This window comes from Eretmochelys imbricata, chromosome 3, assembly GCF_965152235.1.
Source record: "Eretmochelys imbricata isolate rEreImb1 chromosome 3, rEreImb1.hap1, whole genome shotgun sequence".
Lineage (NCBI taxonomy): Eukaryota > Metazoa > Chordata > Testudines > Cheloniidae > Eretmochelys > Eretmochelys imbricata.
The window spans coordinates 41,095,421-41,239,599 of NC_135574.1; the positions used below are offsets into that span (position 1 = coordinate 41,095,421).

At 41.6% G+C, this 144,179-nt stretch overlaps 1 protein-coding gene and 1 non-coding gene across 2 annotated transcripts; one reads left to right on the forward strand and one right to left on the reverse strand.

Annotated features, from left to right (window-relative positions):
• The first annotated feature begins 363 nt into the window (after window positions 1-363).
• MYOM2 (myomesin 2) lies at window positions 364-98,664 on the forward strand. Its single transcript, XM_077811571.1, has 37 exons — window positions 364-470; window positions 1,681-1,803; window positions 5,002-5,140; window positions 5,336-5,493; window positions 7,970-8,062; window positions 22,242-22,330; window positions 24,065-24,115; window positions 24,407-24,571; window positions 29,721-29,882; window positions 34,656-34,797; window positions 35,826-36,025; window positions 37,294-37,347; window positions 41,785-41,912; window positions 48,409-48,592; window positions 50,814-50,988; window positions 51,422-51,543; window positions 52,846-52,866; window positions 54,371-54,558; window positions 59,078-59,204; window positions 61,721-61,899; window positions 62,127-62,241; window positions 63,178-63,334; window positions 63,449-63,555; window positions 68,222-68,266; window positions 68,652-68,788; window positions 72,922-73,066; window positions 73,178-73,237; window positions 75,096-75,163; window positions 81,466-81,579; window positions 83,043-83,130; window positions 83,926-83,964; window positions 84,688-84,793; window positions 87,582-87,745; window positions 88,073-88,109; window positions 88,210-88,232; window positions 88,992-89,047; window positions 98,299-98,664. Exons 1-37 carry the CDS (start codon window positions 364-366, stop codon window positions 98,662-98,664), a joined length of 4,434 nt encoding a protein of 1,477 aa, XP_077667697.1.
• A 7,138-nt stretch (window positions 98,665-105,802) lies between these two features.
• On the reverse strand, window positions 105,803-105,906 carry LOC144263331 (U6 spliceosomal RNA). The gene has a single exon (XR_013345796.1). It is a non-coding gene; the product is annotated as a U6 spliceosomal RNA (small nuclear RNA).
• Window positions 105,907-144,179: the final 38,273 nt, after the last annotated feature.

Consider the following 144,179-nt stretch of genomic DNA (forward strand, 5'->3'; position numbering starts at 1 on the left):
TGTGCTTCTCACTGAGGTGGAGTACCAGAGTCGATGCTAGAGTGACCAGCGGTCGATTTATCGCATCTATACTAGACACGATAAATTGACCCCCGCTGGATGGATCGCTGCCCGTAGATCTGACTGGTAGTGTAGACATGCCTTTAGTTAGTGAGATCACAGCCTGAGGTGGCTATATTAATCAGATATGACTTTGTCATTCATAAAATGGAATTGCTCAGGCCATAGTAAAATCACAAATACTTCAGCAAATAACAGTATTGTAAGGTTCTCAGGAAAGCATCATAATGGGTTGAAAGCCTTGGCTAAATATGACTGCCACTACTTATTTTGTAGGAGTTGGGGCCTGGAGGAAATTGCAGCATGTCATCGAAGAGAGCTCCATTTTACCAGAGAAGGCATAAACACTTTGATCAGTCCTACCGCAACATTCAGACAAGATACTTGCTCCAAGAATATGCAGCAAGAAAGTAAGTATCACACATTTCCCATCAGTGTAGAGGAGCTTTTGTTGCAGAGGAATCCATTTCAAAATGTAGAATTTTGTAAAAGAAAAAAAAGTGACTTTGTTCTGAATTTCAGACGTATGGAGAGCAATGGTTCTCAACCTTTTTCATACTGTGAATCCTCTGTCCCATGATCTCCCTGCTATCTAGCTGGGACCCTCTTCTATTTAGCAATATGGAATGGTCATGGCTCCCTGATAGCTGTTCATTACTTCCAGGTTGGAAACTCCTTCCGGAAAGCAAAGTAATGACTCGTAAAAACTCTCTTTGATTTTAGGGATGACCATTGCTATAGCATATATCTAAGCATGGGTGCTGTGTTTTTGTTTTTAAAATTCTTCCTGCCAAATCTGTTCCTTGAAGATGTTCTCTGCCTTGAAGGGGGCCTCATGCATTATGGGCTATTCCAGGTTGTGGTCCTTGGGATTCTTATTTCCCCTTTTATACCAAGTTACAATTTCTCCCATGTTCAAAATGCCTTTTCTTACCCATGGGTTCAAGGAACCATATGCCTCAAGTTCTGTTGCCAGGGCTACCTGAGATCACCTTTCTCCCAGGGTGTTACTGCAGCACTTCAGATCATCTGAGATGCTTGAGTTGATTGGCTCCACCTGCTATAAATGGAAGGGGGGCTACTGTAAGAATGTTCACTGTGAGGGGTACATGCTCGTGGAATACATTTGATTCCCTGGTAATTAAGGCCATTTGGTGGCCTTCAGAACATGCCACAAGACTAGCATGAAGGGTTAGAAAAGTGGGGTTGGGAGTTGTTTAGAGGTGGGAAGATACTGTAGGAGGCCTATGCTCTCTGTTGGATGTTTCATAGGAGGGCTTATTGGCCCTGATATTTTACTGAAATTGTTTTTATAAAATTGTGCAATATGGTCAGAGTTTGGGATGGGCACAGTGAATAAAGACACTGTATTAAATTACATAAAAGGGCTGACAGCCTCCACTGAGATGATAACACTACTAGGCATTAGATACTAAGGATGCATGGGAGTGAATGTAACCCAACTTCAGTGTGTGAGACCCCATGTGTAGCTTAAAGTGTAAGTTTCTCACACAACACCGCACAGTTCCATTCAGCTGCTTGAATATAATTTCTTTGAACTTTGTAATTCCATGCTTTATCCGTATAGCCATTTTACAGTAATTTCTTTTTGTTTGGAAGGGTCGCTTCTAGACAGGCAGCTTCTTTTAAGTCCTCTGCCAGTACAGAAAGAACTACATGTAGGCTCTGTGCCAGGAGGTTGCACACCTCAGCCGAAGAAGAGTCACAAGAATACAGGAAAAGGTAAACTTGCATTGGCACCTTTAAATCACTTTGTTGGGTCAAATGCCATGGAACAGACACTTTTTTTTGTCAGTATACTCTAAGGGAAAATTCCTGGCATTGTTGAAGTCAAGGTCAAAATTTCCACTGTCCTCAGTGGAACCAGGAATTCACCATGAAAGTTTATTGTAAGACACAGCACTAAATTTGCAGTTCAGTAATAAGGCAGTCACACGTTTTCATGACTGTTGACAAAAAGCTACCCAGGAACCTCTGAAAGATAGCAAGGTGGCAAAGTAGGTTCACTGACAGAGCTGTCAACAAGGTGGGAGCCTTCTATGACACTAGGTTCTTCATTAATGTCTCATGGCTAGAATACCAAAGGGCTGTGTGTCTCTTACATTTTATATTTCTTAGACCTTCAGTCCAGGGTTCTACTCCAAGTTGGCTGTGAAAACAGACTTAAAACAAGAAGAAATTGAAATCTACACTGAATCTGGCACTTTAAAAATAAGAGAAAATATACTGTGCCCTTACTGAATACTAAGATTACGTGTTGAGGACAGCTTAATTGTATTAGAGTCATCTCCCTAACACCCTATTTATCAAGAGGATAACTTGCCTCAGTTACAGCATTGATATGAAGTCCTATAATAAATGTGCTGACAACTATATTCCATTTCATCAATTTGAGTGGCTGTATATGCCCTGACGTACTCCACAGTAAATACACCAAAGACTCAGCCAATGTCTGTTATGAAGGCTATAGATAGTGGAATGCATTCTTCTTTTTCCTTTGAAGATAATGTGAAGGATTACAAGCTATCCCTTTGATGCCAGTTTTGCCATCATCAAGAGAGATGTGCCCTGGAAGCAGGGTGCAGTTTAGAAAAAAATCTTAATCTGTTTTGAATTTTTAACCTATTTCATTATTTAAAGAGATACAGCACATGCTGAACAATACAAGGCAGAATAATCCTGGAGCTCACATTATGAAGAAATTATACAAAGAAATAGCTTTAACAACCACACAAATAAGGGCTGGATTCAATATTCATTGAAGTAAATGGGAGTCATAGAGCTGAAGGTCAGAAGGGACCACTGGATCATCTCGTATGACCTTCTTTGTATCACAGACCACAAACACCACCCAGCACCCACACGCTAAGAACAACTGAAATGAGACCAAAGTATTACAACCCACAGGAGATTAGACTTTTACGTGCCACAGGCAGAGAATAGGAGGGACATAGGTACACCAGTGCTCAAGGTCCCTGCATTGGCAGGGAAATGACTAAGTGAGATATACTCAGATAATCCCAGGAAGTGACACACTCCCCAAACTACAGAGGAAGGTAAAAAACTTCTAAGTTCACTGCCAGTCTGACCTCACATAGGGTGATGAGCATGTGAGCTAGAACCAGCCAGCCAAGCACCTGAGAGAGATATTGCTTGAGGCTGCCTCAGATCTCTGGCTCTCTCCCAACAATGTTCCATCTCCTGCCATGGCCATTCTTGATGGTTCAAGGGAAGGAGGTGTGTGTGTGTTTGTGAAACGCTCCTAGAATACATTGGATCCCTGCTGGTGGCTGGCTGAAACCCTGAAGCATGAGCTTTAGGAACATAAGACATAAACCAGAAGTGAGCCCTAGGGCTGTTGAGGAGTTTTTTCATGGGTGGTGGATTGGGTCCTAAGTTCTTATTTTCTGTCGTGAAAGTCATGGAAGGGGCACATTATGTCATACGCTTTGTGAAGTTCACCTTGTTGGAATTTCCCTTGAATCAGCCCATTGGCAAGGCAAGCACGTGTGGATTGCTTCCTGGACCATAACCATCAACAAAGAGGAAGGGGCTCCTCTTCCTAAACATGTTGATGATCTAAGATAATGAGGAGTCTTGGGAAACCTACTGAGAACCAGTGCCTCCACATTGCTCACCACCACTCCCCATTATTCTCCATGGAGGCCTGGCTGCTTCAGGAGCCTTACTCTCTACTGGTGGTTTCTCCCAACACCCTTTTCTGAGATCAGCATTATCAAGGGGGAGGTGGGGGGGAAGGAGAAGAGAGGGGTGCAGAATGACAAGCCTTCTCCTGACCTGGGGTGCCAACACCCCGGTTCCACAGTAGGGACATTCTTACAGCTATTCCTGACAGGTTATGCTAGGTTTGCCCCTCCTGCTCACACTCCTTCAGAGGAGAATATGGTTCAGAACACTTGTATCTTAGGCGTGAAGTGGGAATGTGAACATGGCCCTCCTCCCTGTGTCTGAAGGACTGCCGGGCGGGGGGTAGTTCATGCTACACCTTTTTACAAAGGTGCATAAGGGCCACTGTTGAGCACATTACTCCTCATGACCTGGCGGCATTATGCTCACTCTTGGTTTATACGGGCAAAATGTCTCCAGCCACTGGTGTACCTCCCTAATTCACTAATCCAGCCTGAGCTATTATGGTTTTAAAGGGTCTCTTGGCCTAGATGCTGGTACACATTCCCTGCATGGTGTGTGGACTCATTCTGCATGAGGTCCTTACACAGCAGCAGATGATAGGGCAGAGGATCTGTGCAGGGAGCCTGCAGAAACCGCTTCTGCCACGGGGGTGAGGCAGCCTCTACTGTGTGCTTCACTGCCTGAGGGGAGGATACTGCTGCTTTTTCCCCCCTTGGTATTTGAACAGGGTAGTGGCCCAGGATTTGATCTCCAGTTCTTAGAGTTACATGTTGGTGGTTTTTGTCTTCTACAAAATATGGGGTATAGATAATGATACAAATAAGAACAAACAGAAACTGAGAGAGGGGAAACCAATAATACACAAACCACAAAAGGGTAGAGAAAGGAAGGAAAGAGCCTGGATAGTCTTAGGAAATTTGGTATTTGATTTCTGTAGATTTTGTTCTTATAACTTAACTCTATTTGCAGAATCCCTGGGCCACCTCCTCAGCTGGGGTAAATCGGCAGAGTTCCCCTGACTTCAGTTAATTCCCACTGAAGATCTGGCCTCATATGCTCACAGGGAAGAGAAAGCAAACAGAAGGCTCATTCATTTGCAGTTTTTAAGATGTTTGTTTTGAGATCGGGAAATGGTTCACATGATCGAATCTGTATCTGTGTAATGCTGCTAATAGGACTTCCAAGCCCTCATCTGCCTGCTGTGTATCAGTGACAATAGTAAAACCTTGACGCTGGGCTAATCCTAAATAGTTTTCTCTTACCATACAGGACTCATGAGCAAAAGTCTGATATAAGTGAAGAGAAGAGGATCCGGTTTGCTGCCAATTTGGCTGATGTGGAAGAAGAGCTTCGTTCAGCCAGGCTCCTTGCAAGAGAACAGCTGGATAGAGTTACCATACAAAGGATGGTACTGTACCAGAACAATTTAATTTCCTTTCCAAGCAGAACTGTAAACTCAACTGCAGTTTAGAACTGTGCTTCACAGAGCCCAACAGCGGGTTTCATCTGTTAATATTTGAATATAGCTTTCAGACTAAATCTCTGACACTGGTGCTACATGATGCCCCTTCTCTCTGCTTTTTATTTCTATCCTGTGCAATAGGTAGAAGAACAAATGGCCTTGGAAAGATACACCATTGAAGAAAGTATAAGTCGAGCTCCTGAAATTTTGGTACGACTGAGGTCTCATACTGTTTGGGAAAAAATGTCTGTGAGGCTTTACTTCACTGTACAAGGATTTCCTACCCCTGTTGTACAATGGTAAGAGTTTGGCCTTTCCAGTCCTCTAAAACTGGTGTTAAGCTTGTTTTCCATTTGGTAGCTCTGACAGAACTATTCAGTGTCATGTACATAATGGTCATATTAAAAACCCTTCATAATTCTCATAGATATGTGGATAGTAGCTGTGGATACTGCAGTTAAAGGACAAACTTTTTGTAGTGTATCAAGTAAATATATATTTCAGAATGCTAACTGCAAAAATGGTCATTAATTTAATTGATAATAACCTAGCAAGTGGTAAAATACACTGAGTTTTGCTAAATGTTTTATAACAAGACAATAATATCTAGTATCAGGGGGTAGCTGTGTTAGTCTGTATCCACAAAAACAACAAGGAGTCCGGTGGCACCTTAAAGACTAACAGATTTATTTGAGCGTAAGCTTTCGTGGGTAAAAACCACACTTCTTCAGATGCATGGAGTGAAAATTACAGATGCAGACATAAATATACTGACACATGAAGAGAAGGGAGTTACCTCACAAGTGGAGAACCAGTGCTGACAGGGCCAATTCGATCAGGGTGGATGTAGTCCACTCCCAATAACAGATGAGGAGGTGTCAATTCCAGGAGAGGCAAAACTGCTTTTGTAATGAGCCAGCCACTCCCAGTCCCTATTCAAGCCCAAATTAATGGTGTTAAATTTGCAAATGAATATATGAAAATATCTAGTCGTTAAACATTGGACATTGAGAGAGAATGCCTATGCTTGATGAGATGGGAGTGCATTCTTCTGTCAGTTACATGGTGCAACCTCACTAATGGGATTAAAACGATACAACTGGCAGGAGAATTTGGCCTTTGAAATTTATCATCAAAAGTGTTCTAGCTGGGGTAAGTTATCAGGGGTCTTGTCAAGAATCAGAAACCACAATAAGAGGCAAATTTCCACAAAAATCTGAGAATCGTGTTATTCTTAGGCTACAATTCAAAACAGATTTTTAGACCTTTTTGTCAACAGAAGGAAGTTGGGATCTCTTTCTCTGTCTCTAGAAATCCTTATTGAAAGGAAGAGTCAGGTTAACTGGTGGATTTAAAATGATAAAGACGATATCCTGGATGACATAGCCATTTTCAGCACTTGAAAGAAACTCAGGCACATATTTTAAAAATTGGAAATGTAGCTGATAAAATATTTATTCCCCTATGTCTAACATCCCCTACCACTGACTGAGCTAGAAATATGGAGTCTGATTCTCAGCTCCCCTTAAGTTTCTTTTGCACCACTCCAACAGTGCAAAGGGTACTCAAAGTAATTTCAGTCAGCAGCTGAGGATTCCCCTAGAACAGATGAATCATGAGCAGGTCTAGGCTTGGAATAGCCAGATATATGTCAACCCCTCCTGGCACTCCTTCACCAGCATCGTGTGTGTGTGTGTGTGCCATGGTGGGCTGAAAGCATGCCAGAGTGGGAAGGGCAAAATTAGAGCATCATGCTCTCAGGTGGTCCTGGCCAGTACAGCAGCCCTTAGGGGACCATTATCTAGCAGTGCAAGTTGTTCTAACTCATGCAAGGGATCAGTTTGACTGCGCGGACTGAGGAGGGGCACATAAGTGGCATGAAGCCACCTCTGTCCTCTTTGCTAGGTACCCAAAATTGCTACTCTGTGGATCTGAGAGCAGAGTGTACTAATTGGGCCCGATTCTGACCTCATTCACAGTAGTGTAAATCAGAAGTCACTCTGATGAAGATATCAGACTGTTGTGAGAACAAAATTAGGACCATAGTTTTTCTGCACTCAGCCCACCCTGTAACCCTTGCCCGCCCCATCACCTCCCTTCCATACTGTGCAAGGCATTTTTTTTTATTTGCATGTGGCAGTAATGACCACACACCCTGTCTGGGGCTTTCACTACTTCTGAGTTATGTGGCCAACCTTCGCTCACGTGAATAAAAAATAACATTATGGTACCTAACCTCATATATTATCTATGCATACACAGAGAGATAGCTGTAAGATTTCTAGACTGGGCTAGACTGAACTGTAAGGTTCAGGCCTGAGAAAGGGGTGGCAAATTCTGTCCTAGGGGAAGCCCGGGGGAGAATTGTCTCAGTCACAATTCTGTCCCTGCTGCTCACCCTTTTTATGTGAAGTGACTTATAGAGCTAATGAGGGTGCAGCTTACTTCTGTTTATGCCAGTTAGCTCTGACGGCTAGTGGGCTGGGGAGTTCAACACACTTTCTATCCCCTCCCCTCCCCTCCCCTCCCCTCCCCATCTCTATCCCCTCCCCACTCACCTGCTCAGGGTGGGTGTGTAGCTTCACATGCACACCCCTGCCCAAACGATAACTACTTCCTTTCATTCCATTGCATGACCATGTATGGGCAGGTCATGGTCAGGCTCTCTGTATCTGTTCATGTATACAGAGAGAGCTCAGTTATTAATACATGACATCCTGATGGAATAATCTATAACTTTTACTGTGGTTTATTTATTTTTTTCTTGATTGTTAGGTATAAAAATGAGGAATTGATTTCGCCTGCAAGTGAACCGGGAAAGTACAGCATTGAAAGCAAATATGGAGTGCATATGCTGGAGATACACAGGTATATTATTCTGATGAATAACAGAATGTTATTTAGATTATTTAGATTATGACTTTTAACTGAAATAATTTCCTGCAAATACATCTGAAAATTTCTATAATGTATTACAAAAGAGTCACAAAATACAGCACACTTAACTTCTGCTTAGCTGTTACTTTGGTTTAGGTGGCAAGATACTTCCCAAGTAGTCTGGATATGGGGTCAGTGTAATGAAAAGCTAGGGATTTCTATCATAGCACCCAAACTGTCAGCAAGAAAAAAACAAATCTAGAGGTAAGTGAACAGAAAAAAAAAGGATCAATTTAAAAAAACCCTCATTATAATATTTTAATCTCATCATTCTGGCAGCTAGAGTGGCACAGTTTGTTCTTCTTTAATAGTCTATTCCATCATGGCAGCAACTCTTTGTTCAGAGCTTGAAGCTTAGAAAAGTTTAGCTAGTCATGGCTAGAAAATTCAACGGACGGTATTTGGCTCTGTTAGCAGGTTGTCATGTTTTGCTTACCTTATATATTTATTTTTCTGTGGTTGGGAATGGGAGAGTCCAATGGTTTCTTTAAAAGGTTTTAAGTTCTGAAAATCTATATTTATCTATTTTAAACCATTATGTCTTGAAGACAATTTAAAAGTCATGGCATGAAAGAAAAACAAATGTCGTAACAGGTGTCAGCACTCAAAACCAACCCACACTAAACCTCAGCTAGGACACAGGGTTGCAATACTGTATTTCACATATAATATATGACTTGGTACAAGTTTAAAAAAAACCAAAAGCAACAACAGTGTGGATGGAACAATGGTGTCAAGACAGAAAAATAAGGGTCTAAATATTTTCATCTGTCCTTACTAATTTACCAAAAATCTGACCGCAGGCTACATTCAAACAGTTCAAATATTTGTGTGTGATATTTGGCTGGCCACATATTCACTCACTCATCCTGTCTCCAGCTGTCAGCCATAGCCCTGAGCTAGGCCAGCCAGAAGTAGAGGAACAGTAGTGCACCATTCCTTCTGCTTGAAGCAGGAAGCCCTGTCCCCAAATCTTTGGCTTCTGTGGAAAGGGATAGCTAATCCCTAACCTCCTTCCTTTGGCTCCAGTGGATAGTGGAGAAATTTATTCCTGTCTAGGAGACTTCCACAATAGCCACTGGGCTCTGCCCCACTTATCTTTATTCTTTACTCCCCTTCTTGGATGAGGGAGGAAACTATTAGCCTCCTCCCACATCTTCAGAATTCAGTTTGCTGGCCACTTCCCGCACCCTTTAAGGGCTCAGATCATGGCTGACCCATACCATCTGTCCTGGCCCTTTGGGTGTCAGGAAAGGCTGGTGAGAGACAGCCTGTCCAGAAGTGAGAATGGAAAAACTCTTCCATTGCTATTTGGGAGAGTGAGAGTGGTTGCTAGTGGGTGATGTTTGGGTGACTGAGTCCCAGTGGGTGGCACCTCGGGTGAGTGTGATGGTACCTGGGTGCCTTTGTTGGTGCCAGCAGGTGGCTGTGTGCATGAATGTGGGTATGGTTGCCTGTGAGTAGCATGGGGGCGAGTGGAGTAGTTTTGTGAGTGTCTTTTGTTGTGCCAGTGGATGGATGTCCAGGGGAATATGGGTGGATGTGTTGACGCCTGGCTGGGAGGGTGCTTGTTGCTGATCCCCTCCCCAAATATTTCCCCCCTCTCCTCCCTACCAGGCACCCACACTCGCCTAGATAGCCACCCACTCCCCCATAGGCATCCATACCTACTCACACTCACCCAGACACACCAACAGAGTCATTGACTGGCACCCACAAAGGCTCCCACACCCTCTGGCATTCCCCCTTGCCTAGCCACCACCCACTGGAACCTATGCCCATCCATACTCACCCAGACACACCCACACTTATCCAAACAGCTAACCCCTGGCACCCATACACTCACTTCATCTTTCCTATTCTCTGCCAATACATTCTTTTCCAAGTGAAGCTTCCCAACTTCTTCCTGAATTATTCACCTTTTCCTTGTTTAACAGTTGTTTGCCAAAACGATCCTGTCTAATTGGGGCAGCTTCATGACTGATTCTAACTCCGAGGCATACATTGTCTTGAACTAATATTTCTAAACTCCACTAAGCCACTTTATTACCGCTTTCTTTCATGTGAAACTGGTTTGTGGACTGTATGAAAATGATAGAAATATGACATGCACAAAGCCCTTCTTGAATAGTGAGATGATTGTCATAAAATTGCGGCTGAGGTACGGACATGCCATGGAAAATTGTGGAAAAGTAATAATGGACCTTGTTATATGTGGTAATAAAAGTCCATTATTACTTTTCTGCTATTTTCTGCTGTTGGCCACCCGAGGCTCAGAGTGGGGGCTCCCGCTGTCAAAATTCAGTGGAAGTCTAATATTGCAGAATACGCAGTTTCTGCAATATCGCAAGTTAAGTAGGGCCTTAGACATGCAAGAAATAAAAGCCCACTTTGATATTACTAGCTATATCTTTTTAATACAAAAAAAATCCTGCCTATTTCTTGTATTTGGAAGGAGAAAAAAAAGATGTGGTGTAGTCCTTAAAATGGATGATCCAACTATCTGAAATGTGCTTATATTATTTTTTGGATATAGAACAGCTAAGATCATTTACCTAGCCACTTCTGTACTCTTCTCAGATGTCCATACCAAAGTCCTGAGCTACATGTCATCTGAGCTGTGGACAGTTTTAAAATGGCTTTGGAATTTCTTGGCTGTCTTCTTAGCACTTCTCCGAAGCTTATTTAGTGAACTTTTACTTATGATGCAAGTGTGACATTTATTCCTATGAATATACTGGGTGTTTCTTGTCCCCAAATAGAAAAATTCTTGAGATGCCAAAAACAGAGCATCACCTCATTTTAAAATTGTAACTGGAAACTTTCATCTGCCCATTTATCTCAGAGGACTCACAACCTGTACAGTAACCCAGATCACCTTCATAGCTCCGTCTCAGATTTTTAAGACATCCTTTGGTCAATTTACCATATCTTCTGGATTCACATGACACAACCCTTTTCATATACTGTTGATTTCTGGCTGCTTGGAGGGGTCTTATGCTAGCCTTTCACCATTGGGGACCTGAGTTCAAGCTCTGTCTTGAGTAGTAACGACAAATGGTGTTGATGTTTGCATTGTAATTCTGACTTGTGCACTTCCCCAAATCCCATTTCACAATTCTCAGAAACATAGGAATTGCCATACTGCATCAGGCCACTGGTCCCTCTAGTCCAGTATCCTGTCTCTGACAGCGGGCAATAGCAGATGTTTCAGAAGAAGGTGCAATAAACTGGGAAGAGAGGTAGATACGCTGGAGGGTAGGGATAGGATACAGAGGGACCTAGACAAATTAGAGGATTGGGCCAAAAGAAATCTGATGAGGTTCAACAAGGACAAGTGTGGAGTCCTGCACTTAGGACGGAAGAACCCCATGCACCGCTACAGACTAGGGACCGAATGGTTCGGCAGCAGTTCTGCAGAAAAGGACCTAGGGGTTACAGTGGACGAGAAGCTGGATATGAGTCAACAGTGTGCCCTTGTTGTCAAGAAGGCCAATGGCATTTTGGGATGTATACATAGGGGCATTGCTAGCAGATCGAGGGATGTGATCGTTCCCCTCTATTTAACATTGATGAGGACTCATCTGGAGTACTGTGTCCAGTTTTGGGCCTCACACTACAAGAAGGATGTGGAAAAATTGGAAAATGTCCAGGGGAGGGCAACAAAACTGATTAGGGGTCTGGAACACATGAGTTATGAGGAGAGGCTGAGGGAACTGGGATTGTTTAGTCTGCGGAAGAGAAGAATGAGGGGGGATTTGATAGCTGCTTTCAACTACCTGAAAGGGGGTTCCAAAGAGGATGGATCTAGACTGTTCTCAGTGGGAGCTGATGACAGAACAAGGAGTAATGGTCTCAAGTTGCAGTGGGGGAGGTTTAGGTTGGATATTAGGAAAAACTTTTTCACTAGGAGGGTGGTGAAACACTGGAATGTGTTACCTAGGGAGGTGGTGGAATCTCCTTCCTTAGATATTTTTAAGGTCAGGCTTGACAAAGCCCTGGCTGGGATGATTTAGTTGGGGATTGGTCCTGCTTTGAGCAGGGGGTTGGACTAGATGACCTCCTGAGGTCCCTTCGATCCCTGATATTCTATGATTCTATGAAATGGTTTAGGGGACAGCTATGGAATAGCCTACCTTTAGGGGAAATTTCTTCTTTACCCAAACCAATTAGAAACTGCAGTATGCCTTGGAGCATACAGGTTTATATCCCTTCTATTTCTGTAACCGATCTAATGTAAGTGTGGATGTTCTCAATTACCAGTATAAATGTCCTATTCTTGTGTTCATCTGATTAAGCTTCAGTGATATCACATAGCAATGTGTTCCCATGGTCATTGTAAAGTATTTTCTTTTCACTCTTTAAACTTCTGCTTTTTTCTTTCATTGAATGTCCCCTTGTTCTTGCAATAGAAGAAATAGGATCATTTCCCTATACTAGTCACTAATTTTATGTCTTTATTCCCCCCTAGATGGGCTTCCTTATTTAAGACAGAAGGCCAATCTTTTCAATATTTCTTCGTATGGAAGCCTTTCCTGGCCTCTGATGATTCTTTTCTCCTGGCTCTAAACAGGCTCTGTTTCTGTTCTATTCATTTGAGCTAGGATGAACACAGTATTCCAGATGCAGGTGTACCACTGATTTATATAATGGCAGACTATATTTTCTGTATTATTTCTATCCCATTCCTTATACATTCTTTTTTACTGCTGTTGCATCTTTACTTCTATTGATCAGTGGTTTTTGTTATTGTCCACAGTAACATCTAGTCTCTCCTCTGACTGTTTACAGTTAATTTAGACACCGCAATGTTTGTGACTAGGTCAAAAGATTTCTTCCAGCATGGATGCTTTTGTCAAGACTACAAAAAGAAAAGGAATACTAGTGGCACCTAAGAGACTAACCAATTTATTTGAGCATAAGCTTTCGTGAGGTACAGCTCACTTCATCGGATGCATTCAGTGGAAAATACAGTGAGGAGATTTATATACACACAGAACATGAAAAAATGGGTGTTATCATACACACTGTAAGGAGAGTGATCACTTAAGATGAGCTATTACCAGCAGGAGAGTGGGGGTGTGGGGGGAGAAAAATTTTTGTAGTGATAATCAAGGTGGGCCATTTCCAGCAGTTAACAGGAACGTCCGAGGAGCAGTGGGGGGTGGGGGAAATAAACATGGGGAAATAGTTTTACTTTGTGTAATGACACATCCACTCCCAGTCTCTATTCAAGTCTAAGTTAATTGTATCCAGTTTGCAAATTAATTCCAATTCAGCAGTCTCTCGTTGGAGTCTGTTTTTGAAGTCTTTTTGTTCTAATATTGCGACCTGTAGGTCTGAAATCGAGTGACCAGAGAGATTGAAGTGTTCTCCGACTGGTTTATGAATGTTATAATTCTTGACATCTGATTTGTGTCCATTTATTCTTTTACGTAGAGACTGTCCAGTTTGACCAATGTACATGGCAGAGGGGCATTGCTGGCACATGATGGCATAGATCACATTGGTAGATGTGCAGGTGAACGAGCCTCTGATAGTGTGGCTGATGTGATTAGGCCCTATGATGGTGTCCCCTGAATAGATATGTGGACACAGTTGGCAACGGGCTTTGTTGCAAGGATAGGTTCCTGGGTTAGTGGTTCTGTTGTGTGGTGTGTGGTTGCTGGTGAGTATTTGCTTCAGGTTGGGGGGCTGTCTGTAGGCAACGACTGGCCTGTCTCCCAAGATTTGTGAGAGTGATGGGTTGTCCTTCAGGATAGGCTGTAGATCCTTGATGATGCCTTGGAGAGGTTTTAGTTGGGGGCTGAAGGTGGTGGCTAGTGGCGTTCTGTTATTATCTTTGTTGGGCCTGTCCTGTAGTAGGTGACTTCTGGGTACTCTTCTGGCTCGGTCAATCTGTTTCTTCATTTCAGCAGGTGGGTATTGTAGTTGTAAGAATGCTTGATAGAGATCTTGTAGGTGTTTGTCTCTGTCTGAGGGGTTGGAGCAAATGCGGTTGTATTGTAGAGCTTGACTGTAGACGATGGATCGTGTGGTGTGGTCTGGGTGAAAGCTGGAGGCATGTAGGTAGGAATAGCGGTCAGTAGGTTTCCGGTATAGGGTGGTGTTTATGTGACCATCACTTATTAGCACCGTAGTGTCCAGGAAGTGGGTCTCTTGTGTGGACTGGTCCAGGCTGAGGTTGATGTGGGGATGGAAATTGTTGAAATCATGGTGGAATTCCTCAAGGGCTTCTTTTCCATGGGTCCAGATGATGAAGATGTCATCAATGTAGCGCAAGTAGAGTAGGGGCATTAGGGGACGAGAGCTGAGGAAGCGTTGTTCTAAGTCAGCCATAAAAATGTTGGCATACTGTGGTGCCATGTGGGTACCCATAGCAGTGCCGCTGATTTGAAGGTATACATTGTCCTCAAATGTGCAATAGTTATGGGTGAGGATAAAGTCACAAAGTTCAGCCACCAGGTTTGCCGTGACATTATCGGGGATACTGTTCCTGACGGCTTGTAGTCCATCTTTGTGTGGAATGTTGGTGTAGAGGGCTTCTACATCCATAGTGGCTTCCATTGGTCAAACTACGTAAAAGAATAAATGGACACAAATCAGATGTCAAGAATTATAACATTCATAAACCAGTAGGAGAACACTTCAGTCTCTCTGGTCACTCGATTTCAGACCTACAGGTCGCAATATTAGAACAAAAAGACTTCAAAAACAGGCTCCAACGAGAGATTGCTGAATTGGAATGGAATTAATTTGCAAACTGGATACAATTAACTTAGGCTTGAATAGAGACTGGGAGTGGATGTGTCATTACACAAAGTAAAACTATTTCCCTATGTTTATTTCCCCCACCCCTCACTGCTCCTCGGACGTTCCTGTTAACTGCTGGAAATGGCCCATCCTAGGAGTTCCCATCCTAGCACATACAAGCTGAGCTGCAAGAGCTAAGAAATATGGAGTGAGGTAAAAGACAAAATGACTGACCAAGGACCATGTGTTGTGGCTACTCCTGCAGTGAAAGAAGGACAGAAGGACTATGAAACTTCATGAGTTCAATTTGGTAGCGTTTCTGACAAAAATCTTCCTTCATGAGGGAGGCAGTTAGTGGAGGAGGCTATAGAGGGGACTGCAAACACCATAGGGGCTGTTATGCACTCCAGCCACACCCCTTCTCACACCCTCCCCCAGCACAGCACTGACATGCCTCCTAAACTGGGAGCATGGATAAAGCTGTTCTACTAGCACAGCAAAACTGAAACACTGTGCACCCCAGCTATGGCCCCTCCGACCCTCAGCCACCCCTGCCATGCCACCTATACTAGGAAGCAGGTGTCAAAATCTTATGCTGGGTCTGCGCTGACTGGAGAACCATCCGTTTCCCCAGCTCCATACTAGAGGAAGAACTGATTAAAATAAAGCGTGTGTGTGTGTGTGCGTGTGTGTGGGGGAGTCAGGAAAAATTTTTTGGGCCCTCCCATCTCCATTGTCCACATTTTGAAAGTTAGCAAAACTTTGACCATCTCTACCAGAGGGTATCCCCTGGGGATCATCTACAGCCTTTTATGCCCAGGCAATGGAAAAGGTCCTCAGCATAGGAGAGACTCAGGACAACTGAATTCATACCGAAAGTGGGTGTCTTTAACCAAATGCGTGGTTACTACAGTCTCCATTCTGTTTTTGACATGGGTTGAAATGAATGCCAATTCAGGCAAAAATGTTATTTCACTCTGCACTCCTGTGGCACAATCTATGCTAGCCAGACGGATGAACATGTGCATTTTAAATGTACGTATCTGCCAGTGTAAAGGTCCCAGTGCAAATATTAACACTCAAGAACATGATAAAGATTCAGGGCAGTTTTACCTTCACACAAACTATCATTATCTTGGGACAGACCTAATTCTGCATTCCCATCTCATGCTATTGAAGATAAACTGTATGCATTTCATCTGACCTTTTCAAAGTTTAGGAAACACATTCTTGACCAGAATATTAGGATAACTGATGAAGAAACCACTCCCCAGCCTCTGTAGACACCAAGAATCCACCATAATTTTTATACAAGATCCCATATACCTTGGACTATCACTTAGGAAATTTAGTTTTGTTCAGATGTCCAACCAGAATAGATGCATTCAATAAAATTGATAGTTTGCTCACTGATATTGAATCTTAGGGCCTTATTCAAAGGCGAATCATTAGGAGCTGGTGTAATCTGCACCTTTTTCTGGCCTCCCTCAAAGTACAAGTTAAACCAACATGATATGTAACTTACACCCACTGACCACGTTACACATTACCTTGATTTTGGCCCACTGAATCTAAAGACATTCAAAGGTCTCTCTGCACTGCATTCAGCTGTGTGATTGCAGCTGGAATAAGCATATCTGCCTTAGCTTTAATCTACTAGCCCGGCTGAAAATAGCAGTGAAGACGTGGCAGTATAGGCTTTGGCACAGGCTAGGGAATGGGTGTATGTATTCAATATCATGGGCAGGCATGTACAGTCCATGCTGAAGTCCATGCCACTGTGTCTTCACTTCTATAGTTTTAGCCATGCTAACCAGATTAAAGCTAGCACGGTTATACCTAGCTGAGTTGCAATCACATCTTCACTTGCAGTGTAGACGTATCCTAAACTGGTGTAACGCATATGAGGCAGAACTAGATTAGAGAGACATAGCCGGAAATGGTCAATTGTCAAATTTCAAAGTAGTAGTCTCTAGCAAATGTGTAGACCTTATCTTCAAGTTACAAATTGCACAGAAGCCGGATTGTGTCACAAACCACTCATATTTATATTAATATAAATATGTCTTTTGCATGTTTACATACAACTGAAGAAACCTGTATGTACATATAAGCTCAAATAGCTTCCCTCCTCTGGGGGTATGTCTACACTTTGAACTGGAAGTGTAAATTCTGGCTCAAGGAGACTTACCCACTGTAGCTCTGAGCGATCATACTAAAAATAGAGCGTAGCTTTGGCAGGGCGAGCAGTAGGTGGGGCTAGTCACCTGAGGTACATCCCTACTGTCTTGGACAGGATCGTACTCGGGGTGGCTAGCCCCTTCCACCGCTTGTGTAGCTGTGGCTACACTGTAATTGTTGTGGGCTAGCTCAATCACAGCTCACATGGGTATGTATCCTTGAGCCGAGAGTTGCACCCCCAGCTATAAGTGTAGATTTATTCTAATCTAATGGAAATTTGTCAGCTTGAAATCTAACCAGTTTAAAAAATTGAATGATTCGTAGAGCTAGTGAATAACCAGCTTTTTGGATCAGTGGCTGAACTGCTGAATAGGAAAAAACCAAACCAAACCAAAAAGCAGTTTAGATCTATCTAAAATAAGCCCTGTTCAATTTTTCAGGCATAATGAAAAAGTTGAAAATTTTTGTTTTGGGGTCAAGCAAAACATTTTCTTTGACCCTAAATGTTTATTTGCCAAGGTTGTTTACCTTTATAAAGTGTATTTTAAAATAAAATTGAGTGAAATTCCAAAATAAATCGTCTTTACAAACAAGAAGTTGAAATGACTTGTGTCAGAAATCCTAAATGAACCAGTTTGACATTTCTTAATTTTTTTGTGTTTGACTGACACAGTTTGCCAAAATTGACTTGAATTTGAGAGTTGTTTTGGTGGAACCAATGGAAAAAATGATTTTTACAATTTTTTTTGCCCAGCTCTAATCATTAGTAGTAAAAATACTTCACCCACCCAAATTCCCTACCAATACTACTGATTTTAAATCACATTATGCTATTTTTATAAATGTTTTTTCTGTCCTTTTGTTGTGTGAAAGACTTTCACAAACAGGAGAAACTACTATGGGCCAAATTCTTATCACTTATAACAGAATAAGCCAATCAACTGGGGGTTGCACATGTGTAACCGAGAGCAGAATTTGAGACAGTACGTTTATATATTCGTTTGACAAATTAATTGAACATCTCACTGTGCTTTCTTATTTCATGGAAACAATCCTGCATTTCTTGCATTCTGATTTGAGTCAAACAAAGGTTTGAGTGGCAAAGGAAGACAGGATGGGGCCCTACATCAGTTTAAAAAAGACATTTCTACAGTTTCCTGATTACTTGCATGCCATATGGTGGTAACTAAATAAATCATGGTTCTGAATACTGTGTAATTTTGATAACTAGCAATGTTTATTAACTGGTTACCAGTAATCAAATACATCCCACTAATACAGCGGTTCTCAAACTGTGGGTTGGGACCCCAAAGTGGGTTGGGACCCCATTTTCATGGCGTTGCCAGGGCCGGTTTAGAGTTGCTGGGACCCGGGGTCAAAGCCCAAACCCCACTGCCTAGGGCCGAAGCTCGAGGGCTTCAGCCCTGGGTGGTGGGGCTCAGGTTACAGGCTTCAGCTTTGCCCCCATGCCTGCTTGGTGCAGCAGGACTCGGGCTTTGCCCCCCCTCCCCCCGACCCAGGACAACGGGGCTCGGTGAGCTCAGGCTTCAGTCCCCCCTCCTGGGGTTGTGTAGTAATTTTTGTTGTCAGAAGGGAGTCTCCGTGCAGTGAAATTTGAGAACCTCTGCACTAATAGGTATGAAAGCAAATGCTGAGTAAAGATGACGAATCCACTATTTTTAAAGTGGTATTTGGTTAAAAGTTATCCTTTTGATATATTATTATTTGATCCTCCCGTTATCAGTACTAAGTCAAGTAAAAATGTTTAAATAATAATGAAAGCAAAGAAATCTAAGATTAAAGCTCTCAGTTCATTCTTTGCTTGTTTCATTATACCAAGGCATTGTGGCGGTGGGTTGTGAAAAGAGTGTGAATCCTATATCCCATGTATGTTTCAATGCTTAGGCATTATTGGGTGGGTTAAGAAGAGAGTGGAAAACTTACTGCAGGTTTTCCTTGCTTTTGACATTTTGCATCACACTGTTAATGTTATTTTATACTGATAATTTTATATTATATTTTTTCCTGTGTTTCTTATAAAGTCTAAATACAGAAATATCATATTAACAAGCTAAGAATTAATGTCCAAAGTTTCGTGAGACCAGATACCATAGCAAAGGATCAGTTAAACTTTAGATATATTTGTGAACAATTATTGGTTTATATTTTGAGCGTGTATTAAAAAAGCATCTATTGTGAGTTAAAATTTGCTTAATTTGTTTTCCCAGCATACAATATTTCACCGTAACCCTACAGTGCTGTCATGTTTTTAGGGCACTATCCTGGGCTTTTGTGGTAACACAAGCCAGTCTCGGGGTTGTTGTTGTGTCTTTGATAATTAATTGTAAAATATACTCTGTATTATTCCACTTTGTTTTGTAAAATGCATGGCTGAAGGGGGTGCTGTGAGCCCTGTACATTTATAGTGATGTAATTCCATTGCTCGACCCATCATCTGGTCATGTTTACTCTCACGAAAAGGCAAATTTTCTGAAAATAAGCGGGATGGGTTGTTCCACTTTGTGGCATGTCACAGTCCAGAGTATATGACAAGGCTCAAAAGCAAGTGTGTGACATGCCTGCTATGTGAGCAACACCCATGCTGTATGCCACAAAATCTGCAATCCTTTTGGGTATTTTGCATCAAACTTTTTTCAGTTTGTTCTGTTCTTTCACACTTGGTGTCCATCATCTTGTAGCCATATTTTTATCCATTTCATCTGAGAGTTTCCAGGATGATGCCAAATTATTCTTCTGAGATGAAAGTGAATGCAGGCATGTGCACGGTTGCTTCTTAAAAGTCATGGTCTCCAATAAATGGAGAGAGCTTCTCTTAAATTGCACAAAGTCCTCAGATCATGAACCTACTCACGTGTCATGTATATTTACATAAAATTTATTTTTACGCAACCAAAATACAAAGAGCTATTCTCTTTTCCCGTACCACAACTTTACATCAGTGTAACTCCAGGGGAGTTACTCCTGTTTGAACTCGGTGTAAAAAGAATCAGGCCCATTGTCCTTGGATGTGGAAGTTTGCACTGGAATCTTAACACGAACAGATATGCAAACATGTTGCCAGTTCCACACCAAAGAAGGCTCTGAAGAGTGAGTTATTCCACCATTGGACCCTCTGCTGCTGCACTAAGGATCCTTTAAAAAATAAAGTTGGTTGGTCCTTAATCAACTTCTTTTCTTAAATAAAAAAATATCAGGTCAAACCCATTTGTCTATAGCAATATTAGGCCAGATTCCCTGGACTGCTCTGTTACCTATGTGTTGTCTGAGTGGTACAAAGGGAAAAGAAACTGCTTGCAATTTCCTGCAATGTGATATATGCCATCATGTGCCAGAAATGCCCCTCTGCCATGTACATTGGTCAAACCGGACAGTCTCTATGCAAAAGAATAAATGGACACAAATCTGACATCAGGAATCATAACATTCAAAAACCAGTCGGACAACACTTCAGTCTCACTTGTCACTCAATAACAGACCTAAAAGTGGCAATTCTTCAACAGAGCTTGGAGTGGTGGTCATGGAACCCCTATCCCTAGGACAATGCATCTCATGCCTTCTGGTTGATGAGGTTTCTTTCTGATACCTTCCCACAGAGGGCTCTTCCAAATCCTTCTCCATAGTAGTACCTGTGGAGAGAGCCTCAAAACAGTTTCGCCCCTCTATCTGTATTGGGGGTACATAGGTTCTCCTCTTTCTTCTGGAGGTCACCTGCTGCCAATACTCTTCCCCGTTCTGTACTGCACACTCTGATTCTTTGGCATGTTTTGCTTCCAGAACCAAACACTGACTTCTATCCAGAAAATCTTCATTTTCTCTGATGTAACGGAGGGTTGATACCTGGTTCTCTAGTCCTCTAACCTTCTCTTCCAATATACAGACCAGCTTGCACTTTGTACATACGAAGTCGCTTCTGTCCTCTGGGAGAAAGACAAACATGGCACATTCTGTGCAGGTCACAACAGCTGATCGCTCACTATCCATGTCTTCCTTCTAAGAGGCTCCTCAGGTGTTGTATGTACTATTCACAGGAGCCTGAAAGGCAGAAACACTCTGCGAACTCCCCCCAGGCAAACTCCCTCTGTTTGCCTGACCTCGGTTTGCTGCTTATTCGTTCACAACTGACTGCCTTTTTATAAGGCTGCTGGCTTGAAGCAGGTGGTCTGGCTCAAAGCCTTTCCTCCAATCAACCACTCAAGGCCCACCTGGAACAAAGCACTCCCAATTCACACTTTTCAATCAAACACCCACACGGTAAAACAGTCACACTATTAGAACAAACAAGCACATGATCAAACAGTCACACTATCTGAACAAACAAGCACGGGGTCAAACAAATGTTCTGCAGAAAAAAACAAGCACACAGTCAAACAGTCACACTGTTCAAACAAACAAGCACAAGGTCAAACAAATGCGGAAAAGGACCTGGGGATTACAGTGAACAAGAAGCTGGATATGAGTCACCAGTGTGCCCTTGTTGCCAAGAAGGTCCATGGCATATTGGGCTGTATTAGTAGAAGCATTGCCAGTAGATCAAGGGAAGTGATTATTCCCCTCTATTCGGCACTGGTGAGGCCACACCTGGAGTATTGCATCCAGTTTTGGTCCCTCCACTACAGAAGGGATGTGGACAAATTGGAGAGAGTCCAGCAGAGGGCAACAAAAATGATTAGGGGACTGGAACACATGACTTACGAGGAGAGGCTGAGGGAACTGGGGTTATTTAGTCTGCAGAAGAGAAGCGTGAGGGGGGATTTGATAGCAGCCTTCAATTACCTGAGGGGGGGTTCCAAAGAGGATGGAGCTCGGCCGTTCTCAGTGGTGGCAGATGACAGAACAAGAAGCAATGGTCTCAAATTGCAGTAGGGGAGGTGTAGGTTGGATATTAGGAAACACCATTTCACTAGGAAGGTGGTGAAGCACTGGAATGGGTTACCTAAGGAGGTGGTGGAATCTCCATCCTTAAAGGTTTTTAAGGGCCAGCTTGACAAATCCCCAGCTGAGATGATTTAGTTGGTGTTGGTCCTGCTTTGAGCAGGGGGTTGGACTAGATGACCTCCTGAGGTCTCTTCCAACCCTAGTATTCTTTGATTCTATGATCTTTACTTATGAATTTTGTTTATATTAACAGTACTTTATTTTCCTCTTTTCCCCACAGAGCTAATTTTGATGATACTGCTACCTATACAGCAGTTGCAACAAATATCCATGGGCAGGTGTCAACCAATGCTGCTGTGGTTGTGAGGAGTAAGTCCTATATAGCAATTAAACCTGGAATAAATATAATAAAAAAATCAGTCCTCATCCTCAAAGGAAACCTGTATAGCACCCTCAAAAGATGAGCCTGGGGACAAACATTCTTAACTCTGCTAGACACTAAAAACCACGGACTTAATAGAGACACTGTTTTTATGGCTTGCTACAACATTTTGTAGCACACACTACTGCCTGCCAACCCTTGATTGTCCACGTTATGCGTGAAACCCTTATGCTCATGTAAGCGGGGGAATAGTCCCGCTATTGTGGGGAACTTTCCTGGCTTCTGCACTACCCCGGTGAAGTGGACTAGTGAAAGGATCTGAGTCCTCACTCCCACTTCTTTTACCCAGTGGCCTCCCTGCTCTTGAGGACTCCCCTTCCACTCTCCTGTCTGGCAGAGGCCTCGTAATCCCAACAAGGCTGGGCCCAGGATTCCTGGGGGGCTCGACCCCCAACCCTGCTGTGGTCACCTAGGACAGGAGCTAGGGTGTCCCCACTCTGGGGTACTCTCTCTGCACTGGGCACTTCTCTGACCCACTGACCATTATATACAAGTTAAAGCAAATGCAAGTTATTTAATCAACAATTAATTTTAAAAAGAATAAGGAAAAATGGGAAAGGTTAAAGGAAACACATCAACCCGCTCTGTGGCAGGGAACATCACAAACAGTGTCTCTGGAACGTCAGGGCAGTTCACAGTCTGTTCCTTGTAAGTCCTAGGCCTTCTTCTCCGGCCCTGGCTGTGCTGCAGGGATGCTGTGGGTTGGACGCTTGCTCTGGTGGTGGCCACACGCTCTAAGGCTCTAAGTGGTAGGACCCTTCTTCCCAGTGTTGCCCCCACCCTGTTGGGGTTACGATCCAAGCCTGGCCTGCAGAGCCTCTTGGCTGAGGCGTCTCCCTGTGCTGGGCCCACTGCCCAGGGTCCCCCTCGCTCTCCTCAGCTGCTCACCGCACCCAGCTCCGGACTGCTCCAGCCCCAGTTGCACCACTCTGTCTCAGCACTGCTGCTGCTCTGCCTCCAGCTCCCTGGGCTGCTTCTCTGGCCCCTCTGCCTCTGGTTGCTGCAGCTCTGCTCCCAGGACAGGTCTGCTCTGCAGACTGCTTCTGTGACTCTGCTCCCAGCACTGACCTGCTTCGTGGGCTGCTTTTCTGGTCCCTCTGAATCTGGCACAGCTCTGCTCCCCAGCTTAGCTTGGGCCCCTGCTTTCTCCTTAGCTCGGCGCCACTCCGTCTGACCCAGGCAAATCCAGCTCACACGGAGAACGGGACCTCCTTTGCCTCCTGACCCTCTGATTAGCCCGCCCGCCCTGTCATTCAGGCTGACCTGAGAACATTGGCCTCTCCCCATTGTTCCTGGGGACCATCCGTCTCAGGGTCCTGGTTTCCCATAGACCCTTCCCCTTTTAGTACTGGGAGCTAGCCAACCAAAACACCGCCACTGAATGTTAGTAAGAGGTCAACAGTCCCCTTACACTCAGTAATCTGTTCTACCTTGTATTGAGTTCAGACACTCTGGTTATTTTCTCCAGAACTGAAGAAAAGTGCTGTCTGAATCTTGAAAGCTTGTGCCTTCCACTGACAGAAATTGGTCTAATAAAAGATATTACCTAACCTACCTTGTCTCTTTCATATGCTGGTACCAGCATGGCTACAATACTGCTACAAATAAGAAATAAATATCACACTTGTTTGGGTTGGATCTTAACTGTCCTTGTTTTACAGGGTTCAGAGGGGATGAAGAGCCATACCCTGCTGGGATATTACCCATCAATTGTAAGTATGTTTTCCTGTTTGTGAGAAAATGTAGACACGTTATGCAATCTTATCATTGTCAGGAGCCCGAGGAATATTTTTTCAGCTCAGAATAATAAATATTGCCTCTGGCTTTGCTTAAGATGTCACAATGTAAGATGTCCATATGCTTTTAACTTTCCAGCTACAAGTATTGACCAGCAGTATGTATCAGCTTTGGATTCAATCTACTGCTTTTATCTGGACAATAATCCTTTAGTGCCAAGTATCATGTACTAGTGCTCAATAGTCTCCTGATTTCTCTGTGTGCAGTGCCCCTGCCATCAGAAGTTTGCTTCACCCATATTGATGTTCAGTTTTTGGAGAAGTTTGGTGTCACGTTTGGGATGGAAGGTGAAACAGTTACCCTCAAATGTGCTCTGCTGATCACTCCAGATCTGACAAGGCTTCGACCTCGCGCTGAATGGTACAGAGATGGTAAGTGGATTTGCACTGAGATAATGTACATGCCTCTATGTAACTGAGTTTTAATTGTTCAGGTGTGGATTCTCTCCCTCAAGTCTGTATGTAGGCTTAGAATTCACCTTCCTAAGAGAAAAAAGATTGATTGTAACACAGTTCCCAATATATCTCCTTTTACCTCCTGTCATTATCTCAGATGAGAGATATTTTCCTTCATAGTCCAACTCTTCTGGAGTGAGTGTTGTCCAAAATGACCATGTTTGAAGAGTAAGAAGAAGTAGATGCCAAAATAACTAGGTAAGGGACACAGAGTGTTATGGAGAAGCTAACCGGGCAGTTTGAAGGAATCTGAACTTAGTGTCAACTGTCGAGACACAGATTCATCTCCTGAGGATTTGCATAGGTACAGTAGAACCTCAGAGTCACGAACACCTCGGGAATGGAGCTTGTTCGTAACTCTGAAGAAAACATTATGGTTGTTCTTTCAAAGTTTACCACTGAACATTGACTTAATATAGCTCTCAAACTTTACTATGCAGAAGAAAAATGCTGCTTTTAACCATCTTAATTTAAATGAAACAAGCACAGAACCAGTTTCCTTACCTTGTCAAATCTTTATTTAAACTTTCCCTTTTTTTTTTAATAGTTTACATTTAGTACAGTAGTGTACTATACAGCGTTTGCTTTTTTCTTTTTGTCTCTGCTGCCTGATTGCGTACTTCTGGTTCCAAATGAGGTGTGTGGTTGACCAGTCAGTTCGTAACTCTGGTGTTCGTAACTCTGAGGTTCTACTGTGCCTGTAGGTAGTGCCAACCACACATCATTTGACAGAGGCATCTATCATATTAATTCTTTCAGAAGTGTGGAGATTTACAAAGGCCCTAATAAGCCACCCCTCACCCAGAATATCATTGGTCTCTTCATGGCCCCCTCCTCCTAACTCCATTCTGTTGCTTCATCTGCATTAAAATGTGGGGATGTTGGGTGGAGGATTTATCTGCTGTCATAGTTAATCGGACTTCTTCCCGCTAAACTCTTGACATACATGTGGACACAGAAAACAGCCTCTCATCCACCCAAACAAAGCAAACAAATATACCTGTGAAATAATAATTCCATTTCTCCTACAAGCTAGGAAGGAAGAGACACAGAATGATTTTATTGTTATTTCTATTTTTAAATACTTGGGAGGTGATCACATACTATAGTGATGGAGTCATGTAAGTACATAGAAGAAACCGGGTTATTGGAGAAGGACATTTGTGGAACAACAGCCCCATGTGCTCAGAGAAACATAACCACAAAGGCATTCAAATGTTTTGTATTACTGTACTGTCACTTCAGTAGCCAAGAATTCCCATTGGGCACTCCAGGCTGAAATTCTTTGGGTGGCTGTGTGTTAGAAACCTACAGGAACACTCTTTAATTTATACCTATTAGCGTAATTTTAGGTATTTTTTGGGAGGGAGGAAGAAGGGGAGGATATTTATTTGTAAGTAAATCATTCATAAAACATAAAAGTAACTAATACAAATATGTTCATTGGCTGTTAGGAGGGATCACTAGAGATTTCTCTTGCCAACGTACCTAGATACCCTCAAGCAGGACTCTGAAGAGGACATCTTGGATGTAGTGAGATGTAGTGAGAATATGGATCATTTGTCACGATCACTTGGGGCAGCCTCTCTGTGAAGTGCCCACATTTTGGAGGGAGGATTCCCACACAACTGTTGCTGGAATTGTGCCCCTGCCAGTCTGATGGAAATACTCACCATCACCAAGGAATGGATTTTGCTCACCATAAAGCAGGAATGGATTTTGGCTGGAAATGCCACTTTTTAATTTCAGATCTATGCTACGTATATATCTATTCTTGTCTGATCCTTTGGGGCAGGGACTGCTTTTCTGTTCTGGGTTTGTCAATGCTTAGCACAAGGGGTCCTGGTCCAAGACTGGAGCTCCTAGGTGCTACCACAATACAAATAATAAACAATAACTACAGTTTTATTCACTGTGAGCCAAACCCTGATGCCTGTATTCTGGGTGCTGAACCTGCTCCCACTGGGAGCTCGTTTCAGCCATCAGTTTTCACATTGTTGTTAGTCAGGCAAAACTCTGACTGGGCCCAATCCAGAAAGGTGCTGAAATATATAGCAGTTGCTACTGAAGCTAAACGGAATTGCAGGTATCCAACAGATGTCCAATTGTACTCAATTTTTAGTTCAATGGGAATTTTCCTTGGATTATGAAAAGTGGAAAAGGACTTCAAGATTTGGGCCTGTAGGTTTAGTCCCTAAGGACACCAACATATTCTCATTAAGATACGTGAAGATTTGTACGGTTGGTGTAACTTCCTCAAGCACTGGGATGAGAATATCCTCACTGAGGTGAAGATTGGGGGTGAAATCCTGGCCCCACTGAAGTCAATAGGTGTCTTGCCATTGACTTGAATGAGGCTAGGATTTCAGTCCAATATCCAAATGATTTAATGAAAAATAAAACGGTATTGTTCTCTTGAACACTAGCGGTAAAAACTGACCTGCGCACATGCGTATCACACTGACATCATGGGGAAGCTTATGTGGCGAGATTTCCCCGAAGAATAGCAGGGATTAATGTGATTATTATATTATTGTAGTGAACACCTGCTATATGCTTCAAATTGTGGCAGTGACACTTTTAAGGCAGGAGACCCACTGCATAAATTTTTGGGGGCAAGAAGGTTAATAATGGAACTAACATGATGATTGTCTTTTAAAGTGCTCCAGTTTCACAGGGACTCTGGCCTTGAACTCAAATCTTGGACTAACATTTATTATTTCAGACAATTTATATTTAATTCTGGTTTGGTACTAAAATAAATTTCTATTTTTCTTAAACGTTTACTGATTTTATTATGCAAATGATATACAACTAAAGACACGAGATGGCTCTCTGTGGTTTACTTATATTAATTATACGCAAGAGAATGTTGTGTTTATTCAAAATTAATAAACTTCAGAGTAGTTGTTGGTCACTAAACTCTAGGAGATATGTAAATCTATTGAATCAAATCCTCTGAAATGGTTTCAAGGTTCTGACACTATAAGCAGTACATATAAAATTCCTACCTTAATTTAAACCAGTTTAAGATGCTAAAGAAACTGAAATGAAATTATTATTGAAGATTGTACATCTAAGTCCAGTTTGGATATGATTTTGTCTGGTTGCAGATTTTTTTAAAAAAAATTCTAAAGTAATAAATGCATTATAAAGATGTAGGGTCAGATTCTTCACTCATTTGTATGGGTATCTGAAGAACATCATGGAGGTCCAAGGAGTTACATCAGATTTACGCAAAAGTGAGTGAGTGCAGAATTTGGCTGATGTTTTAACATAACATAATATGTAACATGGGAAATTAATGTGAGGGAAAAACCCGAAACACAGTAATTTCTATCAATGCATATATGATTTAAATAGAAACAAGCTGCAACTTTTAGGGAATGTTTGGCCTAATTAACACATGGCAGAGTTCTGAGTTTTCAGGTACCTTGAGTGAGTCAAGATCCCTGGCACTTCCAGACTCATTCTATAGCAGATTCTCGAGGAATTGATAGCATATAGTACATGGAGAAAGAGGCACATTCGAGTAGTTTGAGAACAGAACGGAGAGCCTGGAACTCAGATATTATGGTCATAGCAGACCACATAACTGCCTAGACAGACAGAACTCCTGAGTCCTATTCTAGGCTCCAAAGCTGACTTCCTTTCTGGCCTTGCTTGGGAAGTCACTGAAGCCCCTATATTTTCAAACTTGAATGCCCAAAGAAAGGAACCCATATCCACATTCAGGCACCTAAGTAAGTGGCCTGATTTTCAGAGGAGCTGAGCACTCAGCCTTGAACTTCATTGTGATCACTTTGCTCCAAGTTTTTCATAAACTGGAAATAAATTAAAAAGAAAATGCAAAAGTTCTAGCTGCAGGGGGCTTTCAGCTTTCATCGCAGACTGTTCACACAGCTCTATACAATGCAGTGAGCACAAACTGTGCAAGATGCAATAGAAAGGGGAATTGTAGGTATGTCATATAAGGAGCCCATGATTAAGAGCTGGAAAGAGATCTCACTGCAATTACCTTGTACAAATCCTGAAAAATTCCCTTAAGAATCAGGCTTGCAGGAAATACCTGGGTAATGGTATAACTTATTGCTTCAATTTATGTAGTCAGATGGCCAGATATTCATTACCTGGTCCTTTACTGTCAGCTTTATCATCTGAAGATTTGTCACATTTTTTTCCACCCCCTGTGCTTCACCACTGTGGAGCTCTGTCTTCAATATATATATTCATTGGCTAAAATAATTTGTCTGCAACCTTTTGAACATCTACTCCAAGTGTATTTGAGCAACAGGGTAATAACCAAGCATAGCGCTGTGGCTGAACTTTGAATGTAGTGCTGCTGCGTTGATTTGAATAGCACTCAGTGGGTTAAAAATCAAAAGTTCTCCAATCAATGATTAAAAGAAAAGAAGACAGAGGGACTTTCTTGGCCATCATAAAATATTCTGCTCATTCCATTGCTCCCAGCTCACTAGTCAATCAGACTAATTTACATTAATCGTGGGGCGCCACCTCTGACCTGTGAGAAATTCAGATTTAATTGGATTCGCTGCTCAGCAGGCATGTCTGGAGGGTTTAAGAGTCAGTGGATCTTTACAGCAAGGCTTCAGATTAAGCCTTTAAAGTTAAAGAAACAAATCTGACTAATCTGACATTTGACCTGAATAGATAGAAAAGTGTATTTAAAAGCATAAACATTACACATTGCTGTCGTTATTGTGTACTTTAGATTTTCAGCATTGTTTCAAAACGGGGCTTAAAATATTTTTGTTTCAGTCTATTAAAAATGATGGTGAAGGGAAGTCATTCCCTTTGCTGTAGCAGGTACAGCACAGAATAGCTAAATTGTACACTCCTCTACCCATACTCATTGGTCAAATGAGTTTTCATGGGCACAGCTTAGTGCTTGTAGATAAATATTTTCGTAGCATACTAATACTACCATGTTGAGTAAAGCTGGCATAAACAGCAGTCCATGCCACTGATTAACGCAGAACTGAGCTTGGATGAAGATTGCTATTGCTAATTCAGTGACACATGCTTGATCACAATTCTCTTCCAGGTGTGCTAATAAAAGACTCCAAGTGGACGAAAACGTACTTTGGAGAAGGCCAGGCAGCACTGTCTTTCACGCACCTGAACAAGGATGATGAAGGCTTATACACCCTGCGCATAATCACAAAAGGCGGGGTGACCGAATACAGTGCATTCATGTTTGTCAGAGGTATGCTTTTCATTCTTCGTTGGGAGAAGACTTAGCAAATGCAATTAGGAAAAGTCACTTAATTTAGTACCATAGTATAATAAAGGAAGCCTAAAAGAAGTCCAAAGCATGGCATTATATAGATGTGAAATTTATCCACTCGTCTCTGTCAGGGACAATAAAGTCACACTGCACCAGGAGAAGCTCAAGGTGTGATTGTGCTCCTGAAAATATGATCCTTTCTAGAGACCCAAGGAGGCCATCCTTCATGATGGTGCAGCCTACTCCTTTCTTCACAGAGGGCCATCTTTTCTGACTGGCACGCTACAGTGTAACAGGGTGCTGTCTGCTCCTGCCTCCTCGCACCACAGAAACTTGCTCAGACTCCATGCTTGTGTACCCACACCATGCCATTTGTTTACATTCCTTCCCCATGCTTATGGGACTTTCGGGACTGGAGAGGAGCACAGGTCTCCCTTTTATGAGATCTCTGAGACTGGTCTCAGTTAGGTCTGTTCCTCTCTCCCCCTCACTTCCTTCCTGTGCCTTTCTTATCAGTCTCCAGCTGATGGGCTATTTGGCTCTTTAGCTCACCCACCCCTCACACCTGATTAGATAATTAACTTCAATTGCACCAGTCTACCTTCTCTGGGGGAACTAATTGGTGTAGAATGATCAACATGTAGGCTCACTGGTTAATTCCCTACACTCTGTCACATAGAGCCTTGAACGTGCCTGCACCAAACCCCTCCTCTTTGTGCTGGCTTTTGCTACTGGGCTCACTTGGCTGGGTCAGGCCATTTACGTTCTCAAGTTCAGGGACTGTTATGCATGACCCTTGCACAGAGGGTGGGGCGGAGGGGGGGAAGAAAGATTCCAGTACCCTCCCTTCAGTGTATCAGAGCCAGTCACAGCCTAGCACTTTGTTTAACACTTGGGGAAGAGACAGAAAAAGTTGGCTTGCCAAAGGACTGTGTTTTTCACAAGAGACATAGATGAAAAGCAGAGGAACATATTAAAATAGAATACAGGTCAGAGTTTGCCCTCATATTTGCATTCACAACTCCCACTGAATCAGCCTGAGCTCCCACATGCATCTGTGGGCAGAGCATGGCTCTACATTTCTTTTGTTTCTAAAAATGAGTATGTTTCTGTCTGTGCGGTTCTTTAATTCTGATCCTCAGCACTTGTAAATTGGTGCAGCTCCACTGAAGTCAAGGAAGCTATGCTGATATACTCCCACTGAGGATCTGGCCTGTTCTGTTTACAAGTGTACCAGCGTGTGCATATGGTCTTCCTCACAAAGATTTCATCCAGACAGTTCCATTTGTTTGGTGGGGTAGATATGGGTGGTGGCTCGGTGTTCATCATTTCCTGTGGGGCTAGCGCACAAACTGCATTGGCTCTATGGCTACACTGCATTTTAACCCCCACACGGTGCGAGTCTCAGAGCCTGATTCTACTGACTCGGGGTCTCACTATAGCACTAAAAACTGTGTAGACATTCAGGCTCAGACTCTGAGGCCAGGGAGTAGGTGTGTTCTAGAGCCGAAGCTCCAGTCTGTGCCTGAATATTCACACAGCTATTTTTAGTGCCATAGCATGACCTACGTGAGCCTGAGTCTGTAAACCCAGTCTCTGAGACTCAGCCCCATGGGTTTTAAAATGTAGTATAGACGTACCATCTGTCCCTGGCAGCCACACTCCCTGCCCTCACTAGAGCCAGGCTACTAGGCTTTCCTTGTTCCTAGTCCACTCCCTTGGAGGGAGAATCCCACTTGAAAAGGTCATGGAAAGCATATTAGCTTTCTTGGGGAATCTCCGCTGTGCAGGTAGGTGAATAATGAGCATATCCTTTCCCCACCTACACTTTGATCCCTTCTCACTCACAGGTCCCTGGATTTGTGGAGAGCCCTCCATGAGATCCATACCCAGGGGAGACAAAGTGCTAAGGTGGTACCTGATCCCCGTTTTCATGTGGGCCGTGATCTGAAGGTAGAGGGTAACCTCTGTGTATATAACATAAGAGTTCAATCAGGCCCATAGTTCTGAAATTTCAAAGGGTGGGATCATATAGGGGCCTGGCCCTGAGCATCTACCTCTCAACACCATTGTCATTGCAATAGGATGGCAAGTTGTGGACAGAGATACAGGACTTCTCTGACTCACCCTAAACTCAGGTGCTGGAAACCTGCATAAAGATACAGCATAAAAACTTCAGCAGGTGGATGTTTCTTGAGGTGCAGTACGTCTCTGAGAATATGCAGAGTAAGCCTTAGGAACAGTCAAGACTTGGGAAGAAGCTTTGTCATAAATAGAAAGGGTAACCACCTTTCTGTATACAGTGCTATACAATCCCTCCTGGCCAGAGACAAAGTCCTTTTACCTGTAATGGGTTAAGAAGCTAAGGTAACCTCGCTGGAACCCGACCCAAAATGACCAATGGGGACAAGATACTTTCAAATCTGGAGGTGGGGGGCTGGGGGAAGGCTTTTGTTTGTCTCTGTGATACCTTTGCCAGGAACAGATCAAGGATGCAAGCCCTCCAACTCCTGTAAAGTTAGTAAGTAATCTAGCTAGAAAATGCATTAGGTTTTCTTTGTTTTGGCTTGTGAAATTCGCAGTGCAGGAGGAAATGTGTATTCCTGTTTTTGTGTCTTTTTGTAACTTAAGGTTTTGCCTTGAGGGATTCTCGAGGGGTCGGTCCTGGGGCCGGTTTTGTTCAATATCTTCATAAATGATCTGGAGGACGGTGTGGATTGCACTCTCAGCAAATCTGCAGATGATACTAAACTGGGAGGAGTGGTAGATACGCTGGAGAGCAGGGATAGGATACAGAAGGACCTAGACAAATTGGAGGATTGGGCCAAAAGAAATCTGATGAGGTTCAATAAGGATAAGTGCAGGGTCCTGCACTTAGGACGGAAGAACCCAATGCACAGCTACAGACTAGGGACCGAATGGCTAGGCAGCAGTTCTGCGGAAAAGGACCGAGGGGTGACAGTGGACGAGAAGCTGGATATGAGTCAGCAGTGTGCCCTTGTTGCCAAGAAAGCCAATGGCATTTTGGGATGTATAAGTAGGGGCATACCGAGCAGATCGAGGGACGTGATTGTCCCTCTCTATTCGACATTGGTGAGGCCTCATCTGGAGTACTGTGTCCAGTTTTGGGCCCCACGCTACAAGAAGGATGTGGATAAATTGGAGAGAGTCCAGCGAAGGGCAACAAAAATGATTAGGGGTCTGGAACACATGACTTACGAGGAGAGGCTGAGGGAACTGGGATTGTTTAGTCTGCAGAAGAGAAGAATGAGGGGGGATTTGATAGCTGCTTTCAACTACCTGAGAGGTGGTTCCAGAGAGGATGGTTCTAGACTGTTCTCAGTGGTAGAAGAGGACAGGACAAGGAGTAATAGTCTCAAGTTGCAGTGGGAGAGGTTTAGGTTGGATATTAGGAAAAACTTTTTCACTAGGAAGGTGGTGAAACACTGGAATGCGTTACCTAGGGAGGTGGTAGAATCTCCTTCCTTAGAAGTTTTTAAGGTCAGGCTTGACAAAGCCCTGGCTGGGATGATTTAATTGGGGATTGGTCCTGCTTTGAGCAGGGGGTTGGACTAGATGACCTCCTGAGGTCCTTTCCAACCCTGACATTCTATGATTCTATTCTATGATTCTATGTTTTGAATCTGACTGCCTGTAAGATTATCTTCCATTCTGATCTTACAGAGTTGTTCTCTTATCTTTTTTTGTTCTTCTAATAAAGTTCTGTTTTTTAAGAATCTGACTGGGTTTTTTGGGTCTTAAAAATCCAAGGCTGGTTTGTGCTCATCTTGTTTATTCTCAAGCCTCCCCTGGAAAGGGGGTGTATGGGCTTGGATGGATATTTTGGGGAAATAGGAACACCAAGTGGTCCTTTCCTTATTCTTTGTCTAAATCACTTGGTGGGGCAGCATACTGTTCAAAGACAAGGTGAAATTTATGCCTTGGGAAAGTTTTTAACCTAAGGTGGTAAAAATAAACGTAGGGGTTTTTTCATGCTGGTCCCCACATCAGTACCCTAGAGTTCAGAGTGGGGAGGGAACCTTGACAAGTTTAGATTGAGGTTTCTGTTGGGTGGTGGTTGTTTCTGTCAACAGTAGAGACAAAACCAGGAAAGAAGAAGTTATCCAATAGCTGTATATGCCTTTCCAAGCAGAATGAAAACTCCACCTGTTAATAGTCTTCATTAGGAGTTGTGGGCCCTCAACACTTTTTAGGATCAGGCCACATATAGGTGTCTCATCTGAGAAACATTAATTACTAATCGGTGTCTGTATCTCAAGGTTTGAATTAGGAGGTACCCTTAGAAATATAGCAAATGCTCCCACGCCAAATAGCCTTAGGAAATGTCTTTTTCATGACCACATGATCTTCAGTGAGTGCCTCTTTCTGACTAAGGAATGAATGAAATCCATCTTTCTGAGGGGTGAGATTTTCAGAAGCACAAAGGGAAGTTAGTTGTTCAACTCCTATTGAAAGTCAGTGAGAATTTGGTGCCTATTATCCATTTCAACCCTCCAAAATTTTCAGCCAGGTTTCTAAACCTATAGATAGACCTCACTGGGCTTGCTTCACCACTGTGTTATTCCAGTGTAACCTCATGGAAATCATTGGAGTCTCACTGGGATAAAACAGGAGTAGTATATGGATTGGGCAATCTGTGTAATTCATCTTTGTTGTGCTATACAACGGAGTCTCTCTCCAAACCTGAGAAGTATTGTAGTCAAATCTGATTTGATTTTTTTTCTTATCTAGATGCTGACGCATTAATTGCTGGGGCACCTGGGGCACCAATGGATGTTAAATGCTATGATGCTAACAGAGATTATGTCATTGTAACCTGGAAACCACCAAATACAGCCAGTGAGAGTCCAGTCATAGGATATTTTGTCGACAGGTGTGTGTGAATTTGTTTTTTGTGTATCAACCTGTATGTACTGAAAAAAGTCACTATTTTTATGCCCTGCATCCCAATACTGAGTCTATTTGGGGCCACTGTAGTTCCTGGAACAAGTTAGAGCAGCCTTAGGGCTGTTCTGATTTGCACCCTGTGGGAGCAGCCCTCAAGGGGTTGTTCCAGTTGCTAGGGAGCATTATGTGAAGCAGTGCTCCAACCATGCCCTCTTCTCCTTCACGTTATCTTAAACTGGTGTTTGTGTACTCCAGACAGTGATTCATCCAAACCAAGGGACTACTCAGCTGGCAGTTTAAGCCAAATTATAGCCCTTTTGTTCCTGAAATCTGCTCTAAATTATGTTGGAGGTCTTGCACAGGACAGGAAGGTCAGGATTAGGGGAATCCAAGGCCACCTTTGCACTCCACCTGACCTGCAAGGAGTGCTCCTTAGCTGTAGTCAAAGCCCAGTATCTCATCCTTAATATTTAAAATGAGCAATGTACTATACACACAAATATTACTGATATAATTTCAGTATATATAGTATTCTATATTAAAAATAACAATGTACCCACAGTTGCTACATTGTTGTATCTGATACACTGTAGTTATGTCCTATCTCCCAGACTTCTGGGAACTGTAGGTAAATGTTGATTTTAAAATGGCATTCATTAGGGTGAAATTCACCACTCTGTTGAGGGCTTTACTATGTCTATGGATTATTTAAGTTCCATTTAAACAATCAAAATAAGGCTTTACATGGTGCGTAGACCATGGGTGAATTTCACCCATTAAGTGTATAATCTAGTGTATTGTTCCTTTTGATATAACACAACAAATTTTCTCTCAGTAATAAAGTATTATGGGCCATATACCCAGCTGACATCAATCGGGGTTTCTCCATGAAAGTCAATGAAGCTACACCGATTTACATCAGCTGTGGATCTGGCTCTCTGTTAGTAGGCACAATACTAATTGCGCATGTTCATTTTGGCACCCTGATAAATGATCTCCTTTTCTTACTCCTAGATGTGAAGTGGGTACAGAAAACTGGGTCCAGTGCAATGATGCTCCAGTAAAAATCTGCAAATACCCTGTAACTGGACTGTTTGAGGGACGGTCTTACACATTCCGTGTGAGAGCAGTGAACAAGTCAGGTATTAGCAGGCCATCTAGAGTCTCTGAAGCAGTTGCAGCTCTTGATCCTGTTGACCTGGACAGATTACAAAGTACGTAATGCAACCACTAAGAAGCTGTTCCACATTTACACTGTAATTTTTGAAAGAAAGGTTTTATTTTCTGGTTCTGTTTGGTGGGTAACCAAAGGGGCAGTGCCAACCTCTTCATTTTGGATGTGCTTTTCAGCTTCCATTCTTTCCCAGAGCTCATCCACTTGCTAATTATAACAAGGACACTCCCACTGTGACAGCAAGGTCCACACTAGCAACTTGCCAAGAGCCCAAGGGTGCCAATTCATTTACATATATTTGCACAATTTTTAAATGTAAAAGAAATGCTTAAAGTCATAATGGATAACATTTTCAAAGGCACATAAAGGCCAGATTTTGAAAGGTATTTAGATATTGTTCTGCTCTGTGTTGCAACACATAAAGGCCAGGCTTTGGAAGGTATTTAGGGGCCTATTCAAAATCTGGCCCTATGTCTCATTTTCAAAGGTGCTGTGATGCTGAGTGGAACAGTGCCTAAATGCCTTTAAAAATCAGGACCAAAGTCACTTTTGAAAATATTACTCTATGTCTGTGTTAGCTGAATGGAATTTGCTTGTTTGTATTCACTAGCAGACTGTAGGTTTTTACTATCATCTATTTTTTCACATGCAGTTGTTACAGAAAGAGGCCAGCCATTGGCTGCATATTGCTCATCTATCACACCCTGGGCACCCTTGATATTCTGGTCTGTAAGGAACACTGTCAGTGCTGCTCAAGGTCTAGGCCATGGTACCTGCTGGAGAGCAGTTAGATGGACATTCACTTTGACTGAAATTTAACACTATGCAAAGGGTCAGCACAAAGGCTATGGATTTGTGACACCCTACTTAAGCTCTGTTTTGTGCTGGCCTTCTGTCCAGGGGTGAATTTCACCCATTATGAAGACCAAAAATTCACTTGTTCCTTGTAACATGTTGTGCCTCAGTTAGCTCACTCACATACCTTCATGTCCAGTCCTCAAAAGTCCAGTTGATAACACACATTGCCACAGCACTGATTCCATCAATTAACAATAGGATTCTTTTTTTCAGTTAATCGTTAAATGGTCCCTTACTGTTTGTGAGTGAGTACTAGTCAGTGTGAATAAAGGTGGAAGAATCAGTGTGTAACAATGAATGAGAATCCATATGTACAAAGCTGCAATACCGGCGTTGAGATAGACACTACACAAAAGTGTTTGTCAGCACTGATAAAAGAGAGTCTTCAAAATCTGTAAATACTCTTTATTGCACAGAGAACTAACTGTAAATGAATGTTTTGGTCTACAGCTGTTCATCTGGATGGAGGTAGAGAAATTGTAATATATCAGGATGACCTTGAAGGTATGTAGCGCTACCATGATTTCATTTCATCTTTTTATATCCAAGGAATTTAAGATTATAATTAGAAACATGAGATCTTGAAAAAAAAAATCCACCCAGTGAGCCAACTCTTAATAAAATCAAATAAATGCAAAAGTCTGAGGGGTAGGATAGATTCATAATTTTGATTGTGCCATTTTCATTATGCATTTCTCCTTCTTTCTTTCAGTAGTCATGATCTGAGATTAAACAGACGAAACTCGTGTTTGATTATTGCTAATTTCTTATCCCTGTCCTATGAGCCTAGTGTGGCTTTTTGGTCAAAGTTTGAAGCTTTGGTAAACATTGCGTTTGCCATTTTTAATAGAAGTACATTAAATCCATCTTTATTCAAAGATATACTTTTCCTGAGAAGTGCTAAATGTTTGCCACAGCCAGTGATACCTGGAAGAGTTAGCGATTCTAAAAGTAATTCTCAGGATGAGATCCTAGATGCCTTCTACCTTTAATTTTGTTCTGGTAGAGTATTTGTGCTGCTTACTTTGCCTAGCAAGAAACAAATGTTAACTAGGATAGCTGAGTACTGTTAAAGATAAAAGGGTCTGATTAACCACTCTCACATCAGTATTAAAGTGGTGGAACTGCACTAATAGTGTGACATAGTGGAGTTTATACCTGTAATGGAATGCAGAGGCTGGCTAAGAGATTTGCGATGCCTTTGTCTGTAGGCATTCTGAACTGCAGAATGGAAAACTTTAAAGGTTCTTGATCTTGACAATGTTTGTTACTAATGAAATGACAGTGTTACTAGACCGTCAAATGGTTAAAAATAATCACAATTAATAGCAATTTTAATTGCACTGTTAATAATAGAATAATAATTTAAATTTATCATAAATATTTTTGGATGTTTTTCTACATTTTCAAATATATTGACTTCAATTACAACACAGAATACAAAGTGTACAGTGCTCACTTTATATTATTTTTGATGCCACTGTACAAATTATAAACAAAAGAAATAGTATTTTTCAATTCACCTCGTACAAGTACGGTAGTGCAATCTCTTTATTGTGAAAGTGCAATTTACAAAATGTAGAATTTTTTTGTTACAGAATTGCACTAAAAAACAAAACAATGTAAAACTTTAGAGACTACAGTTCCACTCAGTCCTACTTCTTGTTCAGCCAACTGCTAAGGCAAACAAATTTGTTTACAGGAGATAATGCGCGCTTCTTATTGAAAATGTCATCTGAAAGTGAAAACAGGTGTTCGCATGGCACTTTTGTAGCCAGCATTGCAAGGTACTTATGTGCCAGATATGCTAAACATTTGTATGCCCCTTCATGCTTCAGCCACCATTCCAGAGGACATCCTTCCATGCTGATGATGCTCATTAAAAAAATAATGTGTTAATTAAATTTGTGACTGAAATCCTTGGGGAGATTTGTATGCCTCCTGCTCTGTTTTACCTGCATTCTGCCATATATTTCATGTTGTAGCAGTCTCGGATGGTGACCCAGTGCATGTTGTTCATTTTAAGAACACTTTCACTGCAGATTTGACAAAACCAATGTGAGATTTCTAAGGATAGATACAGCACTCTACCCAAGGTTTAAGAATCTGAAGTGCCTTCCAAAATCTGAGAAGGACGAGGTGTGGAGCATGCTTTCAGATGTCTTAAAAGAGAAACATGCTGATGCAGAAACTACAGAACCTGAACCACCAAAAAAGAAAATCAACCTTCTGCTGGTGGCATCTGACTCAGATGATGAAAATGAACATGCATTGGTCTGCACTGTTTTGAATCATTGGTTGAAGCATGAAGGGACTTATGAATCTTTAGCTCATGTAGCACATAGATATCTTGCAATGCCAGCTATGACAGTGCCATGCGAATGCCTGTTCTAACTTTCAGGTGACATTGTAAACAAGAAGTGGGCAGCATTATTGCCTGCAAATGTAAACAAACTTGTTTGTCTGAGCGATTAGCTGAACAAGAAGTAGGACTGATTGGACTTGTAGGTTCTAAAGTTTTACATTTTTTAATACAGTTTTTTTTTGGTACATAATTCAACATTTGCAAGTTCAACTTTCATGATAAAGAGATTGCACTACAGTACTTGTAATGGGGGAACTGAAAAATACAATTTCTTTTGTTTTTTACAGTGCAAATATTTGTCATAAAAATAAAGTGAGCACTGTACATTTTGTATTCTGTGTTGTAATTGAAATCAATATATTTGAAAATGTAGAAAAAGATCCAAATATATTTATAATAAATTTAAATTGGTATTCTATTATTGTTTAACAGTATGATTAAACTGTGATTAATTATGACTATTTTTTTAAATCTAGTTAATTTGTTTCATGTTAATTGCTTGAGTTAACAGTGATTAATTTACAGCCCTAACTGTTACACAAGATCACATAAGCAGAGGGTTCTCCTCACTTATACTGGTTTTACATGGGTGCAATTCCAGTTACTTCAATTTACATCCATGTGAGAAGTGAATCAGGCCCAGGGTTTTGTATTTTGAATTTTTCAGGCACCAGCAAGGGTATTTAGAAATCTAAATACCCGACTTGTGGGTACTAGCCAGGAATATAGATATCTAAATGCTATTAATTATAAACCTATTTACTTAAATTGGCAAAATTGGAGGCTAGCTTTAAAAATGTTGGCTCCTTAGATCACATAATTTATCTCCCTACCAGTGTCAGATGACCTTGCAATCTGTAAGGAGAGGTTGTTAATTGTACCAGTACAATATTACATTATATATGATGTCATCTTTGGAATTCTAAGGGGTGAATATTTACCACACACTGTGGGGATTTAGCTATGTGAATTCTACTGATGTTCATGGGAGCCTCTTGGCTCAATCCTGATTCATTCTGCTGAAAATAGATCTTTTAGAGCTTAAAATAATTTTATTTATGATACTTCAGCAAGTGTCTTAAACTCAACAGATCAATGTGTTTATCCAAAGAACGCACGTCCCATTTGCAGAGGATCAAACAAATAAAAAATACATTATGAACGACAATAAATGATGTCAATTGTTAGATGCAAACTTCAAAGCTTCTGATTTTGATTGGGGAAAAAAGTATCATAAAAGAAAATAACTTCAACTACATAGCAGGCTGGCTCACGGATCTATTGACATTGCTTAGAATCATCTAAAGATTCATTTTCATGATTAATATTGTCATCTGGAAGAGACATTTTCTCTCTCTTTTTTTAATTTCAGATTCTAAGCATTTATCTATGCACTGTGCTTGCACTTAGAAAAAGAAAAATGACAAAATTACCTTAAAAACCACAAACAAAAGCCACGTCACACTGTATGTTTTAAACCAGGAGAACAGGATGTGCACAGACCTATGTTGAATTACCATTTCTGAAAATTACTATTTTTGCCTGTTGACATCTTATTCAGAGCCAGACAAATATGATTGAAGGTGACGTTGCTAGGCCCTAATCCTGCTCCTCATTACACCAGCGTGTAACTCCATTGAGACAGATCCTAGCCCGTTTGTATCCCTACAGTGACAGAGTGGCCCTAAAGCTGCCCTCACTGGGCAATTTAGGATTCTCTCAGGTTGGCACAGAGCTATACTGGCTCTATGCTACCATCCTTGCAGCCATTGGTGTGGCAATGGAAAGGGGTGAGGCCAGACCACTGCTGCACCCAGTTGATCCCCAGGAGGCATAATGGCCTGTGAAGGTAGGAACAAGGTGGCTGTGCAATGCATTTGCACTCCTCTGATCCTGAGCCTGTATGGCTGCTCTAAATTATATTGGCTGGTCATGTCACCCATATGGTAGGAGATATCATGAATACTTTTTTCCTGCCCACTTTACATTAAGCTCCTTTTGTGTTTAAATGCTCCAGTCTTTTGAGTGAATCCTCCTTCTAGTTCAGTTTTCTATAGTAACTCTTGGACTCATCAGTTTTGATCAAACATGCAGGGCCCGCTCCAGGTGCCGGCGGCAAGTCGGCGGTGAGCCCTGCAGTCCCTCTCTTTCTCTTCGGCGGCAGCTCAACCAGGCTTGTTTATTTTTTTTTCCCCCTTCGCTGCTTGGGGCGGCAAAAAAGCTGGAGCTGGCCCTGCAAACATGTCTTTTATATGCATATAGTGAGTAGGTTTTGCCAAGGCATTTGGCACATCAGATTAAAGTAATTCAAATGTGATCAAGGAAAAGTCACGTGAGACAAATGAAAAGCTTCTATCTATGTGCTATTGAATATGTTACTTTGGTTGTGAAAATAAATACCCCGCTTGTAATTTGCATGCTTAGTGCTTCAAAATAGAAATGACGCAAACCATTAAACCGTAAAGCGGATACTTTAGCCCTTAATAGGCTCGAGTTTGGAAAGATGAGCTGTAGCATAAATGCTGACCTGGGGTTAATCTCTGGTTTAACACTGACTAAGTTTATTACTCCTCCAGGCGATGTTCAGATTCCAGGACCTCCCACCAATGTACATGCTTCAGAAACCAGCAAAACATATGTTGTACTCAGCTGGGAGCCACCTGTTCCCCGTGGCAAAGAGCCATTAATGTATTTCATTGAGAAGGTACTGTATAGTTGCATTGAGCTGTAAGCCACATACAATTTAATTCAAATAATTTTCGGAGCTGCAAAATGAACAATAAGACTAGCACTCGCTGAGGTCTCGCAGGACTTGACCGTGGGACTTTAGAGAAGGCATTGACAATCGAATATGTTGTTATGTGATCTAATGGGTATTTAAGTTCAAGAGCCATAAAAAATTGCCGCTGTGCTATTTTGTTACTGCTATCAAAAATGAGAACAAAACTACAATGTATTGTAACAATTTAATAGAGAGCAGCACCTTAATCTTCTCCTCCCTCAAGGCTGGATTGGTACTTTGCAACCTGCCCTTATTAAGGGGCAGCACATAGTTTCCCTTCCCCAGCAGCACAGCAGAGATTGAATTGTGGCTCACAGTTTGGTCCCTGGTTTCCCTTTTCTCCATGGAGGAAGTAAGCTGTGCCAGCCCCTTTCCTGGTGCAACTTACTTCCCCCTCTGCAGTGGCTGAACTATGCTAGCCTGTACATTGAAGTGGGAGAAGAGCCGAAGCTCCACCCACTCCCCATTCCTGCATGTTCACTCCCTGTCCACCAGAGCAGGAGGAGATTTTGCTACCTGGTAGTGGTTGCTCTCCTTCCTGCTCTGTTACTCGTGATACAGATAGCCTGTGCTGGTAAGCAAAGGATTATCACCCCCAACATCTGCTTCTTTTGCTCCTGTTGTCTAACTGTGAGACATCTCTGGTGGAATTCCCATGACCAGGTTGTCTTCCTCCACTACAAATTCAGTCTCTCCTCCTTCAGTTCTGCCATCTTCCTAACAAAACAGCTCTCCTTCTCCAACTTTAACTGAATCTAATGTCAAAAATCCTAGCCATATTTCACCACCTTTGCCTCACGCCACACACCCTGCCCTCCTCCTGACTCCATTTCTGTCTCCACACAGGATCTCATTGGTGAAAACTGAGAAAATATGCGACCTGCCTTCCCTTCTCCTCCAACTCTCGCCCCCCTCTTCCCTGTCATTGGCACAAACATTTCTCATATGCTGTCCTCCCCTAACTCCTCCACTTGCTCCAGTGACCCCATCCCAACCCATTTCCTGATATCCCTTGTGCCCAATCTCATCCCCATTTTACTCATCCCATTAACTTTCACTCTGCTCTAGCTTTTTCTCTTCATGATACATGCATGCTTTGGTCTCTCACAGTTAAAGAAAAATGCCCACACTCTTGACCCCACTTGCCTCTCCAACTAATATTCCAGCTCTCTTCTCCCTTTCATCTGTAAGCTCAGTGAACATGCTGTCTACAATCACTGTCTGGAATGTCTTCTCCAATTACATGCTAGACCCTGTCCAATCTGGATTTTGCCCCTTGGACTCCATTGAAACTATCCTCCCCAAAGTCTCTATTGAGCTCTTCTTAAGTAAAGCTCAGAACCAGGACTCCAGCCACATCCTTCTTGACCTGCTGGCTGCCTTCAACATCATCAGCCATGCTCCTTTTCTTGAAATCTTCTCTTCCTTTGGCTTCTGTGACGCTATCCTTTCCTGATTCTCTTCCTACCTCTCTAATCGTTCCTTAACATCTCTTTTGGAAGATCCTTCTCATTTCCCCTCCAACTTTCTGTGGAGTTCTACAGGAATCTGTCCTTTGTCCCCTTCTCTTCTTCCTCTACACCTTATCTCTGGGTAATCCCATCAACAAACACAATTTCAGCTATCATCTCTGTGCTTTCAACTCTCAGATTTACCTCTCTACTCCAGACCTGTCTCCTTTTGTCCAAATTAAAATCTCAGCCTGTCTTTGACATCTCCTTGTGGATGTCTAGCCACCAGCTCAGACTCAACATGGCTACAGCAGAACTCTTAATCTTCTTACCCTGCTTCTGTTCCAAGCTGTCCCTGCTACCTCCTTTCTCAATCACTGTGGACCATACCACCATTCGGCCTATCACCGAAGCCTGTAACCAAAGCATCATTTTCAACTTCGAGCTCTTTAGGTCAATGGTTCTCAACGTGTGGTCTGCAGACCCTTAGGGATACGCCACTATAATCAAGGGGAGGGTCTGGAAACTGATTGGTCCCTCCCAGAGGTGATGCGTGGTGGTGGGGGGAAGCATGCAGAATCACGACCCCCCAGATTTCTGCCTTCTTAGGGGACCCATCCAGAGGGACTGCCACAGACTCTGCCTTACAGGGCATTGGGGGTGGGCAAGGCCTTGGGCCACCTCTCGCCAGATTGCCCAGCAGTGAATAGGCAGCGGCTCTCCCAGTGGCCAGTCACTGCGAGTCCATGCAGTGCAGGAAGAAGGGAAGCAACAGGACGGCTGTCTGGGGGCTGAGGACCCCTTTCCTTGCTACACGGGGCTGCTTCTCCTTCCCTGCTACTGGAGCCCACTGAGATGAGTCGGGGTGGAGGTGGTGCTCTCTCCCTGAGCCCCACCATGCGGGGCTGGCCAGCCCTGCCTCAGAACATTTCTCTGCAGTTGCCTCTGGTCCTTCCGCTGCAGCTGCAGCTACCAGATCCTGCCCACCCTAGCCCACTAGGTAAGCGGAGCTGGCAAACACCTCTTGCAGGGCCTCAGAGCCCGGCTGGGAGGGGTGACAGGGCCAGGGGAGGGGGAGAGGCCCACAGGGAGGTGCTGACTGACGGATTGGCACTGAATTCTGGGCTTTTGTCAGCTGCCCTGCCCCCGTGACAAGAAGTGCAACATTGTTCCTCACCCCCTCCAACACTCCCCAGGGACCGCCTCCCGGTATACAAACACTCCTCCAGCATCCTCCCAGTACACAGACACCCCTCAACATCTCCCAGATATCCACATATATCACCTAGCAATGCTGTAGTTTATCATTAGTATCTGGTAAGATGTTAATATTTTAATTTGCAATGTTTTTGGTTGATCTGTTCAAATAATAATAATTTCTCTACAGAAGTATTTGAGATAACTATTAAAGTAACAAAGAACCAAAAACTGTGAACAACAAAATAACGAGAGGAGAGTGGGGGGCGGGGTGTCCACAGGTTTGTCTATTTAAGTTTAGGTGTCCCTGTGTAAAAAATGGTTGAGAACCACTGCTCTAGGTCATCACAACCAGACGGTCTAAATCTTGCAGATTTTTCTGCATAACAGCTCTAAGATACAGCCTTTGCTGTCCATCCACACTGCTAAAACTCTCATTCACGGTCAAGGTCTCATCTTGTATCTCAATTACTGCAACATCTTTTCCCTCTGTCCTTGAAAAATGCTATCTTGCCCTGCTCGTAGCCCATTCAGAATACTGATGCAAAGATCATTTTTTGAGCCCATTGCTTTGACCATGTTATGCCTCTGTATGCATCTCTCCACTGGCTCCTCCTTCTCTATTGCATCAAACATAAGCTGCTTGTCTTCATTTGCAACACCCTTCACACCCTATTTCCATCCTATCTATCATCTCTCATTTACTGTTGAGATGTCGACTCTCATCTTGGATTGACCCGTCATGCCAGCTTTCATCACCCACTTGTTAAATATTCAAACAAGCATCTTTATGCTTTCTTTCATGCTGTCCCTTGTGCTTGGGAAAAGATCCCCATAAATAGAGCCCTGCAAATCTGCAGACCATTTTGCGGGATTTGATGTGGATACAAATTTTATATCCGCACAGGGCTCTACTGATAAATAGCTGCAAATCTAACTCATTATCCTCTTTCAAAACCCTCTTTAAAACTCTCCTTTGCTGTGATGCCTACAAAAAACTTGACAACTTTTAGGCCGCTGGTACTCTTATACCAATATTGTTGCTTTTTGTTTCAGTGTAATCTCCCATTGGTCTGTCCGTACACATCTGTTGTCTCTTGCCTTATACTTAGATTGTAAGCTATGCAAATTCAAATAATATGAAGAGTCATAACCCCTCTATGCTAGAGTGTACCCACAATCTTGCCCTAAATGTCGACGTGGTCATATTCATATGCACAAGATTTACTGAAGGTGTTTTACAAGTACAGAAACAACATACATGAACAGATACCAGGCAATAGGACAAATGAACAATTCATTAAATACAAAACTTACTAAAGAAAAGCAAGACTGAGAACTAAAAAGTTAATAGAACAAGGTTTCTTTATGCAAATGAATGCCCAACCCTGCAAATCCTTACTCTTGTGAGTAGTTCTTACTTATGTGAGTAATCCACTCATTGCAAACAGGAATCTTTATCCTTTATATAACATAGACTTCTATTAAATTAATTTTAAAGTTCATATATCTAACCTATCTTTAAAATTTAGGTCAATCATAATAATCAACAGTGAAAAAGAATGTTTAAAGGTCTACCGAAACACAAAACCCAGGTGGGGTTCTCCCGGCTGTATAACTATAAGGAAAAGCAGTACCAGCTGCCAAGTACACAAGAAATGCTGAGACAGATTAAATCCAGTGCAGAGTAAAATTTAAAAAATTCAATAAAATATATCTGGATTTTAAATTTTAACTAAATATAAAACAGTACATTGATTTTTGTCTTGTCAGTCACACTGAAGCATGCCCAATTAAATTCCTTCAAGTCCAGGCTTGATACTAATATATCAAATATAGAGCATAACAACATTCTTTCCATATTTTTCACCTTTTCATTAAAAAAAAGTTATTTTTTTTCTATAGAGAACAATGTGCAAGTGCGGTATCCACTAAAAAAGATTTACAAATATAGATTTGGGGTATTTTACCTTTTTTATTATTCATTTGTGGTCGTGCCCATTTTATATAAGGTGCTTTCCAAACGGTCACAAAAGACTATCTAGGCTTCAAGGAGTTTACAGTCTAAGTGGTTTTTCTTTTTAAATCTTCTGTTCATATAATCCCATGAAAAAAAAAAAACACACATTTATGCACCCGTCTGTGTGTGTCCTAAGGCGGTTTTACTCAAACTGTCGACTGGACAATTCAGTTTTCCTAAAGCCACTGAAATAATCTGTGACTCAGTTTATTCTGGGTCAACAGTTTATTTTAAGAAATTAATGGAGAGAAGAGTTCTCAGAGTGCTTGCTTCCTGGAGCTTTGTCTGGGCTCTCTTCCATATGCAATAAAGACAGTAGTTGAGCTTGTCACAGTTCAGGGCAACTGTACCTGTATTTCCCCCGGCGATGGTGCACCAAGGGAACCTACACTCAGGTTTCTGTCTCCCCAGCCATCCACCCCTCTGTTCAAAGACATGAATTTTTCTCTCTCCTAACCAGGGTATTTCCAGGCTGCACAGGTCTCTGCGGGCACTGTGAATTCTCCAGCCAAGTCAGACTGCCGAATCAGTCCTGCTCTGCTTTTCTCCTCAGAGGCTATAAAAAGTGTAATCACCCACAGTTAAGTTACCACACAGCTCTTTCTAAGCAGGCCCATTTATTCTTGAGGTAAAAGCATTACAGAGAAAACTATAAAAAAAACCCTACAGGCATGCTAATAAGCTTACCAAAGATCACCCCAACTCCAGGACTCTGGTCAGTGTCAGACATTACAACTCTTTCCTGTTGGTCCTGTTGAAGGTCCTGTCCATTTACTAGATCAGAAAGAAGACCCCGAGTCAGTTTAAACTCCAGTTAACTGATCCAAAGTGTCCTTTCTTTGTTTGCCGGGCTCTAGAGAATCCAGTCTGAATCAGTGTGTGTAAATCTTTCCAAGTTGTGGTGCTCTTTGGGAGGTGTTACAACCTGAGTGAATTTGCCACTGTTCTTAGTTCCCGGAGGACTGTGCTCTCTCTCCCCACACAATCCTGGGCCACAGTGATACATAAACTTAATAAGAGTGAGATCTAACTCAACTCAATAAGAGCTGTCCAGGGTATTGCAGGAAATTGCCGCCTGTCACAGAGCTCAGCTAATATTCTATTGAATTATTCAAAACTAGTTTGGTCATTTTGTGAAAGTCTAGAAGAACGCAGGGTGTGGTTGTGACCTGATTCTATAGAGTGTGCAAAGGTGTGGTAGGGAGTAAGAAATCCCACAGCCCTTTTGCAGGTTCTCTATTGGGGCTACTTGCATTGCAGCTGAGCTCTGTGTGCTCAAAGGATTGTAGGGGCTGCACCTGAGATGCGATGGACTTGCCTTTGTGGCCCCCTCTACCCCAACCAACTGAGCTGCATGGCAATGCAGGGTTTATGTTGCATTCTGTAAAATATATCACTATTCCCCCAGTGCAACAAGGGCCCTAAGAAAAATTAAGTTTCTCTTTTAGGCACAGTGCCACCCAATGCTCCCCCTGGGACTATGCACTCATGTTCTATCGCCTACTCTGGACATGCAAATAGCACAATCTAGTCCTTAACTAAAAAACTCAGATACCATAGCGTTCTGCATACTGTAAATGCCTAGCTAGATCAGCAGACACAGACAGGCTGTCAGTCAGAACTCAAGAAAGCATGAGCCGTTCCAAAACTATTCTTTGGTTTAATTTCTTATATCAGATTCATGAATGCATCCAATATGCCCACTTTTTTTAACAATTCTGAAGTAATCATCATCTTTATTTTTTGGTAGTCTGCGGTTGGCAGTGGAAGCTGGCAAAGGGTCAATGCCCAGGTTGCAGTGAGATCTCCTCGCTATGCAGTGTTTGATCTTTCAGAAGGAAAATCATATGTTTTCCGAGTCTTGTCAGCAAACAAGCATGGCATTAGCGATCCTTCTGAAATAACACCACCAATTCAAGCACAAGAGACCATTGGTAAGACAGCATAGTAAATGCCACTGATACTTAAAAAAATGCAAATAAAGTATGCTTTTAAAAATTAAAGTGTGCATTATAATCAAATTGTATTGTATAAACAGGTGTATTTTTCAAGGGCAACCAACTTGCCACATTTTTGTTGCATTTGGGATTCTGCATAGCTATTGCATCTCCTTTTGCTGTGTAATGGAAGTGTTAAAATGTTAAATTAATTTCAGTTGGTCGTTCTTCAATGGCGCTTATTAATGTGAATTTTTACAAAAGTAGGACTAGATATCCTGGCCAGACTCCAGTTTAGGTAATTATAGGCTACCTTAATTTCCCTGTAGCTTCAGTTAGATAAAATAGCCTTTCCTTCCCTTCCTAATAACCCTGTTGAGGATTGTTGCTGGTGCAGAATTCCAATTTTTCACAGGTGGCTGCATTTCAGTGATAATTGAAGATATGTCTGCACACACAGTGGCTACTTTTCAAAATTCACCTAAATTGTATACTTGGATCCCACATGGACACATGCAAATGGGAATTTAGGGGAGCAGTTACCTACTTTGTGTTCAAAAGTGTGGTTGTGAACTCAGTTTAACAGTGGTCACAAACAGAAAGCACCAGTTGCCACATTATGGAACTCAGATATCACAGTATTTCAATATACTTACTAAAGAATAAGAAACAACTATATTATTTAATATGGCACAATATATAAAATGCTAATAGATACTGACTTATATCAACCAGGGTTTTAAAAATTCAACTCACCACCTATAAGGTAATTTGAGATCATTTGGGATGAAATAAAAATATTTTGTGTGTTTGTACTTCTATAGTAGCTTTGATTTATACCTACTTAATAAACATAAAATACTTAAATTGTTTCCCTGACATTACGGGGGCCTCGGGCCCTGGTGCATCTCGGGTCCTTTCTATCTTCTGCCTGTGGCACAAAATAGTCTAGTGTTCTGTGAGCTGTAATACCATGGTCTAATTTTGATTATTGGGTCTATTGTGTGGGTGCTGGGTGGTGTTGATGGCCTGTGATGTACAGGAGGTCAGTCTTGGTCCCTTCTGGCCTTAAACTCTGACTCTAAATCGCAGAACACTCCACTGAGTTAGGCAATAAAAATACTGGATTTATTTTACCCAGCTCTAAAAATCAGCCACACCTAGGAACTGCTGAACATGGCACAGTGACAGCTTGGGACAGGAAGTGAAAGATACCATTTCAATTGAAACTGCAAGAACATTTTAGGTAGGGAGAATTTAATTACCTGAGCTGGAATTTATGGTTAACCTTCCTACCATTCAAGCTGCAGTACCAGGTAAATGTGTAGTATCGTGTAAGGTATTATTATTATTATATTTAAATAGTAACAGACCAGAAATTGTGTCCATCTTTCTTTAGTTTTGTGCTGCTTGCTACAGTTCCGGCTACAGTCACTTGATCCTTTTACTGATATAGCTTTGTGAGCTATTATTCACTGCTGGGTGAAATTTACTCCTGTGCACAAGCTCCATGCACCACTTATGTCCCGTATTTTGAGGCCATAAGTGGAAGTTACTTGGTGCATAGACCTTGTACAGACCTTCAGCACAGAGGTGAATTTCTCCTCACTATAAAGATATTCAGGCCCCCATTCAGGATTTAAGTCTATCTATATTCAGGGAATCCATCCCCGTTTAACTAAGTTCAGTTAAGACTTGCTTAACTTCACGCATGTGCTTAACTGCTGTAATGAATAGCAATGCTTTCCTAAATCAGGGCCTTATCAGTTGTTTTGAAAGTAGTTTTTCCTACTGTTTTTTAGTTTTGTAGTCTTTGTACTTTTGTAAGTTTCATTTGCTTCTGATAGGTTCAAGAATACTATAGTGGGTGCATTTAAAACATTTCTTCTGCTAGTATTCATTGTAAGGGCAAGCGTTCGTTCTCATACTGAGATACTCCTTCAAAGAGAAGAAACTTTAAGTGAGTCTACTTTATATAATGTAAGTAAAATCAATAAAGCCCTGCAGTATGTAATAGGAATAGCCAGACATATGAATCACTTATAGTACAGCAACTATGCCAATGTATCACATAACAAAATGAATAGAAAAAGTCACAGCTAGTAAGATTTAAATCCTGGAAAGTATACAATGCTGTATCTAGTTGAATTAGTCACTACTTGTTTATATATCCGTTACTATAAACCTAGTGAACATTTCTGATATCTCTTTTGCATAGGTGTCCCATCTGCTCCTGGTCGCATACTGGCAACAAGAAATACAAAAACATCAGTTGTAGTACAGTGGGACAAGCCAAAACATGAAGAAGATCTGTTTGGCTATTATATTGATACTTCTGTGGTTGGAACAAACCACTGGGAACCTTGCAATCATAAACCTATTAAATATAATAGGTACTGGTAATACCTCTGTGTATCCAGATAGTTTGAAATCTATTGCATATTAATATGCTGTACAGAGCTAGTTGGAAACTTTCTAACAAAACGTTTTCTATGAAAATGTCTATTTTCAGGAAATTGAAGTTTTTATGGGAAATGTCCATCTTTGATGATAGGGGGCGAGGGGAGGGATTTTCACCAAGCAACCAAAATCTTGAAAGCTGAAAAAGAATTCAGATGGTGTAGCAAAAATTCTTCGTTTTCACTGACATGTTCCTGTGGAGGAAAAAGGCATTTTCTGACCATATCTAATAATATACCCCACCCTTTCATCAGAAATCTATGTCTATCCCACCTGTAGTAAGTGGCTCAGAACATTAAAGAATCTGTTAAGGATACATGATTTAAAATGAACAACAAATATTTGATTTTTTTTTTTTAAAATCAGGTTTGTGGTTCATGGTCTGACAACTGGAGAGAATTACATCTTCCGTGTGAAAGCTGCGAATGCTGTGGGGGTCAGTGAAAATTCTCAAGAATCTGAACCTATAACAGTACAGGCAGCCCTCAGTAAGTGTGGTTCTGGGCAGCTCTGCTTTGCATTTGTTTTGTGGGTTAAAATTTTGGTACCAACTAACTCCTATGGTTTCATTTAGAATAATAGTACCCTTTTCAGACATGGAACATCTGTCAGCGTGTTAAACTTTACTACCATGCATTTGGCTACTGTGCAGGGAAAAGACAGTGTAAAGGAAGAAAGTTTTTTTTATGAAAGACATTTTAGAAATCCAGGGCCGGATTTACCCCTATTCCCAGGCTGCTTTGTGTTGTTAAACTTGCCAGTGACAGATTTCTAATGCTCATTTAGGGCAAATCAGTTTACTAGTCAATCTGGTCCACCAAGAAGACTTTCAGGTACTACAAGGCTACACACAACAGAAAATTGTTTGATTGCTGGAACAGTCAAGGCAAATGCCTTTCCTGTCTCTCACAAACAGCCTTGGATGCCTTCTAGTTGGTTATTATTTATTTATTACCCTTACCTAACCACCATCACAGTCATATGCAGCAAGTCTGTTAACAGCTTTTCCTAATCCTCAGCCTTTTCTCCCGAAAGAGAAAGAACTCTTACCATCCTGAGATCCTTCTTCTGAGCTTTGCTAGCCTTTTCCTTTGGACTTCCTTTCGGTGCTTTTAACTAGCCTCTCCGCCAGGTGGGATAATTTAGCTCTTTAGCTAATAAACCCCCAGTCTGCTTAGGCAATTAAGTCCTCTCCTCTTCCATCAGGCCTTTCCTAGTAAAGCTAGTGAATGCTTAACTGATCAGAGTGCTGGATCAGCTACTGGCTGTCACAATTAGATCAGTAGGTTTGATGGAAACCCAGATTTCCTTTTAATACAAAATATAGTTGGGAAGATCCGCATCTTCCAGCATTCTGCAAGCAAAGCCTCAATCTAAGCAATCCATTTCTGCCCTTAGTTGCATGCTCCATTGGCTTGAATAGGCATCATACAGGCTTATTGGAGGGCATAATGGTTCCTAGGGCCACAATGCACACACACAGGTAAAGTATAATCTCTATTTCTATTCTGCCTTTGATTCCCCAATTGCATTCACAGCCTTGAGACTTGAATGAAAAGTAACAAAAATGTCCTGCACTTGGAAGATCAGTTTGATTTAATAGTGTATTCTTTCAGTAAGAAAAATTTTCAATTAAATATTTGAATGTGTTCTCTTTCAAAGTTGCAGAGGAAGGACAATCAACATTGCTTTCAGAAATATTTTTTTAAAAGATTTGGATATTAGAAGACTTTTCCTTAACCTTTGATATTTTATTATTGAAAAAAATCTATTCTATTTGATTGTTTTAGGAGGGAGTGTACCTCATATCGGTAGGTAGTAGGAAAGTATGCTTACATTTGTTTACCTTTAGATTCTAATACACCTGCACTTTTTAACGTTGCAGCATCTCTTCTCAGACACCATTGCAGTCACTTAGTCAGTTGGAAGGCATAAAAATAAAATAAAAATAACAGATTTTTTGGAATTTGTCTTCACATTTTATTTGAAGTTGTTGGTTGCATGGGGCTGCATCATTTAACACTGCACAGTCTTATGGCCCAACCTTGCAAACCCATACACCTGTGAGTAGTGCTTATCCATATCAGCAGTCATAACTGGGAACTTAATGGGAGCACTCACATAGCTGAAGTGACTGACATGTGTGGGTTTGCAGGATCGAGGCTTTCCATTGGTAAGAATTCACTGGTGCTCACTACTATTTAACTTGAAGTGGTAATAGCAGAAAAGCCCAGGTTGTTTAACAAAAGCTAGACCCACTCTGAGGTGCTGAGATATGTTTCACATGCTTTATTACAACTGGCTGTGAATGGTGCTCTGGAGTTTCATCCGTATTTGGAAAAGAACAATGCCTGTCTTCGCTGATTGCTGTCAGTACTTCATGCTGATCATAAATACAGCTCTAAAAGCAGAGACTATATTGGGCCTCGGGTAGATTTTTTTTCTAGTCTTTTAAATGTGATGGGCCAAATTCTATGCAGGAAGACCCAGTAACTCAGCTGAAATGCTCTGGGGAGCTCGAGGGGAGGGAACCTAGCTAGCACTGCTTATAGAACTACAGATACAGGAAGGGGTACCTTTAGCGAAGGTTATGATCACAGATGGCAAATGCAAGATAGTGCTGGGGGAAGTGCATGTTAGGCCTGTTGAATAGATGTAACAAGCAGCACAGGAAAACAATCTTACAAACCCTCTTGCAAGCTCTGGAGATATGCCTTCTCCTGGCTTTAGCAGGTATAATGTCTTTGGGGAAAACTCACAAAGAACATTATTCTTCCTGGTTCAATGTAGCTTAGGCTTGTGGCATCTTAACAAAGCTCACAGCAGTGAACATAGCAACCTCGGTTTGAAGTACATGCTAGAAGATTTCAGAAGCCTTGGTCAGGAGGTATTTTCATTAACATCAACACTGCTGAAGACCCTTTAGTGTTGAGTGAGACATCCTTGCACCTATTTGAACATTTCAGCGTATTAGGAATGTGTTGATCCAGACAGCCTTCTGTTCCATTCCATTCCAGCCATTTTATAACTTGCATTGTCAGCATTATTGCCAAAGAATGCAAAATCTGATAATATTGGGCAGACATAGCAGCAAAAACTCTTTTGGCAAAGGGTCTCTTACTTGCTTGCTGTTGTTCACCAAGGTATTAGTCATCTCAAAGTGAATTTTTATTACTATTCTTACAGACCATTGCATAGATGCAGTAACCTGTAGCCATATGTTATAGAAGAGAAGAGGGGGAAAATGACTGTATTTCTTCTAGCTGTTGTGTTTTGAACACTGTACTAATACTCAGTATGCTTATTTTCTTGTAGCCTGTCCATCACATCCTTATGGCATCACACTCCTTAACTGTGATGGTCACTCAATGACTCTCGGGTGGAAACTGCCAAAGTTCAGTGGAGGATCACCAGTCCTTGGTTATTATATAGATAAGAGGGAGGCTCATCACCATAACTGGCATGAAATCAATTCTTCCCCTGTTAAGGAGAGAATTTATACGGTTGGTATTATTTTACTCTTGGACAATTGGCAAAGTTTTACTTGTTTGAAGGGACACTACTAAAAATGGCTCAGTCCCCTCAACTGTGTGTTGTGGAGAGCTACAAAGTGTGACAAACTTGAGAATTGGGGTGGAGAGGCATGCAGAGGGAAAGACAGCAATGCAATACAATCCACTGCCCCCCTAGACCTAGAGAAGTATGGCTGGTTGATGAGGGAGATTTGAGGAATAGATTGGAAGCATGTTTCCTATTCAGGGCAGAGTAACTTGTGATCTAAAAAGGTGTCATACACCAGGTCTTTAACATATGGTGGGAGGGCAGACAAATATGGCTGAGCAGGCTACTATGCTGCCTGTAGTGTGGGAGGTCTGGAGAGAGAACAGAGATGGGCCAAGATCAAAGGAAGCAGGCCTGCCCTTTCTGTGGCTCTCTCCCCTCAGCTAAAAAGAAAATCATGCTCCAGCCCTACCACTTTGCCTCTGGTCCAGCTTCCAGTGGAGAGCAAACTCTGCTCTAGAGCAACAGAGGGTCATTATGGATTGATTGATGGTACTTCACATAATTTATGAGGTGCTTTCCAAACAGAGAATAGGGCATGGCTCTTGCCCCAAGGAATTTACAATCTGAAGACACAGAGAGAGATTGGGTGGAAGGGATACAACCATTTAGTAGTGAAGGTGGTGCTTCACCACGTTTGGGTAATATTAGGTTAAATTATTACATTTTTATTTATTTGTCAAATTTTCTTTCATTTGAAGCATCAAGGATTGGCTACAACTAGAGATAAGACACCTGGTGTCTTGGTCACGTGCTTAGGGGGTTAACCTGCTTGGCATATTTCAGGATGGTAGGGACCTTTCCTCAGGGTCAGATTGGCAGGGACCAGGAGATGGGAGGTTGCCTTCTTCCAGCATGGGGCATGGATCACCTGCTAGGATTGTCTGGGCATGCCTCATCTAATCAATTCTCTGCCATGGCAGGGGAGTCAAGCATTGGTGGCAGCTCAGTCTCTCCTGTTCTCTGCCCGTGGCACACAATGGTGTAGGACTGAACTGCTTTAGTCTAACCCAAGATACTGGACTCCATATAAGGGTAACTGGATGGAATGTAATAGGGGAAGTCAGATTAGATGATTTAATGGTCCCTTCTGCCCTTGAACTCTATGAAACTATAAATTAGAAATTATTCGCAAATACTCCTCAGAATTATCAGTATGAGTCCCCTAATTTCCCCATAAGCCTCGCAGCAGGAGTGAGTCTTTAGGAGAGATTTTAATGCAAAGGAGGCAATATCCTTGCTGATGAGCTCATGCACAGGAGCCAGCATGGAAGACACAGAGATGTATGTGTGAGAGCTGACCACTGAAGGGAAAGGCGGGCATTACTGGCTGAGCAGCTGTAGCAGGGGGCATTGGGAAATGAAAGAAGGGCGGATAAGTATGAAAGGGCAGAGTTAGTCAGGGTGTTAAGTTTTTTCTTCTATGCCTTTGTAAACAAATAATGCAAATTAAGAAAAACAAATTAGTCTTTAATTCATTTGGTATCTAAGGTCACAGTCCTCCAAGTGGCTGTGCTTGGATGCAGGAGTGTATCTGCTTGCAGTCATTTGAAGGATCGAAGCCTGAAATACTGATTGAAATAAAGAAAACAAAGCTTTTAGGCACATAACATATTTTATGATGTCTGGTAAGCATACTAGGCCCTCTGATACACAGTATTAAAACATAAATAGATAGAGAGAAACCAGGAAATCTATGGAGATTCATCCTTTTCCTAGATTAAATAATTGTACCTTACTCCATAAATATGTTTTCCCCTTAACTGGTGGAGGGTTAAACCATTTTTACTGGCTGCACTAAGTTCTTATGTTGTTAGTTTATATTTTAATACAATACAATACAATACAATACCCACCTGCGGAAGTAAAGAAACAGATTGATAGGGCCAGAAGAGTTCCCAGAAGTTACCTACTACAGGACAGGCCTAACAAAGAAAATAACAGAACGCCACTAGCCGTCACCTTCAGCCCCCAACTAAAACCCCTCCAACGCATTATTAAGGATCTACAACCTATCCTAAAGGATGACCCAACACTCTCTCAAATCTTGGGAGACAGGCCAGTCCTTGCCTACAGACAGCCCCGCAACCTGAAGCAAATACTCACCAACAACCACATACCACACAACAGAACCACTAACCCAGGAACTTATCCTTGCAACAAAGCCCGTTGCCAATTGTGCCCACATATCTATTCAGGGGACACCATCACAGGGCCTAATAACATCAGCCACACTATCAGAGGCTCGTTCACCTGCACATCCACCAATGTGATTTATGCCATCATGTGCCAGCAATGCCCCTCTGCCATGTACATTGGTCAAACTGGACAGTCTCTACGTAAAAGAATAAATGGACACAAATCAGATGTCAAGAATTATAACATTCATAAACCAGTCGGAGAACACTTCAATCTCTCTGGTCACGCAATCACAGACATGAAGGTCGTTATCTTAAAACAAAAAAACTTCAAATCCAGACTCCAGCGAGAAACTGCTGAATTGGAATTCATTTGCAAATTGGATACTATTAATTTAGGCTTAAATAGAGACTGGGAGTGGCTAAGTCATTATGCAAGGTAGCCTATTTCCTCTTGTTTTTTCCAACCCCCCCCTCCCCCCAGATGTTCTGGTTTAACTTGGATTTAAACTTGGAGAGTGGTCAGTTTGGACGAGCTATTACCAGCAGGAGAGTGAGTCTGTGTGTGTATGGGGGTGGTTTTTGGAGGGGGGTGAGGGAGTGAGAGAACCTGGATTTGTGCAGGAAATGGCCTAACTTCATTATCATGCACATTGTGTAAAGAGTTGTCACTTTGGATGGGCTATCACCAGCAGGAGAGTGAATTTGTGTGGGGGGGTGGAGGGTGAGAAAACCTGGATTTGTGCTGGAAATGGCCTAACCTGACGATTACTTTAGATAAGCTATTACCAGCAGGACAGTAGGGTGGGAGGAGGTATTGTTTCATATTCTCTGTGTATATATAAAGTCTGCTGCAGTTTCCACGGTATACATCTGATGAAGTGAGCTGTAGCTCACGAAAGCTCATGCTCAAATAAATTGGTTAGTCTCTAAGGTGCCACAAGTACTCCTTTTCTTTTTGCGAATACAGACTAACACGGCTGTCACTCTGAAACCTTTATATTTTAAGAAATTCTGGCTAAATTCTTTTAGTGCCTGGCATTCTCCTAGCTCAGTTTGGTTTTGCTTTGATCTTGTATTTGACGCTAGTTCAGAAAAACTTTCAAGCATAAATCTCTCTATTCCCATCAAAAATTAAATACTACATTAAGATCCTTCTATTATCTCCTTTTTCTCAAAGACTACTGACCTAGTTTCTCTAACATTTGTGAACATCTAAGATCCTCCAGGCCCTCCACAGTGGTGCCTGTGATTAACTGAGCCTTCCCTTTCACAATTTTAACAGAAAATAAAATGGGAAGGAAATCTGCAGGGTCTGTGGAGGGTCCAAATGCAGAACCACCACAGTGATTGTGCTGCTCAAGAGGCCAGGCCACAAATAGGCCCTGGGACTTTATGGTCTCCATAAGCTGCAAAGCTGAGCTCAAATAGTGACGCGCTCACCATAAAAAGCCAGGAGAATGAGAGATGTGACTAGTGGCTCTGGCTTGGATCTACTGGCCACCAGCTGTGCCCTGCTGATCCCAGCCCCAGTGCTATCTCCTCCCTTTCTAGTGTCTATAATATTTAAAGAAAAGAAATAAAAGTCCTACACAACTAAGTACAACAACTGAGGAAAAGCACCCAAACAAGACAAATGCAGGATCTGAGTTATTTAAATATACTCCTCTCCCAAGGGGTTTATTTCCTTTCCCCTTAGATTTCTGTTATCCACCCTTCTTCCCCTTCCACTCCTCAGGATGTGTCATTATTTCCTGTTATGGCCTAGGTTGTGCCCTTGTCTTATTCAGCCGAGAAGTACAGCCTCTCTAACACCCCCGGCTCAGTCAATAAGGCCTACCTGTATCTGCGCTCTGATTGAACACAGCTCCTGCTCTTCAGATATACCCCCTTGTGAGCAATTGGTTGGGGAGGGGATAGAAGAGTAGAGAGTGGGCATAGGTGGTGGAGATGATCCTCTAAGTAGCTGGTCACTCATGAGGTCAAAGTAAGCTCCACCTTTTCCAGAGCTGCAAAAATGTATTTCCCACTGCAGCAAGAGGAGGGAAGAGGAGGAACTGTGACTTGAAGGGGTGTGTGTGAGGGACATTACTAAGGCTGATTGTGTGATGGCGAAAGCTGTGCCTATATGAGCTCTCTTGTTTAGACTGTAAGATCCTTGGAGCAGGATCTTGTTTTACTTCCTTGTACAATCTATAGTGCTTAATAATGATTATATCAATCAGTGAATAAATGAAGGTTTTTATTATTAAATTTCCAAGGCCTTGAATAAAAAGTAATACATTTTCATGTATATTAATTTGTCCTTGGCTGTTTTGAAAAGGTAGAGGATTTGACAGAAAACTCCTTCTATGAATTCAAAGTCGCTGCTACAAACCTGGCTGGTATAGGACTTCCCTCAGATCCCAGCGAGCACTTTATGTGTAAAGCCTGGACCATGCCAGAACCTGGTAAGTCTATTAGTTCCTCATAATACTCAATTTAATGCAAATTCCTTGCAACACAGTCAGTTTGAAATCCCAGTGTGAATATAGAAGGAGGCTGTAATTTTCTTACAAGAGTTCCTGTCAAATTGCTTCAGTAGGATGTGTCTGATTTTCAAAAAGCTAAACTAGAAGTGTACTAAATTTGCTGTTACACTGTGAGTGGATGAGATGGCCCAGGTGATATGAAGTGTGTTGGGGGGAGGGATAGCTCAGTGGTTTGAGCATTGACCTGCTAAACCCAGGGTTGTGAGTTCAATCTTTGAGGGGGCCAGTTAGGGATCTGGGCCAAAAATTGGGGGATTGGTCCTGCTTTGAGCAGGGGGTTGGATAGATGACCTCTTGAGGTCCCTTCCAACCCAGATATTCTATGTTAAGGTTTGAATCAGACACTTATTAGTGGTGAACAAAAGTCATTGTCACTGGATGGCTCTGTGTCCTGTGTGAAATGAATTGATGCCTTCAGTCAATTGCAAGTGAACTGATACATCCATAGCACAATATACACCCTTACAGTTGCACCCATTACTGGCAGTCCCAACAATGTAAGTGATCTCTAATAAGGCAGTTTATAAATAGGCTGACACAGGAAACAAGCCACTACTAGGAAGGCTATTGGCAGTGTCTAGCAAGACTAAGGGAATGATCTATATCCCACTGAAGTCAGTCAGGGTATGTCTATGCTACAAAGAAACCGCAGCACCAAGTCTTGAGCCCTAGTCAACTGACTCAGGCTCACAGGGCTACAGCCCAGGCTCTGAAACCCTGTGTGTGTATGTGTGTGTGTCTCAGAGCTCAGGCTCCAGCCTGTGCCTGAACATCAACCAAGCAATTTTAGCCAAGCAGCCGGAGTCAATTAGCCTGGACTCTGAAAATCGGTGCTGTGGATTTTTTTTATTGTAGTGTAGATGTACCCCTAGACTCTTCCCATTGACTTCAGTGGGAGTTGTGTTGGGCCCTAAACAAACAGAGAGGTAAAAGCCCTATTTGTAGTCCCAACAGGACAGCGTTATGGCCCATTAGCATATTGCGAGGAAAACTGCAGTTCTGCTCTCCATCCTCCTCAAGCTTCAGGCTTCAGGACTGTTAATCACAAGCACTAAATTCACTTTTAAAAAGTGTTAAATGAGAAAATGTTACTGGCCCAAGATTCGCAGATCACAAATGCTTAACCCGTGTAGAACTGTAAAAAGTAACTCTTCTTTGGTTATTATTGGGGAGCATTCAGAGCGATAATTTTGACTCCAATTTTATTTAATTTCAGGTTCTTTAGTAAAGGGCACATTTTGATGCCCTCATTCATCTTAAGTAGCACCTTTCTTCATGAATGGTCCCATTGACTTCAATGGATCTATTCATGTCTGCTTCCTGAACAAAATGCCTTATTTCATTAATTTTCTCTTTGGAAATTTAAACTGCTTTTCCTACAACTAGATAAAAGTTCTCCCTGATATATATATCCATTATAGCATTTCATGTTGGTTATTTATCATTATTGAAAGTCAGATGGAATGGAGGGAAACACTAATTTATTCAAAAGAACCTGTCTTTGTTCTGTATTTTTGAATGATAGCTGTACACTATTGTAGGTTTGTTCTGTGTGATAGAAAGAAATCTGATGTGATTACTGTTTTGTACTCTGTTAATAAAACTGAGTTTGAACATTTTCATATATAAAGAAATATTGTAAATTGTGTGGTACCAGAACAATTTCAGTGAAAGAAAAAGAAGATGTGGTGGTGAGAATATAAGCCTTCAATATACAAAGACACAAGAACACACATATACTACTTACAGTGTCAGGGGAATTTGAGTGCCTACTATTTTAATAGTTCTTTGTCTAAATGTCCTCTTGAATTCCCTTCCTCTAGGGTGATCTACACCCATCCTCAGACTGAAAAGCGATCTTCTGTCAATGCATATAGAGCCTGATCCAAATCCGATCAAATACATGCAAAATCTCCCACTGACTTCAGTGGGCTTTGGATCAGGCCAGTGGCTCCTGTTTCATACTCACCAATAAAATAGAAACAATAAAACTGAAAATGGAAGTATTGATGCTTAGTCACCGATTTGATTCCAAACTCAATGGAGCAGCCTTGAATTTGAAATAGTGAATTAAAATAACAATAAAAAGAAGCACCTATCCCTCCTCAGAATATTTTAGAGTGCCTGGATTTTCCAGATGAATAATTTAACCTCAAAATTAAACAACTGGGATTCAGCTAACAATGTACGCTTTGGAATACTAATGTTATTCTTGCATAAGGGAGGTGGTGCAGTAAACAGTTTTTGTGAGTTGACATAGACATAGGCATTTTAACCTGAGAAAGTATTGCAATATATACAACTTCTTTTTCTAAAAGGGGGGAATTGAAACAAAACAAAACAAAATAAATAGTACATTCCTCCCCCGTCCAAAAGGGCCAGGTTATAAAACGTTATTAAGTTTGACTAATTTTTCAATATTCAAAATATTTTAGGGCCTGCCTATGATCTGACATTCTGTGAAGTTAGGAATACATCACTGGTACTTCTATGGAAAGCACCTGTGTACGTTGGTGACAGTCCTGTTACTGGGTATTTTGTGGACTATAAGGAAGTAGATTCAGAAGAGTGGACCACTGCTAATGAAAATCAAATATCACACTGTTACTTAGAGGTAACACTTCATTTACTACAAGGTTGTTGTAGTTATTGTTGTTATGAAAAAGTGACCAAGCAAGAAAACCTGGAGGTGAAAACCTGGCCCCATTGAAATGAATAAAAGTTTTACCATTGATTTCAATGGGGCCAGGATATCACCCTTGGACTTCTGCTAACAAATTCTTATTACTCAGTTATACAAATTTATGTAATTAACACAAACTTCACTCTGTCCTTTTCAAGGTCAATGATTTACATGAGGGCAAAACCTATGTTTTCAAAGTCCGTGCAGTGAATAAAGCCGGTGTAGGCAAATCATCTGATATTTCTGAGCCAGTGCTTGTCGAGGCAAAACCAGGTATGAACTAAATTATGTTATCCCCCAAACATAAAATGTAGATATAATTTAGAAAATGGTGTAAACACTACTGTAGCAGAAATAAGTATTCCAGGAACTCAGGAGAGTTTAATGTTGGTACTGAAAAACTTGTCAGTTTTAACTGAGATAAACATATCAGCAGATATGGTTATCAAAATATTGGCAGTGTGTCCTTGTAATTTCTTTTACTTACTGAGGGAAAATACCTGGATTAATACAAATGCTGAGATTAGCTAACTGTAAATCTTATTTAGTTATTTAAAGCAACTGGAAAGTTTTTAAGCATTGCCTTTTCCGTTAAACCTAATTAGGAACAAGACATTTACAACAACCACTGTTAGTGCTAACTACTGTGGTAGGTGTTGAAAGGACATGTATTATACACAAGGGTATTAAAAAAAATTTTTTGTTACCATTTGCTAAATAATTAATAAGGCCTCATTTTGCCACCCTTATTCACACTGAGTAGTACTCCACAACTAGTCTCGCTGATTTCAGTGAGTCTGCTGATACAGTAAAGTATTGCCTAATTTGAGTGTGAGAGGCATAACCTGGTATGCTGATTGTTAACACTGCAAGAATTTTTAAATAATTTAGTTTGTGTTATAATTTATGTTACTAGTTTACTTTTCAAGTTTACAGTTAGTTTTTTTTCATAGCTTAGTATCACTAAGCATTTTTTAGACTTCTGTTTCCTTGTACATTATAAGAAACCCCATTCTAGGATGTTAAGCAAATCACTTCAACGCATGCCTAAAGTTAGGATGTGCTGAAGCCCGTTTTAATGTGCTTAAGACACATTGCTGAAGAAGAATGGATTTAAGTACCTGCTTAAGTGCTTTGCTGAACTGGGGCCTTGAAGAATAAATGCTGTTTATTGACTGCTGTGTTTGTGAACTGATTCTTAATTTTCAGGAACTAAGGAAATTACTGCAGATGTGGATGAAGAAGGTAACATTTACCTAGCTTTTGATTGCCCAGAAGTTACAGAGGCATCAGATTTTACTTGGTCTAAATCCTATGAAGAGATTACTGATCTTGACAAATTTAATGTTGAAACAACTGGAGAGCAGTAAGTTCTGCAACTCTGTATAAAGGCACTAGAAGTTTGTTCTTGTAAAACTTTGCCCACTTGTGACAAAGCCACTAACTGTGTATATATATATATTTTTAATGATTTCTTTAGTTCTAAGTTGTACTTCAAAAATCCTGATAAAATGGACTTGGGAACCTATTCTGTAGCTGTTAGTGACACAGATGGCATCTCATCCAGCTTTAAAATGGATGAGAAAGGTAAGAGCACTATTATTTAAGCACTGCCTCTCTTTATTTGTGGGGCTATATTAAGAAAACCAGATGTACAAGTGTCAAGGTTCCTCCCCCACTCTGAACTCTAGGGTACAGATGTGGGGACCTGCATGAAAAACCTCCTAAGCTTATCTTTACCAGCTTAGGTCAAAACTTCCCCAAGGTACAAAGTATTCCACCCGTGGTCCTTGGAATGGCCGCTACCACCACCAAACTAATACTGGTTACTGGGGAAGAGCTGTTTGGACGCGTCTTTCCCCCCAAAATACTTCCCAAAACCCTGCACCCCACTTCCTGGACAAGGTTTGGTAAAAAGCCTCACCAATTTGCCTAGGTGACTACAGACCCAGACCCTTGGATCTTAAGAACAATGAACAATCCTCCCAACACTTGCACCCACCCCTTTCCTGGGAAATGTTGGATAAAAAGCCTCACCAATTTGCATAGGTGACCACAGACCCAAACCCTTGGATCTGAGAACAATGAAAAAACATTCAGTTTTTTACAAGAAGACTTTTAATAGAAAATAGAAGTAAATAGAAATGAAGAAATCCCCCCTGTAAAATCAGGATGGTAGATATCTTACAGGGTAATTAGATTCAAAAACATAGAGAACCCCTCTAGGCAAAACCTTAAGTTACAAAAAAGATACACAGACAGAAATAGTTATTCTATTCAGCACAATTCTTTTCTCAGCCATTTAAAGAAATCATAATCTAACACATACCTAGCTAGATTACTTACTAAAAGTTCTAAGACTCCATTCCTGGTCTATCCCTGGCCAAGCACAGCATACAGACAGACACAGACCCTTTGTTTCTCTCCCTCCTCCCAGCTTTTGAAAGTATCTTGTCCCCTCATTGGTCATTTTGGTCAGGTGCCAGCGAGGTTACCTTTAGCTTCTTAACCCTTTACAGGTGAGAGGAGCTTTCCCCTGGCCAGGAGGAATTTCAAAGGGGTTTACCCTTCCCCTTATATTTATGACAACAAGCAAACTAGGTAATTTCATAAGAAGTTACTTATTGTTCCTGACACTAAAGCACCCATTCTATTTTGTGCAGAAGAGCAAAATAAATATGAATGAACAGGCATTCTGGGAGTGGCTGTCTATTTTCCTGGTTAGCATACAAGTGAAATTTCAGCATTGTGTACTTAAGGAAATAGTTAATTAAAAAAAAAGATAAAGGTTGTACACAATTAGTATTAATTTTCAAATTTACTGTAATGCTAGGATGCAATAAAATCTGCAAGAGAACAAAACAAAAAAACACTACCAACAAAAAATCTGGTAGTTTCAATTGCACGAGCAATTCAGTTAAGCTTCTGAAAATCCAATTAGCTGTGTGCACTATTTGGTGAACTTATGTCCCTAATTCTATAGTTAACATGCTCTGAAAAGCTGGCCCATAGTATGTTTCTTTAATAATCAACCATGTAACAGCTAATTAACCTAAATTCAAAATCCTATACACTATCCAAAGTGACTTAAATAGTTTGAAAAATACAGATACAACCTCTGGAGTTAAATGTATAGAACTAGGTTATAAGTCTAAGATGCAGAGCTGTAATGGGAAGGAAGGAGGAAGAACTATATTAGTTGAATAGCAGTGTCTTGAGATATTGGGCCAAATTCTCTCAGTTACCTTTACATAAATCTGGAGTAGCTATGCTCTACTTCACTGGGGTTGCCATTATTTAGTGTGCCCATCACCATCCAAGGGAAGCTGGGAGGGTGAGGGTATTGGAGAGGTTCACTTGCTACATTTTAGCAAGGGTCACACCCATGCTCCCTCCAGTGATCTCCTGGCAGTTGTTGCGGTACTTAGAGGGTGGTGATCTGGTCACACCCTTCCCTGTCACCCTTTTATGCCATCAGCAGCTACAGACAGCTCTGGTTGTTGTCCTCCCAAATAGACGTTGTATTTTATGGCTGCCTCTTGTGTGGCTGCATCTATATACGACCCAGCATAACTTGGCCCATTAATTTTGGATTAGATCTAGACTTCTTCCTACTTTAAGGCAGGCTTTACTATTCAGGGAACCTTCCTATCTTCCTCCCAATTATATTTTTTTATTCATCTACATTCATCTTTTCCTTCAAATATTATCTGCCTACTGTCTAATAACTGATTCGTAATGCATCTTGAGATCTAACCCAAACCTCACATTTTACAGCTTTCAATTATTGTCACATAATGTATATGCTTTCTTTTAAGCATCTAAAGCTGACCCAAAGCCCATAGAATTCAACTGGAAACTTGATTTACACTCAAGATAAATTAAAGGTGGGTGGAATCAAGTATTAGAGGTGGGACATTCAATGGGACTTGTGCTCCAAGGACTTGAGCTAAGTGACTTAGCTCATGTGTACACTGCAATCGGAGGGGCAATTGCAGCTCAGGTAGATGTACTCACACCTGCATTAATCTAGCTAGCATTGAAGCCAGGATGGCACAGGCTAGGAACACAAGTACGTGCCTAGGTGGATGGAGCGTGCTTGCACTGCATTTTGTGAAACAGACTGAAAGATGATCTCATTACAATTTCAGAAGATATGAAAAAATCTAGGGATGGGATTTTCAAAAGTGCCTAAATGACTTAGGCCCATTGAATGTAACTGAATATCAGCAGGACTTGTGCTCCTAAGTCAGTTAGACACTGAAAATCCCACTCCTGGATTTTTTTTTCTTTTCCTATGAAACTGTAATGAAGTCACCTTGTAGACTTATTTATTCCATGAGAAACACACTTGAACCCTTTCAAGAGATCTTTCATACCATACATTAACTTTCCCTTCTCTGTTCGCCCAATCCTTGATTACTGCGGGACAGTAGCATCACTGTAGTGAGGCTGAGACCAATTTACTCTAAGAGCTGATTTTTCTAAGTATTCTGCAATCCACATCATTATTCAGATGTTTCAAAAATTGTTGTGCCTGTATTCAACCACTTCATGTACTTTGCACAAACTACCCCAGAGATGCCAGATTCTACTGTCCCTTGACCCTTGTCCTAACTATTCACTCTGGAATGTCACTTGCACTTACTTCTGTCCTGTAGTACACTGTAATGTATGCCAGTGGACTGCTACAGATTGCCATGGCAAGAATAGACTGTTATGCCCCTGTACTTGTATTACCAATCTAACTCAGCACAGAAACGAGGGGTCCATGATCCTTTTGGGTGTAGATGCACCTCTTCTCCTATCATAGTGTGAACTGTGGCAACCTGCTGTAAGTAAGCTTAGATCAATCAATATAGCTGTCCCTAAAACTGTGAAGGGCAGCTGGAATCCACACAGACGAGTGAGAGAGCACAATTCTGTAGATCACAGCCCACTGCGTAATAAGTCACATTTACTGTGTCTTACTCAGTATAGGGCAGTTTTTCTTACACCTACTCATTATAGGACAGTTTTTCTGAAACCTAGTTATAGTGTATCCCTAGTAGTGCTTGGCAGGATTAAGGTTTAGGGGCAGGACTGGTGTGTACCTTAACTCTGTATTTCCTGGTATTCACAGGCTTAGATCTAGGTGCACTTGATGCTCTAAAGGCATTGATGGTCAACCTTCACTCTGAGTTAATGAAGTTTTGGGGCACTGAATAGCCATTATTAATCTGTCTAGTCTTAGACAACCCCATCTGTACATACTAAAGATGTGGCTTTTAAAGGCCTTTAAAGCCTTTAAAGGCTTTGTCTAGAATATTTAATTTATCATTGTTATTATTATTTTTAAGTTAACACATATCACTTATCCATCTGTGCATCCAATTGTATTTTTAGTGGGCCCATCACCATAGCATCTGTGTGCCACCCTAACACATTCCTAGTTTTTTTTGCTGAAAGCCATGCACTGTGACCCAACCCTGGTAGTATTTCCCCCACTAAACTTAAATCCTTTCTTCCTCTGCCATGACTAACACTTGGAATGATCATTTTACTTTTTGTCTGCTCTTCCCCTTACTTATTCCACCATTGAAAATAATCTCTTAGCTATCCAGACATTTCCCAAAACTAGATCAAATCCTCTGCAACTTTTTTAAATCCTCCACTGTGTCCTAAAATCCTTGATCGTTTCCTCTTGTCTTTGTATTATCTGTAAATTTTGAAATGATGCACTTAGTTTCTTCCTCCAAGTCCCTACCAGTAATAAATATGTTAAGTAGGATTAGTCCTATTTCCCAGCTATGTGGAACCTAGCCTGGTACACAATCTTCATAAGGATTTACTGCTATTTGAACCTTTCCTACCAACCAGCTCTCAATCTAGCTGTTTTAGCAAAGAAACCTTTTGGAAATGATACGTCAGTGAGCCAGGTCAGCAGATAAAGAGGGTGTTAGATGCAGGTTAGGTGCATAATGCCTATATATCTTTAGTGTAAATCCCATAGAATGAGTTTTAGCTCCATGCTTACATTCTCATACATTTTAAATATGAAAACTTACTAACTCCATGGGCCAGAATTTTAAGTTTTTCCTGTCTTCTGAAATTTAGCTTTTGAGACCTGAATTTTCAGAGACTTTTGGAGTATTTTTCCCACAAGCCATAAGCAGATTATTTATGCATTGATGCTGATTTGTACACTGTTTTAACAGTTGCATTTTAACTCTGTCAGAATAAATTAATACCTCAAACTTTTTAATAATTTCAGAGCTTGAACGTCTGATGACACTAAGCCATGATATAAAGAACCCAAGTAAGTAGAACTTCTGAATTTAATAGACAGTTCATGAAACAATTACACATTGATGGCTGTGCTTCCCAAGGACAATGACAGTCTCATTTTTCACAGCAAAATTTGCTTGCTTATCTTTTGATTAATTTAAAACAAATTTTAGCTCTTATCTGATAGCAATCTTCATCACTCAAGAGTCCTTCGATGTTGTCCATACTGGCAGGGTGTCTATTATGCAAAATCCTCAAACACTGCGTTAAGGATGTAGTGGAGATTGTGCTCTGACTCCTAGAAAGAAGCTTTAAAATGCATAACAAGGGTACAGGAGAGTTTTGTTTTTTATTCCTCTCTTCTTGCTCACAAGGGTTCATGCATTATTGACTTTTGCTTGCTTTTATTCTTGTAGCAATTCCTCTGAAATCAGAATTAGCTTATGAGATGTTTGATAAAGGAGAGGTTCGTTTCTGGGTTCAAGCTGAGAGCTTGTCACCGAATGCCAGCTTCAGATTTGTTATTAATGATAAAGAAGTTGTAAACAGCGATGTAAGTACATGTGGAAGGCTATAGTTGCCTTTACGTCACTTTTGCATGTGAATTACTTAAATCATCATTGTCTACCCTATTATTAATGTTGATGTATTGGTAGTGCCTGGAAGGAATGCCACTGTGCTAAGTACTATATACACAACTCATAAAGTGACAGGCCCTGCCCCCAAAGGTCTGATAATTTAAGCATATTCTGAGATATGGAAGCTAGGGATAATTGGACAAACAAGTGATGGGGAGAACAAAGTAACACTGAGATAACCATACTTGGTGTAATAAGCATCAGTCATGGTATGCCTACTGCTCAGCCGTTGCCAAATATTTTGTAGGCATCACAGTACAAGTATGATTTAAGAAGGGATTTGAAGGAGGATAATGTGGTGGCTATGCAGGTTTTTATGGGGAGCTCTTCCCATGTGTTGGAATTTTTATTATTTATGCAGAGTATTATCAGAACAATAATCTGCATGGCTGCCTTGCCACTAGAAGGGTAAGGCAGGAGCTTCCCCTACCTTTGCACTAAGACCATTCACTGCAATGGACCCTGTAAAGGGATCAGGGAAGGATAAGGATAAGCGCCATGCTCTTTCCCCTGCCCACCCCCCCAACTATCAGGTCGCAATGCAGGGCCAGCACACCGGGGGGAGCACATTGCTCACCCTCTGTACATAAAGAGCAGCATTCAGAAAGTCTGTGCCTGTCTGCCACACAATCCCCCCAGTAATCTTTCTGGGGTGGGGTGCTTTCACACTGCTCCCTCAGCATGGCTATGGCTTCAAAGTGATTAATCTGTCCCTTAGGTTGCAGAAAACATTTTTGATAAGAGAAGTTTGTCTGCATTTTTTGCAAACCCTAGAGAGCAAAGAGCATTCCCCTGGATTACATATTGACAGGATTAAGAGAGAATATTTCTCTGTTAGAATAATAAATTTCTTTCCCCCTTATAGCTTTTCTTGAGAAGTAATAAACTGTAACATTGAAAACATGAATAAAAGATGACTCGCATCTATTGAAGTTTCAATATTCTGGATTTGGAACTGTTTACAGAACTGATTCATCTATTTTTAGTGTGCATCTGTTTTGAAAGAGTTGACATCATAGATAGCCTCTTGCAGTCGAGCTGTATTATTTCACCATTTTAATTAGTAATCCACAGGTGACATTTACTTGTGGAGATTGATGATATTTTTGTGGAAAGTCACATAAAAGTCTTGTATTTATGGTACCCATAAAATCATTGAACTTCATCTTGCTGCATAATGGCAACAGCTCGAAGCCTAATTATTTTCCAAAACCTGCCTAGAGACTGGACTGCAGTCAGTGAACATGTTCAATAGACCATTGTGCTGGTGAGAATGTAGTTTGATTCTGGTCATTGATGAGAATGAAATAACTTTCTTCTGGGCCCTAATTGGGAAAACTTCCTTTGGTCCCACTTCTGAAAGATGTTTGAAATATAGTAATGTGAAAATGGAATTAACTGGCACTGTTTAGTCATTTTAATCTTGCTCCCTGTGCCCAAAAGTAAGAAATATAACAAATTCAAGAAGCAAGAAAAAGGACAAGATTGAGCCTTTGTATTTTCCCCTTTCTAATTTCCTTTCTACTGCTGGAAACACCAATTTAGTTTTCTCTCTTGGGTCTGTTTCTGTACCATTGAAATCAGTGGGCATTTTGCCATTGACTTCAATGAGTACAGGGTCTGGAATCAGAGACCAAGAGAAATGTTTTCTTGATTTAGTTGTACTGCTTGATACTTAATTTAATGCATAACATGTAGCTTCTCTTCATTTCACACACAAATCCCTCTTTTTAATCATGACCACCAACTCTTTTGTACCTTCTTTTCCTACAGACTTTGATTATATATGCCAATGTCCTGTTTAATGTGGTGATTGAGCCAATTCTCCTTTATCCTGTGATATTACTTTACTATGTGTGTTCAAAGAAAGAAGTCAACATCCAGATTTTATGACCACATCTCCATTGTAATTATGTGCAAATAATGTACATATTCTCCTCTCTGTATGTCATTCCATTAATAAATACTCTAGTTATCATACTGGTTCTTTCTTTACTTCTCCCTTCATTATTTTTTCCCATGACATTCGTTTTATAGTTGCTTCCTTGATATTTTAAATTAAACCTTTAGATTTCAGTACCAGTAATCTATTTTTCAAAATGGCCTCTTGTACTTAACAAGTAAAGTCCTGATCCTGCTAACTCTTCTTGACACAAGTTGTTATTGATACTAGTAGGCACATTGATTTTAGTGGAACTCTTCACATAAGTAAGGACTTTATATGGGAAACTAAATCTGAACCTATCTTTCTTTTCTATTTCTGTTAGCAGCTCTTCCATCCTTTCTGTTCCTCAGGATTCTGTAATTTGTAGACCCATGCTCTCTTTCTCACTCCACATCAAACCCACCAGTTTTTTCTCAACGGTACCTCCAAGATCGTCACCTTGACTACTGTAACCTCTTCCCATCGTGCCCGTGATCCTTGCACCTTACCTCTCTTCAATCCATCCAAAACGCTGACACAAAATCATCTCCCTCACTTGTTGCTCCAAACTTGTCCAGCTCTCTTTGGATTCCTTCATATTGTTTGGCACTAGTTGATTCCCCTTTTGTTAATGTGCTTTCCATGCCTGTTTGTTTATTTTTTTTTGCATTTCATTTATTCTGCTATAACTTTTTTATGTTTCATATCAAATAATGTAGCTTCTTATTTTGCTTTATTTATTGCATTTATAATTTTGTTCATATTTTCAGTTTCCCTCTATTTATTTTTAGATCTTTATTTTCTTTATTGAATGGCATATGTTCTCACTATTGTTTATATGTTTAAGACCTGTTTCTGTGAGCCACTTGATTCCACTGGAAGTTGAGAGAGCTCAGCTCTTTACCACAACATGCCATAAGTATTTCCCTTGTATAATTTGTACTTTTGAAAATGTCAGTAATGATTATTAAAAATACAGGGTCTAATACTGCTCCCATTCAGTATTAAAAGGCCACTCCATTTAACTGGACCAGGATCCGTCTCATAATGAGTGTAATGTAATAATCTAATCTGTAGTAGGGTACATCTGTACTGCAATCATGAGGTATAATAGTATCTTGAGTAGACATGTCTGAGCTTGCTTTAATCTAGCGAGCTCAGGTACTGGAATAGTGAAGCCATGGCCACATGACTGCAGTATAGACATACCCTTAATCTCATGTACACAGTTTTCTTTCCATCTTGTTTCCTTTCCCACATCTTCTTTGCAGCCTATGGAGGAATTCACTCACTGCCTCCTCGTGGCCAGTCGTAATATAGCAGCTCTCTCCCCATCTGGTAGCCCCCTGCAGACCATTGCTTCTTCACTGCAGTGGTGTCTTTTCCTGTAACTCAACCCTCTGGCCAGGTCATGATTTAGTCCATCCCTTCTGGGGTATCAGAAAAATACTACAAAAAAAGTCCAACACTTTGTATCAGACCTTTGGCTCTGACTCTGGGCCTTGTGGTCCTCAGTGTCTTTTCTCAGGGCTCTCTGTTATCCTTGCCCCCTTCTTCATGCTAGCTTCCCTGGTGGCTGGTAGGGGAACCCCAGGGCTTCTCACTGTTCTACAACCAACTGCCAAGTTCTGCTCTTTGGATTGGTTATAGTAGTTCTATCTACAGTGTGAAGATATTTCTCTTAACCTCGACCTTCCAGCTGGCCTCAGTGGAACTCTACTCAGGAATAAAGCTCCATGCTGGCTGATATCTTTGCAGTATTGAAGCCAGTAGTAGACTTAATAGTATCCACTCTGTGGGCCAACTACTCATTCACACGAAGCCAGCATGGTCCATTACACTTAGATTTATAAGTGGTGAAAAAAGAATTGTTGTTACGATTATTGAACATTCATATCATAGTAGCAGAGAGGCCCCATTGTACTGGGTACTGTACAAAAACAAATAAAGAGACAGGGCCTGCCCCAGAAAGCTTCATAGTAAGAGGTGAAGAATAGGCAATTGGGACATAAAATCAGCAAATGAATATGGTGATGACTGGTATGTTAGGGAATTATAAATAAATTGCACTACACATCGCATTGTGTAGCTATACTTACCTACTGTAATGCTATGTAATTCCAGCACCATAGAATTAAGTGTGACTATTCAAATGGCATTATTGAGATGCTGATGGACCAATTTACAATTGAAAATGAAGGAACTTACACTGTACAAATTGAAGATGGAAATGCCAAGAACCAGTCTTCATTAGTTCTCATTGGAGATGGTAAGTTCCCTGAAACATTTGGCTCAGCCTATGAAAAATAAAGCACTTCAATTATTCTTTTGAGTTCTTCAGCAACTAACATTTTTTAATACTTTTCTACCATTAATTTAGCATTCAAGGCTGTATTGGCTGAGGCTGAGCTCCAGAGAAAGGAGTATCTCCGGAAACAAGGTAAGAGAGGAAGGGCTGGTGACTTAGGGCTGAATTGTTGCAGCTAACGGAGCACCTCTTGTGAATGATGAGTGTCCTCAACTCCCCTTGACATCAATAGGAGTTGAGAACACCGTGCAGGACATACTGAACACTTTGCATGATGGGGAATCTTATTTCCCAAGAAGTCTATATTACACACACTATTTCCCAAGAAGTCTGCTTTAAACACATTTGCACACACTATCAGAAACCATAATTATGCTTTCTTAGGGTCATTTACTGCTCTCAGTTTGTGGTAGAGCTTCCACTATGTGATGTTCACACAAGTGCAGGGCAGGTAAAGTTGGGGACCTTACAAGAAGTTCTCTTCTGAATTAACGGGTGTGGGATCCTACTGTAGGCTCTGTCTGATCCAGCAAAGCATTTCAGTATGTGCTTAATTTTAAGCAAGCAAGTAGTTCCATTGATATCATTGATCAATATCTGTGTGTGGGGTGGGGGGGAGAGAGGGGTATATTCATATGTACAAAGTGTAGTGTCAAATTCATCCTGTAGTCCTTGGATAGGCAAAACTCCAACAAAGAATAGAGGACTGGGCCCCAAATGTGCACCTATTATTTTCTTTGTATAAAGTTCAGTCTACATTTTATTAGAATTCAAATCAAGAATAATTTTTGCAGTTCAAGGAAATTAGCATACTAGTTAGATGTCTAATTCAGAATACATAGCTGTTAAATCCTTCTTTTAAAATATTTTCATTCTAGTTGTAATTTATAATTATAATTTATTAAGTGTATGTTATTTAGAATGTTTGAAAAAATATTGCTTATTTTATTTGCTCCAAAGTTTGCATAAGTACCTTTGCATAAGTACTAATCTCAGGACACCAGCTAGCAGAATCACAAAAATTAGAGATGGCAAAAACCTATTAGTTCATCCTGTCATCTCCCTGCTAATCCACCTATTTTTATTGATATCCCTAGTATATCTGCATAAATAATGTAATTTTGTATTTTCTGTGTTGGTTTATCTAAAGTCTTATGAACGAAGATACAAAATATTCCCTTCAATGCACAAGCTCCGAGGATTTTTTCCTGTGAGGAGCTGAGCACTGCCAACCCTCATTGATTTCAGTGGGAGTTGTAGGGACTCAACACCTCATAGGATCAGACATTAAATTTATGTTGTTAGGTTCTGATCTTGCAAACACTTAAACATATGCATAACTTTATTCACATGAGTCATCCCACTGACTTCAAAGGGACTGTGCCTGTCAGGAAAGCTACTCATTGGCATGCCTATTTGCAGGATTGGAGTAGATTATGGGGGAACACAAGTAGTTCAGATTTCTCTTTAGCAATATTAGAACATTATTTAAATATGTTTCATTTAATGTAATTTGGAAAAATAATGTTTGGTCAAGGATTTTTGCTTTGAACATATAATTGGGTGAGCATTTTGAGACACTTGTTTATTCTCCAATTCCCTCTCCAGTAAATATTTCATTTGGACATTTATTGGTAACCCTATTCTATCTCTTTCGTACGCTTAGTTGGCAACTGGGTAATATCAAATTTAAGGACTTTATTTGTCTCACTCAGTAAGCTGTAGTGCATTTGGGAATGGTACATCTCCTCAGCTGCAAACTAAGATGGGTCCCACTTTTTTTTTTCCTTCTGTATCCCACATCAATAAGACAAACACCCATTGAAAGGTTTCTCCTTTAGGAAATATGTAGTTCATGAACGACTGGGACTAAGGCTCCTGGATCTACTTTCTATTGGATCAACATCTACTTTCCCCTGCTCACACTGAAGTGAGAAGTGTTCCCTTGTAGGTTCCATAGCATATGTTTTAAATTCATTTTGTTTCCCAGGTCCTCATTTTCTGGAGTATTTATACTGGGAAGTTACAGAAGATTGTGAGGTTTTACTTGTCTGTAAGGTGAGAAAACATATTTGGAAACATTTTCCAGGCAGTTTTATAAATCTCACAATAATATGTGAGATAACAGTAACTTGCTGGAGGATTCTCTGCTCCTTGAAGTCTTTAAACCATGCTTTGAGGATTTCTGTAGCTCAGATATAGGTTAGAGGTTTGTTACAGGAGTCGGTGGGTGAGATTCTGTGGCCTGCGTCGTGCAGGAGGTCGGACTAGATGATCATAATGGTCCCTTCTGACCTTAATATCTATGAATCTATCTATGAATCTATGTAGATGATGCATTTTTAAATATTATTTGTTTTTGATAGTGAGCTAAGCAAACAAATATTTCTTATATGAATTTAGATGACAAAACAGGACTTCTCATATTTTCAGTCAATGGTTTTGAAAAAGTAACATCTTAATTTCAAAGTAATGTGTACGGAGTTCTGAGAAAGCTCTTACTGTCATTAATTGTCCTTACATGCTGTTCTAGGAGGCTTGACTATTCTAGTTGCTTTACTTTTTATAAGAACTCATAATGAGAGTAATGAATAATTAAAAGGATTTAATTTGGGAAGCATCAAACTCAGGATGTTCACTGCTTTTTGAGCAGCACAGACACTTTTGTATTAGTTTTAACTACTCATTTTTAATAGGTTTTGGGTTTCTAATTAGAGTTGATTGAATAATTCATTATGAGTAATTTATCTTACACATTTAGTAGCTTTTTTTTCTGTTCACAAATTATCTGTGAACACACATAGGACTTTAGCTTCAGCTCCTGCCCAGCATAACTGTGTCGGGAGGCAAAAGTGGCTCTAAACCGCCATTCTGCTTCTCCCAGTCCTGGAGCTGAACTGCCCTCTGGTACAAATTAGAGCAGCCACATGCCTGTCTCTAACATATATTGGCTAGCACAGCACCCTAAGGACCATTCCTCTAGCCAGAGATAGCTGAAGTGTGCCATGATCCACTCACACCTTCTCCCACCCAAGTCATGCTCTGAGCTATGTCCTCTATATATACTGAGCGAAGCAGGTGCCATCGAGTACACTACACTCACTTTAAACCCTTACAATAGGGTAATACCAGAAGGACGGAGTTAATTTCTAGGCTCTCATAGAAGAAGGCAAGATGGTTGCCAGGGCTACTTTTCCATCAGTGGTAGATAGAGCTGATACATCTCCAAGGGTGATGGCTTCTGCCTTTATAATGTAGTGCAGGGAATCAAGGTTTCATGCTTCAGTGGTTCCAGAGAGGTTCAGAACACCAACTGAAGACCTGCCCCTTGATGAGACTCATCTGTTTAGCCAGAAGAGAGATGTGTCTTTGCACACCCTGAAGAATTCCAGAGACACCTTTCACTACCTGGATATATATACTCCTGCCCCCAACAGAAAAATTCATAGGCAATCATACAAGCCTAGACCAATGACTCAATTCTACCACCAGAGACCTTATGAGCCACCCCAAAAGAGACACAGGGTTCAAAAGCCCCACATCTTCCACAGCAGATTCTTCATCCCAATCCCAACCCCAACCCTCAGCTAAGTGTTATTTTTTGATGGGAGATCAAGAGCTGCAAACCACTAAGTTCAACACCCGCTGATCCCCATGCACTTGTTTGGGTTTGTCTAGCACTATTTTTCAACACCTAGAGTGAAATAACAATGGATAAATAGGTTCTGAATGTCATGCATTCTGGCTATACAATAGAGTTTACATCTGTACTACCTCCAATATCTCCTTTCCCACCCCCTTTTGGGGGCTACTCTCCTGAGAAGATTCTTAAACAAGAAGTAGAATCCCTCTTACAGCAAGGAGCAATAGAGTTGGGTTCCTTTCGAGTACCAAATGTGGGGTTTTCACTCAATGTACTTCCTAGTACCCAAAAGAAGAGCAGTTGGAGACCCGTTCTTGATCCTTGCCATCTCAACAGTTGTATTCTCAGACTAAAGTTTCAGATGGTCATATTGGCATCTATAATTCCATCCCTGGAGAAAGACGTGGTTTTCAGCTCTTGATATGAATGGCGCCTACATTCACATGGACATCCACCCCGCTCTTGGGAGGTTTCTCAGATTCATGGTGTGCACCAACCACTTTCATTACAGAGTACTCCCTTTTGCCTCCCCCAGGGTCTTTACCAAGGTGTTCTCTGAGGTAGCAGTCTATATCAGATGCCATGGTTTCATGTTTTTCTCCTGTCTCAACGTCTGGCTTCTTGTTGCCAGGACATGCGAAGAGCCTGTGAGTTGACGTTGCCAATGCTGCAACTTCTCTTCTCTTTAGGGGTCAATGCAAACTCCAAAAAGTCCATCCTCACCCTAACACAGACTTTAAACTTTATTGGGATGTCCTTAAATACAATCACAGCAAGGGCTTACCTGCCTATGGACAGGTTTCAGGCAATGAACAATCTCATAGACCAGGTCATAAGAAACTCTTTAGTACTTGTCAAGAGTTGTCTCTCTTTCTCTCCTGGATCATATGGCTTCATGCACTTAGGTCATGCTTTTTGCCAAGTTCCACGTTGGTTGCCTGCAAGCCTGGCCTCAAACAGTGTACTTACCAAATCTGCAGTCCAGGAGCACCATAGTTACTGTTCCCACCAAACTAATATCCCTGCTATGGTAGAAAAATCCCCACTGGGTATGTGTGGGCGTTTCATTCCTTGCCTCCTCACCACATAGGATGACCATTACAGATGCCTCCCTGTTGGGTTGGGGAGCCCACACGAACACTGTACAGCACAGAGCACCTGGACATCCCAAAAGTCCAAGATGTACATCAATATTCTGGAATTGCAAGCAGTTCAAAGGGCTTGAGAAGCCTTTCACCCATTCATTTAAGGTCACCAGGCCCTCATAATGTCAGACATCACACAATCGGATCACCCTATTGGCAGTGTGCCTCTCAGGGATCCTAGTGTACTCTCTCAGCAAACATTTTGCTGTTGATCACAAGTTGGAGCTACACGACTCTGTGATGAATAATATTTTTACTTAGTGGGGGACCCCCACCAGAAACCTGTTTGCCTCCCAAAATGAACAGGAAGTGTGGCATATACTGCTCCAGAGGTGATGCTCTACTTCTTTCATGGTCAGATCACTTGAACAATACCTTCCTTCCACTACCACTCCTATGTTGGGTCCTACAAATAATTCAGCAGGACAGAACATGAGTCATTCTCCTTGCCCCCAACTGGCCCAGACAATTTTGGTTTCTGAGCCTCCCATGCATGTTATCTTGGGCACCGATCATATTTCTGATATTTTCCTGTCTCCTGATGCAGTGAAACAGCAAATTCAAGCATTCCAACCACCGTCTGCTTCATTTCAGGGCTTGGTTTTTGGATGGGCATTATCCTCAGAATGATCATGCTGTGAAACTGTACTGAACATCTTTTCTAATAGTAGAAAGGATTCCACTAGAAAATGTTACCTAGCCAACTGGAGACATTTTTCTATCTGGGTGCATCAAATACACACCCAGAAGCTGCCTATATGCCTCTTATTTTTGTCTATATACTTTCCTTAAGGTTTGTCTATCAACTCCTTATGAGTCCACTTGGTAGCAATCAATGCATACCATTCACCTTCACAGGGTATCTTGATCTTTGCACAGCCACTGAATTGCAGATTCCGGAAAGGCCTAATCAAAGCCTTCTGCCAATAAAAAAAGCCAGGTCCTTGCTAAGCCTCCCTTTGAACCATTAGGTTCTGGCTCCATGTCTCTCCTTTCCATTCAAGTTGTATTCCTGGTAGCGATCACCTCAGCCAGGAGGATTGGTGAGCTTGGAGTCCTGATGGCAGATTTACTATATTCCATAGGGACAAAGTTTCATTAAATTCACCCCCAAAGTAGTTTGCATTTCACCTGCACCAGTAAATTCCAGAATGTCATGCATAATCAGAAGAAAGGAGGCTCCGTTCTCTTGATGTTCAGTCAGCCGTGGCCTTTTACCTGCAGAGAACATAAACAATCAGAAAGTCTCCTAGACTATCTGTCACCACAGCAGAAAGAGTTTCGGGTTAGACTATATTCTCTCAAACTGGATCTTGGGCTGTATTTTGCTCTGCTGTCAGCTGACTGATTTCCCCCCTTCTCTTGGGATAAGGGCTCATTCCACAAGAGTGCACATCAGTGGCATCAATTCAAAAAGTGCCTCTACTTGATAGCTGCAAAGCAGTTACATGGAGTTTTATCCACACGTTTGTGAGACATTGTGCCAGGGTACAGGACTCTGCTGATGCATCTTTTGGAATAGTGGTCCTTCATTTGGCTGTGCCATCTTCATCCTCACACCCTCCTTCTACTTGAGTGCTGCTTGTCATTCACCCATAGTGGAATACACATTGGGACCAGCACTCAAAGAAGAAGAGAAAGTATTTACTTTATAGCAATTAAAAGTTCTTCGAGATGTGTGGTAAGTTCTTCGAGATGTGTGGTTCCCATATATATTTCACTCCTGCCCTCCTTCCCTTCTGCTTCGGGTTGTATTTTGGTTCATGGTAGAGAAGGAACTGAAGAGGTAGTCAGTCTGCCCTGTCCTTTATCTCCTTGATCAGAGGCACAAGGTGTGCAAGAGTGCATATTCAGACCAATGATTCTCTGGCTCTGGGTGTATGGAGCGCATGCATACCCAGAGTGGAATACAGATAGGGACCACATATCTCAAAGAACCTCCAGTTACTATAAGGTAAATAACTTTCTCTCATTATTAGCTCAGCAACAACCAACACTCACATCTTCCAGTGATTAACAAAAGAATAAAGAAAATGCAAGAAAAATTTACTACATTTCACACATCGTTTGTATCCCATTCACTCACTGAGATCATGAATTAGACACTATGTAGCGAATAAACCACTCTTGCAGGCCGCCAAGAAGACTTCCAAACAGTGGGCCAAATGCTTAGCTGGGGTAAGCTGGCATTGCCCCACTGACTTTGCAAGAAATTCATTGCAGTAATCATTGCCCACAACTTGTGCAATTAGTACAAAAAATCAAAACCAACTTTAAGAACTAGGCATGCAATTGTAGGTCCTGTTTGTTCAGGGGCACAGGAAAGAGATGTACAAATACACAATAAAGAGAAGTCACAAGCTTGCTTTTATAAGCATAGATTTTTTTATTACCATATTATTACCAGATTATTTTATAACCATAGATTTGAATTATCAGTTTCTCTTTCATTTTATCTTCTAAGCTCTGAACTCAGGGTTCCTTGCTGTCTTAGTTTAACTCTCCAAAATGTGCCCAGGTTGAATGCTTAACCGTGTTAGGTAAGAGTGCATCTGCTGAAACCCAGCATCCTTTTATTAGACCTACCTTTAATTTTATGACACTGGTGTGTCTTTATTTAGTATGTGAATGCAACCAACATGAAACAGTGCAGCTTGCAAAACTCTGAGTGACAAATCTTTTAGTGAGAGACCTGCTAAATGACATAAAACAACATCAAAATTACATTGGCAGCACCTCTAAAGAGTGCTGAACTTCTGCTTCTAGTCACTCTCCTTTTAACTGCTTCTTTGAAATCACACATTAAACTCGCCCATCCAGCAGTATTCTAAGTGTCACCTGATACACAGCTATATTTCAAACATAAAGCAACGCTGAAACCGCAGCTGTAGTCTCTTTCTCCATTGTTACTGCTGAAAGGCCACTGCTGCTTCAAGGTCACTCCAACCTCCTGAGCCTTCCTCCCAGCTGCCAATGGATAATTTTGTAGCCAGAACAACCAGAGCACAAAATGATCCAGCCACTTCCCCTTCCACCCATAACTGCCCCTTCTCATCCCTGGCTACTCCCCCAGCATGACCCTAGCAGGTTGATGTATGGCTGCACATGTTGCCCCTGTGTCAACCCAGCCTGGGGGAATTATTTTGGCACTGCCCCTGCTGCCTTTAAGACCCCTGCCAAAGCAATGTAAGTGGGCCTTGGTGGGGATTGGACTCTGCCACATAATGTACATAGGCCCGAAAGAATTGTACCGGACTCTGCCTCCTAGGCAGAGAGTAGAAATTAGTGCTGATGTGGAATGGGTGCAGCTCTGGAATGCCCATTGGGATTCTGTAGTGCTCTGTAACCAGAGTCAGGACAGGCCGTGGAACTCAGGCCATAGAATCTGTATGCTACAGATGTGTTAGGACAAAGATTTGGCCCAATGCAATTTGATTGTAATGGTTCCATACTCTGCTTATCTGATCTACACAATAGATAATAGCAAAATGTATCCTCTTGTATTGCAAATACAGTTAAATGGAGATGTCTCCTGTCAACATATAATAATATATGCTTTTTCTGTTGTGCAGGTGGCAAACACTAAGAAGGAGACATTTTTCAAATGGTACAAGGATGGTTCTGGGCTTGAGGTTAAAGAGTTGCCTGATTTACAGAAAGGAGTGTGCCAGCTAGCTATTCCAAGGGTATGATATAATCTACCAATTAGCAGTGACAATTTCTGCATAGCATTTTACCAGGTTGAGTCCTAAGACAAGTGTCACTATAGTATTTCTATGGACCATTTTGAATGAAGGTACATTTGCTACTTTCTAGTTTGCTGGCATAAGAGCTAGCGCTAATAAGAGATTGCCCATTTTTATTATCTGCTCAACCAGTTCCTTCAGGACTCGTGTATGAATATGATGTGGTCCTGATGACTTGTTGCTCCTTAATTTATCAATTTGGTCAAACCTCTCATCTCTGACAGTGTCTCATTTTTACTGCCTGAAATGAATAGGTCTGAGGTAGGAATCTCCCCAGCATCCATTACAGTGAAGACTCATGTAAAAAGATTATGTTCGCTTCTCTGTAATGGCCTCATCCTCCTTAATTGCCCCCACTGCTCCCTAGTAGTCCAGAAGACCCAGTGATCCCTTGCACATTTCCTGCTTTGATTGTAAAGCGTTCCCTGTCACTTTATTTTATCTTTGGTTATTTGCCCTTCAAAGTCCCCATTAGCTTTTCTAATTTCCAACTTACAATTTATATGCAATAGTTTATGTGCTTTCTCTTGGCTTCAATTGTGCTGGGTTAATACTTCCTGAAGGATATCTGTTTGGCTTGAATAACTTCTTGTGCCTTGACATTTAGATACACTTTGATTTTCCTTCTGTTTTCCTGCTTCTGTTTTTGTTTAGGACTTATGATTCTATTATGTAACCTCCATGCTAAGTCCAAATATTTAGATTTCCCCACTTTTGACTTTGACCAACTTCCTCATTTAAAAAAAAAATCCCCCTTTCTAAATCATAGTGTAACTTCTCTGGAGATATTGAATTTATTTATACTGTGGTCACTATTGCTTAGCTATTATTCAACTACAGTTATACAGTTATTCAACAACAGTTACTTCTTGAACCAAATGTGGGGTGCTAATGGGACTAAATCAGGAATATTGAGGCCTTTTACGTGCTCTAGAACGAAATGTTCCTAAAAGCAATAATTTTGTCTGAAGAGAAGTTGTGTCTCTAAACTTTGTCCCAATGATGTGTCCCATTTGACTAGTTTATACATCAATAATTGAAGTTACCCATTATTAGTATCTTTTTTAGACTTGATTGACTTTTGGATCTCACTAAACTACTCTTGGTTTACACTGATCAGAATCAGGCCATATGTATTTGTTTATATGGAACATCAGAGAGAAGCAACCTTTTGATAGATAATTGAGCTAACTTTGTTTATAGTATAGGATTAGTGATTTAGCACATGTGAATACAATAAAAAGAGCTTAATTACCAGGCCTAATCTAGAGTTTCTTCTCATTGGTAGTCATTGTTGAAACAATTCAAAATAAGATCCTTGATATAGAAAATGGTCTAGTACTTGCTTATATCTCCAGCTCTAATTTCAGTTATACAGTAAATGTGCCATGTTTTATTTCTAGTTGTCTAAAAAGAATCAAGGTGAATATAAGGCAACAGTGTCAGATGACAGAGGTCAGGATGTGACTACTCTTGATATATCAGGAAAAGGTAAAGCTCAAATTTTTATAGTGAAGTAATGCATGACTAACAATTCTTCAAAAGATGGTAAGGCATCTTCCCTTACAAATGGATAACACAGGAAACTCTTGTGCTCTGTCTAATTTCAAAGCTTTTGCTGTTTTTTAGAGGACTCAGAAACCATATAGGCTCTGGACCAAATTCCTTCAATCTTGGACTGAGCCAAGCATTCTTCCTCAAGTAGATTTCCTCAACTATTCTTGGAGGGAAATATGCATTAATAAAGGAGGCAGAACCATAGACTATCAGGGTTGGAAGGGACCTCAGGAGGTCATCTAGTCCAACCCCCTGCTCAAAGCAGGACCAATCCCCAACCAAATCATCCCAGCCAGGGCTTTGTCAAGCCTGACCTTAAAAACTTCTAAAGAAGGAGATTCCACCACCTTCCTAGGTAACACATTCCAGTGTTTCACCACCCTCCTAGTGAAAAAGTTTTGGTCCAAAAATTTGGTCCAAAATACCAGCTTAGATCACAGGCAGCAAAAGAAGGGTTTATATGTCATGAAAAATGATTGAGATAGTGGTGGACTGTTCCAGTTTAATGTGTATTCCCACACATTGCTCAGTAAAATGGTGTCAGAGTTAGTTAAAATATGTGAGTAATATAGAATGATTTATTGCCAACATAAATGTTTCTACATAACTACTACAATTTCTTTTTTTCCCCTAATATGGTGATTTTCCATATCACTTTAAACATAGCAAGGCTATATTCTGAAAAAAATTTACAGTTTGTTGGTATGTTTCCTTTTTTCTTCTCCTCAGTGTTTGATGATATAATCCTGGCAATGAGCAGAGTCATTGGTAAGTAAATGCTGTCTCTGACTTTCATGTAATATTTTGATATTAAAATTATGAGAGCCTGGGGCAAGCAGGAAATCTCTGGGAGTCACAATGCATATCCTATTATGGGCACATTATTAAGTTTCTAAATAGGGATATGATTTTGCTAATTGACATTATTAAAGGGGAACAAAGTATTATTCCACCTGGCTTGTATTGTTTAATTACTATAAATGTCTTAGGACTATAGTTTATAGTTTTCTTCACATTAGCCTCAGGTAAACAAATGACCATTTATACAATATAGAGAGGGTCTGATTCTGATCCTACTAACACTGATGCAACTCTGGAGTTACTCCAAGGTTCCAACAGAGCTGCATCTGTGTAAAATAGGTGTGAAATCAGTATCAGATCAATATTATTTAATGATCTTTATACAAATAGTTTATTACTTTTAAAATAATCATATTGGTAATAAACTTAATAAACGGCAACAGAAGAATGATACTGGACCAGACCCTGATCAAGTGTAAATTAGCATAGCTCCATTGAAATCAACAAACTATGCCAGTCTACACCAGTTGAGGACCTTGACCCCAAGATAATAACTATTTCCTAATTATAATTGTAGTTTTTATAGGTGAACCCATGTGTCGAGAGGGCAAGTATTATGAAAGCCCGATTTGTCTTTTTGCACTACAATACACTGTGTTCTTTAATCGGAATATGTTTTATTTTATGCAGGTAAATCTGCTTCTCCACTGAAGGTCCACTGCACTCCAGAAGGAATAAGACTTCAATGTTTCCTGAAGTACTATGCAGATGAAATGAAAGCTAATTGGTATCAGAAGTAAGTGAGAGTGGCTGGCCAGACCCTGAATTCAGTGGGAGATTTAAATAGATGCTAAGTCTGCAGGGTTTATTTTTATTTATTATCCTTTTTATGACATTCAGATAGCACCTCCCATACCATTGATCATCCCAATGCTCCTGTAAGAGAAGGAAGTGTTATCATTCCCATTTTACAGAGGGGGAACGAAGGTACAGAGATATCAAGTGGCTTGCCCAAGGTCACAAAGGATGTCTGTTGCAGAGCCAGGAACAGAAGGTCTCCAAAGTTCCGGTCAATTGTTTTATCCACAGAAAAGGAGGGTTTGCAGGACAGCATTTTTAAACGCAGTAATTCCTTGATATTCACCAAAGAGTGTGTAGGAAATTAAGTAATTTGAATTGGACAGAAAGGGCCTTAGTCAGCAACACATTACCCCAGTTTTATGCTCATGTAAAGCCATTGATTTCCATTAAGAAACACAGCCACACAATGGGAGTAACAGTACTGAATTGGGTTCAAGGAGCACAAGGAGAGCATCTATGAAGACTGTTCATAAGGTGAGCTTAGTAACAAATAAGTTTCACCCTTTGAACAAATGTGTTGTTCATATGACTTAAAAAGCAGAAAAACTATTTGCCTATTCACCTTGGCTCATGCTACAGGTACTTAAGATTTAAGGCAGTTTACGCCAAACCCTTATCCAGTGCATATGGGTAGAAGTCCAGAAAACAGAACACTGGCAAAGTGGAGGCATCAACAGACTTATATATATACACACACATATTAGAAATGTGCCCAATTGCATAATATGCTTTGCGCACAATTTTGTCTTTTAAAATAAAAAAGTAGCTATAGCTAAGCCAGAAAGGAAATTGCAATCCTGCTATGAACAGAATTATTATAAACCAGAATTATTTAGAGTTAAATCAAAGACTGAAAAAATACTGACTTTCTATTTTAAATTAAATTCCAGCTACCCATTCTTAGAAGGAGGGTAAACAATCTTTGTTTTTCATCAGCCCAGCACATAGCATAGCATGCAAATTCCCAGTCAGCACTGAATCATCCACCACACTGCATACAAATCCTAAAGCCAGCATGCAATCATCCGCTCATTGCTCAGTGGGGAGCATAACATAGTTTCTTGGCAGATATCTATCTGGTCTAGTGAGCTAAAGCTAGTTCTCTTCCGAAATGGTAAGAGTGCTGAAAAAATTCCTTTTCTCATCAAGGTAGCTCTTTGTAGGTATGAGGCCAAATCAATCCTGTTTGGACAAATTATTTATTCAGTCAAAGAGAGGATAATCCTGACTTTATCAATTTAAAAATTAATCCAGGGCAAATATGATTGAGGAGAAGGAAGGAAGGATAGACTATGTTAAATTAAGTTTGGCTAATGGGAGACAAGAGAAAGTTTAGGAAATAGTCTGGAGCAATATAATTACATCAATATTTTTTAAGACCTCCTTATTGATTTATTGTAATTGGGAAGTTTCCTTAAAAGGAATGGCACAACATGGCCTCTGATATGTAGTGTAGTTTCCTAGTGTATATTTCTCTGCCTTTCCCTGTTCATTGGCAGTATAACTATCTGGTTGCAATAGGAGAGTATAACTGAATGTTTTTGCAAGCCATATATGAAGTTCAGCTCTTTTTGAAATACTTTGTTCGCACAAAATTTTTGTACTTTTCTTTGTTATTTTTGAGTGGAAAATATCTACTTTTAAAAAAATGCACTGACAACTAACAGCTGAAAAAAAAGTCTTTGTACTTTCCCCCAAGCCCTTTAGCTTTGGGATGATAGCATGGAGAGATTCAGCCCCCCAAAAGAAGATTTTTTCTGAGGAGGTTAAGATGAAAGTCATATTGCAACCTTAACTATAGCAAAGAAAAAATAGACTCGCACAGGCTCAAGGCCACCAGTGATTGCTCTCGATGATACACATCCAAAAACCTCTCTGAACATACACTCATCTGAGCTCCAGGCACCTCTAGAAACAAATAAATAGAAATAAATAGAAATCTGACTCAATGACAGAGTATTATCTTGATCCCCCAGAGTCCCATCCCATCTCTGATAGTCGTGTACCAAAGCATAGGCTGGATTCCCTAAGCACCCTATCCAGACTTTACTTTAGAAATTTGCACTTCACCTTTGCTTCTTGATCCACAAACACGGATCACCAAAAGCCATGGAACTTTACAAATAAGTGAGGAAAAAAGATGTCTCAACCTGAGGGGCGAAAGGCACAAAGACACCACAGGATGTATGAGTTATGGATACCTGTAGGTGGGAGCCATCTGGTCATAAAAGGAGAAGAAGATAGATGGAACCCAACAGATATTTCTTCTCATAGATCCATGGGAAAATCAAAATGGCCTGGATTAGGATTGTGAAACCTCCCAGTTTCACCAGGAGTTTCCCAGAGTCGGGCTCTATCTCCTGGAGGATACTGAAGCCAATTTCAGAGATTTTAGGCCATTAAATGTCCAGCAGCGCAGAGGGGCTAAGGCAGGATTGTGGGGGTGGGGGATGTAGGGGCTCTGCGAGCTGCCCCTACCCCGAGTGCCGACTCCGCAGCTCCCATTGCTCCCCAGAATTGATATTTTAACTTTAATGGTTCAGAAATATTTCATATCCATATTGGGAAGAAAAAAACAATCCACTGTGAAATTGTTCTCAGTAATTGTAGTTTATTTGTAATTTTAAGTGCATTATGTTATCCTTTATAAATTTAATAGCCAAATATTTTATGCAGAATGTACATCAAAGGATTTTCAAACCTATTTTTGTTCATTTTTCAAGGGAGTCTAAGGTTTCTTCTAGTGAAAAGATGAGGATTGGAGGTAGTGAAGAGGTTGCCTGGCTGCAGATATTTGAGCCCACTGAAAAGGACAAAGGGAAATACACCTTTGAAATTTTTGATGGCAAAGAATCCCATAAGCGCATGCTTGATCTATCTGGACAAGGTAGAATACTGAATATATTGTAGTTATAAGACATGATGCATTTTCATTAACTGGATTAAGTGGAAGAATCATTATAAAAATGGAAAGCTATCAGCCAAATTCAGCTATGCTGTAAGTGGACCCAACTTTTCTGGATACCTTAGAGTTGAGACCATTTCCACCGAGGCTGATTTTGACCCCATATGTTCAGTTTTCATTTGATATGTTGTAATTTTATGATAGGTTTTAAAAGAACATTAACATAGGAATGAGTGACAACATTTATGTTTACTTGTAGATAAGAACTACATTACATTTTATATAATGCACTGAAATATTTCATTACAGCTTTTGATGATGCATATGCAGAATTCCAGCGACTCAAGTAAGCCATACATTTTTTATTTAGATCCTGTAGTTAGTACCTTAATTATACAGTAAAATATTAATTTATTTCTGTTCTTTCCCACCATTTCCAACTATAGGGCAGTGGCTTTTGCTGAGAAGAGTAAGTATATTTTACATATTTTAAGAGACAATCTACTTCTAATCTTGTGATTTTTTTTTTATTTAAAGGCAAACCTAATTCCAAGTTCCCATGTTTTTCATAGTTCCATGACAGCAGAATCAGCACATTGCTGCAGAATTCAGCCACAGAATTTGCTGTCATTTTTCAAAAGTTGTGCGTCTAATTTTCTTTAGTTGCAAAGAAAACCTGCCAAATGAGAACTGGGTGGGTGAATCACTGCTATGCTGTCTTAGAGAGCCTGAAACAATAAATTTAAGAGTTGTGAACTTTCTTCATCACACTGCAATGTTGACTCTGAAACATAATGATAGCTACCACCTGGATGCTAAAAGCCTAAATCGCTCTTGCTTTGTTGTGTTCCAAAAGCTTATATTGTTCCAAAACCTCTCTAACAACTTCTTCAAGGCAATTGTATGTTTGGTACAAAAATCTGTGGCACATTGCACATTAAAAATTTGAGGGAAGCATAAAATATTTGATATCAAAATAAATAATATCAGGAATACTGTAGGGATTGTATTATTTATTTTCATATTTCATTTAATAAAAATTCCTATTTTTAAGATACTGCTTCTAAATGCTTGAAACTGCCCAAGAATTTCCTTTTGTTCTGAAGTCACCAACTTATTGCTAATACTACATCAGGATTTATAAAGATGAACATATTTAGTGAGTGATAAATTCTTTCAGACTTTGTGATGATTTGTTGTAGTATGATTATTATTTTTTAATTCCTAGATCGTGGTAAAGTGATAGGTGGTTTGCCCGATGTGGTGACTATAATGGAAGGCAAGGTAAGGATGACTTTTGTCATTGAGTCGTGTTCGTATGTTAGGATTTCTGTGTTAGTGGGGAGGAGGCAGCGATGCAGAGAAGTAGAGAACCATGCAGTGTAGCCTTTTGGATGGAGAATGTATTAATTATTATGATTAAGATTTTCAAAGCCGACCGGGGATTTAATGACAAAGTTCCCACTAATTTCAGTGGGAGTTTTGTGGTAAATGCCCCTGTCAGCTTTTATTAATCTCCACCCATTATTTAATTTCAATTATTTCTTTTATTATTTACTTGGATGTTTACTGTTCTATGGGTAGCACCCCCCTGCAGCACACCAGATCTGCAAGGGTGGCAAAGTCCCTTATTCGTCCATTTCAGGGGCTTGGTGACCCCTACTTATGGTCAAGTGGGCCCAGGGTCCTGTGCGCTTGTGGCTGGGTTCATAAAATAGCAGACAACTGATAACCCTTACAACCACTAGGACATTACAATTTATTATTGCAGTGGATGACACTTATTAATAACCTCTCAGTTCCCCACAGGAAGTTGCTATTAACTGAAGGTTGCCAATCAGTGACAGGCAGTTTTGCGGGACTGCAGCCAGGAAAGGAAGCACTGGAATGTGTATAGCCTGGGCCCTTGAGGCCAGGGCAGGGTATAGCTTTGAGAGCACAGGGAGAGGTACAATGAAGCCACATGAGGCCGCAGCTCTCTGTGCTGCAGCCCTCTTGTCTTCTGGAGTCTTGGTGCTGTGGGCTGGGAGGGGCAGCAGCAGGCCAGCCAGTAGTAAAGAGAGGGGCTGCTAAGGCTTTCCACAGGGACTGAAGGCACTGGTGCTGCATGGAACCTCTCCTTGCACTCTCTGGGCTGTGCCCTGCCCTGGCATAGTTGTTAATAAGCAGCACGCCTGTTGCCAACATCTCTATCCCATTAACATTAAAGTCAATGGGATGGGATCAGTTCCTGGCAAAATGTTGCTATTAACTGAATGTTGTTAATATTGGGGTTGCTATTAATTGGCATCCACTGTTGAGGAAATCAATGACCAACAGATATTTTTCTTCTTCTTCTTTGAGTAGTGTCCCTGTGGGAGCTCCACTTTTGGTGCGCATGTGCCTCTCAAGCCCTGGATCAGAGATTTTTCTGCTAGCAGTGCCCATTTGGACCAGGCACATGCCCTGTGCCTCCTTGTGGCAGACAAAGGCTGTATAGGGATGCGTGGACAAGCCACCCTTAGTTCCTTCTCTATTGCTCGGCCTGAGCTCTAACATGCCCACCTTGAGGATGTCTCAGCTATTTCATATTCTTCTTATGGTAATATTAATTAGTGTAGTTAGTTGTTAACCTTACTAACTACAACTATTTCTATGTCTACACTAGAGAACTTACAGCGGCACAGCTGTACCGATGCAGCTGCGTTGCTGTAAGATCTGTTGTGTAGTCATTCTATGACGATGGGAGAACTCTCCCGTTGATGTAATTAAACTACGCTCAAAGAGCGACGTCAGCAGGAGAAGTTCTGCCGCCAACATTGTGCAGTGCACATCGCCACTTATGCCGACGCTGCTGCATCAATGGCAGTGGCGCTGACTTAGTGTGGTAGTGAAGACAAGCTCTCAGTGTGGTGAACAAAATTAGATGGGACAAGACCAGGGTAATCCTTATTGTACGAACCCAGCCGAGACAAGCTTGGAACCCTTACCTATCTCATCTATGCATCCATCCACAGCTCAAGATACCGATCACTCCTTGTCTCATCTCACAGGATGTGGGACTCATGTTTCACCCCAGGCTAGGGGTTCTCTGCCTGCAGGCATGGTCCCTTAATAATTCAAGGGGCTAGAATCCTCCTGCTCTGACGAAGTGCAACAGGTGTTACTGAATGGTAGGAAGAAGTCAACCCGTACTGCTTATCTGCAGAAATGAAAGAGAATCTCTCATTGGTGCTGTCATTGCTACTTCCCACCTGGATCTGTACCTCTTTCAGTCATCCTGGATTATCTCCTGGATCTGACCATATCAGGGTTATCAATTAGCTCAGTTAAGGTCCATTTGGCTGCAATATCAGCCTTTCATCTGACTATAGAGGAGTTTTCCATATTTGCTCATCCTGTATTATCTAGATTTATTAAGGGTTTAGGAAATCTCTACCTCCAGCTTAGAGACCCCACTCTGACTTGGGACCTCAACCAACTACTCAGTTACCCTTATTAACATCCATTTGGAGCTATGGCAACCTGTTCTTTACTCCCTTTATCTATGAAGACAACCTTTCTAGTAGCCATCATGCCATTGCGTAGAGTTGGGAAGATTGGTGCCTTGATGGCAGATTCCCCCCTTTAAGGTAGTCTTTAAGGATAAGTAAAAGCGGCAAAGAGTCCTGTTGCACCTTATAGACTAACAGACATATTGGAGCATAAGCTTTTGTGGGTGAATGCCCACTTCGTTGGATGGTTTCTTTACACCCACATCCTAAATTCTTACCTAAGTTTCTCTTAGAGTTCCACCTTAACCCATCTATTCATATACCAGTGTTTCTCCTGAAGCTCTCTCTTCAGGAGTCTTGTTTTCGTACCCTGGATATTAGAAGGGCACTGGCCTTCTTCTTGGATAGGACCAAGCAATTTTGAGGGTCATCCAGGCTGTTCATCTCCTTCATAGATAGATCCAAAGGATCCATGATTTCTGCTCAGAGACTACTGAGATGGATATCTGGATGTATTGTCACTTGTTATAAGACCGCAGGGGTTCATCCTCCTGAAAAGGTGATAGCACATTCTATCAAGTCACATGCAACATCCACAGTATTGCTTAAGAATGTACCTGTGTCTGAGATATGTAGGCCGCTGTGTGGGCTTCAGTACATACATTTGCAAAGCACTATGATTTTATCCATGCCATCAAATCCTATTCAGCACTAGGTACTGCAGTTCTGTCCTCAGTTCTGGACTCAGTTCCGAAGATCCCTTCTCCCTCTGGGGAAACTGCTTAGAAGTCGCTTAAAGTTGAACACCCACAAGGACACGACTCAAAGAAGAAGAGGTTACTTACCTCATTCAGTAACTGCATTTCATCGAGATATGTCCCCCTAAGGGTACTCCACCACTCACCCTTCCTTCCCCTCTGTTTTGGACAGTTCTCTGTGGAGATGTTCAAGTGGAGAAGGAACTGAGGGTGGTTCACCTGTGCATCCCTATATAGACTCAGTGTCAGGCATGAGGAGGCACAAGCTGCATGCATGGGCCAAATGGGTACTGCTAGCAGAAAAATCTCCCATCAAGGGCTTGAGAGGCACATATGCACCTGAAATGGAGCATCCATAAGGACACACATCTCGAACTGTAGTTACCATACAGGGTGAGTAACCTCTTATATGATTTTGTGTGTGTGTGTGTATGAAAAACAGAACTGCCCCCAAGTTTTCCAACAGTCCTTACCTACTTAGTGCTATAGAAACCTGATGAGAAGGGCTGTTGTCCACGGTGGGAAGTCAATAGTTCTCTCCTTTGAATGGAGTGGATCTCATGGTCTCCAGCCTTGTCCATCCTCCAGCTCTGGATGCTGGAGAGGCCTGCCAGGCTCATCTGGCAGCTAGTCCTCATAGAAGCAGGGGAGTGTGGGGGTTCAGACTCTCCATCATGAAACTGGTGGCTCTAGATCAGTCTCGAGCGCCAGCGCATAATTTGTAAAGAAAGAGGCGGCAGGGCTCAAAATAGCATCCTCCACACAGCGTGACCTTGCATGCACCGTACGTGCAAGGTCACACCTTCCGCCACTGAGAGAAGAGGGGCCAGAGCTGAAAGTGCAATCAAGTTATAAAAAGCAGTTACAACAAAAGGATGGAACATTTTCTTAGTATGAGGATATATACACATACATATGTGCATATAGGATAACTGACACTTCTAAAGGGACAGTAGGGAATCATAGAAATGTAGGACTGGAAGGGGCCTTGAGAGGTCATTTAGTATAACCTTCTGTGCTGAGGCAGGACCAAGTAAACTTAGCCCATCCCTGACGGGTGTTTGTACAGCCTGTTTTTAAAAACCTCCAACGACAGGTGTCAGGTTAGTCACATAGAAACAGAGGCATGATGGATGCTAGCAACAACAGCTTTATTGTAAAAAGGATGTGTACTGTCTCTAGCTCTCGATAAAGATGTGCTGCACTATTCTTCACATACCACCACCTAGTGACTAAACGTAATGCAATTGAAACTTTCCATCACCTCTTTTCTTTTCTGCATTTTAACAATTTTTAAACTATACAATTGTTTTTTTCAAACTAACTTTACATCTCAACACACGTCCATCTGTTAATTATCCCTAAATCACACTGTTTTTTCAACTCTGTGGACAGAACAGATAACTTAGTGAATAGGCTGTCTTTTTATTTGCAAGTTTCAGAGTAGCAGCCGTGTTAGTCTGTATCTGCAAAACTAAAAGGAGTACTTGTGGCACCTTAGAGACGAACAAATGTATTTGAGCATAGACTTTCGTGAGCTACAGCAAGGGCTCTCTCAAGCAGGTTTGGAGTAGGTGAATCTTCTCTTGGTTCTTCATCTGCAGTTTGTAGAGTTTGTTCAGTTGATTGTTCATTCTCTGGAAAAAACTGAAGATGTTGATGGTTCCTGTTGAACTCTCCACCATCTGTCTCAATAGCAGTCTGTTTTCTTTACTACAGCAGGAGTTGTCCATCCTTTACCTCCATCCAGTTTTGACACAAACATTATTACCAGGTTCCAGATCAGGCAATTATCTGAGTGATATAGGCTATAGAAGTGTTCATAAGATCTTTTTGCCTTTTGATCCAATTTGGCTACTCTTCTTAGGTCTGGCCACTTTGGGGCTGAATTCTTTTCCAGGGTTGGAACAGTAATCCTGACTTGCCTTCCCATTAGTAATGATTAACAGTGTTGATCAGAAGAGCAAGGAATGGATCTTCCTGGGTCAATATTTTCTTGGCTGTCTGAACAGCCCTCTCAGCCTCTCCATTTGCTTTTGGGTAACGTGAGCTGCTAGTGATGTGTTCAAAATCATATTTTGTGTAGAATGACTTAAATTTTAGCTGTGGTGAATTGTGGTCCCCATTGCCCATCAGTAGTTGTTCTGGAACAGCACAGTGGATGAATGTGCTCTTTAATTTCTTGATAACACTGTTACATGTTGCATCTTTCAGATATATTGTTTCAATATCTAAAAAAGTAATCCACTATAATTTGGTAACGGTGTCCTCTGAATTCGTATAAATCTTCTGCTAGCCTCTCCGGTGTCTGTCTGGTAGAGGTATTATTAGAGGTGCTTTGCGTTGTGTTGGTCTGTTAGTACTGCAATGTTTGCATGAAAATACTTCACTCTTCATATCCTTGCTGATTTCAGGCCACTACACTGACTGATTGGCTCATTCACAGCATTTACTTAGTCTTTGATGTCCTTCATGGATGTGATTTAGAATTTCTCCTCTCAAAGATGGCAATGTGATCACCTTTAATCATTAGTCCGTTGGACTCACTTAATTGTCCTCATACAACAAAATAGTCTTGTGCCATGGCTATAGTGTTCTTGAGATACTTAAGCCATCCTGTTTGAATATAACTAAAAACTTATTTGAATTTGCTTATATGCCCAGGTAGCTTTTTGTAGCAGGTATGGTCACGCACCTCACACTGGGCTGGAAGCTTCCAATTAACAGTCTTTCCACAAATATCCAGTTTCACCCTCCACGCTGGCTATGTGTCATTACACGTGCTTAAACCCAGAAAAAATGGCTCTTGATTCTCGGTGGTCACTTCCTATACTGCCTTTGTTAGGCAGAGAGCTGCAAAATGTCCAATTTTTGTGCATTTATGGCATTTGGCTCCTTTATCTGAGCAATCTTGGACTGTGATCTTTCCCACATCTTGTGCATTTAATCTGAAAAGTGTTGTGTCTTACCTGGGGCTTACCCCACATTGCCTTTGAGGATTACTGCAGTTGCTTTTTGCAGCTGTGCTATATGTCCTGTTGTGACCCTGTTTGTAAGTCACTTCTAGGTTTCTTTCTGGCAGTCACTCGTCTCTGTTTTGATTTTTGATGATCTCTGATTGTCTTGCCATTTCTATTTCTGTGTGAAGGGTTAAATCTCTCTTCATTTGCAGTTTATCTGCAGTCCCTGTCGAAAATGCCAATCGGTATTCTGTCTCTAATATGCTCTTTCTTTTTGTCTTCAAAATCACAGTTTTCTGCCCTGTCAGGCAAGTCTCTTATAAAAGGTTCCACAGATTCCCCAGGTCTCATGTAGGTCTTCCATTTATTGTACTGATATCATCACCACATATATAGTGCATAGACAGGCATATATATTATATAAATATATCTGACATAAATTTCTCTGTCTTATACTTGTAAACTATACTGGTATAAAGACATATTCTCCTTAAAGTGTTATTATTTAACCATTAAACAGAGCCTAGATGACTGGAGAGTCTATAATATTAATTGCTTTCACTGTGAATTTAAACATCTCCAGTAATATTCTTGGGAGGCTCGCAGCTGAAGTAGTTTGCTCAGCTCTTCCAATGGTGCGTAAGTAGAAACTTCAAGGATGTTTTTAAATGTATCATTGTCTGAACATCATGTTAGACTAATGGCTTGCCAGGAGTCTGCTGCAGGCAAGACTGCAGTGACAGTCCAACTTACCATCGTCAGACAATGTTACCCTGGGGCTATTATTGAATCACAGTCACTGGTAAGATGGTGGAAAGCTTGTGTCAAAAACAAGGAAAGTTAAAAATATACTTTATGTATCTGTATTTTCAGTCTTCACAAGTCTAAATATATGTATATTAGCCTCAGCTTGATGAGTGAAGCTAAAGTTACACCTCAGAAGGAACCCTTAAACAAGTGTGATCCTTATATATATTGTGGATTCCTTCTCTCCCTCTTCCCAGAAGACCATAGGTTCATAGAAATGTGGGGCTGTAAGGTACTTTGAAAAGACAACTAGCCCTGTCCCCTGCACTGAGGTAGGACCAAGGATACCTAGGCCATCCCTGACGGGTGTTTATGTAACCTGCTCTTAAAAAACTTTCAGTGAATGGGATTCCACAACCTCCCCTGGAAGCCTATTCCAGCACTTAACACTGTACTTATATTTAGAAAGCTTTTCCTAATATCTAACCTAAATCTCCCTTGCTGCAGATTAAGCTGATTACTTTTTATCCTACTTTCAGTGGACATGGAGAATAATTGACTACCATTCTCTTGATAACAACCCTTAATATATTTGAAAACTGTTATCCAATCTCCGCCCTCAATCTTCTTTTCTCAAGACTAAATGTGCCCAATTTTTTTAACCTTTCCTGAGAAGTCAGGTTTTCTAAACCTTCTATTATTTTTGTTGCTCTCCTCCATACTCTCTCCAGATTGTCCATATCTTTCTTAAAGTGTGGTGCCCAGAACTGGACATAGTACTGCAAGTGAGCCTCACCAGTGATGAGTAGTGGGACAATCACTTCCCTCGTCTCACGTACAATACTCCAGTTAATACAATCCAGAATTACTTTAGCCTTTTTAGCAACTTCATCACCTTGTTGAACCAATGGAACAGACTGCCTAGGGAGGTTGTGGAAGCTCCTTCCCTGGAGGTTTTCAAAAGGTGGCCGAAGAGCCATCTGTCTCGGGTAGTTTAGAGACAACAAATCCTGCACCTTGGCAGGCAGTTAGACTAGATGATCCTTGCTGTCCCTCCCAACCCATGATTCTATGATTCTATATTCCATTTCTGATCCACTATAAACCACAAATCCTTTTCTGCAGTATTACTGCCTAGCTAGATATTTGCCATATTGTAGTTAGGCACTTGATTTTTCCTTCCTAAGTGTATAGTACTGTGTTCTTGTTGAATTCAGACTAATTCTCTAATTTGTCAAGGTAATTCTGAATTCTAATTTTATCCTTCCAACTGCTTTAGACCTCTCCCAGCTTGGTGTTATTTATCTGCAAATTGTATACTCTCCTCTCCATTACTGGAGTCACTAATGAAAATATTGAACCAGACCTAGGACAGACCCCTGCAGGACCCTACTAGATATGTCCTCCCAGTCTGACAGTGAATCACTGATAACTACTCTCTGAGTACAATCTTTCAACCAGTTATGCACCCACCTTACAGTGATTTCATGTAGACCACCTTTTCCCAGTTGGCTTATGAGAATGTCATGTGAGACTGTGTGAAAAGCCTTACTAAAATCAAGATATATCACATTTACAGCTTCTCCCCATCCAGTTGGCCAATATTCTGTCAAATAAGGAAATTAGGTTGGTTTGGTATGATTTGTTCATGACAAATCTACTCTGGTTATTCATTATGTAGCCCTATTATCCTTTAGGTGCTTACAAATTGATTGCTTAATAATTTGTTCCAGTATCTTTCCAGATATTGAAGTTAGGCTGTCTGGTCTATAATTCCCCAGATCATCTTTCCCCCGATCCCCTTTTAAAGATAGGTACTATATTTGTCCTTTTCTAGTGCTCTGGGACCTCAGCCATCCTCTGAGTTCTCAAAGATAAACACTAAAGGTTCTAAGACTGCTTCAGCTAGTTCCTTAAGCACAGTAGGGTGGATTTCATCCGTCTCTGCTGACTTGAATATGTCTAATGCAGGGGTTGGCAACCTTTCGCACGCAGCCCATCAGGGTAATCTGCTGGTGGGCCATGAGACATTTTGTTTATGTTGACTGTCTGCAGGCATGGCCCCCCGCAGCTCCCAGTGGCCGTGGTTCACCATTCCCGACCAGTGGAAGCTGCGGGAAGCAGCATGGGCCGCAGTGACGGGCTGGCTGTTGCTTCCCACAGCTGCAATTGGCCGGGAACAGCGAACCATGGCCACTGGGAGCTGTGGGGAGCCAGGCCTGCAGACAATCAATGTAAACAAAATGTCTTACGACCTGCCAGTGGATTACCCTGATGGGCTGCGTGCCGAAGGTTGCTGACTACTGGTCTAATGTACCTAAATATTTTGGCTTGCAGTCCTTCCCCTTTGTTGCTAATATTAATTGTGTTAAATATCTGGTCACAATTTACCTTTTTACTGAAGACTGATGCAAAATAGGCATTAAACTCCTCAGCCTTCTTGACTTTGCCCATTGTTGGCTCTGCTGAGTAGAAGACCTACACTTTCCTTTGTCTTTTTCTCTTGTTCCTAATGTATAATAAGTGTGGTGACAACCAGCATGCTCAAATAAACCTTCTGTTTCACTGATGCCTAAAATGACTTTTCTTTTCCTTAGACTTTGAATCTGACCTGTTCTGTATTTGGAAATCCTGATCCTGAAGTGGTGTGGCTTTGGAATGACAAGAAATTTGAACTTAATGAACATTATTTAGTTGCACTGGAGCATGGAAATGTTGCCAGCTTTACAATCAAGGGAGTGTCCTCAGAGGACTCAGGCAAATATAGCATCAATGTCAAGAACAAGTATGGTGGGGAAACAGTGGATGTCACTGTAAGTGTGTACAAACATGGTGAAGAGATGCCTGACATTAAACTTTCCCAGTTTGCTAAACCACGGATAATACCACCACCAGCACAAGCCACAGAACCTCCAGAAAAAGCAAAAACAACCTCCACAGCTGAGAAATCCAGTAGGAAATAAAGTTTGAAAACCGTGTTTGACATACAAAACCATATAGATGAGCTGTAGTTGAAGTGTTGCTGCAAATAGGTAACTGCCAGTGTCCAAGGAGATGAGCTTTTAAAGCAGAGGTGGGCAGACTACAACCCAGGGGCCACATCCTCCAGCCTGTTTAATCTGACCATTGAGCTCCCACTGCGGAGCGGGATTTGGGGCTTGCCCTGCTCCCACGCTCCAGCTGGGAAGCAGGGTCGGAGACTGTTCCGCATGTGTGTGCCGAGGCTCCTGGAAGCAGCAGCATGTCCACCCTCCGGCTCCTACGTTTAGAGGTATCCAGGGGGCTCTGCGTACTGCCCCGACCCCAAGCGCCACCCCTGCAGCTCCCATTGGCCGGGAACTGCGGCAAATGGGAATTACAGGGGCGGTGCCTGCAGAAGGGGCAGCATGCGGAGCTGTCTGGCCACACCTCCACATAGGAGCTGGAGGGGGGACATGCCGCTGCTTCCAAGAGCTGCTTGAGGTAAGCGCTGCCCGGAGGTTGCACCCTTGACTTCCTCCCATGCCCCAACCTCCTGCCCCAGCCCTGATCCCTCTCCTGCACCCCAATCCCCTGCCCCAGCCTGGAGTCCCCTCCTGCACCCTGAACTCCTCATTTATGGCCTAACCTCAGAGACCGCACCCCAGATAGAGCCCTCACCCCCTCCTGCACCCCAATCCCAATTTCATGAGCCACCACACAATTTCCATACCCAGATGTGGCCCTTGGGCCAAAAAGTTTCCTCACACCTGTTTTAAAGGCATGCAGTTGTGCAACAGTATTGTACATTTGTGCAATTATATCTTTATGAAAAAATACAATATGGCACGACTTACAAATAGCAACAGGCCCAATATCTGCCATTGGTTTAATTATCAATGGCAGTTTCTATAAAGTTACAGTGATATAAATTTTCTTCGCTGAGAATCAGTTCCCCAGCAACAAAAGTAGCATGCTGTAGTTAAATATGCATTCAGAGCTGCACTTACTCATTACTCACTTGTGGAGTCTCTTTGACTTTGAAGGTGCTCCTCATATGAGTAAGGGAAACTGAGATGGCCACTGTAGTCTGTATTTAGTAGCATTGTTATTCTGTACTGCAAGCTGATCTTTGGTAGTGCTCTACAGATGATCACAGTGGACTTGTTAAAGCATAAGTTACATGGTTGTATTTTCAGAGTAACAGCCGTGTTAGTCTGTATTCGCAAAAAGAAAAGGAGTACTTGTGGCACCTTAGTGACTAACCAATTTATTTGAGCATGAGCTTTCGTGAGCTACAGCTCACTTCATCAGATGTATACCGTGGAAACTGCAGCAGACTTTATATATACACAGAGAATATGAAACAATACCTCCTCCCACCCCACTGTCCTGCTGGTAATAGCTTATCTAAAGTAATCGTCAGGTTAGGCCATTTCCAGCACAAATCCAGGTTTTCTCACCCTCCACCCCCCCACACAAATTCACTCTCCTGCTGGTGATAGCCCATCCAAAGTGACAACTCTTTACACAATGTGCATGATAATGAAGTTAGGCCATTTCCTGCACAAATCCAGGTTCTCTCACTCCCTCACCCCCCTCCAAAAACCACCCCCATACACACACAGACTCACTCTCCTGCTGGTAATAGCTCGTCCAAACTGACCACTGTTTTTCTTGCTTTGTGCTGATAAAACTTAAAAAGTCACCTTGTGCTTCTCACTGCACCAAATCACACCTAACTAATTTGGTTTATTCTCTTTCATTGTTTAATTATGGCTTATTGCATAGTTTCACAGCTGGTAGCATGCAGACAATTGATTTTCAATAAAGAAAACAAACTATGGTTAATCACCGTCACTGTGTGGCACTTACAACATTACATTTGCTCTTTATGGTATGGGTCAAGATGCAAATTTAAATTGGAAAAACAAGACATGTATACAATTGTGCAGCTTTCTAGGGTTATTATGGGTCAGATCCTGCTTTTGCTAAAACCAATGGCAAGACTCTGATGTCTGTGGAGCAGGAGCTTAATATTAGACCCTGATTCTGCAGATACTTAAGCATGTGCTTACCTTGAAGCATGTGAGTAGTCCCATTGCATCAATTTTAGTGGGACTACTCAAGTGCACTTGAATGTTGGCAGGACTGGGGTTTTAGGGCCAGATTATCTATACAATTACAGCCCCATTGTCCACGCAGGCTCTAATCTGTTCATAAATGCCCAGCAGAGAATTCCCCTCTTGGAGGGTAACTTCCTGCTTATACAAGTACGCTGGATCCAGGCCCTGCACCTGTGGCCTCCCCTCCCCGGAGTAGGGTAAGTATCGGGGAGGAAGGAGAGGGGAGGGCATGGTGCAATGGAACTATGCTATTCAAAAACTTCATTGGGTAGGCTCCTATGGCAGTGGTGCAACTCAGCGAAGCCAGCTGCAGCCGTAAGTCATGTTGGGGTCACAGCTGGCCCCTGAGAATCAGGGAGCCATAACCAGCTGCCTGATGGACACCTCCTACATCAAGTAGTGCTCAGGTGCAGGAGAGAATTGACCTTTAGTGTCCTCCACACAACTGGAAATCCAAGGGTGGACTAGAAATCATGGCCCAAGTCCACAAAGGTATTTAGCCTCCTAGCTCCTATTGAAATCTACAGGAGTTAGGTGCCTAAATACCTTTGAGGATCTGCGCTTAAATACCTAATCCTGCCTCCCTTCCTCATATAAGTATTAGACCTCTACAGCAGTGGGACTACTAGTGTGACTAAGGCAAGCAGGATTTGGTTTGATATTACAGTACCATCTGAACAGCTTTGTGATTAAAAGGAAAACTGATTGACAACAAAATTCTCTTTTAAATGGGGCTACTTTTCCACAGTACCAAATAATGAAGTATGGCGTTATTGAAGAAAAAATCTGCTCTTGAAACCATTATCAACTGTGAGTAGCCAGTGTAAAAATAAGCATAGAAGCTCTGGGAATTAAATATTTTTATAGTATATGTATTAAAATGTATGTAATTCTTTTTGAACCATTTCATTTAACAAACTGCTCTTTTAGGAGCTGTGTATCCTTACAGTTATGAAATGGAGAGGTGAAACGTATGGATGATACAAACAATGTAGAAAAATGTTAGGCAATGGTCAGAAATGGCTATTCCTGTGTGAATCAGACCTGTATTTATGGACTCAGCATATCTAGTCATTAACTGGGATGACCTAAGAGGAAACACCTGCATTTAACATGAGATCATTTGATCTGGGGGGTTTTATAGAAGACAAAAGCAAAGCAAGGATTTATCACTAGAATACCTGACACAGTAAGAAAATGAAATGTTTTATTTGAATTTGACATCACAAGGACGAGACTGACCCTCTTAGTGAAATAAAATAACCCAGTTTTTCAATTATTATTCCAATTTAGTATTTAAGACCTTTTCACTAAACATCAGAGCCAGACTCCACAGCATACAAAGTGAGCATCAGCAAGAATTTAATATTATTCTTATCTCCTTCTACCGTACACAGGTTAAATGTAGTTGAGACTATCAAATTATTGCATGTTATGGCAGCTTTTCAGAGGTATCCTTGGGCAAAGCAGACAAGGTTAGACTCATCTCATTTGTACCTTTTAGCTGGCTCTTTTAGTTAAGCAAGCTTCAGTTATTTCCTTTCAGGCAGAGGGAAATAATTTATTATGACAGTTAATCTTCTGCTGAAGTACAGAAATTATCATTCACTGATGCATTCCTAGGATTTCTTATAAGATGTTTCATCTTTTTCAATGTGGCTACACCTGTTTTCTTTGTACACAGTGATCTCATTTTAAAACCAGTAGTACGAAAATCAGGTGAGCACTCCGTTAAAAGAGATTTTTCGAAGCAGACTTGCATTGAATTGTCCACAGGGATTTTAAGGTCTAATGGGTATTAGAGAGGCAGATAGGGTAGCTTAGTAATCAAGTCAAATTGAATTCATGATTAGGTATGTTAGCATTTGCATGTACCCTTTATAAGCTTAATTTCCCTTTTAGTTTAATTGAATTACATTTTAGGACGGGGTGAGACAAAACTGTATGTTTACTGAGCCAGATCCTTAGCTGGTACAAGTCAGTCGAAGTCAATGAAGTGATACCAGTTTACACAGTTGAGGATCTGGCTTGTAATTTTTACAAAGCCAGGGTCCCATTAAAGTTAGCCATACCTCCTAGAAATACTTTTATTACAGTGAGGGCTTGTCTACACTACAAAATTAAGTTGACTTTATCTAATGTGACCTCGAGCCCCCGAATTAATGAAGTCGATTGTGCATGGCCACACGATGGCCATTGTCTCGATGCGTCCTCACTCTCAGCTCCTGCATCAATGCACAAAGCAGTGCATCATGGGTAGCTATCCCAAAGTGCAACTTGCCACAGTGTGCTTTGGGAAGTTTGTGCAATGCCACATGGGACCAAAACATTGTCACAGGGGAGAATGGGAACATTGCATCGGCATCCCATGATGCACTGTGCTCCCTCCCTCACATCAATGGCAAACAATCCAGTGATTTTCATGCCTTTAAACCACTGTGCATATGCCATACACCAGAAGCCTGGACCCTGCTCACCTGTGCACTCTTGCTGTGAGCATCTCAAACACCTCATGTCTTCGCCTGCAGTATTTCCAGAGCCAAAGTAGGGTCTGCCACATGGAACATAGCGATGTCCTGCAAGCAGCCCCGCTGCAAGCCATTAAAAAAGCAATTCACAATTACTGATGGCAGTCACAGAGCAGCTGCACTCTGTTGAGTGTTGTTTCTGGTCCCATGAAACAAGCACTGACTGGTGGGACTGCATCACTTTGCAGGTATGGGACGATGAGCAGTGGCTGCAGAACTTTCAAATGTGGAAGGCCACCTTCCAGGGACTTTGTGCAGAGCTTTCTCCTGACATGCAGTTCAGCAACACAAAAATGAGAGCTGCTCTGACAGTGGAGAAGCGAGTGGTGATCGCTATTTGGAAGCTTGCAACACCAGACAGTTCCGGTCAGTGAGAAATCAATTTGGAGTAGGTAAATCAACCATGGGAGCTGCTGTACTCCAAGTGTGCAGGGCCATTAATTGACTTCTACTATGAAGAGTAGTGAGTCTGGGAAATGTGCAGGACATAGTGGATGAAAGGGATAATGGATTTTTCGCCCACCCCTGATGGAACGCTTTGGGGAGGGTGATTCTGCACCCGGTGATGCTGGCTGGCTGTCCACCAAGATCTGCAGAGGGACTCTACCCTCCTGCTTCTGTTCCTGCAGTTCAATCAGACGCCTCAACATGTCTGCTTGTTCCTTCATAATCCGAAGCATATCATCCTGCACTGCATGCTCTCGCTCATTGGAAGCTTTCCTGCTCTCCATGTCCCTGTCTAACTTCTCGGACAGTGAAATCCTCCATGCTCTCAGCTCTGTGTCAGCTGTCCTGGAAGCGTTCATTATTTCGGTGAACATGTCCTCCTGCGTTCTTTCTCTCCTCCTTCTAATCAGCAAAAGTCTGCTTTCAGGTGTTGATGACATGCAGAAGGACACATTTCCAGCTGTCTGTCCGGGGAAAAAATAAAGGACCATTGTACATGAATAAAATGTTTCCATAGTAAGGCCGTTTTCATAAAAAACCAACAACCCCTTATTATACTATGTACATATAGACAAGCCATAACATAATCAGAATCCGTAACCGTTCATTATGCTGCTTTGTTGCTCCAGCCATGGTGAGTAGGTCCTCCCCGGGTCACAGGTGACCTCACAGGTGGTCTACATGCCCTTTTTTCCCATGTAAGAGCACTTTTAATGAGAACCTCCCGCACTTCCCCTAGGCGACCCTATGTGATATCAGTTTCCTGAGGGTAACAGAGGCATAAAGGAAGGAGATGCTGCAGGCGTCTGGGAATAGACCTGGTCCTTATGCTGCTATGCTGTGTACCACAATGACGCCAGCAGAATTAATTCAGGAGTTGCATGGGAAGTGTCCTACCATGGTGGAAGAAATAAGACTGCCCTGCCCAGAAACTTTCTGCAAAGATTGCAGAGTACCTCCATGAAAGTTTCCTAAACGTGCAATACCACCGAATGTGTGTGCCCACTAAAGTTTAACTGGACTTTCATTTTAAATGTTTACTCGTGAGAGGTGCCTTCCCCAGCATCATGGTTGGCCACCGTGCTGTCCTATGACCCACTGGGTTCCAGGGTTCAAAATATTTCCTGGCTCTTAGGGAGAATGGATCCACTGCTTACCTGTCTCCCGTTATCCTCCTCTTCCTCATCCACCATATCATCCTCCTTGTTGTCCCTAGACTCACACACCTGTGAGGTGTCCGTGTTGCTCGTGGGGGTGCTGGTAGGGTCCCCCCCCGCCGAGAATTGCATGCAGTTCATTGTAGAATCGGCATGTGTGGGGTTTAGCACCAGAACAACTGTTTGCCTTCCTTGTCTTCTGATACGCTTGGCAAAGTTCTTTTATTTTCACGCAGCACTGCTGTGTGTCCCTCGTGTGCCCTTCTCCCCCATTCCATGAGCGATCTTTGCATAGATGTCAGCATTTCTTCTGCTGGATCAGCACTCTGCCTGCACAGACTCTTCTCCCCACACAGCGATGAGATCCACCACCTCCTGTGCAGACCAGGCTGGAGCGTCTTTCGGGTGTGTCGTCTCCATGATCAGCTTTGCTCAAGCTGGCATGCTTCCAGTGCTGATCAAACAGGAAATAGGAATTCAAAAGTTCCCAGGGCTTTAGCAGGGGAGGGGCTGTTTCCTGTGTACCTGGCTGCAGTGCAGCAGAGTTGAGAATGATCTCCAGAGCGGCCATAGATGAGCGTTGTGGGACACCACCTGGAGGACAAGTAAGTCATATTACACAACGCTGCATCTGCACTACCTTGCAGTCGGCCCATGAAAATCGAACTAAGTGCTACGCCTCTCGCAGAGGTGGATTACAGAAGTCGACATCGGAGGTGACTTAGGTCGATGTAAAGGACCAGGTAGTGTAGACACATATATTAAAGGTCGACTTAAGGTGGCCTCCTTCGACCTAACTTTGTAGCGTAGACCAGGCCTGATTTTCTCTCATTGTATGTTTTGAGAGTTTCATGTTGTGCTTTTCTAGGCAATCCTAGAATAATGCAGCATAACTGGATTTTCACGAATCTGCATGTCATCCTTGTGCAGGGGCCATGCTAATCTTCTCTGTATCATTCCAAATTTAGTATATGTGCTGCTAAGATATCAGCCAGTTGTGCTGATAAGCCTGAAGTTGCTGCTGGATCTGTCATGTTGGCAGACTGTTGCAAGGCTGGCTGGGCTGCCTTTCCTCTGTGCACCTGCTTCCTTGGAATCGTCTTTGATTTGTACACTGTTTACTTGCTTGAATACAAGACCTATGAAAATTCCTCTCAAGATCAATTTACAGGTGTTTTTTATGGGGAGAAGATTTTTTTGTCATGGCTGTATTTGCCTTTAGTGTAACACTTTCTCCAGCCCATAGGGTTCTCTCATATCCCACAGCCCAAACATACGCACACACTACATTCATCTGCTCACATATGGAGAAAGAGTTTGAGATAATAGCACCCTAAGTGCTGTTAACCCACAGATTGTTTTTAAAGGAAACTTCTGAAAAATAACAAAAACCCTTCTTTCCCACTTTGCAGGAGAAGAATTAATCCTCTAGGTGGCACCAAAAGAACAAGATAAAAATGAACAGGTCTTAAAAAAATTCCGCCAACTCTAGCATATCCATCTTTTTGAGGCAAACACATCACTTATGGAATGGGAGATTATTAAAAGCATTATGCTTATGCCTGTGACAAGGACAGGTCCAGCAAATTCTATTTCCAGGAAATAGCAGATGATTTTGCGGGCAATAATGCTGCCTCTTAATCTTTTCATGATACACTTTAGGAGGAATAAAACATTCCTTGCAAGGTATTACAAGACTCTTCTGACATTAAGTGTTCCTTATGATGTGAAACATACAGAACATGTGCTCTACCTGAGCAGTGTAATTTGAAGATGAAGTTTAAATGAATACTTATCAAACCTAGCTGTCTCAGCAGGTTTTCAAAGCACTGTCTCAAAGCTCTGAACGTTTTGCACAGAGGACCCAAGTCCTGCTGTTCTTATTCTGTCCTTACCCAGACAAGACTCCTTTTGAAATTAATGGTTACAGAGTAGCAACCGTGTTAGTCTGTATTCGCAAAAAGCAAAGGAGTACTTATGGCACCTTAGAGACTAACCAATTTATTTGAGCATAAGCATAATGCATCCGATGAAGTGAGCTGTAGCTCACGAAAGCTTATGCTCAAATAAATTGGTTAGTCTCTAAGGTGCCACAAGTACTCCTTTTCTTTTCGAAATTAATGTGAGCTTTGCAGGAGTGAAGACTGCAGGATCGGGCTCTAAGCACTGACATTGCAAGATTCAGTGATGTCAAGATCTGTAACAAACTACTAGGAGTATATATTAATATTTCACTCCTCCTTGGAATGTGCAGTGGCTCAGTGCCTACGCTGTCCTTGGATATTAGCTCAGGATTTATCAGCCTGCTACATTTTAAAAATAGCATACTTGACCTCCGAACACCTAGTTTATGAACATTTGAACTGTGTGGCTGAGCGTTAGAGCATTGTTACCCAGGAATACACTTCTCATTGTTTAAATTAACATCGCCTGATTTCCTGTTTTTGCTGCTACTTTGTTTTATGGTAATTTGCTAAGTTTTATACTCTGCCATTGGTGTGGGTGGAAGAAACAGGACACAGACACTCTAATCTGGTTAATGTGGAGCCTGCAACTTTATTTAAAACTATCACCCAGCTGAGCTGGAGAAGCTAACCAGTAGGGTTTTTTCTTCTCAACTGGCACCAGGAAGGTGATTGTAAAGGCCATGCTCTCTCTGTACCCTCAGGCCTGCCATAAGTCCCTGACTAGAAGCTTGAATCCCAGACTGCTCCCTCACTCCATGCTGGAGGTGGGAGACATGAGATGAGGGAAGCCACAAGCTGTCTACAAGCTGCACGCTTTTTTTGGTGGCATGTACGTAGTGTACAAAGTCATGTACCCCTAGCGTGGGTATAAATAGCATTGTAGATGGTGAGGCATGGCTTAGTTGAGTAGCATAAAGGCATGCCTGAAAGGGGTGGGTATGTATGCCAATACACGCTCAACAACTCTCTACTTTCCCAAGCAGTGCCTCCCAGTCTACACTGATATTTTTAGCAAAGGAGTGTCTTGCTGCCTCCTCGCTGCTAGAGCCTTTCCTTGCTGCTGTGAAAGGCTCTGGCAGCAGGGTGCTGCTGAAGGCTTTCCCCACTAACTCCCCTTTGCCAGAGCCTTTCACTGACACATGTAGCTACACACCACATTGTGGAAGCTGCCTGCTTTTCACTTTGGTGTGTAGCTATGCATACCATACTCGCTACCACCAAGGCAACCCCCTTATAAGCAATGCTGTGCTCAGAACCAATGCCCAAAAGCCCAGTGGGTTACAAGAACCACATGTGGGGCCAGATTTTCCAAGGATCTCAGCTCCCATTTAGGCATCTAAATAAGGATCGGATATTTAAAGGAACACAACACTTACCTACCACCTGGCAGAACTCCAGCACCTCAGCTTTCACCCGATGTGCTGGGCACTTCTGAAAATCTGGCCACTTATTTAGGTGCCTAAATGCACCTGAGCAATCTTGAAAATCCAGCCCCAAGCAATGGGCTGAGTCCTTCTGAAAACTGTGGCCAGAAACACTTATATGACATCCCCCACCCAGTGTAGGATTGATCTGTGCTCATCACAAACAGCCTCACAGTGCCCATGTGAGCTAGGCAAGAAGGGTTATCCCCATTTCACAGAGAGGGAAATGAGGCACACAGAGATTAAGGGAGAGATTTTAAAGGCACAAATGGAAGTTAGACATCCAACTCACATTGATTTCCAATGGTGCCTATCTCCCATTTGTACCTCTGGAAATCTCCAAGTGACTTGCCCAAGGTCAAGCAGGAAGACAGTAGTAAAGCTAACAATAGCACAGAGATCACTAGAAGCCCAGCTCTGTGCCTTAGTCACAGACCATCCTTCCTCCCTACTCAAAACATTTCATAATTCAAAACAAAACAAAAGTAGATTTAAAAAGAAGAGGTATTTTTGTTTTTTTACAAAAGATAATTGGGAAGTACTATATCAGAATTGCTAATGGAATACTAGTTGAAACTTAAAGTTAACAAATATAGAACTCAGAGGACTCAATTGCCATGGAGTGTAGAAGGTACTATGTATAATCATGTTATTATTCTAAAGGGATAGACAGTGTTCCCATGACCTCTGATCCATCAGATTTGTGATACAATTTATGTATTGACAGACAAACTTGGAAATAATTCTGTCTAGCAAGCAGGATCCTCTTCTCTTTAAAAGCTGTCCAAGCTCACAAGCCTGAAGAGAGATTAACTTGCTACTATGCTACCACTTGTGCTGCTGGACTGCTGCATGCTCTGTTTTATAATGAGCTTCGCTCCCCTCCCTCTCCCTCATCTTACATGGTATTGAAATAGAACAGGGGAAATGGAGAGGGGACGCAGTGGCTGTTCCCAGTTGCTGATATAAGTCTCTCTACTTGAACTCCATGTGGCTGGGTCTTTGCAATCGTGGAGGGGATACATAGTGAAGGGTAGAGCAAGGAAGCAGGCTCTCTGACTGCCATGTTCAGCATATTTCTATGGTAGTTAATGCTGCTCAAACCAACCCAGCACTGTTTCTCCAACTACAGCTCCTACTTCCATCAGAAAGGCAGACTGACTAGTTCTGGGGAAAGGACATTATAGAATCACCATTCCTGGTGGCAGGCTCTGAGCACAAGCAAAAGCATGGAGAAAAGCTGTAGCCGTTGCTAGATAACACATATTTTTGCTGGATATTATTGTTTTCAACTTGCCACAAAAAGTTCTGCAGAGGTGTAGAAACTCCACTTTGACTGCACTGTGGGTTAGAAGTACCCTGGAATACTGCCCAAGTAAACAAGGCTTGGAAAAGCTTTTGCACCATTCCAAAGCTTCCAGCTGCCTTCTTGATCTCTCAGAATACCTTTTCACGCACGCTCAGTCCTCCCTTGACCTTTTCCTTCTCAGCTATCTCTTGCACTGTAGCTGTTCGTTGCCACAACTAAGCGTAAGTACTTTACATATCTTCCTTTCCCAGTGTCAAACGACTCAAATATAAATTGGCCATATTCTGTTCTTGGCTAGATCAATAAAAAAATCAGGGTAAGTGCACTTAAGCCAACAGAGTCCCTCTGGATTGCCTCTGGTGTAAATGAGAGCAGAATCTGGTGCAACCTCTTTACAGGGGTATGCTACCATAGGGGCTGATCCAAAATCTACTGAAGTCAATGGAAAGACACCCATTGACTTCAGTGGGCTTTGGATCACATCCTTAGTACTAGAATGAGCCTTCAGCCTTAGCTCTGAATGTGGCTGGCATGTAGCTGCACTGCCCCAAGAGGAATACCAGGAATGAATTCCAACCCAGAGAGAAAGAGAATTCCTCTCCAGGCTCCCCTTTTGCATCAAGATGGGGCAAGGGGAGAGGAGTAGTTTATTTCAGACTTTAAGGGATAGCATACTCCTCCCTGCACATCTGGTTAGCTAGTTTATTCAGTGCACGCTCTCTGCCCATCTCCACCCACTCACAACCCACTTGCTCCTGGTGCAGGGAGCAATATTGGGTATGCAGACCCTGCTTTCCCTGACGACTAGAGCAGGAGTGGCCAATCTGCGGCTCTTCAGAATTTAATATGCGGCTCCTTGTACAGGCACCGTCTCTGGGGCTGGAGTTACAGGCACCAACTTTCCAATGTGCTGGCGTATGCTCTCTGCTCAACCCCTAGCTCTGCCACAGGCCCTGCCCCCACTCCACCCCTTCCTGGCCCCTCCCCTCAGCCTGCTTGCTCCTCCCCTCCCACCCAAAAGCCTCCTGCACACCATGAAACAGCTGATTAGGAGGGATGGGGAGGAGCTGATTGGCGGGGCTGCTGGTGGGTGGGAGGAGCTGGGAGCGGGGTGGGGGAGCTGATGGGGGGCTGCTGCCATATTACTGTGGCTCCTTGGCAATGTACATTGGTAAATTCTGGCTCCTTTTCAGGCGCAGGTTGGCCACTCCTGGACGAGAGCCTTCTTCTCCCACGTAATTCTGCATTGCACCAGGACACAATCTCAGTGTTATTTTCTATAAACAACAAATGTCAGATAGCAAATTCATAGGGAGAGGCATTTAATTTTCAAATTTCTAATTGCAGAAGTATGGGAAATAAAAATTACATCTTGAAAAAAAAGTCTAGGTTGTTTGGCTCAAATTTTGGTTTTGTAATAACACACTTAATCTACAAAACCTACTAGAAATGTTTCCACTTTTAAAAAATTCCAATGTACAGAGAGATTTTAGAAAAGCAAATATACATCATCTGCAGGGTTTGCAATCCAAATATTGTAGAATTGGGCTAGGGCCTGAGAAACTGAAATGGACTCCAAACAGACCACAAACAGAATCGAAATTGACTAGTCTATATTCATTGTGCAAACTGAAAGGCAAAAAAAGTAAAAGTAATAAAAGAGCATAAACAATGAAAAGTACATTTGATTGCTAAATTCTTCTGCGTGGAATAGTCTGTGGCATTATTTGTTATACACATAAGGAAGTTCTATTTTCTAAACAAACAAAAACCCTGTTATTTCTCAATATGTCCTATACTTATTGTCATTTAAATTGTGTTTGTGTTTGGAAAGTATTTTAACTGAATTGTTTGTTTTTCTCCAGTGAGCCAGCTAGACTAATTGTCTAGCAAGCGGACTAAGACAGGGACTGCAGACTAATGCAGCAAAGGAAAAAGCATCAGCATGCAATAAATACCATGAAATATATATCTGCAAGTGTACATTATTGATATTATTATCACAGGCATTATTTGAACCCCAGTCACTGTGTACAGAGAGAAATGGGTAACAGGGGAAAGTAGTTTTAACTCCTGAACAAGATGTCAATCTAAGACTTTTTTCCTTGAAAATACTTAAAATGGCTCACAAGCGACTATTCCCATTTCAGTAGCACTACTCATATGAGTAAAGTTACCGGTTCATATGCACACATATTTGAAGATGGGTACTAAGGCCCAGATCCTCAAAAGTATTTATGTATCTTACTTCCATTGATTTAAATAGGAGTTATACCAGTCTAAGGCCCATTCTTGTTCCCATTGAAGTCAGTGCTAACATTTCCACTGGCTAATTGTTATAAGTGGGGCTGGTAGTACTGCCTATTATTAAGATTTCCTGACATTGCTCATTATAAGACTCTGTTTTCAGTTGCTTATAACTTTGCCAACCTTTGCCATTTGGTCTGAAATGATCCAGGCCAGCTGTCTGCCTCAGAAGGCTATTTTGTTTGTTTGTAGCTCAGTTAAAACGGTGCATCCATTTCCATGAAACAGGCTTAGGAAAATACATTGTTTTGAAAAGGTTAAATAATTCTGGTGACCTTTTCTAGAGAATGCCTGACTTGAAATTTGGAAGGGGAGTTGCATTTGTGTCAGGGACATGCCTTGTGCCAGCCCTGTTAAAATCCATCCAAATTTGGCCAAGTGAAAAATCACAGGTCACACACAGGTCACAAGCTCTAGATTTGCTAGAGTTTAACAGCTAAAATCTGTGATAAGTCTGTATGCACTGGGCATACTCCAGATCAGGGCTGAGAAGGGTGTTCCATGCAATTGCAGTTTCAGGCTGCTGGGTGCCATGCAAAGTCCAGGTCCAGGCCCAGGCTCCAGAATTGAGAGCAGGAAGCCTGTCTCTCCTATGTTTCATGATTAAGGCAGCTGAGTTCTGCCCCGGAGAACTGGATTATATCCCTGCTTTGACACACAGTTCCTAAGAGATGCCTGTCAAGTCACTTAAACCAAAATTTTTCACAGCTAGTCACTAACTCATTTTCTAGGTGCCTGACTTGAGACCATGGGGGTCTGATTTGTGGAAGCGTTGAGCACTCACAACTGCAGCTGAAGTCAAAGGCAGTTGCATTTTGAGCATTTAAAGTGCTACATAAAGCCAAGTATCCTGAAAAATCAGATGCTCACCTCTCACGTTAGGCACCCAAATTTAGTGGATACTTTTGATATTAATCTCTCTGTGTCTAAGTTCCCTGTATGTAAAATGGAGATAATACTATCTCCTAACCTCGCAGGGTGTTGTGAAAATAAAGTAATTAGTCTTTCTTATATTAGATAGCACAATTCAGGCAAAATACGTTATAGGACACTAGATGAAAGTGCAGTAGCAAACTAATACAGTCAGGTTTTAGTTTTTTAATGGCAAATAAGCTAGTTCCTTAGTAGTAGGTTCAGATCATACTTTTGAGGCTGCCTTTGAGGAGTTAAGCCTTATTATTTAAAATGGTCACCGAGAAAGTGGGAATGAAAGGGGTGAGTAGTGCACAAGAAGCGGTAGACTGTTCCCTTCAGAATGAACAGCCCAGAGGAAGGATGCAAATGGAGTTATTAAGAAGCCTGGAGTGACCTAAGGGAGGGAGTGGGGAGATGGGAAGAGAGGAGAGCAGAGCTGTGAGTAGGAACAGCTTTGTGTAAAGACTTGAAGATTAAGACAAGAACATTCAGAAAGTGCTGGGAAGCTGGTGAAGGGGAATGACAGGGCTAGAATGGCAGGAGACAAAGCTATTCTAAGCAGTAGCATTTTGGATAGACTGGGGGGCAGAAACAGAAGGGAAGATGTGGCAGTAACCAAGGTAGACAAAGACCAAGGTATGGACAAGCATTGGAGTGATACAGAGGGGGAGGAACTGAAAGTGAATTGAGTTCTGAGATGTTGTAAAGAAAGAACCAGCAGGATATGGCATGGACAATAGCCAGAGTTAGTAGGGAGAAGAGAGGAGAATCAAATATGGCACCAACCATGTAAGCCTCACAATGGGAACGATAGTGGAGATTTTGATAGTGGTAGAAAGGGGAGTTTTCAGGGGAAAGATCAGGACTTCTGTGTTCAGCACTTGGAGTTTTAGTTGGTAGCAGATGTGGGAGATACAGTCATAGAGACGAGACTGGGCAGAGGAAGAAGGGTCAGGGTAGATAGCTAGATCTCAGAGCTGTTGGCTTATAGGTGGTATCTAAGTTCATGAGGGTGGGTGAAGTCACCCAGGGATGACCTGTAAAGGAAAAGGGGGAAGGGTGGAAAGTTTCTGGATAAACTGCTAACTAACTTGCATCCAGGCGGCCCAGGGATATATCCACTGTGCAAGTATGTGTGTGTGTGTTGATGTACTATATAGCACAGCACATAACATAAAGCTCGGTACAGATGAAAATATCCCCAAGAGCAGGAAAGCCTTATTTAAACATCATAATGCTGATTTAGCATCTCACTAAATTAATGGGAGCTGTGAGGCTAAATCCTCGAGTCAGCTTTGAAAATCTTAGCCCAGGGGTTCTCAAACTTTTACATTGGTGACCCCTTTTACACAGCAAACCTCTAAATGCCACCCCCCTTATAAATTAAAAACCTCTTTTTTATATTTAGTACTATTATAAATGCTGGAGGAAAAGTGGGGTTTGGGGTTGAAGGCTGACAGCTTGCGACCCCCACGTAATAGTCTCAGGCCCCCCTGAGGAGTCACAACCCCAAGTTTGAGAACCCCTATCTTAGCCTGAAACTCCCTCTGTTCGGTCCACCTGTTCCCCATCTCTGGAGCTGTATAGGGCATGAGACCTGATACAATCTTAGGGGTGGACTAATTTCAGCATAATCTTTATCAGAAGTCGTGGAATGTTCCTACACACCTCACTGCTGTGTGGAACTAGCTTTCCCAAGCGCAGTAGGGCTCATTTTCTTCCATCTTATGGGCCACTGCAAGGAAGCAGACTTCATCCCTGTTGGCTCCATTGCCTTTCCCCATCGAAGTGCCACATCAGCACTGTGGGCAAGGGAGTGTTCACCTTCAGGCTGCGCAGCCCCTTTAAATTTCCTTCCCTGGTTGGCTGATAGCAGAATAGATCTCAACTAGAGCACAGCAGTAATTGCACAGCTATCAGAATTCTCTGTGCAGTGATTTCATACATCAGAGCGTATACAGCTCGCTGCTTTGGTTCTGCAAACCCAATAATACCTTTAATAGAAAGAAAAGAAGAACTACTGTGCAGCGTCAGATTTACTGATGTGCTGAGGTGCTCTGCACCACTCGAGTGATGCAACACAGCCATAAACCTGGTTTAAGCCAGCTTTATGGCTGCTCTGCATTGCTAGAGTGGTACAAAGCAGCCAGAGCAAACCGGTGAATGTGGCCCTATATTTTGTGGAAGTTCTTTCTGTAGACACCCTGAGCAAGAATTTCTGATGGTTTCATTTCATTGCCCTGGTATAAGATATTGACTGAGCAGTTGCTACATTGCAGTACTTGGCAAAAAAGAAAGCAAAGTCATATATTTTATCTTCTATTTCCTAGTTTTAAAAAAAATCCTGCCCTGTTAGGCACCTTTTATTTTGCTTCATTGTAACAAACTGCTTCCATGCAAAAACTGCCTTGCAAGAGTCATGGGAAGCTACTTCATTAGCTCTCACTTTAATTTTTGCCCTATTTTATTTTTGGTGAGTACTGCTAGCTCAGTGGAGCCTCATGGCTTTTCAGCATGGGTTATGAATATATCACAAAGCATAAAACATAAAATGAAACAGGGAAAGTTACAATAAAGTCGCTTGTCCTGGGGCACAGGATCAACAAAAGGCTTGTGCACCACTTAAGTCTTGCTCTGAAGGTTTAACTGGGGCTGGTGCTCTGACCGGGGTGAACTGCAACCATGCTATGCAGATACTTCTAGGATGTTAAGCAAGCTGCTTGCACCTCTTCGCCCCCTTCCCCCTGACCCCCACCCGCTGCTCACACCCCTTCACCCCCTCCCCGAGCCATTCACTGCTTGCATGCATCTCCTTGCCCCTTCCCCTGAGACTGCCTGCCCATCACGAGCACCTCTTTGCTCCCTTCCCGAAGGCCCCCATGAAGAAGGAAGAGGCAGAGCGAGGGCGGGGCCTGGGAGGGGGGAAGAGGATGAGTGGGAGCAGGGCCTCGGGGTGCACTCCAAAGGCGATGGGCTGGCTGTTTGGGGAGGCTTTGCCTCCCCTGGCCTCTCATGCCTGCCACCTATGAAAGTGTCCTCACTCATGTTGAGCCTCTTCCTGTTTTGAAGGTCACGAATCCAATCAGGCAAGATTTCATGTCTTTCATTTCTTCTGTGGCAGTATCTGCTGCCAGTAAATGATAATCAGATGAGCAGGACAGGAAATATGCAGCAGTTCTGGTTTCTGATTGAGTTTAATCTCCTGTGTAAATTTAGCCACGTAGGAAGCAGAATGTATGTTAGTTGTGGCTACATTTTCCCAAGTTAGCTGGTACATCTCAAACATGTCATTTATTGCTGCGGCTGTAAACAGAGGGGATGAATGTCACGTCAGTGCAAAAAAATGTGGGTCTGTTTGCTTTAAAATAAAAAAACCCCCTGCAAACAGAAGGCCAAGAATTGGACAGTGCAAAGCATCTAGTCAAAAAACAGACTAGACACCACATTTCTATCTATTCCTTCAATCAGTTTAGATCTGAAATCATCATCATTCTCTTGCAGATACTTACGAAGGGGATGCCAGAACAGGGGAGCCAGGGGGACATGGCCTCATGACTTTTTATTGGCCATAAGGGTGAGCGATGAGGGGAGGGGCAGAGAGGAGCAAACAGGGGACAGGGTTTTGGGGGGAACAGCTGGCACGAGGGTGGGGCTATGGGAGAAGGGGTGGTGTGAGGGCGGGGGAAGTGGCACTATGGGAGTGGGGCATCAGGGGAATTGGCGGCACGGGGTGGAATGTAGGGGGAAGGGGCTCCACAAGGGCAGGGACATGAAGGAAAGGGGCAGCGTGAGGGGGTGGGGCACAGTTCCCACATTTAGGGAGCTTCCATCACTCCTGACTTATGAGTGAGGTTGTCTGCATTAGGAAGCGTTTTTGCTGCTGGACAGTATTGTCACACAAAGTCACCAATAGGCCCTTCTGCTATAAACAAGCGGTTGTCCAGCAAAACAAAGAGCACGCACAGATTCATTGACACAATCACGCTGTGTCCTCTTTTTCATCAAAACCCTGGTGAAAGCTCCTGATATTGACTGTTTATCCCGAAGCTCACTTTCTTCTTTAAGCTTCGTGTGTTGCTTGCTTTCAACATGCTCCTTTATTCTGTCAGCGTGAGCACTGACCTTAATGCTGCAGTACTTCCAGCGCAATGCATCCTCTTCGCTCCCGTCTTTACTTCTCTTGAAAATTTCTAAGCACTGATTTTCTTGTTGGTATTCAGGCATAGCTTTGCATCTTTGCCACATGTTTACCATTTTACCGTATCTATCTGTAACCCCCAAGGAGTTTACCTAGGTTCCTGGGGCTCTGTGTGTTGGTAGCTCAAGAAGAGGCACACTGTTCCTGGTGGGGAGTGTGGGGGACGAGGGGAAGGGCAAGGGCAGACTCAGTCTGCTTGGCAACCCAGAGAGAGAGAGGAGAGGCACTATCTGGAAAACAAGGGCCTCTGTTGATTTGGGGAAGGATAGCAGGCATACCTGCTCAGAGGAAGGGGTAGAGTCAAAGGATTGACAAGAGAAACCCTGGGAAGAAGAGCTAGCCTGACCAATAGGGAGTGAGATGCCCTCCCCTAGTGTCCCTGGAGGAGGGAGAAGCCATTTTTTTGGGTGTCTGGAGCCAGCCACAGAAAGAGCAGGACTGGCTGTGTGGGATCAAGAGGAATCCAGGCCTGTACATCCAAATCCAGAAGGAGACTGGCACTAAAGGAGGTATCCGGGTGAATAGGGAGCATTACACATCTTTCTCTGGGGAGGATTGATTGTTTAAATTCAGCACCACAGTAAATTGACAAAAAGAAATAGGTGGGCCCTGTATCCTTGTGAGCCAATCATAGCACAATATTAACATTTGATTTTCCAACCTCTCATGCATGTGTGTTCTGTGTTTTATACTGTGGAAATGCTTCAGTCTCAGAGCTGTAGGACACAACAATTGTGTAAAACTTTAGTGTTTAACAAAAATAAGTACCTAGAAAAATACTCAGTCGATTGATAAATGGGTGTAAATCAGTAAAAACTGAACTCCTTTAATAAAAAAAACCTGGTAATTTATCAGTGAAAATCAATAAAAACTGAAATGCGTAACACTAAGAATTCACCAACCCTTGGATCAGCAAATGACGATTGGGCGTCTTCCTAAAAGAGATGCCCTAGATCAACCATAAATTATGGATCTTGATTCAAGAATTACTGGGTAAATTTTATAGCCTGTGTTACACAGGATGTCAAAATTGGAGATAATTCACTTCTAGCCTTAAAATCTACGAATCAATAACAACGGCCCTGTGACAGGTTTCAGTCGGTCCTCCGAGCCCCTAGGAGAGCTATGGTCCCACAGGCAGGCTTTAGTCACACCTTTCGGGTGCTGGGGAATTAGCGGAAAAGGTGTGCCAGTCGGAGTCAGCAGTGCGCCCCTCAAGCGCCGGGGAGCACCGGCACGAGTCGGCAGCGCGCGATTCTGCTACCCAAGGCGGGTTGGCCGGGGTAGGGGAACGCAGGCCCACATGACTCCACTGCGTTCCAGCCCAGGGCCCTGACCGTGGCGGGAGGAGAAATGACCAAATATACCCATCACACGGTGCAGTTCTGCCCCTGGGCTACTTCCTACCCGGTCTCTCCAGCGGGCCTCTCCGGTCCCTCCAGCTTGTCCGGGTATTCTGCCACTGGCAGCTCCATCTCCCCCTCTGTGTCGGACTCACGCTGGCCCAGGTTACAGCCTGGCCCCTCCAGGTTCTCCGGGTAATCAGCGGCTGGCAGTCCTGGTCGCCACAGGCCTTCCTCCCGGTCAGGTTCCTCCGGGCCCAGGGCCTCCCCTGGCTCAGCAGCAGGGTCTGGAGGGAGCAGCCTGTGTCTGTCTCCCTCCCTGGTGCTGCTCTCACTGGGCAAAGGGCCCTGCCCTTTGTACTTCCTGTCCCTCCCCTCCCATTCTGGGGGTTGGCGTAAACTTGATCTGGCCCCGCCCACTCAGGCTGAGAGGGTGGCTCTTTACCCTCTGGTTCAGAGGAAAACCACCCTGGCTCTCTACAGGCCCCATAACAATCCAGCGTCATTAACTGAAACCTTTGAGTATGCCTTAGACCAGTAGTTCTCAAACTTTTCTACTGGTGACCCCTTTCACATAGCAAGCCTCTGAGTGCAACCTCCCCTTATAAAGTAAAAACACTTTTAAATATATTTAACAGAATTATAAATGCTGGAGACAAAAGAGGGTTTGGGGTGGAGTTTGACAGCTCGTGATCCCTCCCCTCCATGTAATAACCTCGTGACTCCCTGCGGGGTCCCAATCTCCCATTTGAGAACCCCTGCCTTAGACTATGCATTTGCAGGTGCAATACAGGAAAAAAAGGATAAGAAACTGTGTCCGTTAAAGGAAATATTAATGACAATTTAATAATAATTAAAAGTAGAAGACAGGGGATGTGTTTCCTGATCTCGCTGCAAGATAACTTGTATCTAGTGAGGATGTGTGAAACTTTTCCCAGAGTCACAGATATGTGTCATGCTATTCGCAATCTTTGCATCAAAAGTGAGACAATTAACAGTAATGAGTTATGTGCAACCTCTCACGTATCAGGCTGAAATTTTGATTCACACTGACTTGCCAAGTCATTGAAAATAATGGGTTCATGTTAAATGACAGTTCCTTGGGCATTCTGTGAGTTGTGGCTCCCAAGGGATTAATTATCTCTTATGCTACTTTGAGCACTATTACTTCATTTCTATGGTGATTCTGCTGATACTCAACATGTAGTTCACATTTAATCCTGAGACTAAAATATTCTTGCAGGGGAATCTTAATTTGGGAGCCCATTGTATGCTCTGCAGGCTAATGAAGCAAAACAGCGTTGATATTGCCCTTTTAGTATTGCTCCTACAAGGGAAAGTCTCATAAAAAAAGAGTTCACAGCAATGTACCTCACTTGATTGTTTTTCATTTCAGCCATAAAAAAACTTACTTCCATGAGCTTTGTATTTGTGGTACAGGAAGAATTATATAGAAATAATAAATACATTATTATTATTAGGGCTGTCAAGTGATTAAAATATTTGTGATTAATCACATGATTACTTGTGCTGTTAAACAATAATATAATATCATTTATTTAAATATTTTTGGATGTTTTCTACATTTTCAAATATATTGATATCAATTACAACACAGAATACATCGTGTACAGTGCTCACTTTATATTTATTTTTTATTACAAATATTTGCACTATAAAAAAGAAACAAAAGAAACAGTATTTTTCAATTCACCTAATACAAGTAGTGTAGTGCAATCTCTTTATCATTAAAATTGAACTTAGAAATGTAGAATTATGTACAAAAAATTGCACTCAAAATAAAACAGTGTAAAACTTTAGAGCCTACAAGTCCACTCAGTCCTACTTCTTGTTCAGCCAATCGCTCAGACCAATGGGAAGGTAGAACTTTTTCAAATTGGGAAAGAAACTTTCCCTTTGTCTGTTCTCTCTAGGCTGCAAGGACATGGAGAAGCAATGCTTTAAGCATATTTAAGCCTGGTATGATTACAGATTATCAGTTCATACCTTGAACCTACTTATCCGAAGCCTCAGATATGTAAGTAAATTAGGGAATGTGTAGAAAGACATGATTAGGATTATTTCTTTTATTTCTCATTGGCTTGTGGACTCCTCTGTCCTAACACCAGATGCTTTTGTTTGCTTGTAACCTTTAAGCTGAACCCCCAAGAAAGCTATTTTGGGTGCTTGATTTTTGGAATTGTTCTTTTAAAATCTAGCAAATGCCTAAGTTCCAGATGTATTTTCTTTATTTTTGGTTTTAATAAAATTCACCTTTTTTAAGAACAGGATTGAATTTTGGTGTCCTAAGAAGTTTGTGCATATGTTGTCTAATCAGCTGGTGTTAACAGCTAATTTCCTTTGTTTTCTTTCTCAGCTCTTCCCTGGAGGGGTGGTGGTGGTGGAAGGGCTTGAGGGTACCCCACAGGAAGGAATTCCCAAGTGCGTCTTCCTGGGATCTAAAAGGAGTTTTGCATTTGGGTGGTGGCAGCGTTTACCAAGCCAAGGTCAGAGAGAAACTGACCTTGGGAGGTTAACCTTGGGAGGTTAATACAAGCCTGGAGTGGCAAGTATTAATTTTTAAAATCCTTGCGGGCCCCCACCTTCTGCACTCAAAGTGCCAGAGTGGGGTATCAGCCTTGACACTATCTTTAGAAATCTCACATTGGTACCTTCTTTGCATTTTCTGAAGTGAAAGTGTTCTTAAATGGAATAACATATGCTGGGGTAGTCATCCGAGACTGCCATAACATGAAATATATGACAGAATGTGGGTAAAACACAGAGTAGGAGACATACAATTCTCATCCAAGAAGTTCAGTCTCAAATTTAATTAACTCATTATTTTTTTAACGAGCGTCATCAGCATGGAAGCATGTCCTCTGGAATGGTGGCCAAAGCATGAAGGGGCATAGGAATATTTAGCATACCTAGCACATAAATACCTTGCAATGCCGGCTACAAAACCTTGCCATGCGAACACCTGTTTTCACTTTCAGGTGACATTGTAAATAAGAAGTGGGCAGCATTATCTCCTGTAAATGTAAACAAACTTGTTTGTCTTAGTGATTGGCTGAACAAGAAGTAGGACTAAGTAGACTAGTTGGCTCTAAAGTTTTACATTGTTTTGTTTCTGAGTGCAGTTATATAACAAAAAAATCTACATTTGTAAGTTGTACTTTCATGATAAAGAGATTGCACTACAGTACTTGTATGAGGTGAATTGAAAAATGCTATTTCTTTTATCATTTTTACAATGCAAATATTTGTAATAAAAATAATAATATAAAGTGATCACTGTACACTGTTCTCTGTGTTGTAATTGAAATCAATATATTTGAAAATGTATAAAAACATTCAAAATAGTTAATAAATTTCTTTTGGTATTCTGTTGTTCAACAATGTGATTAAAACTGCGATTAATTGCGATTACTTTTTTTTAGTTATTTGCATGAGTTAACTGTGATTAACTGACAGCCCTAATTATTATTACTACTTAAGGCTTATTATTACTAATAAAAAGTTTATGAATGAAGATAATCGAAGAGAACAATGGTGTATGATAAAACCAAAGCTGGGTCTAGGGCAGTGGTGTGCTGGAGCCGGTTCACACCCGTTCGCTAGAACTGGTTGTTAAATTTAGAAGCCTTTTTAGAACTGGTTGTCCTGCGAGGAAGAACCGGTTCTAAAAGGGCTTCTAAATTTAAACACCAGCCAAAAGTGGCGCCTTAGGTGCCGACTTCGTGGGTGCGCCAGGGCTGAGAAGCAGGCAGCGGCTTTGCGCTTAGGCCCAGGGAGGCGGAGCGGAGGTGAGCTTGGGCGGGGCACGAGGAGGGTCGCTCACACCGCAGCAGGTAAGCTGGGGAGGGGGGGGAGAGGCGGCGTGCAGGGGAACCGCTCCCCGCCCCAGCTCACCTCCGTCACCCTGGGCCTGAGAGTGAAGCCACTGCCTGCATCTCAGCCCTCCCTGGCTTCCCGCATGAACAGCTGATTTGCGGGAAGCCGGGGTGGGGGTGGGGGGTTAGAAGCAGAGCAGGGCGGCGCATTCAGGGGAGGAGGCAGAGCAGACGTGAGGTGAGCTGGGGTGGGGGCGGGGCAGGGAGCTGCTGGTGGGTGCTCTGCACCCACCAAATTTTCCCCGTGGGGGCTCCAGCCCCAGAGCACCCAGGGAGTCGGCACCTAAGGTGCCACTTTTGATGTGATCAGTGGGGGGAGCGGCTGCTCCCCCTGTTCCCCCCAGCTATGCTCCCATGCCCCTGGAGCCAGAGGGACCTGCCGGATGCTTCCCGGGAGCTGCCCCAGGTAAGCACCGCCGGGATTCCCCACCTCGCCCTGGCAGGTTCCTCTGGCTCTTAGGGGCGGGGTGGGCACCCACTACAGTGGCCCACGAGACCCTCCTGCCCGGTTCTGGGGCAGTCAGGGGACGGGGAAAGGGGTAGATGGGTCAGGGGTGCCGAGTGGGGCGTCAAGGAATGCGGGGGGTTGGATGGGGCAGGAGTCCCAGGGGGCGGGGTGGGCCACAACCCCCTCGTGGGGTGAGGAGGGAACTGGTTGTTAAGATTTTGGCAGCTTATCACTGGTCTAGGGGTACCAGTCCTAGAAGAAGACACTGAAGAAGGATTGAGCAACATGAAAAGTAAGGTTTCAGAGTAACAGCCGTGTTAGTCTGTATTCGCAAAAAGAAAAGGAGTTCTTTTCATGCAGTTTCCACGGTATGCATCTGATGAAGTGAGCTGTAGCTCACGAAAGCTCATGCTCAAATAAATTGGTTAGTCTCTAAGGTGCCACAAGGACTCCTTTTCTTTTTATGAAAAGTAAGAAAGCTCTTGGCCTCTATTGCCTACCAGCAGAAGTACAGAAAGGAGAGATCACAAAGAAAGTTTTCCAGACTCTTTGAAAAGTTAGGTTATTTATCCGCTGTGTCACTAAATGCTAGCTAGTATCACAAGACAGTGATTACAGTGTCTAGTAAATACTAAAAAAAAATCCAAGATTCTTCCCTCTTTTACAACAGTGTAAATCAAGTGTAGAATCTAGTAAAGCAAATGCAGTTACACTTGTATAAAACTGGTGTATGTCAGAAGATCATCTGGACCTCTCCCTCCTATTTCCAAGCCCTGAAAAGTCATGAGTCATGGATGCTGGCTCAGCTACAGGCTAGTTTATTCTGGTGAAAGTTTGGTTAAGTCTCAGAAGCTAAAACACCACACCAACCTACCCCTCAGGAACAGCCAAAAGGGAGTGGAGTGTGCTATACAAACTCTGTGCTTTTCACACTGCTTGTGAAGCCCATGCACTGCTTAGGAGCCCATGGGAGTTATTCCAGCCCTAGAACTCATGTCCTTTACTGTCAGCAGCCAAGGGAAGCTCAGTGAATCCAGGCCTTGAGCTCTTTTGAATTCTTTTCTATCTCACTGCTATTCTATTCAGTGGGGAAGAACCTTCCCCTCACAGTGCAAGCTCCACAAATAGGAAGAGAGCTGTTATGAGGTACTCTGTGTCTACTGAACAATCTTCCCGCAGGAAAGTGGAAACATCCTCCTCAGGAGAAGACCTTCCATTGGGCAGATACACTGGTGCTTCCATTTCTGTTGATCTGGAGCTCAGGCTGGTTTGGACCCCAAGGGGTTTCAGTTTGACCACAGAGTCAATGATAGATTAGAGAAGCCTAATAAATCTGAAGTCATTTTGCTGACAGTTAATGATGCAGAAAGAAATTGAGCTGAATTTTTGCCCAGCCTGTAATTAAACTTGTGTCAGGACTGAGGTTTATCAGGAAAAATACAACAATGCCATTACTCATACAAGGATCTGCTTTTTGGGCACAACAAGGTGCTTATCTGTGCATGAAGCCTACTTGATCATATTCTCATAATAGTTTACTTACTAGAACATACAGACAAAACAATGATATGATGTACAGCTTTAATGACACACTTTTATCTTTAGGATGTAAACTCATAAATAAGCCTTGTTATCTAGCCAAATGGCTGCCCTTTTTAATCTTTCATCATTTATTGCTGCTACTCTAAAGCAAATTACTTTGTACTAATTAGCATAATTATCAAGTTTCTATGGCAAAAATCTTGACTTGAGAAATGTGTAATAGTAGCCTTCTCTTTTCATTCTGTGGAAATGAATACACTTCCACCACTGCTTTGTAGATATGAAGATCACTGTGAGCAAAATTCACCCCTTCTCTACCTTTTAAATGTATTGTTTAGCGGATTTATGTGGAACTCAGGTGATGTCTAGACCTTATGTTGGCCTTCGCAGTGGAGAGTAAATCCTCTTGTGCCATTTTTGTTGATAAGTAAAAACCTACCAGCATCTAAACTGGTCCACAACAGTTTCATAAAAATGGATGTCCTTTTAGACGAAGGGCCAAAGCAAAAGAAGAAGGAACATAAGTAAAGTCTCTCTGAGAACATGATAAGGCCCATTCCCTTGTTGTGTTCTAGCAAACTGCAGGCACTCAACAACTCAGAAAATCAGGCCACTTATATAGGTGCCTAAAGTGTGAATATTCACCTAAGTCTGAGTATTTTGCCCTGAGTCTGCTCTGTAACATGCTGTATCCTGTCTGCCTCAGAAAATGGCAGCACCCTCTGCAAAGTGCCAAGTGATAGAAGTTGAAAAGATGCAGCACACAGAAATCGTAACTTTTACTAGCTATCTACACCCCATCCCCCATCAAAATGACTAGCTGGTAAGACATAGGCAGAGCTGCTGCTACCTGATTTCTTGTGACATTCATCTCATTTATCAGTAGTTTATTTCATCACAGTTTTTTATTTCCTTTTGGTAACTTGGGAGCAAAGGCATGTCACCAGCAAGCATTCATACTATAAACATAAGTTAAATGATTTCAATATTAATGGCCCAGATTCTCAGCTGCAGACAAGGAGTACGCACTACACAGATACTTTAAAATACTTTTGCAACCTCCATCCCGACCTGGGCCAGCTGTGTACCAGGTCAGCCCCCTGGCATAAATTACAGCATCCTAAGCACTGCTCCAAGGACTATCAAGGTGGCTATGGCAGCGATGTGATACCAAGGCTAAGTGAAGTCCCTGCCAGGTCTCTTCTCCCTGGACCGTGCCCTTTACAGTGGCCAGAGGGATGGGGCAGCATAGTAGCTATTATGTCCTCTTTACACCACTAGAAGATTTCCCCACACTGGGGTGATTTTTGTTTTACTCTGCCTGGATGACAGGCTACAAATCATCTGGAACGCAAGGCGCATCTGAGCCAATACAGCCTTCCTTGATTTGCATTTGTTTCTATTTTGCTTTCTATTTTATCCGAAAAGCATGGCTACCAATTTTGTTTTAATTGTAAAGCCCAGATCCAAGAAAACCCTTTTAACAGAATCAAAGAAGTATTCATGTGGGAAAATATGGTAACTGAAAAGAAATGTAATTGGCGAAATTATCCGTCAGTGCAACAGTATCCTCTTTTCAGTTTTTACAGTGTGATCATATTAGTGCACGCGAAAGCTGACTGGCTGCTCTGCTGCCTGTTTTTTGGCGATAAGTATTATCTATTATATTGCAGAGCCTGTGGTCAGAGCTTTGTATATTTTGCAGCTTTCTGAATATACTTCAAGATCTTAACTTTGGCTTTTATCATCTGCAGATAATTGTCACAGACAAACTAGCAGAAATGAAAGAACTGGAAACAACATCTGCAGCCAGGAGCACCAACAAACGAAAGCTCTGAGGTAACAATTGAATCATGCGAAAGTAGGACAGTCCTAGCAGGGAACAGCTACTGTTCATCTGTGCAATAAAACCCATGCAGTGTAAGTCACAATTGTAAAGTTAATGGAGTTTTGGTGAACTGCAGCTCCCCAGGGAGAATATCCAGCATATAAGAAGCCATGCCTCGCTTTCTTATTCTCTTCCTTCCTTATCCATATAGGCTAGACTGTGACAGTCCTTCACATAGGCCTCCCCACCTCTCCTTTGTGGCCTATGCAAGGGGCTGTCACAATGCAGTCACTGAGGTTAGGGGAAGTGCAGAGACTACTCTCTCAGTGTGACCCAGAAAGGGGGTAGGAAGACATAAAGACCCTAAAGGGCTGGGGAAGGGCAGGGAGGAGTCAAGGCCGTGGTTTGTCGCCCTCTCCAAATAGCCGTCAATGAATGATGCGCACAGTGCAGTTCTAAGGTATTCTGAGCCACTCGCTGAGCTGCCAACAGTGGGTATGAAATTCAAAAATAACAATATTACCTTTTCCTGGCAGCAAGGCCTTTGTGTTCCCTACTTGTGAATGAATGCAAAGTCTCTGGTGGGAGATCTTAAAGCTATTCACTGTGACTTTGCTGCTGGATTATTGCTGATTGCTGTGGATATGATTATTAACTGTTGAAAGTGGGGATGACAGAAGGGGTCTATTTTATGACTGTATTGTATGTATTGGGCTTACTCTGTACCCCAACTCCCTAGTATGCCAGTAGCGTGCTTGGGGTACTGCATCTTGGAGACACCCTCTGTAGGTGCTTCAGCACCAAGTCTTGTTGGCTCGGGGTCCCAATAACCACTTGGACACATGGCTGAGGGAAAGGTTTTTATGAGGGCTGGCAGGAATGGAGAAAGGTTGCAAATATCCTAGGTATAGAGGTTTGAACAGTTACAGTTCAAAGTGAGCAATAGCGGATCCAATTTGGGGCAGTCCAATAGAAAGTCTGGGTTCTTCAGGCCTGGTGCATGGATGGCCCTCTCCAGTCCAGTCTCTATTCAGGCAAATAAGAATGTGCGGGTTTCCAAGCAGGCTCACTTAAGGTCTCTCTCTGGGGCCCCTCTCTAGGGTTGCCACCTTTGTAATGGCACAGGACCCCCTGAGACCACACCCCTGCCCCAAGATCCTGCCCCTGCTCCGCCTCCTCCCTCGAGGCCTCAATCCTGTTCCAACTCTTCTGCACCCCACTCTCCCCCTCTTCCCCCCCAGACTCCCCACTGCATGCCACATGCCATTGCAAGCCACATGAACAGCTTGGCATTTGAGGCAGCAGTGGCTGCTGCACTCCTTCCTTCCTTTCGCTTAGGGTTGCCACAGATCAAAAGAACAGGACATCAGGGCTTGTCTAATGGCACCCGGACATACAAGTTGAAACCCAGACTGTCTGGATGAAAACTGGACAGATGGCAACCCCTCTCTGCACTGGTTTCTTCCCCAGTCACTGCTGCTCCCTCATAAGTCCTGCACAGATCTGTACTCAGATGTGATGAGAAGCAGTTATAAGCCTGTTCCACATGCAGCTCTGCCCATCATTCTCCCCAGCTCCCTGCTGCTATCATACCCTTCCCACTCCCAGGCAGAGCCTACTTCTGCTTATCTGGTCCGAGGAAGTGCACTGGGGAGGGGACTGATGGGAGTTGTAGTCCCCTCCATAGCAGATCCACCTCAATATTTAAAATTGCCAAAGGGAGTCTAGAGAAAGGGATAGATGCTGCTTTAGATATATACTGTATATTTAAATAAAATACATTTCCCCCCCAGATGATAGCACTGAGAAGATCACACAGGTGGCTCTCAAAACCTTCCTTTGATGAAAACAAAATTTGATCAGCGATTATATATCAATTCCACTATGTCTTTCAAGATACTGGGAAAAGATTTCACCATCAACAAACGTGTATTGCTTAGAAATTACACAAGAGCAGTAATTAGCTAGTAACTGTGCAATTATGTTTTTCTTTTCTTGGGTGATGCTAGCACGGGAGTTTAGCACACAAGCCATATTTCTGAGAAGGCCTCTCTAGAAGGCCTCTTCATTCTATAGTTTATGCTGTTTGCCAAGCCAGACTGCTGATCACTTTAACTTGTCTAAATGTTATCAGAACATCTAATTTCTCTTCTGCTGTAGGGTCATGCTAAATAACCAAGTTAGTACAGCTGCTATGATGTTGACAGTTGTAATTTGTTCCACTTGATTGGTTAGTAGGCCTATTGTTTGTTCAAAGTAGATTTTCAGGTTGTGAAATAGATTCTGTATTTGCTGAACACAATGCACTTTGTACTCCTATTGCAGCTTCAGACACTTCCTTGGGGACAAGACCAATGGAAGTTGCTTGATTTTTGTTACCAATTCACAGTCTTCAAATTCTATTTCTTTTCATCTCAAAACACTTAAGCTCCTGCAGTATTAACAGACCTGCTCAGGTCTCACATTTTCACCTGGTCTGGTGACCTAACCTCATCTCTTCTCTTCTGCCAGCTAACATCTGAATACCACCTCATCAGCTCTGATAACTGTGTGAGAATTTGTTTTTTCCTTCTACAAATTATTACAACTAATTCACAAATTTAAAGTCGGATTATCATGCTCTAACAAATTGAGTAGCATCTTACACCCTTGGCTTCAGTTAGACTTCTTGTAAAGCAAGGTATTAATCATTGTAAGAAAATGAACCACAATCTGTCTCTTGATCATATAATATTCATTTCAAGGGCTAAAATTTCAGAAATGCTTGGGCAAGTCACTTTGCTTGAGCATTGTGTAGAAACTGCAAATGCAATTCTCCCTAGGAAAAAAATGGTTATATTGTCCATTGTAATAATCATGGAGTAGGTTATGAATAGAATAATATATGTTCATATGCATTTTGCATAATCTTTAATGACACTTGTTAAAAGGAGGTAAAGGGTACAGTTGGAAATTTCCACAGAAGCATATTCTGCATAGTATAAAAGGCCCAGATATAATAAGAGTGCTGAGTCTAATTCTAGGAAAACAAAAACAAACAAAAATGCATCCGACGGATTACTGTGGGGGTTTACTAACTTGTTTGGTTTCGGCAAGTACTTTAATTCACGTCTTAGATACCCCAAAAAACAAACAAAAAACCTGATACACTCACCCTCCTATAGAGCTGGTGTTTTTTGTTTTAACAATATTTTTTGTTTTATTGAAAAATGCCAATACATCAAAACCCAAACGGGATCAGGTTCACCATAGTTCCTGACTCAATAATATGTTTAGAACAAAAGTTTTCCATTGTCCAAAGACTTCATTTGAATATTTTCTGTTGAAAAAGTTTTTTTTTTCTGGTTTGAAGTGACTTTTCAGTTAGAAATTTAAGTTAAGTAGATTGAAAAAAGTTAAAAAGGTAAAAATTGAAATAAAATGATTAAAAATCATCAAATGAAATGTTTCCATTGACTCAAAATGAAAAAAAAAGTTACATTTTTTGGTTCACAAATATTTTCACAATTTCTATTCTTCATCCTAATTCAACATGGGGAAAAATTCTGAACTCTCAAGATATTCACAGGATGGGAAAATTGTTTCCTGCTCACCTCTCATCTCCCGCACTACTAGGTCTTTTTCTATGTCCTTCTGGACATGACTACAGCTTGCACTGCAGTTCAGGGGAAGTATTACTCATTATGTTAGACTTCACTCTGCATTCATAGCAGAATGAAATTCCTCCTTATTTCAGACCAACTGGCTAGTCATACAAAACACTCTTCCTAGCTAATATCTTTATTCTAGTTCATGTGTTGGCTTCCTCCTATGGCTTTTCCATCAACACACAGCGATGATCGGACACTTCACTTATCACCACTGGACCTCTTCTGTCTGGCATTTAAATGCTTTGTTTTCAGAAATGAATGTATGGGGATTCATATTTCATTACTTATTCGGTGGGAAAAAAGGAGACTGAAGGATAAAGACCACATAGATTGATATAAGTGCAGGATCCTCTGGTTCACCAAGTTCACTCAAAACACTTGGGGATGACCACTGGAGAATTTCCCCTGTGTAGGGGCAGTTTATGATGCAGTAAAGCCAGCTGCCACTCACTCCAGGCATAAAGGGGAGGAGAGGACATATTGGGAGTCGGAGAAGGAGGGATCATAGCGGAGTCAGACTTCACTGGGCCTAATCCTCCACTAGTGCAGTTTCCTCTACTGGCAGAAATTGGCATAGCCCCTACTTATCCTCTAAATTCTGCAACTGGGCCTGTGGCTTCCTCATCTCCATTACATTCAAGAAATAGCAAAGTTGGAAGCAACAGAGATTTGGGCTCAAAGAAGTATAAAGGAAGTGGAAGTCTAGAGAGAAAATTCACCTGACATACCGCAGGTGCATAAACTGGACATTTTTTTTAATTTTTAAAAGAGATTTCTTTTGGACACAGCTAATGAAATTACCTATTGTATATTTTTATTTTAAAACTTAAGCTCAGAAGACAATGGATAGTTTTTCTAATGCTTCACATACTGAAATATTTAGAGCAATGGTGGGAAACCTGCGGATCGCCGGCTGCACATGGTCCATCAGGCTAATTCACTGGTGGGCCGCAAGACAGTGCTTACATTGACCATCCGCAGGCATGGCCGCCCACAGCTCCCAGTGGCTGTGGTTTGCCGTTCCCAGCCAATGGGAGTTGCGGGCGGCCATGCCAGCAGATGGTCAATGTAAATACTGTCTCGCGGCCCGCCAGTGGATTACCCTGACGGGCCGTGTGCAGCCAGCAGGCTGCAGGTTGCCCACCACTGATTTAGAGCATCAGTTTATGTCCCACATATAACCTAGTCATCTGTATAAAACCATATTTCATTGACTACCATACGTGAAGGACTAACATATTATAAAACCACATTCAGCAGAGATCCACATCAAGTTGTATATTGTTTTGTAAATCTGGGGTTTGTGAAAGTAAAAGACGCATAGCACTTTCTAGAGCCAGGTATAGCAAAAGCAGGCACTAAGCAAATTTATCCACACATTGCTGTCAGTTTACCTCAGTTCTGAGCTGCAGGAACCAAGCTAATACATCTGAATCCTGATTTTGCTCTAAGCAGAAACAGACATTTGTGCTGAATCAGGAAATAGTTTTTGATGAAGAAAAACATGAATATTTGGGAGTTAATGTTTCCAAAGTGCTATATGGCAAACAGTTAATTCTCATTAACCCCCTGCAGAGGCAGGCCAGTATGTCTTATTGTCCTTATAGATGGTAAGGCCTGGGCCATGGGTGGCCATGTCTAATGGTCAGGGTGTGAAGGTGGCCTAATGGTTGGAACAGGAGGCACCAAGTGCAGTGTCCAGAACCCAAATCAGGAGCAGAGTTACTAAGCCCGGGGAGTGACCAGGAGTTGGGAGCCAGGAACTAGGGCCCAATGCCGGGGTTAGAAGCCGGATACCAAGTTTGACATTGTGGGGATCACTCAGACCAGTAAGGGGTTCTGTTACCACCTGCCTTGTAACTTTGGGAGCCTTAATCCTGTGCTGCTATGGCCCAGAGCTCTGACACCAGTAGCCAGTCTGCAAGCGTAAACGTCTCACCCTCACTTTCACCCTCAGTACTCTTTGCAGGGTGACCAACAGCCCTTCTAGTTCCAAGTCTCCCCAAATCCACCCCCTGAGTTCTTAAACTACCAGACACTCAGATTTTTCTTTCTTGTTCCTCAACCTCAAAGGAGTGAAACCTGCCCTCGGTTACCAATCCACTTGGGCCGTGCACTCCACCCAGTTTGCACAACAGAGAGCTGCTCAGGGGTAAAATAAAAAAAGTTTATTTAATAGAAAAATCATAGATTCAAAGAAGAAATAGTAAGGAAAAGCAAACACACAAAAGTTACACAGAAACTAAACATAAAGTTTCAACCTCAGGCTTTACACTACTATATTATCTAGATTCCCTTTTCTAATACAAGCTAGCTATTGCGTCTGGGCACTTTCTCAGCTTGCCTTCTGTCCTAGAAGGGATCCAGTGTTTCATAGACAGCACCCAGTTTGCATTCTGACCCTCGATTTCTGGATAGCCTTTGCTTCGAAGGTCTTCCCTTTTAACAGGGTTTGCCCTATTATTTTTCCTTTCTCTCAGACTATGATAATTCATGTTTACACAGAGCAGAGGAAGCTCCCTCCTTCCTTGGTTTTCCAAGGCAAGGGTTTTCTTTTCAGTGTCAATGTCTTTCCATTAACTTTAATGGTGCACAATTATCTTTTCTTGGGTTGTACAATGTTAAGGTTTGGGGTTAGTTTTGTGTAATTAACTTTGTGAGGTGCTCCTGGCTATCTGATTCCTTCCTCGCACTGCTGTGAGGTGATGTTCTACACATAGGGCATGTCTACACTACAGACTTAAGTCAACCTATGTCACTAGGTACACTTCCACCGAGTTAAGAGCCACAGTGTGGGGGGCTGAGAGCCAGGGCTCTCAGCTCCATGCAGCTCCCCACTGGGAGCCCCAGCTGCCTCCGGAATCTCAGCTCCCCGCTCCCAGCCAGGAGTGGGGGGCAGCTGGACGGCTTTTTGCCTCCCCACTGGGAGTGTGGGGCAGCCGGCCAGGCTTCTCGCATCCCTGAGCAGGGAGTGGGGAGCCAGGCGGGCACAGCCCAGTTGGGAGTGGGGAGCTGGAGGCAGCCGGGCTCCAGCTGCTTGGCTTTCTTGTCAATTTCACGGCTCCAGAGTGGAGCCCTAAAAGGAGCTGTGAAATTGACAAGACAGCCAAAAGCCATGTAAGTAAGGCAGTGTCTACACAGACACTGTGTCGCCCTAACTACACCTCCATGAGAGGAGTAGCGTTTATTATGTCGGTATAGTAGGGCACTTACATCAGCAGGACAAGGCTGTAGTATGTACACTGACATAGTTAGGTCGATGCAAGCTGCCTTATGTCAACCTATGTATTGTAGACCAGACCATAGATAACGTGCATCCATTCATAACCATAACCGGGACACATATCTCCTAATGACCATCAAGTTCATAACACTACATGCTTTCATGAAAGATTTTATTTGATATATATTTATACATAATTACATTGTATACAGCCAAGTGATTCAATTGCTTATTCTGTGAGGTTCAGACCTCCTGTTCTCCCCTTTGGGTGTCTAGACTCTGATTGTCACACCAAGCCCAGGGAGTGAGCCAAATCCAAGAGCCAGGAAGCAGGAGCCAAGGTCAGAAGCTGAATGCCAAGTTGAGGGATCGAGCCGAAGCCAGAAGTCAGAGCTTGCAACAAGAGTATCAGATAGAGCAGAGCCAGGAGAAGGAACCAAGAGCCAGAGACCAGGAACAGGATCTAGGAGCAAGGAGAGAGCTGAGAGCAGGAGCAGGAAACAGGAAGTGGAACCAGATACACAGCTGTGGGTGTGGAACACTATTTGAGAAGCCAGGTTCATTAACTGAACTAGCTGAGGGCAATGAACTGAGGCTGGGTTCTGCTGTGGGTCTTTTACAACAGATGGGGAACTGGAACACGTAAAGTTAAATGATTTGCCCATAGTCACAGAGTGAGTCAATGCTAGAGCTAGTAACAGCTTTTAAGAGCTCCTGGCTCCTCACCCTTTTATTCACTTAACTAGATAGTGCATCTTAGCCTCTAGAGACTATTATGAGACTTCTAAATTCTTTCCCCTTCTGAACTAATTTAGGATACAAAGTCAGATTTCTAAATGGAAAACAAAATGACCTCTACAAATGTTTCAGAGTGCCCAGTCACTGTCTATTACTTAATGTCAGGTATATAAGATTATACAATAAGAACAGCCATACTGGGCTGGACCAGTGGCCCATTTAGCCCAGTATACTGTCTCTCACAGTGGTCAGTGTCAGAGTTTCAGGGGAGTCTACAGAACAGTGATCTGCCCCTGTCTTCCCCTCCCAGCTTTTGGTAGTCAGAGGTTTAGGGTTGCCCTGAGCATGGGGTTGCATCCCTGGCCATCTTGGCTAATAGCCATTAATGGACCTATCCTCCATGAACTTATCTAGTTCTTTTTTTTAACCCAATGATATTTTTGGCCCTCACAAGATCCCAGGGCAATGAGTTCCACAGGTTAATTGTGTGTTGTGTGGAAAAAAGTACTTTCTGTTGTTTTTATTAAACCTGCTACCTATTAAGTTTATTGGGTGACTTCTGGTTTTTGTATTGTGGGAAAAGTAAATAACAATTCTCTATTCACTTTTTCCACACCATTCATGATTTTATAGACCTCTATCATATCCCCCCTTAGTTTTCTCTATTCTAAGCTGAACAGCCCTAATTGTTTTAGTCTCTCCTCATATGGAAGGTACTCCATAGCCTCGATCATCTTTGTTGTCCTTCTTCGAACCTGTTCTAGATCCACTACATCCTTTTTGAGATGGGGTGACCAGAACTGGACACAGTATTCAAGGTGTGGGCATACTATCGATTTATATAGTGCCATAATTAATTTTTCTATTTTATCTATCACTTTCCTTATGGAATTACACCAGTTTACACCAGCTGAATACTTGTCTCTCTAAATTCTAAATATTTATATTTAGAAATATTTTATTATTTTATTATTTTTAAAAATGTTTTTTATAGTAATACATTCCAGTATTTCCCTAAAGTGAAAAGATATTGTGGCATCTCGGATATGATGGTGTGGCAATTCTTGGCAAATATTGCCTTTTTAAGGCAATCACTATAAATCTTTGATAAGATAATATACAGAACCATCTTCAAATATAACACACTTCTGACTTCTAAAGCCTTTCCACTGATGTATATTTTATCCTCTAGGTCACATGAAATTTATGACACTTAAATAAACATGTGAAGGTAAATCTCTTCTTTAAAGAATTCATAGAAACAAACTCTAACCAGACAGTTTGAGAAACATTTTGGACCTCTGTTGTCCAGGAGTAGGCATAGGAAGAGAAACGTTTTCTTCTGGGGAAAATGACCTCTGTTTGAATCACTGGTGGAAAAATACCTCATTGCAATATATATATATGCAAGCTAAGGTCCTGATTCTGTAATTGAATCCGTCTTAGTGTCCACCTAAATGGCTGCTACATAGGGCTCCTGAAAACTGATGCTATATTATATCAATTTTGATATTTAAACAAATCAAGACTCACTGGGAATGGATGGCATTATTGAAATTAAATCATGCTGTGAAAAATTATCCTGGTTCTGCGCAAGTCTTAACAGATTTTTGCTGGTTGGTGATATTTTTATTAACCTTTTTCTACTGAACTGATCTGTCTGCTAATGTGTAAAACAGCCAGACAGACGTCTAGTTACTGTGAAGTTGAAAAAGATTAAACACAGCAAAGTCTGAGGGAAAATTGTACACTTATTTCCTTGATAGCAAAAGTTTTCAGCAGGGTTTGGGTTGCTCATTTTCCCCTTCAATTCAAACAATTTCCCTCAAGCAAAAAATAATATTTCCATAAAGAATGTTTTATATTTATAGCACATGGTGACTATACTAAGCCTGTCAAGACCATGAGTAGTGTGTTCTATTCACCAAATCCTAGCCACAAGGAAAGAGTAGATTATTTTTTACATCTACTTGCATGAATCAGCAGAATTTAAGAGACTGTTTCTAGCACATAATATAGCCACTGAAACTAGTTAGTATATGCATCTTATTGCTGCATGGTAATCAGAAGTAGCTTCCTTGGTTCATCACCCCAGTTGTGAGGTGTATTACTGTTTTTTTTTACAGCAGAATGACAATGGAGAGTTTATGGTTATAGGTTTTAGATATCACTGAATTTGTAAAAAGCTATTTCCATTTTAGATAGTTTAAAACTGTAACCCTGATTTTTTAATTGAGCAAATCCCCAGAACATCATATTCAAGTTACTAGCTTGCGATTTATTGAAAAATAGTACTGCTTGGCTTTCAGCATCAGCATCAGCTTTCAGAGAGCTCTGGTGCTGCAGAGGCATCTACATGAATTTAGCACTGTTGATTAAAAGAGAAGGAAATGTTAAAATGCCATTAAAATGGAGCAATAAATCTTTTGCTTAAAAAAAGAGAGAGGGAGGATTTCTCATTGCTCATTAAAGGTAGGGGAGTAATTAGTCTCACTCCAGTTAATAGTTGAGTTACACAGAAGATGGTTGATGCTGTCTGGAATTTTATCCTTTGAACATATGGCAACAAGAAACACTGAAAGAGTTTTCATCTTTCATGTTTGTGCTAGTATCTTCAAATATGGGGGCTGTCTGGTTGTTGCCCCTTTGGCTGTAAAAAAAGCTATGATTCTACTATTTACAGCAGATAAAGAACTGATGCTGCACCGTCAAAGATAGTGATGTTAACCACCCACATATATTGTTAATTTGAGTTCAGATATGGCTCTTAAAATCCGCACTGGGAAGTCTGGGTTGGGGGGAGGGCAATGCATGACAGGAGATGCACAAACCAAGCAATGGTGGCTGGTAGCATTAAGCCAGCATGAGGGATCATGTACACTCATAGTCCTTGTTGTGCTTGAAGCAGGCATGTACCTTGGTCTGTGCCCCAACATAAGGCACTAACTAGCCTCTTTGTATCATGTGAAGAAGGCAGGGCAATGGTTGCATCCTGACCAGCCCTTTCCCTTTTGGAGGAATGTAGGCCCCACTCTGCTCCCTTGAGAGCGGATTTCCTGTGCCATATGCTAATTTGGTTCATGAGATTTTAAACACTATTAGTAGCATAAAGATGTGTGGACTGGATGCACTATCAGTCATTTGTGGGTATATTTTTCTTCCCAGGGCACAGGGATAGAGTAAGAGCAGACTCTCAAACAGTGAGGCTGCCAGGGGCAGGTGTCATATATATATGTCATATATATTTCTCTCTTGCACTTCAACTTCCTTTCTCGCAAGTCTCTCTTTGTCTCTGCTTGCCCACCACTTCACTTCCCTTCTCTTTTTTTGTTAATTTTTATTCCCTCTGCTCCCAGTAAAAATTCCAGTCCAAATTTGGGCCCTGATTCTCATACACTAATGCCCTTTACACTGCATTTTTAATGCTCCTTTTGACCGCCATAGTGCCTTGTGTGCTTGTGTTTCTGTTTCCACCTGGGAAAAGTATTTTTACACCCACCTCATGTAAAGTACGTAGCTGTGGCGCACGAGGCTTGTGGAGTCCAATTCATCCCAGCTAGTACAGGCACTGGGCCAGCAACTGCTGGGAGGCCATTTGCATCTTTCCAATTCAAGGATGCAGGGGCTGGTGTGGGCCCTTGCATAGGTTAAAGCAGCCCTGAAGGCTGCTCTGAAGTTGCACTCCTGCTATGTTGTCCACTGTGGGCCACTGTAGGAGTGCAGAATTGGGCACAGAGCTGCCTTGGCCATACCTCCTCCTATCCCATATAGGTTTCCCCTCACCCTGGAACATCTTGTGAAGAGGTGCCTCAGAGTTGCCAGAACTGGCACTACGCCAAACATAGGCAGTCCCTGGGCCCGAGATACTTCTCTTGGATTGGGAAGGATGAGTCCTCTAGCCCCTTTGTGCCAGTCTAGGGTTTAAGAATTGCTTTCAGCCTAGAAAACAGACAACTAAGGAGGACATGATAGAGGTCTATAAAGTCATAGTGGGGAGAAAATAAATAGGGAAGTGTTGATTATCCTTTCCCACAATACAAGAAACAAGGGGTCACCTGATGAAATTAATAGGCAGCAGGCTTAATACAAATAAGGAGAAGTACTTTTTCACACAACACACAATCAACCTGTGAAACTCATTGCCATGGGATGTTGAGAAAAGTACCACTGGGTTAAAAAACCAAAAACTAGATAAGTTCACGAACGATAGGTCCATCAGTGGCTATTAGCCATCTATTAGCCATGTATTAGCCATGCTTGGGTGATCTTAAACCTCTAACAGCCAGAAGTCAAGAGTGAAAGACAGGAGTGGATCACTCCATCCACCCTGTTCCATACATTCCTCCGAAGCTCTGGTACTGGCCACTCTCAGACACATGATACTGGACAAGAAGAACCATTGATCTGATGCAGTATGGCATCTCTTATGTCCTTATGTGGGGTCAAAAGATGCGGTCAATTAAGGTCACCCATTCTTAATAATAATAAACAAAATAATTTGAGCAGAATGTTATTAAATGTTAGTTTCATACGTGTTTTTATACTTTTAACACTATGTAAATTAATCCAATTCCCAATAAAGAAATTAATGTAAATTCAGTATCACAAATGTACTTGTTTATATACCTTGCTCTATGAATATTTTCTACAATAAAGCATATTTTCTGCACTGTTGCACTCAGCTTATCTATGTGTCTCTGCCCCTTTCGGATTTATGCATTTACTTGAGAATGAAACAAGAGAAGGACTTGTCTGCTAGAAGAAGTGAGTTTCATGAATCATGGAAATAGCAAATTACATGTACCCAAAGCACACTATGATTTTTATGGCATAATTTGCATGTTAACAGAACAATTATTAAATTTGCAGATGTAACCTTGAATAACTACTTGGGTTTTTTGCTTCCTCAATGGTTTTTGGTTTTGCAGTAAATATCATAGTGTTGTTTTGATACACTTGAACCAGTAGTCTGTGAACTTTGATTTAATGGTGTAGAGAATGAGTTTGATAAAGAACCATGGTCATTTTCACTTTTTACCATGTGCAAAATACTCTTGTCTTGTAAATTACACCTTAAATGGAGTCAGCCTTGCTAGATTTATTTTTTTGTCATGATCTAGTTTTCTTTCGTGGAATGAAATGGGACATTAGGGGGAAGATCTTCAGCTGGTATAGAGGACAATATATCGAGTTTTACACTGTTAAAACTATGTTTCCAGGCTACTAATTCAGGTGAATCAACACAACTATATATTTGCTGTAAAAGTATATTTATATAGTGGCATTATGAAAATATTTAGAAAATATCATAATGCCATGCTATAAATTCACCCACACCTTGACTACTGCAAGCAGTCCTTGTCAGCTTAAAAATGATATATTAACCTTGGAAAAAATAAAGAGAAGGGCAACAAAAATGACTGGGGTATGGAGCAGCTTTCATATGAGGAGAGATTTAAAAGACTGCCATGCCTCTCATTTTGTACCTATTGGTTTCCACTTTACATAACTTGTTTCCCCTGGCCCCTCCACAGAAAGATGGTCATTGCATGTCTCACTACATTGTAAAATTGAGCAATAATTCTCTTATGCTAAATCCAGACTGCGAAGAAAAGAGACAAAGTTGGTCAGAGGATGGAAGTGAGGAAAAGAAAGGGAAAAAAAGTTGTTATGTAATACATAGCTAAAAGATAAAAGACACAGAAAAAGATCCAAACAGAAGATTTCAAGAAAGATGAAACCGTATAACAGAATCAGAAAAATGAAAATGAAATGGCAAATGGTAAGGAGACAGAGTAGAATGGAATCAGAAATGTAATAAAAATACGTTTTATTTGTGAGTAACAACAGGAAGAATATTGTATTTTTATATTTTCCTTGTATATTGTCAAATGTTCCTCTACCCAGAGTGGGAAATATCAACAACAGGTATTGTGTTGATTCAGAAAATAAGGGCTAGGGCATTTTAAATTTCTTCTAGCACTAGATCCATGTAGCCACCAATGGTACTTAAACAACTGATTTAATAACTAATGAGTATTAAAAGTATTATTTTATGACACTATGCTATCTACAATAATGAACACAATACTATTAAAATCTTTAAATGCTGTTTTAAACTTCAATTGTATTTCACATATATCAGACTGGTAACTAACAAATCATTAAATGTGATAACCTCTGAAATCAGGAGACAAAGTGACAATATAATTTCTATGCAGCCATATCATCACAGGCTATGATCTTGTTGCACCTCACTAGCTAGATAAGGTCAGCCTGGATCAATACTTGAAAGGAAAATCCCAAAGGAAAATTTCCTGTTGGAGGAAATTCCTATTTGGGATTCAGTACAGTAGGTACCACTCTACTTTCGGAGTCAGTACTGAATCAGTACACTTTTGTGGCACTGGGGTCACTCTGCTGTTGAAGATCACTCTTAAAAGAGAGGTCTTGACCACTTGAAGACATGAAAGATCCCATGCTACCTTTGCAAGTTTTAGCTCCAGTGTTTGATACATAGAGAAATGATCCTTATAAATGTTATCATGTGGAGAGGGGAAAGATGCTGTTGCAGCTAAGGCACTGGCCTGGGGCTGAGCAGATGTGGGCTTTGTTCATGACTCTGCTACAGACTCTGGGGGAGAGGTAGGCATCCAGCTCTTATTGATTTTCAATGGGAGATAGACGCCTAACTTTGTGTGAGGTCTCAGACAAGAAACGTGATAATCTCTCCATGCTTCAGTTTCCCATTTGTTAAATTTTACTGCTCTCTCTCTCTCTGTCTGTCTCACTCAGTGGTCCTGTATGTCAGACACTGAAACACTACGGTGATAAGCACCACCAAAGAAGCCTGTAAATGAATCTGACAATCACAAAATTCTCATAAGCAATTTTTACTGTATAAACGTTTCATTGAACAAAACATAACCTCGGTATACAGTAACTGCTCGGAATTAAAAATATTTCAAATTGTTAAAGGGATAGCAGTCATGTCATATACTCCCACCACAGCCATAAATCATGTCATAATACCAGAGTATCTATATTTCACTGCATCTTCATGACTGTAGGATAAATGAAGAGACTTTCCTGGATTGTGAAAAAGCCCTGGGATATAACTGATAATCTTCCATGAATGCTGTAAAATATAACAGTGGGTTTTACATTGTTTTGCTTTTCAATCTTTGAATTATGTATCTAATCACACATTTAAAAGTCATTAAAAGTTTAGAAAATTTTCTATAGTTGCCTGCAGACTTTATTATTAATTATTATTATTTATTCCAAAAGGGTGTTTATAATTATTTGAATTTTTCAGTTCATTAAGATGCTGAAAAGGAAAACACAGCAATAACATAAAAAATTCTTCCAATGATATGAATGTGAATATCGCATTTTGCTGCTTTGAAAAAATTTGTATAGTGAAACAGAACAGCTGTTTTTAAATAGAAAGCTTTTCCCTTTACTGGATTATGGATTTTAGTTGACTGTATACCTTGATAGGGTTTGGGGAATTCATTATCAGAGTTTACCTCTTCAGACCGATTTGGTAGACTTTCTGCATCTCTATAAACTGCACAATGGAGACATTATTCCCTGAAACTAATTGGAAGAATTAAAATAAATCTAGAATCATTCTGGTTCTCTCTCAGTTGCTAATCAGAAGGGACTTTTTTTTTTCAAAACTTGATGAAACTGGTTCCACAGCAAAACTTGATGACTCTAAACCCAACATTAATTATAACATCAAATATACATTTGTATTTCCAAATATATCTGGGACCATTGTGCAAATACTGCACATCCTATATCTTAGTGAGTCACTCTGTGGGGGAAAATATCCACAACATACCAAATGTATAGATCAAAAATGTTTTTGTTTTCTTCCCATGGAAGGACTAACCAGGCATGATGAGCTAATCCCTGGTGCTCTGGTGCTCTGGTGCCTAAGGCTGGGTTCTCTGGCCAGGACCAGATTCCCTCAGTCCTTTTGTATTTCTCTTCACATCTCCTAGACATACTTGTGTGGTTGCCTGGCACGCTCATTTTGGAAACATTTTAAATGTGGAATTAAAGACTCATTTTATGCTTGAGTGGTTTTATATGCAAGTGTATACAATACTAGTATCTTTTTTAGTGTTTTGTCCAGTTTAGTTTAAATGCCTCAAGCATAAGATCTGGCATTTCTTCCTTTGGGTGATTATTCTACAGATATAATCTAGCCCTCACTATTTCATCTATAATTATCTTTCCTTAATTTAATCTAGCTACTACTAGCTCTAACCCTCATATACCACCCTAACTACTATAAGCCTACAGTAAATATTTTCTTTACATCACTGGTGTTTATAGTCTTCAAATATTTATAGGTATCTTGTGTTCCCCCTTCTTGTTTTCTTAGCCAGACTATAGATCACTAGTAATTTATCACACAGATGTCACCTCCACATATATGGTATATGCAAGTTGGTGTGTTGTTTTATGAAACTTGTAAAATATTTAAAAAGGTTGAAAAAGCCCAGGTAAAACATAATAAAGCTGAGCTCTTCTCACTATTTGTAATCCCTATTTATATGAGATTTAGTATGGAAATTCTGGCATTTCTCCTTCCATATTCTAGCACAGAGCAGTTTCTTCACCAACATAATCATATTGCAGTGACTTTGAAGTATTTTGAAATTTGGTCTGCTTTACAGTGAACCATTTCATATGGACTTCTCTATGGGGAACGAAGTGTTACATAATTTTTTTTTTCAGGAGCCTATTCTTTCAGGAAAGGAACATACCTCTGATTAGAAAGATAAGTTGCTTTACCTAAGGATCATGGAGATGTCTGAGTACCAGATACTTGTTCTCAGCTAAGTTCAGCACATCTCTAATTTAAAATTAGTATTTAATTTACACTTTGCTCTCCTACAGTACTTTCCCTTTTTTTGTGGTTTTGCCCTTGTGATAAAGTTCTGGGAAATTAAATTCTTGCTATTAATTACAGAAAGAGCTAGATGAATTTGGATGTTTATGATAAAATATTCAGAAGACAATGGGGACTTGGCCTTAAGCACTGCAGTTTTTACACCACATCCTAAGATGACCAGATCTTCTCACTCTTAATGGAATATTTATTATTTGTTATTGCCACATTCTTGAGTCGTCTAGCTGTTTTACTGGAAGTATTTCCTCATCAGCAGCTGTCAATCAGATTTTAAGGGACCTTTCTGTGTAAAGAATCTTAAGATTTCTGAGCACACCGAGTCTTGGAAACTGAGACTGTTTCAGTCTTGCAGTAGAATTCTTTCTTCTTTTGGAACCCCATGTAAAATTAAGGTATTGAAATATCTTATATCCTACTTCTTCTGGCTACGAAATAAACTCAATCAAGGAACAACAATTATACATACATATAAGTGTAACATAAAATACAATGGGCCAATTTCACCCTTCATTTAGACTTTATTTTAGGAAAGCACTTAAGAGTCCTTAAATCCCATTGAAGTTATTGGGACTTAAACTTATGTTTAAGCGCTCTTCTGATTTTGGGCCTTATAGCCATTATGTCCAAGGGTCACAAATGAGGACAGAACTTGGCCGGATGGTTTAGCCCGTCTACTCATTTCTGACCAGTGGTTCTTAAGAGGCCATAGAAATTTGAGGGTTTTCACTGGACACAATAATCAGTGTTTTTAGTAGCAACCAGTACCATCGCAGCAAACGGTGTACAAACATTTAAAAAGTTCTCCTGTTTAATCTATTTGGGTATTTGTCACTGAGTAGGAAGATGACTTTAAGGCAATAACCTCAATAGGTTTAGAAACTGAGATTTCTAATTGAATGTTAACTCTGCCTTGGGCTACGAAGGAAGATAAGAAGCTGCTTCATGCTGATAAACACATATGCATTCAACACAACCGTGAAAATGAAATCACTAACTTTGCTTTTGCAACATGTAGAATCATTAGTTTTGTACTTCTTTTAAATAAAAGTTACAATGATACAAAACTGCTGGGCAGTTTAGAGCCAGGAAAACAAACAAAAGGATGAAATGGGATAAAATGCCTTTTTCTTCATTGTGCAAAATGGTGGTAAAAACTAACTATTCCCTTTTCAGCTTGGTTCAAATCTGCAAAGTTTGTAAGAATTAAACAGTGATTTTTTTGCTCAATTTGTATAACAAAAATTACAGTGATGACAGAATACAGTTTGGAAAACTAAAATTCCCATTTCCTAGGCAATGCTTACACAGGTGACCTGCAACGTTTGCTGTCTCTTTTGTTGAAGAAGCTTAGAACATAAGAATGGCCATACTGGGTCAGACCAAAGGTCGATCCAGACCAGTATCCTGTCTACTGACAGTAGCTTGTGCAACAGTGGAAAAGAAAACAAATAATAATCAGACACTGAGTAATAAGCATTACTTTGTTCTCTTATTTATGTAATATGCTTTTGGCAGTAACTAATGTTTTTCAGCTCAATTTGA

Coding starts and splice junctions, on each gene's coding strand:
- MYOM2 (XM_077811571.1), top strand. CDS start 364: ATGTCATCGAAGAGAGCTCCATTTTACCAGAGAAGGCATAAACACTTT. Junction 22,331..24,064: donor TGCTGCTGTGGTTGTGAGGA/GTAAGTCCTATA, acceptor CTTGTTTTACAG/GGTTCAGAGGGGATGAAGAG. Junction 89,048..98,298: donor TGACTATAATGGAAGGCAAG/GTAAGGATGACT, acceptor TCTTTTCCTTAG/ACTTTGAATCTGACCTGTTC.